Source organism: Hyalella azteca, unplaced genomic scaffold, assembly GCF_000764305.2.
Source record: "Hyalella azteca isolate HAZT.00-mixed unplaced genomic scaffold, Hazt_2.0.2 contig5880, whole genome shotgun sequence".
Taxonomy (NCBI): Eukaryota; Metazoa; Arthropoda; class Malacostraca; order Amphipoda; family Hyalellidae; genus Hyalella; species Hyalella azteca.
Window position 1 is genome coordinate 486,269 of NW_025936059.1, and position 144,179 is coordinate 630,447.

Genomic DNA, 144,179 nt, shown 5'->3' on the forward strand with positions numbered 1-144,179 from the left:
AAACAGAGAATTCTGTTCAGAAATAGTTCAGACCTAGAAACACAAATAAATCAATTAGTAAAGTAAAATGCGCTAAAAATAAATAGATAAGACATGAAAATAATGCTAGTAAATGTAAACGGCCTATCTATTTACTATTTCAAGAGGAAAGGAGCTAGAAGCGGCATTCAGACTAGGCTTCTGTTTGAATATATACAGGGATTCTAAAATTCGTAGATCACTAACACCGGATGCGGAAGCTAGAATTTTGAAATCACTATCAGATACAGAGGTGTTGCACTGCTCGGCATGAACACGTACAGCAGAATGAGGTAAATGTGCAAGTAGGTTCCCTGTTCTATAACTCCTGCCCTTATGCTCAGCCAGCCTAGTATAGAAATTGCGTGCCGTCATACCGACGTACGCTGATGCGCACTGCGCACAACTATATCTGTAAACTAGTGATGATCGCATAAGAACAGGTAGGGTATCCTTATACCTGGAAAACAAGCCGATTCTAAAATTGTTAACCAGCAACACATGAAGATTTACATCCGGAAGATATTTGGCAAATAAAACTTTTAATTCCTTTGACATAGTCTCGGATGCGGGTCCAAAGTAGGGAAAAGAACAGTAAACAACTTTCCTATTGTCACACTTAGGAACGACTGCAGTATATTGCTTGGACATAAACATTTTAATTTGGATGAGCACCAGGTGTGATGGAAAGCCATTTTGTGAAAAGATATTGCGCAACAATTCAAATTCAGGTGTAGTACTAGTTGATCGCAATCGTTATAACAGTAGCATTACTAATCTGATAACCGACCCTTCTAAATTCAAAGAAATTACTGAGCCAATCGCTAAAATAGTTTTGAAGATAGAGGACAAAATTAATAATTTTCTACGAAAACTTAAAGATTCCGCTGTACTATCATCTGAAACATATTTTCAACTTCATGTTTCTGGCTCTGGCCTGGGTATCTTGTATGGTCTGCCCAAAATTCATTAACCAGATTTCAATGTGAAATTTCCATTCTGCCCAATTTTTGCTGCTTATAATACCCCTAGTTTCAAACTTGCAAAATTTTTGGTTCCGCTTTTGAACTGTCTTACAACAAACCAATATACTGTGGATAACACTTATATGTTTGTAGATCGCCTGAAGAGTTTTACCAATGTTCACGAATTTACTATGGCCTCTTTCTGAAACCATCGATATTTGTCTCAATTCATTGTTTAAAGATGTCAATGACCTTGTCATGGGTTTTAACTGCAAGTTTTTCAAATCTCTTCTTGAATTATCTGTGCTAAACTCAATTTTCGTATTTGCTGGCAAGTTTTACAGACAAGTTGACGGTTTGGGCATGGGACTTCCACTCGGCCCTACCTTTGCCAATATATTCATGTGTTTTCATGAGGCTACATGGTTGGCCAATTGCCCTCTTGATTTTAAGCCAATTTTCTATAACCGATATGTTGACGATACTTTTTTGATTTTTAAGCACCCCTCTCATGTGGGCCTTTTCTTTGACTATCTTAATCTCCAACATAAGTCTATCAAATTCACCATGGAGCTGAAATCAGACAATAGCTTGTCTTTCCTTGATTGCAAAGTTACCAAATTTAATGGCCGTTTCCAAACTTCTGTTTTTAGAAAATCGACATTTACCGGCTTAAGCACCAGCTTTTTTAGCTTTTGCTCCTTTCGTTTCAAGTTAAATGGGGTCCAAACATTGATAAACCGCGGCTATCGCATTTGTTCTACTTTCCTAGCACTATGTCAAAGGAATTAAAAGTTTTATTTGCCAAATATCTTCCGGATGTAAATCTTCATGTGTTGCTGGTTAACAATTTTAGAATCGGCTCGTTTTTCAGGTATAAGGATACCCTACCTGTTCTTATGCGATTGTCACTAGTTTACAGATATAGTTGTGCGCAGTGCACATCAGCGTACGTCGGTATGACGGCACGCAATTTCTATACTAGGCTGGCTGAGTACAAGGGCAGGAGTTATAGAACAGGGAACCTACTTGCACATCCACCTCATTCTGCTATACGTGTTCATGCTGAGCAGTGCAACACCTCTGTATCTGATAGTGATTTCAAAATTCTAGCTTCCGCATCCGGTGTTAGTGATCTACGAATTTTAGAATCCCTATATATATATTCAAACAGAAGCCTAGTCTGAATGCCGCTTTTAGCTCCTTTCCTCTTGAAATAGTAAATAAATAGGCCGTTTACGTTTACTAGCATTATTTTCATGTCTTATCTATTTATTTTTAGTGCATTTTACTTTACTAATTGATTTATTTGTGTTTCTAGGACTGAACTTTTTCTGAACAGAATTTTGTGTTTTGAACTGACGATGGAGCTGGACTCCGAAACGTTTTCTCTTATAAAGATATGGTGAATTTTTGTGGTATTTTTTTGCTTTTAAATTCCTGGTTAACTTTTTATTTAATCTCATGACAGCTTATTCTACCATAGAAATTTATTATTTTAAATCATTCAAAATTTTGCTACAGAAGAATATTTTCATGTAATGCTAGGCCCGATAGCTAGTAAATCAGACGTAGCTTATCCTACCAACGATCCAAAGAAGGCTTGGCTTGCAAATGCTCACACATTTGTGTAGAATATTAATACCATCCTTATTATCTTAACCACTTTTTTAATGATTTTCTTTGTTTAGAATGGACTGCATACCTATAGGCAGTGCAGTCCATTGTTCTGCACTCCAGTATGGTGCAATGCATGGCAATCCAGGTGCAATGCAATGCTGTCATTTACAAATGCTGTAATGAATTGTGCTTTCACTGGTAGCGCTGGTGAGAATGAATGAGTGGTGATAATTTGGTACGAATGAGTGGTTCAGTATGATAATAGTTCAGTATGTCAGTCAATCCATAATTTAATATCTCAGTCTTGACATGTGGTCAAGGTTGCTGATTTATTACACCAAGAATATGAAACAATCATTTGAAATTTTACTGGGGTTTACATATTGTGCCAACATGAAGTTGACTCTTAGCATCATCCTTGTATTAATGTGTTTTTTTGCCAAATAGGTAGCCAAACTTTGCAGTTACATGCTGATCAAGTCATATTTTGATGAAAAGCTGGTTGATATCTTGTTTAAATAATTTCAATATTCTTAATAAATGAATCCTAAATGATACTATCTATAAATAATTTTTGTTTTATGGTTCTCATTCTGTACTTTTATCTTTTTTATTTAATTTTTCAGTTGTATAATAATTCTATATTAGCTAATTTATTTATGCAGGTTGCAAGTCACAATCAGTTCATAATTTTGTAACTACTACTTCCCTTTTATCATTTCATCTTATTTCAAATGGCAACTGATTCAACAAATTATAATGATGAAGACATTGATTACCTTCTACCATCTGAATTGGCACGGCTTGTTCTGGGTGAGTTTTTTTATTGCTTTTGTCAATATAACACAATCATTTAAATGTGTTGTAATAAAATATGAATATATTAATTTTAAATTGTAAAACATAAAAAGAGTATATATTAGAGTTGTGTAAGCATTTATAGATTATATATATATATATATATATCTGTAAATGCTCCCATTTTGAATCAAAATTAAGCTAATTGTGAGACTGATGATCATGCATGTTTTGGGATTGCCCACCGTCATGTTGATGTTGAGGGAGAGTCTCGTGAAGGAGGTGAGGTTAACTTGTTCCTGTACTCTGTTGCCAGCAACCAAGTTAGCATTGGAAAATAAAAGAGTTGTGCTAATTGGTATAATTATTATTTTTAAATGGCTTTGTAATTTCAGACTGGGTGTGGAAATAAAAGTTGGGCTTTGCAACTTGGAGGTAAAGCAACTTATCAAAATAAGACCATTTGCATTATTGGTCTGGCACTAATTAGAAATGTCTAAATAAATGTCTGTGGAAGGAAGAATTAACCCCTTTTCCCTCACCCTGTTTTTTCTACAAATAACATAAAAAATAAGGTAATTTATCTAATCTCACTATATTCTATCTCCTGCTGTCATGTTTTATTTACAATTTAATCATGATAATTTGTTCAGGTTATCTTGAGAGACGTGGATGCACTGAAGCTGCCAAGAAAATGCTGGAAGAACTCCCAGAGCTCAGCGAGGTTGCCAACCTCAGGAAGAAGAATCGCAGAGTCCTGGGCAGAGTCTGGCAACTCACTTTAACAGAGGCACTTCTTGACTACTCATACTCCAGGGAACTTGGTAAGAAAACCTTGAGACAGCATCACTTTGCCCCAAGTATTCTGGAAAACTTGAGTGTTTCCCTCTGTGATCAATTTCTCATTTGAATTTGGTGAAATTATTTGACAAGTTTATCTTATATTTAGTTGTGTGTACATGTGTCCTGAAAGTTTATTTAACCTTGGGCAGTTCGACGTATATCGTCCCAGAACTCGCACATGTTAGGTCATTTGTTGGACAGCAATTTGCTGAGTGAGCAGCTGAGGTTCCTTCTTTCTGCCATCACTGAGAGCAAGAAAATGAGTCAGGTTAGTTTGGACAGTAGTCAAGAATACGGTATTATTGCTGAACAACCACAATAAATTGTTCATTCTTTCTATTTACTATATGTATTGAGTCATAGGTTTGATCAAGGAAGCTTAGCTTCTTGATATGAACTTTTTTTAAATTGAGTTGTGTTTCTATGCTGCCATTTATGTTGTGCTTTTTGTTATAAACTTTTCCCAAACATTTTGTGTGGAATTTTGAGTTGTATGATATGATGGCCATTTTAGATAGGTACCGGTATGCTTACAGGAAAGATTGCTTGAATTTTTAGGTTATCTGCTTTCAATATACATATATATACTGAACATTAATCAAATGTACCTGGTATTTGTTTGTATTGACAGTTGTGTGCTGAACAGAAAAAACGTATGAGGCCAAGCATCATTTCTGAGTCATCAGCTAATGCTAAGAAGGCAATGATTCGAGATCCTTCTCCATCTCCCCTTTTTTCTGAGTCTGAGACTCTCTCACTCCAAAAAGCTGCTGGTAAGTCAGTAATTGTCTCTAAATTACAATAGCAAAAAGCAATTTGATTTATGCTTGAAAATGTCAATCAAATGAGTGTGAATTGTGTATAGAACTGTCTCCATTGGCATCATCATGGAATTGTACTGCAATTTTGGTCAAGCTTCTTATGGGGTTTGGTTGCTACTTTCATCATTATTATTGGTTGGTTATAATGGGTTTGGTTGCTATTTCTATTCCATTTATTATTTGGCTGTAAATTGTTGTTGAAATTGATCAAATACATTGAAGTAACATGATTTATGTAATGATTCTACTGTCTAATCCTTTATATCACAACACCTAATTGCATGTATAATATCTCGCTCCAAACTCTCATTGCAATAATTGGCAGAGTAAGCTATAATTTAGTAGTATATAAGATGACATATCTTGTCACTCATAACATTGATAATGAATCATCTCAGCCTTTGTGTTGAGTGTAATTAATTAATAATTTGTGTTGAATGTGTTGAAATAAACACATTCAACAAAATAATGTGTTGAAATTAATTTATTATTAATTAATTTATTTATGAATAAATAAATAATTTATGAATTATTTATTATTAATTAATTAATAATAAATAATTCAACACAAAATAATTTGTGTTGAAATAAACTCTAGAGCCTGTGGAGGATGTAGCATCACTGCCAGAGAGTCAGCCAGCTGCTGCTGAGACATGCAGTACTGAGCGCTCATCCCCTAAAAGGAAAGGGTGAGTTCATTTTTATGAATTCATATTAAAATTTCATTTTAATATGAATACAAAATTCATATTAAAATCAAATCAAATATGTGGTTTGATAGGAAATTCAATTAAATCAAATAATTTCTGTGCATCATTCAAAAAAATTTGTGGTTTAAGAAATCTCAGTACAAAGTGTTGAAAGAGAAGAATTGCCATTTTTAGCGCATTTTCTCATTTATGGAAAAAATGCACTATTGTGCTCGCCATGTCCATCTGTCTGTCTGTCCGTCCGTCCGTGACCTCAAGTTTTCGTCGACTAGAAAATGCGCTCTCTGTCACTCACTGCAGTGAGTACTGAGTTATACTTTTTCAGTCAATGCTATGTATGTAGCATTGAAGTAACAAGGAAAGATAATGTATGGGATTTAAACTCCTATATTTTAATTTTTAGATTGTTTCCTATACGAAAATTTAAAATTGAATGTAAATTTTTAAATACTCAAAATATCACTTTGAATCAAGCAGTTAACCTTATAGATAGTGATTTTTGCACACACATTCCTGTAATGATGAGCTACCTACTGCCAGTAATTTGATTCATAATTATAAAAGGCCATGTATATGATTTTAGCAAATCGTCTGACTTCTATTTATTTTTGACAGATACCACGCCAGAAGGAGACCAACAGAGAGTGACCGTGCCTCTATATTGAAGGAGGTAAGTAAACGATTGAGATTTGAATCTGTACATTATTAATTAGTTTATTGATGATTTGAATTGAAATTTTCTGTTGGAATGAAAATGATAATTTTTGAATTTCCGTGTGGGTGGTCGTTTGAGTGTGCAGATATTCTCTTATAATTTTTTAAACACTTTTGAGGCAAAAATAGATGTGTGAACAAGGACTGATTTGACATTTTGGGTGCTAAATTTCAAAGCGAATCCAAGTTCTAATGTATTGACTTTGATACTTCAATTACTACCTACTTATTTACATTAAACAGTATCAAGAGCAGCTGACCGAAAGCATCCTGAGCAACACAGCTTTCCATGAGCATTTTGCTGCTGCCATCAACAAGACCCTTGCCCAGCAAGGTGCTGCTGCGTCAGGAGAAACCAACACTCATGTGGTCGCCAATGAGATGGCTTCTCATGCTGAAGCACAGAATTGTCAAGACCTGCCTCCCGACTTCCCGTCAAACATAGCTGAGACAGTCAGCAAAATGATTATGGATGATCCGAGTTACCAGGATATGCTATTTTTTGGCGCCAGTAAGTTGTGAGCATTAAGAAATAAAACAGGGATAATTGGATTAATTTTAATGTACTGTAACATGCAGTCAACAATTGTTTGTTTCTAATAATACGTACTATTGTACTCAGCATAACTTTTCTCTGCTTTACCCAAATCCAGTATTATGTTGCGTATTTTTCATTTTATTGTATTTTATGTATTGAATGTTTTTCATTGTATTGTATGTGAATGAAATTTATGCTTCTGAGGCATTATCATTTTATCTCACAATTTCATGCTCTAGTGTACATTTATGTGAGAAAAGTATTCCTTTTGAACGTACAATTTTTACACTAAGCGGCAATTTTTACACAGCAATTTTGGCAATGAGTAAATCTTATTTTTAAATGCTAAGTGAAATTTTCTCCCCTAAGGACCTTCTGGAGATATCATCTCTTCAGGGACAAACCTATGTGCTGGCGATCAGAACTCCAGCGTCGCTTCTGCAGGCGGAACGGGGCGACCGCTGTCAACGCCTGAACCTCAGTTCAGCTACGCGCAGCTCACTGAAGATGAGAGGAGACGTGACCAGGAGATACACGACATCTTAAACGGCACCTCTACCGGGACCGAGCATTATGTTGCAATGGATACGCACGGTAAAGCAATGCTGTTCCTACCAAGGTTTCCAAGAGATGTTTCGGATTTTGCCTGGGATGGATGGTTACTGTAGGATCAATGCTGTTTCTGCCCAAGGTTTCCAAAAACTTATCAGACTGTTGCCTAGCATGGATACTTCTTGTGTTTAATGCGAGGAAAAGAATGTGTCATTATGATTGCTTAAACCTGAGCATTATTAAATTTGCATCCTTAGTACAAGTTTTTTTTGAGTATCAACAATGTGTTGGTTGATAGCAATTGGCAGCTTTTACATTTTGTAACAACATTGTAACGTCCATGAATTATCAGTTATGCCATTTTATCGATCTAATGCGCTAACAGGTATATTTTAGTAACTGAACTATTTTACCCAGTTATAAATGAAAGTTTTTATATTTAATTGTTGATTGATGACAGACGGGCAGTGTGCAGAGCAGACCGTAGTACCAGCTGCCCAGCCGTGTTCTCCTCACGGTCTACAAGGTTCTCTTCCTGGGTAAGTTTCAGCTAGAATTAATTGTGATCTGCGTCACTGCAAAGAGTTCAGTGGTGAATTCAACCCTCGTAAAGCTGCATAATTTTGAAGCGTGGCAATCGCACCCAAGTGTTGTGTACCAGCTGCCCAGCCGTGTTCTCCTCACGGTCTACAAGGTTCTCTTCCTGGGTAAGTTTCAGCTAGAATTAATTGTGATCTGCGTCACTGCAAAGAGTTCAGTGGTGAATTCAACCCTCGTAAAGCTGCATAATTTTGAAGCGTGGCAATCGCACCCAAGTGTTGTGTATGAATTATGCAACCCATAAAGCGGTTAAAAATACAATGTGTACCATAGGAAGTGAATAGTAATTAGTAAAAAATTCAAACACTGTTATGAAAAAAATATTGAACCACTGGTGTGTAATTAAAAGTTTTGCCGCTTCACAAAACCTATGCCTTGACCTGGTGGATGCTGCTTTAGATGCTATAATTTGGGTTGATGTAAAATTTGCCCTAATTTCCGGTTCAATTAACTTCTACATTGCCTTTCATTACTTTTCAATATTTGTATATATGAATTTTTATTATTTTCAGGTCGTCGGTGATACCGGAGTGCAGCTTGTATAGCACAAACTGTGATACTGCGTACCAAGCCAGCATGCCACAGGCCACAAATGCACCGCTCGCCAATGTGCAACAAACAACCTTCCAACAATCAGACATTCAGCAAACGACTCAGAATCAAACTAATTTGCAGCAAACGAACTCTAGTTTCTCTTGCTCTCAACAATTAGGTACGCAAGAATCTAACATCCAGAAGGATGGCCAACAGCTGGAGGGATACGAAGCACAAGGGGAGACGCCTGCAGTTGAGCCACCGCCCAAGGTCTTCTCCATTATTAGTGACAGCATCCCGATGCTTGACAACACCGGCAAATATTCACAAAAACCGGCAGTGTCTGAGCCCCGCATCACTCCTCCAGGCGTGTATTAACTGTTGCTTACCTCACTAATTTGGTTGTTCCCGTGTCAAAGTAGTCATCGAACAAATTTGTGATGATTTTTATATTATCAAGATGCCACTTCTGCTTCTAGCATCCATTACATTTGTTAATTTTGATATATTTTCATACGAAAGTTTTGTGTTGAGTCTCCACTGATATTCAAAGTGAAGGATTTGGATGATGGTGCGAACTAGGATTGACGATTTCAACACTGTTTTTCAATTAATCATCCTATACATGCGTTTATTTGTGTTTCGCATTAATTGCGTCCACATGTTTCTTTTAATATGTAATTATTGAGTTAGATAGTTACTTAACTATTGAATAAGTCTGATAGTTTCATAGTAACTCTAGATGAAATAAGGAGTTCTGGGATTATCGTATTTGTTTTTTATACATAAAATTTTGTGAAATTTTCTTACTATTTGCACATTTGTAGGTATGGTGGCCGTGCTTGAGATTCCCCCCATGGTCAAAGGTGAGCGTTAATGTTTTAGCTTTAATTAATTAGATTCATTAGCAAATTATTTAATCCACTTTTATAATTGCAAGACCTTATAGCAAATTTCTTATTTATCTATCCTTGAGCATGCTAATTAAATTAATCTGGGAAAACTTGAGTAAACCCTTAAGATGGATTTTATAGTTTACGTGGACCAATATCATAGTAAAATATCTCTGAGGCTGGCGCTATAAAGGGCTGTCTAGATTATTTGTCAACTATTGTTCAAGAGTTACATGTCTGTATTACATGTTTTGTGCCTTGTGTGAAATAGTGTACGTGTTCTTTCAACTCTCCCATAAATTTAATTGAAACATATGTTGAAGAAAATTCCACTAATGAAGATAATTTTCTTAATGAATTAAAGCAAATGCAATACATATTTTTGAATTGCTAATTAATAAGTTATAAACACATTGTTTACACAGAGGCTCCAGTGACACTGGCTCCAAAACCCATTGACTGCAGTGAGTATTTATTGTGGTATTTCTTAGGCTGAATAAGTCACATTCAAAAGAATATCTTACAAAGCTTTTACATTACAAATAAATTGTAAATTTTCACGCAACCAAATTTTCTAAACATCATCTATATGCAGTTTGGCCTTGCTGTTCCCAATAATATGATATTTAATGATAGAAGCCGTTTTACTATGGGTCTTTTGGTCAGGATAGAATTGACTAATAGAACTTTACTTTTTCAGTCACAGGGGCTATATAGTTTCTGCATTAATTTTACTTTGATTAGGATTTTCTGTTTTATATCATGAATTTGTGTACAAGGCTCAGGTTGTCACTGATTTCTACCAATGCTTAATGTCCTATATACTGCTTATGTCAGGATTCAGATTGAAATTTTATCCATAACTCTGTAAACATTTCTCACGTTCCAGGTATTATAACTCATCCCATGACCGTGACGCTCCCCAATCTGGTATCTATCAGCGTGGGATCTAGAACTGTGAAACTCTCAAGTCGTCAGAGAAAAAATAAAGCTGCTAGCGAGACCTCCAACGCCATGCCTGTGAAGTCAAGCGCAAGTGCCTCCAGTTCCAATGAAAAGTTACCACAATCCACGGCTGACAATCAAAGCTCATCAAAAGAACGCGCTAGTCGAGCTTGCGCAAGTAAAAAGAAAACTGTTCCTGTTATTGAATCTACCGGTGTGTCTCATCCAGAAGTCCTTGATAACACTGCTAAAGAAGCACATTCTGGCGTCAAAGCAACTTCTGGTACTTGTTTGTCTGAATCTCAAGATGAAAATGTTGGTGATGGGGCCAGCAATGCAATGGAAAATGTGCTTGACAAGTCGTCTGCAGTCTCACTTCGTGCCAGCAAACGTCTAGAAAGGAAGAATCAAAAAGAAGGTTCTGCTCCTAGAACTATATCCGATAAGAATCCAGCTTCTTCACCTTCGAAAATTTCTGTGGACTCGCGACCTAAACCAGTTGAAATTGTTAATTCAATTGAGCCTCGTCAGTTGAGGTCGAGAGCAGTAAAACATCCTCTCCTGGATGCGGCAGCTCAGCCTGCAAAAAATAGTGCGTCAGCTCTCAAGTTGCCTACAGAAAATGTTCAGGAGACTGCCATGAATAGAGGCTGCCAAAGCACGCCAAGCTATAAGCGACGGCGTAGCCACGTCAGGGCACTCGATTTTTGTACTCCGAACAAATCTCCGGTCGCTATTATGGATGTTCTGCCATGCCACATGCAGCGAAGCTTGTTTGGCTCACCATCGCCTGACAAAAACAGTTTTAAAATGTCAAAGCTTTCGCGTGAGTTGAGCCCCACACGGGAAAAGACAGCATTGAAAAACTTGAGCGCCATTGCAGAAGAGACTTCAGTTTTAGTGTCGGAATCTGTTTCTGACTCTCCTTCTCCTCGAGGTAGTAAGAAACGCCGACGTCTTGACACCTATGAGGAAGAAGGGAAACTTAACGTGTCTGCTGATGGAGAAAAAATATTATCGATGCCTCGCCTGTCCTTCTCACCAACGTCATCTCTTGGTTTGAACAATTTTGATTCAACCAGTAGCACACACCATGAAACCAACGCCATGGGAGCTGATACCAGCTGCTGTTCACCTAACTCCGACGTTTTACCTTCGTTGATGTCTGATGCACTGAAAACGCCTTTTAAGATATCCGAAGTTAGCCTGGAGGCTCCCACTCCAATCCATCAGAGTATTCCGAGCACTAGTAAGAAACTAAGTGGGGTCGGCTATGATCTCAATACTCCGTTACCCAAGACGTTTCCACCTTTCTCTCCATGCCCTAAGGTTTCTTCAGGGAAAAAAGACACAACAGTAAAGCAAACAAATCAAGAGAAAGGTGCCAATCACGTCCCATCTCGCACCGATGTTTGTAAGGATGGCGATTCTGCACTGACCAAAAATGATGCAAAAGAACTGGGTCGAAATCGAGCTCATGAAGAACTTAACGATAATCAAGACCAGCCAGAAGATCTGCCAGTCATGTCCCCGACCACAATGGGTCTTTTCCTGGAACGGGAGCTTCAGAAAAGCATTGAAAAAAAATCTTGGTTGGGAGTTGACGAGCAAAAAACAAATCTCTCGCTAGAAGATTCAATAAATTGCTCCCCAGGTCGCTTGCATGATCTGCCAAGTGAGGCTCATGTTGCATTCGATGCTATCAGCAAGCAAGCTTCAGCTGATCACAATACTATGCAGCCGGCTTCATCAGTTCTCGAATCACTCAATACCCCCTTAAAAGCGCAGTCCACTTCCATGGAGATAATGCTTTCTCTCCCTGAGTGTAAGGAGGCGATCATAGGCCAAAACGGCAGCAATATTGATGTGGTTGATGATGGTCTTTCTTCACGCGCTGCGCCCACGCCCTCGATTCGGCCGGAGTCGAGTTTAATTGACCTTGTCTCTAGAATTGAACACGGTGACTTTTCTGCTGCTGAAACCATCCTACAGAAAGAAAATCATGAATTAAAAAGTCGTAAGTCGAAGAGAAACAAAAATAAAAGAAGCGATGGCAAATCAAAGCATGAGCCATGTTCTTCGGCGATACTAGATGATGTAGTTGAATTGCAGCAAAACGAGCGGGCTCCTAAAACCGAATACGTGAGAGCTTCTAGACCTGAAGGGACTGCATGTGACTCGCGTGAAAATGTGTTGACAGACCTGATCCGAGAAGAAGTATCTAATGAACAACACGCTTCTCAATGTGGTCTGGTTAGTGACAAATTAGAAATTTCTAAGTTGGGGATGCTAGCGCCGGAAGCCGGATTGTTAGAGAAGCCAGTACTTTCTAAAAATCCGTCTAATCCTTGTAACCCTAGCGATAGAGCTACATCTGGGTCTATGTTTGACATTTCGGAATCGTCAAGTTCTCCTGAAGTTCCCTGCAAGAAAATGTGCACTGTAGCCTTAAACGCTGTTTCTGCTGACTCTCATGTTTTGAAGAACTCTTCGCCTAAACAAAGCAGTTGTCGTGGCTCATTGGAAGAAAATTTACATCTGGGCAAGACCCATAGAAGTAGCAAATTGGATAATGGAACTTCAACGAATGAAGGTGCCCATTCTAAAATGAGAGGTAAATCAAAAGTTGCTCTCAGAACGGCCAATGACCAAGTCGGAACCAGTCTGGATTTTACTACTAAAGATGGTATCCGAGTGTTTGCAGCGCAGGACAAAACGCCTAACGGTTGTTCAGAAAGAAGAGGATCAAAAAAAGCCGCTAGCAAAGTTGAATACTTGGAGAAAACAAAAAGAAATTTATCGTCGATAAACGCTTCACCGCCTACCAGTTGTAATGATTCACTAACAAAAAGTGAACCTGCTTTACCGAACATTCAATTAGCTGCTTGTCCTGAATCAATTCTTGACGAGCTACCATCAATATCTCAAAGAGGCGAAAGTAATGTTGAGCCGAGAAATTCTATTGAGACTCAAACCAAAAGTTATTCAAGAACAATTCCACCCCAACCGGCTCATTTGGGTTCATCAGACAAAGAACTCCCGAGAACCCCTCACCATTCCTCCAAACATGAACACCGCGGCCCTCCAATGACGCCAGCTGTAAAGCGACTCATTCACACTCTCTTCGATTCGCCTAAAAAAAGTCCTTGCCTCCATTCTTCTTCAGCATCCAGCCATGCTGAACTTGCCCCTGCTTCTCCTGACGTATGGGAGAAGTGGACGACTGTTTTATCATCTGGTGATGCGGACGGGTTCATTGTCGGCGGTGATTCTGCTCAAGGATCCCAAAGCAAGAAATGCCACCAGGACCAATTGAAAGATTCAGCAGCTTCCACATCTTCTTGCCCTCCTCAGGAAACAGGTGCTAGAAGAAACAGTAATGCTTCAAAACCGTTTAGTGATTGTCAAAAATCACAACAAACTTCCAATGATCCACTTTCTTCCGTGGATCGCGTGCCAGAGACAAGTTCTCTGCGGTCATGTAAGAAAAATAAATTAGTTGGCAGGGGTAACGATGGTTCCTCCTCCACTCGGCCTTTGCAGTCGCCCTCCACTCAGCCTTTGCAGTCGCCCTCTACTCAGCCTTTGCAGTCGCCTTCCACTCCCCCAGTTGTAAAAAAACTGCAACACACACTGTTGGGAAACTCCTCTCCATTGGTCTTGGGTGAGTGTCGAGTCACTTTTTATTATTATTTCGCTTTGTATTTCTTAATTATCAAGTCTTACTTTTATTTTTAGTCGTCGCTAATTTTTAGTGAAAATGTTTTCCTTGGAATCATAAGTAACCTTTTTATTGGCCAACCTTTTTCCAACAGCCCCGCCGCCAAACTCGAGGACTGTCGGTTACTCTTCTGGCCGCGCAGAGAGAAACTGCAACGACGACGACCTGAGCGACTCGTACGTGGAACTTGACAGCAAACTTGCCATGCTAGATGGCGGTTACTGTTTAAGCTCTCCCGATCGCCATGCCGGCCCAGGAAACCCAGTGGCAGACGACGTCGATGCACCTGAGCTGCTCTGCCAGGAGAAAATCGCTGGGTCTGCTCAGAATTCAATCAATCAGTGGCTCAGATCAATTGTGACCGCGCAAGGAGATGGTAGTAGTAAAACAACTAATAAGCAACGGATGGCGTCATTCAAACCACTGCCAGCCACGCCTGAAAAAGAGATGAGGAAAATTTGCCGCTCTATGATTAGGGATGATCAGGGAGCCATGGTTGCGGTCCCGTCGTTCCAACTTGACCGGGATTGTGGTCTTGGAAATACATCAAATTATAGTCAGGCGCAGAATCAATTTGTTCAAAGCACATCTCTTGAGCCCAGCAATGACAATGAGTCATCTCTGAGACCAGATGCCAATAAATCGAATGAAGCCAGAACAGAAGTGGGAAGGAATTCATGTGAGGAGCTATCTGATGATCAACAGATACAAATCCGCCTCAAATTATCGGAGTTCTTCCATGTGCTAGAATTGAATCTTGATGGTCCAAACTCTCATTTTTCGCCACAAACGACTTCTGTTGAACATATTTCGTGCACCCAAACGGAAAAAGCAGCAAAACCTGCTATTGAAACGAACATTCGATCTGGGAATGAGCCGCCAGCAGTTCTTAAGCAGATGGTACCAACCCACGTGATACCTGAGAGTGCCAAGCTCAGTTCGAATGGCAACTACCGTTCTGGAGGGAGCCGAGATGATGCTGTTTCATTCTCTAATGCCCTGACCTGCCATTCAGAGAAGAGGAGGACGTTTGATGGACACCGTCACACTGCTCCCGCGGATCGGGGACTCCTGGGCTATCCCGTGTTTAGGGTTGTAAAATCTGGGGAAGGACAGAGAGAGGATAAATCCCCTGAGAATTTGCAACATGAAACCACTTACCTCAATCAAAATACTCAGTCACATCCGTCATCCAGGGATGTCCCGCTGCCACGAACATCCCATTCACCGAGATCCCGAGCGTCCTCCTCGCGTCTCGTCGCACAGCGCGCTGTCGACAGCGGCGGTGGCAGCGTCCGCAGCGCCGACACTCCCAGTCCCAGTTCTCTCCACATTGTTGATTCTCCTCAATGGTCTGAGCTGTCTTCGCCTGACCTTACAAAACCCGGCGCTTCCAACTTGCCTCGTGGTCAGGTCCAAGAATTGCAGCCTCAAAATTTTAATTATTCATCTCGACATAATCCTTCTTTGGTTGAAGTTCCTTCGTGCAGTGTTCCCTAATCACACAGTCGGAATTCGGCTGCCAAATCAACACTTAATGTACATCCATTGCTAAACTCTAACGTGGGTATGACAAATTTGCGTTCATCAAACGAGAGCATTAATTCTGGTTATTCCAAGGCAACAAAATCAGTCAGGACTGCCCGAGGAGATTTATATTCGGAACAACATTTCAAGTCAAATTATGTTGCAGAAAAATCTCTAACCCGGGAGCAGCAAGAAATTGAAAAAATTCCCAGTCCCACTCACGACAAGCCATCATATACAAATCGCAGTCTTCAGTCTAAACCTCATGAGAAGGGAAAAAAGTCGCGCAATCGGGCAGGAATTGTAGCAAACGCTTTAGATTTCAATGCCCAGAGAGAGAGTACCAATAATAACGATGACGACTCATCAAAGAAGGTGAGACGAGCTCGGAGTTCAGATCAGAGAAAATCTTCAAGCGCCTCCAACATTTCAGACCCCAAGAAAGAAAAAGTTCATAAAACGCGGCGATCTAGTTCTTCTGGGTCGCGTAAGTCTGAACGAAAATCTCTTAAACATCAATCGCGTCCAGCGCAGAAGAGAGAAGCCTCCCCTTTACCTCGTGAAGAGACAAAGACTAAACGGCCCGCCACAGTGAGAGTCGGCAGGGAAGAGATGGTTAGTATAAAAAATTTAGAGTACTGTACTGATGCCTGTCTGTGGAGAGTATTGCTATACTTGCCTTGGAATCATTTTAGAATGTTTTGATAGGCTTATTTTATATCTAGATACCGTTAAGGAAAGATGATTCGTATGTATCCTTTCTTATTTTTCAGCTTTATCATACACACTTCAAGAATTGTATTCCTTTAGAGTTGGTTCTTATGAAACGTTGAAAAATATTTAACAGCAATCTAGAGTCTTATTCATTGTTCTTAAAGAGAACTAATTTGCACTCAACGAATTTATCGCCCCACTAGATTTAAAAGCCTATTTAGTATTTTCCCACCTCGTTTTTGTCGCTAATTATTCAGTAATAATGTTCAGTACGATATTTTCCAGGAGTGCGACATAACATGCGACGACTCGACGTTTCTACAAGCTCCCCTAACCCCCGGCAAGTTCTTATTTGCGTCTCCTACGCCTGCTTCCTCCACGGTATCCCATTCCCTCTTTCCTCCTCAAGACGCATTCACTCCCCACCATCGCTTCAAGAACCCTTTTACGTCCACCCCGCTTTTGGGGATGCCTGGTGAGCAATCACCTCCTGCAAATCAACGATCTATGGCAGAATTCAACTCAGACTCTTGTTCCTATTATGAGCGCCCACCTAAAACTCCAGGGGCTGATTTAGCACATTTTCAGACCAACGAAATGACTCAGGAGCTAACTGAGACTGATAAAGTAAGGATCCCTAACGATTGTGAAAACCTCCCTCAAACGGCATCCAGTCAACTGGAAAAGGCAAAGAAAAAACTGAATCAAGTTACTAAAAAGAATATCGGGGTATCGAAGGTGTCGCGAGGCAAATCCCAAGGTGACGATGCCAACAATTCGACAGCGAATGCTCAAGAGGAGTCATGTTTATCTGTCGCCAGAGGACCACAGGACAGTGACGCCAGAGGACCACAGGACAGTGACGCCACAGGACCACAGGACAGTGACGCCACAGGACCACAGGACAGTGACGCCAGAGGCCCACAGGACAGTGACGCCAGAGGACCACAGGACATTGACGCCAGAGGACCACAGGACAGTGACGCCAGAGGACCACAGGACAGTGACGCCAGAGGACCACAGGACAGTGACGCCAGAGGACCACAGGACAGTGACGCCAGAGGACTACAGGACAGTGACGCCAGAGGACTACAGGACAGTGACGCCAGAGGACCACAGGGCAGTGACGCAAGAGGACCACAGGGCAGTGACGCAAGAGGACCACAGGACAGTGACGCCAGAGGACCACAGGACAGTGACGACGCAGGACCACAGAGCGCGTTTAAGGCCCAAGGAGATATGGTTGTGAACCACAGCAGTTCTGCTACGACTTCTGTGCCTTACCCTCCTGCTTGTAACCCTCAGGAAAAGAAACCCAAGGTGCGTGGAAGGGAATTTTAATTTTACCATTTTCAATTACTGTTTATGCCAAAATTATTTAATTTGCCGTATAATGGTTTGGTATATTAGTGTAATTTATTATGAATTATTATTATTCTACAGATTGTAAAACAGGTATAACTGAAAAAAAATATTTATCCGTCCTATTTTAAATGATTGAGATATTAAATCCTGTACCTATAACATATCACCCGAAATATAGTTCATCAATGAAGTCGTATATTTTGAATGATCTGGTTGTTGAACGCAATGTGGTTGTCATTTCTCTTAATTTTATTCATATTTCACCTTTATCAGCTACAGAAATGCAGAAACAATTCCACTTTCGAATTTTAAATGTTGACCAAAAATACGTTTGGATATTTTCATTTCAAATTTTCTGCATGCTGGCGTCGATAATTCTCAGAACTGTTTCTTGCAGAAGCTGCCCTTACCGAAGAAGTCCAAGGAAGAAATGATGAAGTTCATCGAGAAGTTCCATAAAAAGAAGAAGTAGACGCTTTGGAATAGCTGCTCTCCGGTTTTGAATTCTTGAGAAGATTCAAGTTAACTGAAGTTCACATTCGTCAGCATCTGTATATTGTACCTACTTTCGTATAAAAAACGTGATATCTTCTTTCATATCTTTCAGTTTTTCATTCAGTTGTAGTTCTTCGTTAATCATTCAATAAGTAGGAAATGTAAATGGAAAATGTATTATTTCATATTCATTCATATTGCTCTGCTCTATTATTTATTTGTACGACGTTCCGAATATTGAGTCATACTTAAGGCTTGAAATCGAAATCAATTCTGTTTAGTGGTTATCACTTGCCTTGCTGTCTTCTGACATCTGGTTTGATATGGAGTGATTCGTCTCCTAGGTGATCCGTGGTAATGGATCCTAGGTAATGGAGTGATCCGTGTCCTAGGTGCCAGCCTTGAGATGCCAATTATCCTATTACGCCCTTATCCTTGAATTGCATGCCAACAGCACATTACTATGTGAATAAAATGTCAGGTGATCCCACTTAATTCCCTTGCGAAATTTGGTTATTTGTTTTTCGTTCATTATGTTTAGTGTACAAGTTTACCTCATACTAGTCATGTAGCATTTCTTCACGCTAAAAACTAAGGACTAATGTTGATAACTTACTGTATCGAGTGCCAATCTCTTAAAATAATTATCGAAGACTTGATGACTACGTTAATCAAATTGCTCTAATATCTTGACGATCAGGGCAATTCAGAATGGAGGAATAGAACGCTTATATGCTCTTGTACATTTCAAAAATCTGTTTCTTATCATGTCATTTATGTTCACCGGAATACACTTTGACATAGGTTCATGTTGAAATCAAGGAACGCAGTTACTTTTATTTTGTAGTGTGCTGCATTTTTGCATGCTAATCTTCATCTCCTGCTTGTGAGCAGCCGTCTCAAGGTGCCAACTACAGTTGCACGCTTGATGTATTTTCGTGTCGACCAGTCACGTATAAAGTCGTAAGCTTCTACATCGTTGCGCTCTCCTTTTCCCCGCCTTTTTCTGACCTCTCGTGACAACCCGTATTTAACCAAATAACTTCTTTCCTACAGAACGACTCGGCTCCTCATTACTTCACTAGTAAAGGAAGGTACGCGAGGTGTTCAACTAACTAGTATTACATCATTCGTCCTGTAACCCTTTGGTTCAATTTTGTTGTATATTTGAATTGCGCTCTCGAGTTGAAAACGTGTCGGGTTAGTTGAAGCGAGGTTTGCGGCTGCTCATGTTAACTTTGATTTACGGTGAAGGAAGCTAATTTATTACTGTAGACATCGTGAATCGTTGCTCACGGATTGTATTCTTAGAACCCCGATTAATTAAAGAAATAATCGAATTAAATGCCTTTTTGTTCCTTCTTCGGACTTACTGGCTACATCTATATGCTCTTCCGATGACTGTCCATTATATCTTTAAGGTAGAAAGGTCGGGTTTGGGAATTTATTTTATGGTTTAATTGCCTAGTTTCAAGCTAATGTGATGCGATATGTTTAAGCTTATCTGTTTGTTAGGCAGTGATCGTAAAAATAATCGTACGCAGTGGCTTGGAGGCCTGTATTGAAGTGTTAACGTTTTTAAAATTCAAAGCAGCTGATTCTAAATGCGAGTTTAAAGTCTATGACAAAATTCGACAATATCAGTCATCCAGTAAGTGGACGCATCATGCAAGCTTTTTATTCTCATCATATGGAGATTTTTGTAAAGTTATGATCTTGAAAACAATTGGTAGGCGTAAGTAAGTTCTCAAAATGTGGGGCACAGAGACCAGGCGATTGGGGTGTGAATCCCGGAAGGAAAGCTTAATCGAATCTAGGCAAGACAAATTGTATCTGGCGTCCCTACAAAAGATTTTTTGCACCTAATAATCCACAAGAAAATGTCAGTGCTTTTCCATCTTCTCGCAAATTGGGAAAAGAACATTATTCTTTGTCTACTGTTGTGCACACAATTTTTGCTAGTAGTGAAGAGAGCAACATCATTTTTATTTTAATTTCTTCAACTGTGCGTTATTTAATGTTAGCTATACAAATAAATTTTGATTTTTGATGTGCTCTTCCTTGTTTCTTAAAGGCAAAATGTGATTTCATCAATTTTGTTGTTGGCTCCTCAGGAATAACTGGCCGGTAAAATTTCCACCGATTCAAAATGGTAAAGACTGAAAATGCTTGAGAACCACTGGCGTGAAGGATAGTTCTTCTGGTAGAGGATGTTATATCCATTTTTGTGCGGAACTTTTATTCGTAAGAAATATAGCATTTATTGAGCGTAGTACTAGTACTCATTAAGCCAAACTTTAGCCTTGGTTGATACGTACAATATTGTTCTGAATTCCGCCGTCAGTGCATTTCTTACATTTCATTGAAACTACAATATTGTTGCAATCAGTCGTGTTTTTACCACGTTTTTCTTAGCTCGCTTTCGTGTCTGTGATGATCAAATATCGATATTTCACCAACTTTCCCATTAGCTAGCGCTCTGAAACTTTTAATGTAAAATATTTTAACTGAAATACAAAAGACCAAGAGAATGAAAGCAAACAGAGATCAGTAGCTGCCGAAAAATTATTTTCTACTTTTGAGTCCACATGAAAAACGTGGTCTCTAAAAATTTTTTTTATACATTTTATTCACATTTCACATGTTGCAATCAGTCACATTTTCTCGAGTTGATGACCACAGGATCGTTGCGTCGCCACAAGCTGTCATAGGACGGTAGGAGCAAACGCATCTGCCGCATTTCCTCGACCTCGAGACTTCGAGTTGAGTTAGTTCAAGTTTATGCCGCGATCGGTGAGGTTGTGTGTAGTTGTCACCTGTGTCTCGATCTGGATTGCTAGCGCTTGAAGCTTGTTTTTCCCTAGGCTATCTCTGCAACTATAAAGATGATGAATGGTTTCACAGTAATTTTGAATTCCTCCTACCGTGTCATAGTTTTACAACCAGGTTTGTAGAGGCCAACGGATTTTAACGGAAAAGCCGGAGTTGGGCACCGGGTAATTTCAACGGTATTCTGAGCGGTCAAATTCTAACCAGTGGCTGGCAACTGTCTCATCAGAGTGAACAGACTCATGCAACGGCCGTCTCTACAACTAAAATAGTCTATTGGGAGGTAATTATGTTATAACATCAATTTTATTATGCATTAATTGTTGCACCCTGTTCCTTTCTTTGCAATTTTGTACTTGTGTGGGAATTAATGACGGGACGGTAGTTTTGAATAGTTTTAGCATTTTCGAGCTTTCAGGCGATGTTTTAAGCATTTGAAAGGCATATGTGATGCAATTTACTGCTCAAAAGTTCTAAGCGATCGTGCATTCATGCTGACATGAGTATTGAGTTGTCTGCAGTGAGATTATTTAGAAAGACTTGCGAATCATAGATGTCTTATATGCAGTTATGCAGCATAGGCAAACGACTGAGACTTCTTTGTTGACGGTACCCAATTAAGTCCTATAAGATAATAAGAAGACCTGTAACCCGTAAGTATTACTGTATTACCTATCATGAATCTCAGCATCAACAGAAATAAGATATTGAACAAAATCTTGAAGTCTATCAGGAAGTTACGGATGAACTGGTTTCTAAAAAATCTATTGTTTCCCAAAATCCCAGTTCCCACTACGTACCTATATAATGAACCCCATCGCGAACACTGAAGTTGACTGAACTATAAGTTAAGTGTTCACGGTAGGCGGGTTGCCGTGAATGCTGTTCTCTGCCCCAACGAGATCATAACATCAATGCTGAAACTGCTTAGTACTTTTTTCTGCAACTAATTTTCACTGCATCTAACCGAAGTTCACTTACGTAGTTTTGCAGAGCTTGTAGGCTAGCTGGTAGAGGTAGACACTTTTGAAGTCTTAATTAAATGTCGGTTTATTGTTACCATGAAATGCGCGATCAAGCGTGCAGCGTGTAATTAGCATGGATCCGTGCCATTGTATTCAAAATTCGTAGTATGTATGTGTTCTGGACTTAGCTGTTACAGGCCACGTGTGTTCATTACCTACAAATATACATGTATAAAGAATAGTTTGTTATTCTTGCGCAATTATTTGTTTTTATATTTAGTTCAACGTATTCCTTAATAGTACATGCTACTCATTTGAATAGGTATCATATTTTTTTATGTATTCGCGAGAGCGTCGCTTAAACGCTTTGTTTCTCAGCTGCCTCTGCTCCTGTTGATGTTGTCGTTGTTGCTGTTGTCTTCCTGCAGCTGCTCTTCCGTCTTGAAGTCTGCTTTGTTTGAAATCGCTAATATATATTGCGAAAAATATGCCACTTTTAAGAAGTGGTAATATACTACTCGTGTCCTGCGGCGGACGTTAAAACGAACCCTATTGTACGCAGCACGCTGGAGTACGCACTTGAGCATCGAGTTGGTCTTGGTAAATACGTTGGTATTCATTTATTATCCATAAATAACTACACTACAGTAACACATCGACATATTGACTGCGACTTCATGAAGTTTAAGTTGATATAGAAAAGAATTTTGCTGTCAGTTTTGTATAAACTATGAAAACATGCAGTTAAGTTTTTCTTAATGAGATGCCAACTCCAAATCTGTAGTGTTGATAAGTCAATTTTCCCTAAATAATCAGAGACGAGAGAACGACACTGTCTACCGGTCAAAGTAATAATGCATCGAACTGGGCGTTCGACGTTCCTCTCGTGAAACCACGGCTTCCACGGCTGCAGAGGATGCCCAGGATTTCTCTTTTTGTTCATATGGTTTCCGGCATGGGAGGTTCTCTTTCTTCCCGCCCTCCTTGCCCTCCTGCCTTTCCGTTTCCTGGATGCCTAAGACTTGGCACTTCATTATTTCCTACACTTATTTCTATAAATATGTGCTTGAAGTTGTGTTTACTTCACGAAATGAATCCTTTTGCTGTACAAAGGTATTCGTTTCCAGCTGCCATTGAGGATAAGCTTTGAATATTTGAAAGTTGGTTGTAAAATTGAAGGCATGACTGCATTGAGGCCCTATAAATAGTAATGAGCCCAATTTATCGTACGGTCATTTAGTTTTCATTCCTATTCTTGAATTTCGTATAATGTTGTGCCTCGGCTATGGCCAAGCTCACATCGTAAAGCAAGGCGAGCTCAGCGTTAGCTTAGCGCTTCGAGGAAAAGCGTTCGTTCTGCTCCATCAATTACGCCAATTCGTCTCGAGATCTCATTTTTGCGGTTTCAAATGTGGAGGCCTCGCAATTGTCTGCTGAGGTTCAGCTCTTTGCTTAGCCCTTCCTCTTTTTGTCTATTTTCTCTCGTATTGGTTTGCTCGAATTCATCAAACTAACGGCGCGATGTAAGGCCTGTTCGTTGCGACTACAATTTTTTCCACTGAAATTTGTCATTCTGCGAATTATTTGAATGAGGGGGAAATAAATTTAACATGAACTACTGGTTATCGAGTGATATGAGTCACGTGTAAAAAATGAACGTTGTATTTTTCCTCTCATTGCGCTGTGTGGCACACACATTCCTGTCGTGCCCCCTATAAGTGCGGGGTCCTTACCCCCACCGGAGGGGGGGGCGCTGGGAACTGGTTTGGTTTCTCTTGCAAGGACGCGTGACAAGTTCGTAGTCACAGACACGTTTTGCCCTATTTATTGGTACTTCTGTAGGCCTGCAGTAATCAAAGTGTTTTTTCCTTGAACTACTGGAGAAAGTATGTGGAAAAGCAGTCAGTACAAATTTTTGAAACTCGAAAGGGTATCACGAAGAGTAAAGTTATGGGGACGACCAAAAAATATTTCATAAAATTTACTAAAATGGGTAAAAATATAATATCATTAATATGTATATATTTCTTGTATATATTATTATAAGATGGCAGAAATTTCTTGATTTTATGCGTACAATTTATGACCAGAGAGGTATGGTCATAAATCTTATATCTGCCATCTTATAATAATTTCTGCACTCATGACCCGGCAGCAGGAGGTGAAATGCGAACTGTGGGACACAGAAGTGAACTAATTCCGAGAAAAATCAACAGTAAAACCCAAAATATGAAATTTGAAGACTCAGAAAAGAAACTCAAACTGTCTCAAAGTGTTAAAAGCGAGCAACTTCGTCACAAGATTATTGATGAATTAAAAAGGCTCAATGAAACCCGTGATAATATCAAACTCCAGACTATATGCAGCAACGACCACTGCAAGAAAGGATTTCTCCATGAGCCCGGTGTAGTCTATAAATTTTGTATCAAAGAAGGTTGTAGACTTCTTCATCTTTTGGACTGCATTGGCGTAATTGGACTAACAACCACGATATTGAATATTACAAACAAGCAACTTCATCTCAAGATCATTGATGAATTCAAAAAGCTTGGTGACGCTTTTGACCACAACGTCAAACTCCGGACTATGCGCAACAATGGACCCTGCAAAAAAGCGGGAGCTCTCCTTGAGGCCGGTGTAGTTTATAAATTTTGCTTCAAAGAAGGTTGTAGACTTCTTCATTATTTGAACTACATTGGAGGAATTGGACTAACAACTGCGACATTGAGTATTATAAACAAGCAGCTTCATCTCAAGTTCATTGATGAATTCAATATGCTTGACGACACCCTTGACAACAACGTCAAACTCCGGACTATACGAAACAATGGCCCCTGCCAAAAAGCTCAAGTTCTCAAAGAGGCCAGTGTAGTTCATAAATTTTGCTTCAAAGAAGGTTGTAGACTTCTTCATCATTTGGACTACATTGGAGTATTTGGACTAACAACCACGACATTGAGACCGTCTCACCTGTCATCTTCAACCTGGAGGGCAGAGAAGCCCCCTGAGACAAACTCACAAGACTGTCGCTCGCACCGTGCTGGAGAAACCCACCAGCGTCATCATGCGGAGGTGCACAACATTAATCGACCAACGATTGCTGGAACCGTCTTAATTTTGAATTGGACCCCAGCTATCGATTTCCAAGCTACCGGATTTGTCTAAAATAAAATTTGAGATTGTTTGCGTAAGGACTTTCTGGCTCGAAATTTTTGTGTTGTATCCTATTTACGTGTATTATGTACTTATGTCCAACCAAATTTCACTATTCAATGCTTCTCTTAACTTGAAAATGAATGTTGCTACATTCGAAACGTCGTTAATATATTATTATTAGCTAAATCTGCCTTTTGATCTACCAACGTCATCTAAGAATTGTTCAACTCCTTGAAAATTAAAATGCACTCTCTGGTCATAAATTGTACGCATAAAATCAAGAAATTTCTTGTATATATACATATACATCTTGCTTAAAAATATAAATTCTTGAAAAAATATATTTGTTTATCAACTATGTTCGTTTTTACGCGAAATTCCGTTTATATTTTTTGATGCAAGCCATATGTAAGGACTGGTGGTCTTGAATCTGTTCGCTTGCGTCTACCGGTCAAGTGATCATCTTCTGGAATAATTAACACTATTATAAATATCTAAATTTCAAGGAAAAAGTAAGTAAGTTGTTTTGAGCGTTTTTAATTTATAACCTAATTACCTAATGAAATGAGTAACGCACTGAAAATAGGTGTTGTGTCATAAAGAAATTTTATATCTAGTTGGGGTTCTAATGGAAGTTCTATTGCGAGTTTCTGTGATATGAATTTTGATTAATTAATGTTCAAGGCATACGCTTATATTTAAATGAATATTACGATGCAAAGACTCGCCCGTTTCGTTCGCTACTGTAGACTCAATCAAAAATACCTTACGGGAACTGCAGGTTAATCATTAATATTAGTAATGAAACTCATTTTATTTTTCGCTGACATAAATATATTTTTGAGACTGATGGTAAATAATTGTACGGCTTTTGTACAAACGTGTTGGCGATTGTTTACTGAGGCTGTGAAGCGCTTCGACTGCTCGTTATGTTCTTGTTTGCACTGTCGAGGCTCGTGACGCCGTGGCGGCGGTCGGACGTGCTCGCCAGGCAGTCGCTGCGTTTGTCTGCGTGCCTTGCGCGGCGTCGGTCTGCGAGTGCTGCGTCATTGGCCGACGCTCAGGCTTCGAGGAACTCGTAAATTTGTGGCCGTACTATCAAAAATTGTCACGAGAACGTTACTTCTTCACCTAATCACTGACGGATTTTCAAGCTAAACCTACCAATCACAGACGAGAGGTCGGCCGCTACGTGTACTTGGTTGAGTTTTGAAAGTAAGACCTCAAATGTGCTTTATGTACACTGATTACGATGCCGGTGCCGCGCTGCTGATTAGCAGCGGTATAGCGCTGCTGCAGCAAAGTTTTCTATGCCTAGTAGCTGATGATCGAATGTGCATTACCATGCAGCATAAACTAAAAGATGAATTTGGGTTTGAGTAGTATGTATTAGGACCTTATAAAATTGACGCATGTTCTATACATGACGCCTGACATGCGATCTGCGTGTCATAACACGAACAGCTGAGCTAAATTCGGCGTGTGACGAATATAATTGCGTAAAAATGAAGAAGTGCCTGTTATCTACTAACATCTTTCCAAATAGAATATTCCATGGATCATTAATTGGTTAATTAAAGCAGAAATGGTGGTTGCTTAATGCCTATTACTACGTTGAGTAGTAATAGTGGTCATATACTATATAGGGTTTCGTCTCAGGCATCCGTGTTAGGAGACTGGTGTAGAATGAAATGCGCAGGTACCATATGCTAACTATAAACAAATTGTTTAGTCATTACCAAATTACTGAAACGGCCGATGAGTATAAGTTTGAATGATGCATGTTGTGATTAGTTACTAATGCTTCAATCTTAAATCCTTAGTTATTTATTCAAATCAGCGACATAGGCATGTGCAGCGTCTGGCATAACGTGCATCGTTACTCTGGACATCGAGCTAGGTGACTGTGATGTGGTCATCAAGGTAATGCTGTTGTCATGGTTATGCTTATGCTTTCATCACGGAGATGCTGTTGTCATGGCTGGGCTTTCATCACGATGATTCTGTTGTCATGGTGATGCTGCTGTAGTTGTGACGCTGTCGTCATGACAACATTGTCATTATCATGACGCTGTCGTCATAGCAACGCTGTCCCATCGTCATGCTTGCCATAACATGGGTCTATCGCTAACGGTAGCAGTTGTTGTTAGCCTTCCTGAGCAGGTCACGCAAACCAATATAGACCTCAGCAAGGCGCCTGTGGAGCACATGCAAGCGTTAAGTTGGTCAAGTGGACGCGTTCTAGTTTGCCACCATAACGCAGCGTCTGTCGCAATTTATGCTCCATCCGTCATGCACTGTACTGGTCTGCACTCGAATGCTTCTCAAGTGACCAGAGTCTCGGATCGTAAGAAAGGAAAATCATATGAGTTTCACAAACGGTGGCTAACGAACGGCCGCGAGCTGTCATGTAAAATTGCCAATATTCTTCGCCCAAGAACAACACGGCTGATAGTTTTCAAGAATAAGCCTGCTGGTCGTCTTTTTCGGCGGTAATCGAAAAGCGGACAGTCCTGGCTAATAAATCTCCTGTTCGCTTTTTTGTCGGCGGCCACATACAGCGGACAGTCTTCTCTAAAAAATGGTTCAGTTGTCATAGTATTGGCGGTCTTGAATGTCTGTCTCGGTCGCCAATAAACCACTTCTGGTCACTGAGAGTGATTGCGGCAGCGGTCTTTGCGGTCCTCGCTCGTTCCCCGATCTGATCTCGTTGCTTCATTTGTCTACATCATTCACGTCACTTCTGTAATTACTCGGTCCTCTCCTCCCAATCTCCTGCGCTTACATCAGTTTTTTATCAACTAAATGGTTTAATCTATTATTTAATTTTTGTAGAATTTCTATTAATATAAAGCAGTCTTCTTAATTATTTAATTATTTCTCGTATCAGCGAGGTTTAGAGTTTATGAAGAAGATAGCTACTTATTTAAGAAATCATTTAATTACGCTATTTGTTATATGTTACCATGTTTATCACTGCATCATTTAGTACATGAGGCAGTGATAAGCTAACAGTCAACAATGATGAACAAATGTTATTATATAAAATAATTTCGAAATACGACGTTCTTCTGGATGATGATTTGTCGCGTGACGGCAAAGCAACGCGAAATGCCTTTTCTGGCATAAGTATTTGTACCTCGCAGGAGCTTAATGCTTCTATATTATGATTTTTCTGATGAGTGAGGACTTGAACATTAGGATTGTGTTGTCGTCTTGATTGTTCTTGAAATGCCAGTTCAATCGCTATAGTATAGAACGAAGTGTACTTGAATGATGTTGATAGATTCTAAGCATGAGCGGTCTACGGAAGCATATTATTCCTCAATGCAGTGTGCGAGTCGATTCTTGATTCATTGGCATGAGCTAATGTCGTATTGATATAGTAAGAGATCATCTGCCGGATGCATTGTCTGCTAAAAGCGGAGCAGATTTGAGGATGTTTGACGAATTAAATGGTTGAAAGATGCAAATATATCTCGGAATTAACTTCTAATATTACACCAACTTTGCTTGATAGTTTTGGCGCGAAATCTATCAATGGAAACACTACAAGCCAAATCCAACCTATTAAACTCGACACTTGTACTCCAAAAGCTAAATGTTTGAAAAAGTTCCAAACATCCTAAATCTACAATCCAGGTCACAAGCAAGCTTTTGAATGAATTCTCCGATCGCGGATGCTACACCACCAAACTGGTAACTGCAGTCGCAGGATCTTGGTTGTAGTTTCAAAGTTTTCGGCCACAGATATATGCAAATTAATCCTTGTCGGCATTTGAATACAGAGACATACAACTTAATTCCTGTCTCAACGCTCGCCGACTGAGATATACGACTGTATCCTTGTCTCAACACTAACCGACAGAGATTTATAATTTTATGGTCGCAACACTCGGCTGCAGAGATATACAACTTTATCCTTGTCACAACACGGCCAGAGAAATATACAACTTCATCTTGTCTCAAAATTCGCCGATAGAGATTTAAACTTTATCCTCGTTAGAGATACAACTTTACAGATATATACAACTTCAGCCTTGTCGCAACACTCGGTTACAGATATATACAAGTTTAAACCATATCACACCAGCCGGCAGTTTGGTTTTGGTGTGATTGTGAACCTGGTATGTTCCGTCACGCACGACATTCTGCAACATGCGCTGCCGGAAGCAAGGAAGTCTCCGATAGTACGGCTCACCAACCCTGCAAGGATGCGCTATATTGAGGCTATGCTAGCCTCACGTTGACCACAAGTCGTACGATGATCGTAGTTGCAACTAATCTGCATTTACGATCATCGTACGTGACGGCACTATACCAGCATGTACGATATATGTAGTGCCTCGGATGCCTTGCACTCCGTAGAGGCTATGTTATTCAGCCACTTCATAGAAATCGCACGATCTGATCTAAATGCATGTTTTTCTTCCGATGCAGTGGTGCGATGATTTAACGTCATTACTCTGCAAGGCTAACAGAATGTTTGATTACGGTAATTCACTTAAAGAAACCAGATTTAGAAATGTCCGTAGGAGAATACAATGTTCAGAAGCACTGCATGTATATTCGAGGCTTTGGTTGAACGGCATTGGCTGAGATTTGACTTCCATTAGACAAAAATCGTGTAAAACTGGCGTAACAGGATAACTAAAGTTTAAAGTATGAAATGATAAGGTGCTTTCAGTGCTGCAAGTGCGCTGCGTTATTGTTGTCACGGCTACAAATGCCGTGGTATGACCGTAATGGCTGTCAATGCCGTATTTATGATCGTCATGGCTATAAAAAACATGATTGTAGTTGCCACGACTGCAAATGCCGCGGTTATTATCGTCACAGCTGTTAATTCCATGGTCATGATTATCACAGCTGCGAATGTTATGGCTATGGTTATTGACAATACTGGATTGACGGTTGTTATATTTAATGGTAGCGGTATGGTCAGATAGCCACTCTGTCGGTGTGCTGAGTTTTATCAATTTGTACGCCTGTGTGGGGATTTGGTGAGAGGTTCGATATTGCAGTACGCATCTTTTTTTCGACCGGCATCTCGAATTTTTGTGCTGGAATCCGTCTGATTCATAATTTACGTAGCCGTAGTTTCTTCACACTCGGGTATGTGGTCCATTGCTGCACTTAACACGCATATTTTCGTTCTAAAGTGATAGATTGCATGAGAAATGTTTCATTAGCAATTTATTTTTCTCTATACAAACAATTCTGGGAGAAATAGCATTGCAAATATGATTGATAACTTGAATAAAACAGAGTGGGTAACGCTCTTACCATCTTCTGGATGGACATTGATTAAAATTACGAGTGTTTTTTCCAAGATACTCGCTACCATGTTTTTCGTTTCTTCCAATTTTTTTCGGTTCCTACTTATTAATTTAGTTGTCAGCATGTCTATTGTCTATTCTTATCTAATAACTAATTGTTGTACGAGCCAGCGGAATCATCACCGAGTTGTAACTTGTATATAACTTGTAAGTTGTAGCGTATTGTAACTTGTAACTGGAATCGTGACCCAATCAGGACGACAGTTGATTAGAGCTTGCAATAACTCGTCTGACTCACACCGAAACGAGCCAAAAATTTGTATAATTCAAGTTTTTCTATGTGGATTATAACATTTTTCATGCGAGATTTTAGTACAAGTTGCAACATTTATGAGGACTGCAGCACAACTCGATGCTTAGGTCAGCAATTCATTCGTCGAACTCTCCTCGGTTGTTGCTCGCTGCCCCCTACTATGTGAGCCTCTCCATCCACCCTCTTGGGTGGGTACCCCCCTCGTTTCTCCCCCAACTGGGTGAGTATCTCTTCATTTATCTCCTCCCCTCCTGGGTGGGTACCCCCTCATTCCCCTTGCCCCTCCTAGGCGAGTATCTCCTCATGCCTTTACCCGTCCGACCCTCTCACCGGAGGCGCTGTTGCTCAGCAGTTCCGTTACGAGGCGTCACCCATCCCCTCCCTCCCCTACCCTCCACTTTCCATCCATCCCAAGTACTCCGTCTCTTCTCCCTCCCCTCCTCTGCCCTGCACTTCTCTTCCATCCAAAGTACTCCGTCTCCTTCCTCCCTTGCCCTTCAATTCTTTTCTATCCAAAGTACTCCGTCTCTCCTCCCCTGCCCTGCACTTTTCTTCTATCCAAATATTCAGTCTCCCATGGCACAAATTATGATTTAGGCATCGGTAAAAATTTTGTGGTTTAAAACTAAATCTAGCTTTCTTATTTAGACGTTCATTGAAAAGATTGCACCATCTAGTGTTTTGTGTTAAAATGTTTACCTGACAACTTCTTAACCTGCTGGCTTTGCAAGGTTCGTTATTGGGCCTTATTAGATGCGCGGTCTTCCAATGTATAATTTGTGCCCTGCGGTTGAGCAAGCCTGAGTTCAAGCTGTATTTTAATGCTATGCTGACACTACGTGACCACATTCAAAAACATCAACTGAGGCATTGGATGTCATAGGAATACTGACCATAAGAGTGACTTATAAGTTATACCCTGGCCTGGCAATGAATCTTCAATTCTTCAATCTTCATAATTCATTCTTCAGTCAGTGTGCCGTCAGATGTTGTGCGGTGAGGTGTAACGCGCTGGAGTCAGGCAAGGTCTTAAATGAAGGCTGATGTATGACAGGAGTTGTATCACGTGACCTGTAAGAAGTACCGCTTCAATAAATTCATTCTTCTCTCCTGAGACAAAGGTATGGGTAATATGTGAATAAAATGAAACGTGAAATTTGAACAGGCAGCAACTTTTTGTTGCATCGTTTTCGCGCGCAAATGTGCCCGCGTCACAAGCCAATGTAAATTAACAGCTTCATGCTGGCTACGACGACAGAAATCTAAAAGTATTCTTTCTGTTTTAAGTAACCATTCAATTTCTAAATGTAATCGATTATGCACTAAACCGTCCATAAGAAATTCCCAGTCTTTGTTTTCTCCCGTCTGGATAAATTTCTGCTGTACATCACTTGTCTTCTTTTAGTTCTCAAACCAAAGGTTTTGCATTAGAGCAGCTCAATTACGTTACTATAGGTTCCACAGGGATTTGACCGATCTTCGTCTTGCCTTACACATAAGCTTGTAAGTGGACCAGAATTAATTTTCAACTTTCATAAAATAAAATATGCTGGTAGTAACTGGACGCAATCACGCATATTTATCGTTTGCCTTGAAGAAACCTTCCTCTAAGTCTAACCTGAGTGAAACGCCGGCATCACCTGTGTGAAAAGTTTCTAACACATGTACGTATGAAACATTGCTACTACCTGCATGAAACTCTGCCAGAACATTTGTACAACACTGCCATCAACTGTATAAAATACTGCAATGGCCTGTTTGAAGCACTGTCATCACCTGTGTAAAACAGTCATCACCTGAATATAGCACGGCCATTATCTGTATCATGTATGAAACACAGCCATAATTTGTATGAAACACAGGTATCATTTGTATGAAACACAGCCACCATCTGTATGAAACACGGCCATCATCTGTATGAAACACATATTACCGGTCTTCTCAGAAGCATTCCTATGAGCTATGACGAAGCATGCAAAGGCTGGCATAGCGCATAGTATTATACAGTGCCAGCACTGAGGTACTTGGCTGAATGGTCACTCGGAGTGGATGCTGACTGTTTGCTCCAAAAGGCTGTGCTTGCTTCTTTATTCTCATTGGCATAAGTCGAAACTTGACGATGTTTTCTGCTGGTGTTAAGCACCGCTCCCGCATTCCGACCGTTTTGTTTTATTGGCAAACGACAGCCGCATGAAAAAAACGTACTTCGAGGGATTTCTACTCGGATGTTTATTGACCCAACGTGAAAACAGGCTGGATATATACTCTTAAAAATTTAAAATACTTTTTCAATTGCCGACAATAAATTTGTTCGACATTTAATAATAATAATGCTATATTTAAACTTCATGTATGATTTTATTCTCACATACAACTGAAGAGGTTTTAGCCTATAGCTTTAGTTTATTGTGTTGTTACGCATATGCTTGATGTATCTGGACGCAAGAGCGCCGCTTATTGTGCTGTGGTAATGCCTGATGTATAAAGGAGTAAGAGCACCAGCATCAGCGTGTATGCATAGGCTGATGTAGGGTATAACGTGTATGCGCAATTGTACACTAAACAGCCCGATGTAGGAGCAATATGAGCTGTAGGTGCATCGAGGGATTAGCGTGTATGCGCAGGCTGATGTAGGGTATAACGTGTATGCGCAATTGTACAGAGAACAGCCTAATGTAGGAGCGATATGAGCTGTAGGTACAGAGGTCACATTCAGACCCACATACCTGCAAGCGGCCTTCCGCGTCTCGCCCAACGCGTGTCATGGCTGATGCTGCGAGGCTGTAGAAGTCGTCCTACAGTCGGTGGTATTTGCGTGAACTTTCTCAGTGCAGAATAATAACGTACATATTAAAATGTGGGTTAATTTAGAACGTTCGAATTACGTCAATGATTATGATTTTACCTTGAGGATTAAATTAAGTGAATAAGCTCCTGTTCACATAAAAGCTTTACATTCAACGCGAGCGCTCAGACCTTTCCGCTTCACAAAAAGCAAGTAAGGTCATTAATTTTAAGTGATTAAATAAAAAGAGCGTTAGCATCATCATCGTTAACGGCATCATCTTTATGTGTGCAATTCAACGCGTGTTGTCAATAATCGCATTGAAGTGCCTGGGGCCGTCCGTCGTGTGCCTCCCTCGCGTACCTACTTCACGTGTCTCCCTCGCGTACCTACTTCACTTGTCTCCATCGCGTACCTACTTCACGTGTCTCCCTCGCGTACCTACTTCACTTGTCTCCATCGCGTACCTACTTCACGTGCTCCCTTCACATACCCCCTTCACGTGCCCCCATCGTCGTCCTTGTCCCACTCAGCGAGGGTTGTGGAAGGCGTGGCCTCGACCTGAGCTTCATTCAAATGCGGACACAATCTTGAGCTGATCGTAAATTCCATGCTCACCGTAAGTTCAGCCTTACTTTTTAAAGTTGTGTGTTGAGAGAAACGTTTCTCGGTAATCCAGGGTTCAATGGGGTCATGTGTTTACAAGATGGCGAACAGTATTCAGCATTTGTGAATTATTGAAGAAACCCCAGTATTTAATCCCCTGTGTTGTATGAAGAGCCTGTCGGGCAACATTTTTGGACGAAATCGGAGATGACGATGTCGCGACTCTGGTTACCGGTATGTATCCATAAAGTGAACGAAGCGACACCTTCAACCAAATACTGTACTCAACGGAACGACAATTATAGCTCTTGATATAACGCAAATTACGATTCCTAACATAGCTTTATCTAACGGTTGCTTTCATAGCATCAACGAACTGGATTTATTTGGGACTTGGCACAACTTGGATTTATGGTTTTCAGCATGTCTTCAACTACGGTTCTTAGCATAACATCAATTAAAGGTTATATGCAGAGCTTCAATTCATGGTTGCTGACATAGCTTCTGGTCATTGATCATAACATATCTCATGTTTATTAGCTTTGCTCCAACTAACATTTCTAGGCATACCATCAACTCAAAGTACTTAGCATAGTTTCAATTCTCGGTTCTTACCATATCTTGGATTCATGGTTCTCAAGAGAGCGCCGTAGCGGAGCAAACGTCTCATGTTGCGACGGCATGCATGAATAACCTGAAAGTTACTAATGAGAAATTAAAGTTTCTGAATCATATATTACTTCATATACCCAATTCGCGGTTCTTACCATATCTTGAGTTCATGGTTCTGAAGAGAGCGCAGTAGCGGAGCAAACTTCTCAAGTTGCGACGGCTTGCATGAATAACCTGAAAGTTACAATTTTGAATCAACTTGATTTATTTGCTGGCTATTAGACGATGGGCTAAAATTCGAACTTGAATAATTTTGAATCAACTTGATTTATTTGCTGGCTGTTAGATGATCGGTTAATCCTTACATTTCTGGTGATAGTGAATGAAAATTAAAATCTATAGGTAAGCATAGATTTACATTGGGTGTCAAGAAGACTTGAATTTTCCTCTCGTGTAAAAGCATATAATTACATAAGTATGGTATCGGTATCATTTCAGATACTCTTTCACAATACCTATACGGTACTCACGAAATGTAGTATTATTAGAAGCGAGTTTTACTTGTAGTGATATCGCATTTAAAGTCGCAAAAGAAGAAGCTTTGGCTTGCCACGAGGAGTGGCAGCGAGCTCTGCTACAGCATTCTCTTCGTTGACGTTTATCTCCTTAAGCGGCATGGCTGCCGGAGCCGAGGCTGATCCGGAAAAGTAGCGATCACTTGGAGTGTGTGCAGTTTAATATAAACTTCTTCTTGTTGAGTCCATACCCTCCAATGGCATGGCTCAAACAGCGACGGCTGATCTTGAAGATGACAAGTCATGGTTCTGTCTGAAGTGGAAACAAATTTTCCATACATATAATCTCAATTTATTATGATGGAAGTTTTGGATGAACGCAAACCTAACTTCAAGAGCTATCCAGAAATCGTTCAAATACATCGGGGTTTAATAGTTCTAATTCTGCTAGCGTATTTGATATTTCCATGTAACCGCTACACTATAATCTTCCCTGCAGCCGTTGTGATTGCATCAGTAGTATAAAAGTTGCCAATCAACGAGTTCTGCTGACATTTTGACTTTAGTAACGATTCAAAACCTGCAGCATTATCGTTACAATCAGTCCAACGCGGCTGCTGTAATGGCAAGCACAGCACCTGCAAGCAAGGGACGACTGCTGTGGTCACGAGGATTAGCGGCCTGACCGTTGGTTACCGCGCTATACTTCCGTCCAGTGATGAACCATTGGCCGGCGGCCGCCTGCCTGATGTGTTGGTGACTTGCGTTCCTCCTGCCTGGTGCGGTAGGGCCGGACTGTGGCTCACACAACTCCTCCTCGTTCAGGTGCAGTGCCACTACATTAGTTCTAAGAAAGGGCTGGAATAAAGCATATTTAACATTTAGAATTATGATGGGAAACACGGGGGCAAAAAACGTGACCAAAATTGCTATCACAGAAAAAGGACCCTCCAAAAGGAGCGTTTATTTATTCCTTTGCACCACAAGTACCTAATTTACCGGATGGCGATTTTCAAAGGTTCTGTTATGATAGTGACGCGATTAAGGTACATACTTGCTTTGCTAAATTCAGCTGTAATTCGTTGTTCTGAACTAAACTGAACTAGTTAGCTTTGAGTCACTCAACCGAACTTCATCTTGACGACGAGCAGGTAGCGGTTGTACTCAAGGCGGCTTGGCGCTGCTCGGCGGTGCTTTTCTTCGTCGGTATTCGAGAGTTGAAACTATTCTTCTATTGAACCACTTCAGATTGTGGGTTTTTTCATTATCCCCTTATATAGTTGATCCAAGTGCTGAAATTGTTTAGTGTACTAGACTGTTCAGTGCAAATTCTCCCTAAGGGCTCTTGGCCATTACTTTCCCGAGTACTACACTGAAAACAGTTTTTCCATGCCTCGGCGTGCCCACAAACTGTCTTTCCAACGGCACGTGTGCCGAACATTTTTGGTGTCAAAGCCGTATGCGGCCTATAATTGTTAATTTCATTATTAATAATAGTAATAATTACATTAATATATAAAATAATATTATTAATATTTAAATATCAATATGAGTTTGTATTATCCACGCTTTATCTTCTTTCGTGATTCTCGCCTTTTAGGATTGTTTATGGGAAGTGTTTCGAGGTCTCCCAGGGGCGGTGTTTCTTGCTGGCTGGCAACCCACGCGCCCGTGTGTGGCAACAAAGAGACGAATGTTGTTCTTACTTGTCCCAACACACCTTGTAATTTATGCGGCAGATTAGCATTCCAGCTCTCATGTTCTTCTCACGTAAAGAAAACTAGTATTTTTCTCAGTTTAGAGGCAGGTGTAAGCCATTCATTCACGCGATATCCAAAATACTGATACGGTAGCAAACGGCATTGCGAAACATGACGCAGGTATATAAATATTTTATCTACACAGAAATACCTACATAGAAAGGCAGCTACAACAATACTGAACAGGTAGTTTGTTAATTGTATAAATTATTCAATCTCTTGTAGAACTCCCGTGAGCAAGATTGCTTTATTATTAACTTTGAATGACAGCGAAGCGCTCCAAGTGACAGTAAGCGAATGCTCTGTATGGCTCTCTATACTGACGCTGTATTGAGAAGCCCACGAGTGCAGTCCCCGCAAGTTTATGGCTTCTTTTACACGGATCTCATTCTATGTGCATAATACATACAATACAAGCATCAAATAATGTAACCAACGTTTACAATATTTAACATCAAATTACTTTGAAACCACTTGATGGTTTCAAGGAAAATCTGTCTCAACGAACGAATTGAGTTTTGACATCAAGAAACAAGTACATATTCGTTGTCATTTATACAACTTGGATTGTGATTCTTGATGCCTGTGCCCAAAACTGTACACATATTAATTAAATGCGCACCTCGTGTACGAGTATTTGTCTTATTTTTAATTTCAAACGGGATTAGCTGATTAGGAGTTAGGTTCATTTAGCACTTGCCAATGAAGCCTGGCAAATAAACTGCGAGGCATCAAGCTCGGTTGCGTACCCGTACTGTTGAAACCAAAAATTTCAGACTTTCGTAACCGTAATTTCCGGGAACCTCCAGCTTCAATTGCGTTGCACACGATTGACGCAAACTTCTTCACATATTGCGTTGATGGTTATCTGTTAACTGCGAAATTCCTGGTGGTCAATGGCCAGATAGGACGGCTCTGATGGTTAGGTATCCGAAGCTAATGCGTTAATGATAAATTTCCAGTAAATAGACCAAAGAGTTTTGTTGGGGGACAAGAGCGGTACGTGACATCAACAAGCGTGACGCGATGAAGCATTTCTGTGCTATAGGAGAAATTTCGTTTCAAACGAAGTATCGGCCTTTAAAGTCCTAAGACTCCTTAATGCCCCCCACAGCATAGCTCCTGTGAACGCTTTTGTAACGCTTTTCTTCAGAAGTGACGCAGCCATAAGCGCCTTACGACGTCCGTTGAGAATATTGTCACGGCTTCACATCTAGGAGAGATGATCGTTACCGCTCTCCCTAAATGAAAGTATTCCCGCATTAATGCGATTGTTTTTATATTAATTTAATAATTTTTGTTTGTAAACCGAAACACCTTGGCGATAGACAGCAGAAGGTTAATGAAGCACAGTTGACTAACGATTGATAGCGGTTTGTTGGTCATTCGGTGCTACAAGGAAAGTTCAGTATAGATGCAGATAGTGCGCACGCTGGAACTCGAGGTAACATGTTGCACGCAGACATGACGGATGTCGATGCTTCTGCCAATTGCTTGGTGATCACCATGCAGACGCTGGTTTCTAAGTATGAAGACGAATGATTATTTCAACGGCCATTTGCGAAAGAAAAATTCCTGAATTTTTAAAATCGAGCCTAGTTAGAATTTGTAATAGCGTTCAGCAAGTGGAGCTCGAATTAGAATGTAAGAAAAAAGTATTCTGTAAATCCACACCATTACACCAAACACGATAAGAAGCACGTTACGAGTGTGCACTTTAATTTACCAAAAAGTAGAGGTCATTATAAGTAAGTATGTTTCATTTTATTCTTTGATATGTTTAAAATATTTCTTATTTCCATGCTAAAATTGATTCAAGTTAGGAAATTACTCTTTCCGTTTTAAGTAAAAGATATCACAAGCTCTATTGTTTAGAAGAGCTCCCTGACGCGCGGCCCTAACAGTTAAAGCGGCGGTGTGCACGATAAGCCAACACTTTTAACAGTGCGGACTCCACTCCCAATAGCCATTCCAAGGAATTAAACAGCATGTTTATCAGCACAAAAGGAAACTGGTATCAAGGTCTCCTAAGCTTACAAATTGGACTGCTTCGCAACCTTCTAATTGCACATGATTTGTGTGCTACATCCTTAATCGTTTATAGACACAATAATTGCATTATTCACGTAGAAATATCAATTAGAAATGATAAGAAGAAGAATGTAAGCTGCAATGCAAAAATTACGATGTTCAGGCAGGAATATCGATAAGATCAAGAAGAATGTGAGCTGCAGCACAACAATCACGCTGTCTTGGTAGGAATATCATTAGGAAGAAGAGTGCAAGCTCATGGCAGCAAAGGTTCAACTGCCTGGGCTGACGCGGATCAAAATGTATCGTTCATTATGAGGCGATGATGCTATTCCTACAACGTCGTAAACGAAAGATCTTGTCAAGCCTTTCCTCGTTTGAATGATGTGCATTCATTACAAAGGAAACCTTACAGATCAGTTGTTGCAGCCTGGTATGAATGACGTCGGTAATCTCGATGCACAAACGTATCACCATTGGCGACTCCGAACATAGTTTGGTTCATCGGAGTTCAAATATTGAAAATGAAAAAAATTATCGTTGATGAACAATGAACTATAATCTTACGGCCACTCTTAATTACCCAAGCATTTTGATGAACTGTTGTATAATAGAATATAATCAAGAAAAATATAGAAAGAACTAATTTCGCAAGCACAAACAAGATAGTTCCAACCCAAGAGCATAGGAACTAGCAAGAAAGTTCCGAGTTCTTCATTGTTGCTGGAGTCGACGCAGTAAAACAGGGAGGCTCCGAGTTCAACCACGAACAATGGCTGGCATACGCAAACAAAACCTCATGTGCCACAAGCCGCCTCTTTTCGTGGGTACATACTTGTTTGCTGCCTGTTTCTTCAAAAGTCTTCGTCGGCTGATTGAGGCCCAACTGTAAGCCGCGCTTCCCTAATATTTATATCTAATTCCGTATGTAAGAACTGTTTGAGTTCAAACAATTTACAAACTAAAAATTTTGCTGTCAGCGCCAGAAAATGAGAATCATCTGGTATTTATCAGCTATTGGTGACGTAAAAGTAGTTCGGAGCACTCGCTGACCTGTCACAAGCGTGGAAACCATTCCAGTGCAAGCTATACAGATGCGGCGGCAGCAGCTAAAACAGTGCAGAGTGTAGCAACGGCTCAGCGCTGTAGAACAAACGTGTAGCAACGGCGCAGCATTGAGGTGGTTTCGAAATTTCTTTCAATGAAGCGACTTGAGGTAAATTTCTACTCACGAATCTCCGAACTGTTTGAGTTAGATAATTGTAACGAAGAAACTTTTACCCAAGCTCTCTGCAATCGGCATCTCGACATTTTTTTGCGAAAGAAGCCTTGGCTTAAATCAAGATAAATTGGTTTCTTCGTGATTCGGGTACCTGCGGAGCAATCGGAACCTGTGTTCTCGCGAGTGCGTCATCTCATTCCACAGCAATCAACTTCTGAAAAACCTGTAATGAATCCACAGGCATCTGCATCTGTTGGTGTCCAGCCACTAGATCTTGCGTGGCCAGTTGACTACCAATGCCATTAAAGTGTCCAATTGACCACGAATGTTTGAGTTTGAGGCAAGAGAAACGATCCAGAAGCGTAACATGAGGCCTACATAACCGTCAATTAACGTTGAAATTCATCTTTGTATTATGCTTAGAAACGAAAATCGAGTCGTCTTAGATTTACAGAACAAAGGAACCACGGTACATCACCACTACGAGAACAATGTTTGATGAACCTTCACAAACTTTAACCGCTCGCACGAATTCCAGCACAACCTGTATACGATTTTAAGCTTCCCAGGTAAAGTTGCGATCCGTCGTGTAGATCTACGCGCTGCCGCTCGCCTCCTCATGCCATTGAAAGTTTGTAGGCCTAAGTCGCCTGAGGCGCTCAATAGACCGGCCTTTATTCATCAAGCTGAGCCTGCCGGATGCCAAGACGTCGAGCTTGACAGCCCAGCATCGGCTCGCAATATTGTGAAATTTTAAAATGTTTTTATAATGAGTTTTTATTCATTTTCTTGGATATTTTTTAATAGTGAAATAAAGATTATGATGTTTGCATCCTTTTGTAAGAATAAATGTTGAGTTTTTTAAAACCTATCATGGCCCTTGTAGAATATAGGCATGAGACAAAGGTGCCATGATAAGAATTTCAAACATGACTTAATTGAGAGTAACATAAACTTAACAAAACATGAAAACCTTCTCAAAAATATATTCCAAGCTCAACACAAACTCCGGAAATGAATTATTCTATGTAGGGAGGAATTAAGCAATTTTTAGCTAAACCCGAGTCATTAACGACTTTCCTGTTGGAGCCATTTTGCTGCTCGGACATACCTGTCGATCCTCATGATAGAAGTCGCTTCTACTCTCACCTGCTCTTCATCAAGTGCCGCACTGACGGTTTTATTTAGCGTTGGCGGCTTAGACGCACTAAGGTCATAGTGTCACGTAGGTACGAGTCATAGTGTCCAACGAGTGAACACTTATTGCGTGTAGCACTGATAGATCATTTTTCCGCGTAAAACTGCGTCATGACCAAACTAGGACAAGAAATGTGTCTCTGTTCGAACGAAGTCTCTCAATTTTTCTTTATGCAGGTTACGTTCTAGATTTGTGACGGGAATGTTTTATTGAATGGGCTTATTTGCATTTTGCCGTAATGGTTTCTGGTATTGTTGCAAGATTTATGAAGGTTACTAAGCATGCGTACCGCGGGTCGTTACTAAGCATGCGTACCGCGGGTCGTTACTAAGCATGCGTACCGCAGGTCGTTACTAAGCATGCGTACCGCAGGTCGTTACTAAGCATGCGTACCGCAGGTCGTTACTAAGCATGCGTACCGCGGGTCGTTACTAAGCATGCGTACCGCGGGTCGTTACTAAGCATGCGTACCCCGGGTCGTTACTAAGCATGCGTACCGCGGGTCTTTACTAAGCATGCGTAGCGCGGGTCGTTACTAAGCACGCGTACCGCGGGTCGTTACTAAGCACGCGTACCGCTGGTCGTTACTAAGCATACGTAGCAGGGTTCGTAGCCCAGCAAGAGACGCAAGGGCTACGTTGTTTGCCCAGGTTCGGCTGTGTTGTTCTACGAGGCCGCAAATGTGGCGGTGTGGCGTAAATGGGTTTGTGTGCCGCGCTTAATCCCCTTACCGAGCCCGTCGTCCTCGCGTCGAAAAGTGCCTCACGATGGCAAAGGAATTGGGAAAAAAGAGAGCAAAACGAATCGTGAACAACATTCTTGTTACCAAAATGTGGAGGCACGGTATTACAGTGAAACCGAATAGAACTGGAGCTAAAAATAGGCAACACTATGTTATTTGTTCGCTGGGGAGTACTGAAGCTCTGTCTAGATAGCACGATATGTTGCACTCACGGCAGAAAGATCTAAAGCTATATTTAGGCTGCACAACTTTAAATGTCTGCCGTACAAAAATATTTCTTTTCAGGAAAAAGACGATGAATCCAGCAGCGGTATCTTGACGCGCGCTTAGCGGCGGTGTAGTGTCAGTCAGCAGTGGCAGGTCTCGTGTGGTTATCACTTTTATCTCGGCTGTACACAAGTCGCCACTCTCCCGCTCCTCTGTGCTGACACTTTCCTCAATTATCATGGACCATTTACGTACCACGGCTTTTGTAACCATGACAAAGAAACCTGCATCCAACTATTCACTGCCAGATTGTCACCCGCAATTATACGTACGAAATAGATTCGATCTACGAAAAAGTTGTGGAATCCGAGTAGTAAACGATATTTTGATATTAATTACCAGTAGATTTGTCGGATAGTGTAAAATCGTATTCAAAAATCATGTCTGAATAATCGTTCTGTTGTTGGAGTAAGTAATAATTTGTCTATTGGAAGAAAGCAGCGTTACGGAACTTCGGATTAACCGTCAAGCCCCCGGAAATAATCCTCTATGGCCGCGGTTTCACGCTCTGGTGGCATAGGTACAAATGCATCTACACTAGGCTAGGTACGATCTAACGTTGCAAAATTATGCAGTCTAACGAGGATTACACAGTCCTGCTTCTAACGCCGAGATACGCGCCACTTCACCTGTCTGTTAAAATATCTACTCGTCTATATACAGCGTCTGTTTCACTGCCCACGTAATCTGTTACATGAACGTCATCGCTCATTCGGTACACGTATTCCTTTTTTAGCGCATTTTCTCATTTATGGAAAAAATGCACTATTGTGCTCGCCATGTCCGTCTGTCTGTCTGTCCGTCCGTCCGTGATCTCAAGTTTTCGTCGACGAGAAAATGCGCTCTCTGTCACTCACTGCAGTGAGTACTGAGTTATATTTTTTTCACTCTTTCGCATCTCAATTTTCCTCATCCCTCTCCCCACTACCATCAGTCCTCTCTCCGAACCCAAGTCATTGATGGCGTTGGCTCCCAGTAATTGATTCGTTCCGTGCACAATTGGATTACTAATTTACGTGATGCGTGTTGTCTACCTAAACATGAACTTGGTTAATGTGTTGCGTAAAAATTCGTTCTTTGATATATGTGTTATGTTTTCGTGTACGAGTATCATGTCTTTATTCATTAATACATTCATCTTCATTCATTCATGCATAAGTTTTCATTCATTGATACGCGTTAATTTATGCATTGACACTTGAGTATTTATTCATTTATGCATACGTCTTTAAATGATGTTTATTATTGATACATACATATTTATTCATTGATATTTACATTTTATATATTGAATATTCAGGCACGCATTTCATTCTGTGAAGATCTTGTTTATCGAAAAAATTGTTTCGATGGATTTGATGTAATGTCTTGTTATTACTGCTATAGGAATATTTTTCACTGTCTTAGTAACATGAAATAATTTCAGTAATTAAATAATAAAAATATGCAATTTTACTGAAAACATGCAAATCTCTTTGGTCAACATGCAGTGCTATCATGTCACCCTGCAATGCTATCATGTCACCCAGCAGTGCTATCATGTCAACATGCAATGCTATCATGTCAACATGCAATAATATCATGTCATCTATCATCATGCAATGCTATCATGTCAACATGCAATAATATCATGTCATCTATCATCATGCAATGCTATCATGTCAACATGCAATAATATCATGTCATCTATCATCATGCAATGCTATCATGTCACCATGCAACAATATCATGTCATCTATCATCATGCAATGCTATCATGTCACCATGCAACAATATCATGTTAACATGCAGTTGTGTCCGGCAGGCGGTTTATAGGCGGCCACCATACCGCCGCCTGCGCTGCGCGTGGCCAAGCGACGCAGCGGCCGACGCCGCCATGTTCCCCTGACCTCCCCAACCCCCCATATGTCGTCCACCACCCCCTCCCCCCCATACCTGCCACCCCAGCCTCGGGATGCCCTGCCGCTACTCAAGCATCTCCCCAACGGCACTCGGGCGGGGGGGATGGTCCGTTCCCCCACCACTCCCCCTCTCAACGCTGCTCTCCCCCACCACACCCCCCACTCCACTCTGCAGTCCTCGTCCTCGAACCACTCGTCCTCCAGTCAGGGAGGGGGGAGGGGGGTTAGGGCACTAAGGGGGGGAGGTCGTCCCCCGCCGGGACACGTTCTTAACACGTCAGCGCTGTCCTTCAAGCCCTCCCTGGGGGGCAACAGCGGCTCCGTTAGCCCGACACACACGGGTCAGACTTCGTTACTAATTAATACCGTACTAAGAAATATTACTAACAAATGATCAACGATAAAAATTATTATCAACAAATAATTAATACTAAATATTAATAAAAAATAATTAATAATACTAAGTATTATAAACAAATAATTAATAATACTAAATATTATAAACAAATAATTAATAATACTAATAAATACCACTAACAAATAATAAATAATACTAAATATTATTAACAAATATTTAATAATACTAAATATTACTATCAATAATTAATATTAACAACACTGGTTGACATACTACTCATAAATGAGCATATTTAGTTCGCCTTTGAATGGCTGTTGTTACCCGCAATAAAATGTCAATTTGTAGGTTTTCTTATATGTTAGCGTGAAGATTATCAGCTAAGGCTTCTTGGTTCAGATTTTACGTACCCCGAGCTGTGATTTTAACTGGTTATACTAATTAATGTTATTAATTCATCGTCTTCTAACGCATTTTTTATCGATATACCTATTAGGTGTTGTTAATTAATGCTCTCAATTTGTACTATTTATCAATGTTACATGATATTTTCGATGTTGATCTTATTATTCGGTTCCAATAATAGATGATCTTATTATTTGGTTTCAATAATTGATGATGTTATTATTCGGTTCCAATAATTGATGATGTTATTATTTGGTTTCAATAATTGATGATGTTATTATTTGGTTCCCATAATTGATGATGTTATTATTTGGTTTCAATAATTGTTGATGTTGATAAAGGCAGCATCATAACTGAACTCACACTTGCCCCCAGGTACAGGCACCCGCACCACAGGTCTCGACCAGTCCCGCGACAACTCTCACCTCACGGACCTGTCGCACATCTCCCGCCTCACGCCCCTCTCCAAAGCCCATCACCTCCACCACCATCATCACCACCTCACCAACACTAGCAACACCAGCAGTATCAACAACACAACTACCAGCATCAACGGCGGTATCTACCCTCCTCCCATGAGGAATGGGGTTCTTAAGAACGCTTCCCCGAGTTCTGCTGCAGGACTTTTGCCGCGTATCCTGCTCCCTGGCAGAAGGATATCCTCCTCATCCAGAGGGCTTCTCCAAACCCTAGGGTTCCTATGTCTGACGTCGCTGATCATGGCGTCGCTGGCGCTCACGTTCCTCTTGGAACTCATACCTAGTGATGGCCTCACTAGTGACGCTAGTGGTAGTAATTCTAGTGCCGTGCTGCCCTACAAGGTGGCTCGTGACGTGAGCATTCCCCTGGCGGCAGTCACGCTGTCGCTGGACCTCTTCTGTCTGCTGGTCTGCGCCGCGCAGTTCATGTTCGCGCTCAAGCTCCAGCAGACAGCTGGCGGCGAGGACAGGTGGGGCTGTGGTGGGGTGTGTGATGTAGTGTGTGGTGGGGTGTGGTATGGTGGGACGTGTGGTGTAGTGGGGTGATTTGGGGTGTGTAGTAGTGTGGTGGAATGTGGTGTAGTGGGTTTGGTGTGTGGTGTGTGGGGGTTGTGATGGGTTTGGCGTGGTGGGGTGTATGGTGATGAAATATATATTGAGTGCAATCTAGGGGTGGGGAATATATTGTATGACGTATAGAGGAATAACGAGAATATAATATTTGATGTGTCGAGGTATATGTTGAGTGCAATGTAGTGGTGAGAGATATCTTGTGTGATGTGGTAGTGATGGATATGTTGAGTGTGATATTGTGGTAATTAAATGTGTTGTTAATATTGTGATCACGTGACTGACTGCTTCTCCTGCCCTGCAGAGCCGCGCACTACCTGCGCCAGTCGTCGGTGTCGCGCGTGTGCGCCGTCACGGGCTTCTTCCTCTCCGTCCCTCTCCTCCTCACAGGTATGGGCCCTCCTCACAGGTCTATTTCCCCATAAGTATGGGCCCTTTTCTCAGGTCTAGGTCCTCACAGGTATGGGCCCTCCTCACAGGTATGGGCCCTCCTCACAGGTATGGGCCCTCCTCACAGGTCTATGTCCCCACAGGTATGGGCCCTTTTCTCAGGTATAGGTCCTCACAGGTATGGACCCTCACAGGGATGGGTCCTTCTCTCAGGTAAGTTTCCTCTTTAAGATTGCATGTCACAAGGATGAGTAATTATTACCCCGTGGAGATAAAGGTGCTGGTTGCCCAATAAGGGAGAGGGTGCTGAATCCTTTCTGAGGCAGAGGGTGTTAAGTACCTCATGAGACTTAAGGGAGATCGTACTGAATGCTTCATCAGGCAAAAGGAAAAGATACGAGAGTATGACTGAGCTCATTACCTCATGAGAGAGAGTGCCGGTTACCTTATAAACTTGACGATGCAAATTAATTCATAAATGAATATGAGATTACAATTAGACAAAACCAAAAATTTCACAAGAGGTAAAATTGACTTTACTCGCAGCGTACCGTGATGCAGTGTACTGCAGGGCATTGAGTCTCATGCTGTGTTGTGTAGTGCAACTACATCAGTTCCATTGCTGCTGTCTGACCATTGGCTAACATTAACATATCTTAGTCTGGGTACTCGAAACGAATGGTATTGAAATAGTTAATTAGTTAATATTTAATTCATCCTCTGGAATAAGGAATAAGAAGTACCGATAAGAGATCCTTCCTAAGTAGATTGAACCGAGCCTCATTAGGCGTCGGCTGTAACTTGTGCCATAATTGGGTGTCAATTTGGTTCGGCTCTTGACACGGATTATCAGAAATTTCGATCTGAAGGATCACACTGCTATGACTGATCAGGTACATGAGGGGAAATACAGAATAAAATGCGTCTTGAGCCTGCATTGTAAAATATCCTCGTGCAAGCAAATAAAAATGTTGTGCACGTGTTGAAAAATGTTCGTTTTGATACGTTGTTTGTTGCAGGCGTGTTGGTGCACACGTTGCTGGTGCTGCGCTCCATTCCTGCCACGATCATGTCTGCCTTCATCGGCGCCGGCATCTTGCTGTGTGGCGTGTCTATGATCCACAATGTGGCGGTGTGGCAGAGGGTGGGTTTCTGGTTTTGTAGAAACCGATAAATTGTCCACCGATGATACCACCTAACGATAATAAAGAATATTTATGAAAATACCTCTTGAGAATTTGGTAAAACTTGGCGCATTTTGCATTTGCTTGTTCTGGATTTACACCAGAAAATAAGCCTGAACAAGCAATAAAATACCCAAAATAGAGACGCTTTTCTTGTATACATGCGGGTTGCTAGAAAAATTACTTTTTTATTCAGTAATGCACTTGGAAATAAGCTGCATTCAAATGCATGATGCGTGCAGGCCATTTTCTTCACCGTTTTTGAATAACATAAAAACACAAAGTAATTGTATAATTTTCGATAACTTCTTCATTATATTTTACAGCACAAAAGAAAGTCTACGGCGCGTGAGCAGCTACAGCAGTCGCTGGTAGCCTCCTCCCCCTATGGAGGTCATCGTAGCAACGGGGGAGTACAAATGAGACCTCCGTCTCACCCCCTACACAGCACCTCCTCCCCACTACCCCCCACCACCGTGGACCTCTCGGCAACCATGCACCCAACCCACGAGCTTTCTACCCTCGTCTGATCGCAACATCTATTCAGGATATCTTTAAGAGTCTTGCGACGCAAAGCCACAAAGTATTGAAGATCATAAAAAAATTTGAAGTCCTTAGGAAAACATTGCAAAAAATTCTTTATTTGGCATGAACTTGATTGTGGTGCAACGTTCTACGCCAGAATACTGGTATCTGCACGGTATTCACGGTTTGCGATTACATATTACGAGCTCCCGATACCAACACAAAGCTGACGCCGATGCAAGAATTGCTGCGACTAGCGAGCAGTTCTTCTAACTTATTGAGTTTTACTGTAAAAAGCTTGCTTATACTAATTATAAAATCTAAATTCTATGCATGGTTCGCGTGAACCTTAGACATATTATGAAACAATGGAAACACTATCGAATTTGGTTCACGCGTTGACGTAAATTTGCAATTTGTCATTTGCGTGGAGTGTAAACTTACACTTGATGGCTGATTTATGCGTTAGCTTCGTAGAGGAAAATTTAAATTGATGATTTGACAAGTGCTCACTGTTGCTACAAGAAATTTTTTTATGGCTTTTGTTGTTCTCACCAATGAAAGTTTTTCGTGCAAGTGATTAATTAACGAGATCAAACTTTGCTCCTTCTCCGATGCATTTCAAAGAAAGAGAAGTTTGGTAAATTATGGAGCCTCGTACGGTTGTCAGAAAAAGCAAGCTACACCAACCGCAGGGTCCCGTACGCTCTGAAGACATGCGTCTCATTGTGTAGTTGCTCTTCAAGTACAAAGACTCAGTGTGTGTATGCTTCTATTTTTGCAGGAGGAATTTTATTCATAATTGAAATGTTTTCTGGATGTTAATATGATAGTGAATTAGGTACTCAATTATTTATCATGTTGAATACTGAACATGAGAATTTCCTGATGAAATTGTGAAGCTATACAACAACCGTCGGTACGTTCCAATAACGCCTCTACGACTGACATATGTTCCCTTCACTGAAATGTGGTTTAATAATGATAGTCTTTAACATAGTACGGCACACAAGACTTTTGTGGTATCCTACATCCTTGTTACTTAAGCTCCTAGTTATTGCCAGATGCTTCAATGTTTCGTGTATGGCCCGCATCACGGAGACGTATAAAGACCCTAGAGTTGACTTTACCATTATTTGGAATAAGTACTATTCAAAGTAAACACATTTGTTAACGTGAACCGTGTTCACTAGATATTATTACTTGCATAGCTAAATGATGCTGTTGATAACTCTCGTCATAGCTTTCTCGGAAGCTATGAGAAAGCTGAATCTTTACCTCTCCACATTTTAAGTAATGTTGAATTTGAGGTTTGATTTTTTTTTCTATAGCCTACTTCAAAGTTGTATTCAAGATTTCCTTGTTAAAAGTCAGCTAAACTTGTCGTGAACAAAATATTACTGCAGAGTCTTCAATGCTTCCAGATGTGCGTATTGACGTCACCACGAACTGTATTATGAAAATTTTGATTAACTCTAGAATCTCAAGTTATGAGTGGTAGTCAAAATCATTTTAAGCAAATCAATTCGGTTATCGAATAACGTGCATAGAGCGTGTTCGGCAGCTCTTAGTTTTCATAGTCATCCTTACGATTTTTAGTCGGATTACAGGTCGTCTCAAGATGTTTCATGCATTGTGATAACAATTACACTAGACTAGAATAATGCGATGCTGCAGCTATCATATTATATCATAATATATTATATCTTGCAGCAGCATGTTCACAAATTACATCCCTTTTTAGATCATAATCATCATTTGTAAGCGCCTACGTTTGCATAATATGATTTTTTGCTACAACAACCATGACTACTACATATCATACCCGAGTATTATTGTTTGGATGGGTGGATATGGGGCTCTACTCTACATAATAGCAGCGAGGTGTATGTAACAGTTGATTGTGTTAAGTATGATTAGAGTTCTGTCATACTTGACATTGATGAAGCAACGATTTCAGAGGGCTATTGAGAAAGAAGACTGTTCACAGAAATGTAATTACGTACGTGTGGGAAGATGTTGCAAGCTATTTCAATATCATTTAGGAGGTCAGAATATAAGTGTACAAATCTTATTTTACTTTAAGGTAACGTGAAACTGCCATTTATGTACATAATTTGAGGCATCTCTACATTTGTTACTGATGTGCATTCAGATCTTCAAATTTATTCTGTCTGCGCGCTTACTTTCCACAGTAATGAATAAAATTCTTATCTTTAGCACTGAAGTATTTATAGGTGTATATAGTTGTTATTGTAATATTTATATACACTGAATTGAGTAAATGCAACTGTTACATTTGTTCACTTTGTCAAAAAACCCACAACGACATGTCAAGCAAGGATTAATTATTAATGAAATTGAGCGTGATTGCAGTATATTAACCATTATAGGAATTACATAATTACATTCTATATAAATAAATACACAGAAAAGCCTTAGATCATGACGGAATGTAGTGCGTTACTTAGCAAACAGACTATGAATAGAAATTCTTCAAACAAATAGTTACCCAGATGTTTGATGAAATATCAACTTTATCTTATACGACATTCAAAATTTTCTAAAGGATGATACCTACTTCTGTACACGTACATAATAATAAAAATCACGCATTATGAAAGATTATAGTCTTCAAAGAGTAGACTATGAAGAGTCTGCAAGCAACCGACTATTTTGTTACTGAAATAAAAGCCATGCTCGTATATATACAGCCTTTTTTTCACCACTAGAATATAAGAGAGGAAGAACAATATAGAATTGATTCATTTCTCTTTGAAAGATGCTGTAGTTTTTGAACCAGAACACAAAGGCATGTTATCTTCAGCAAATGCTTGGTATACATAACTTGCTATGACTAGATTAACCGCTATCACAGCAGCAACTGCTCCATAAATGTACCCCTCTTTATGGGTCATCTCCAGATCATGCTGGATAAAGTTCCTGGTTTTGAAATATGCCAAAAATGGAAGTGTGCACATGGCTACAGTATGGATGAAGAGCTTCAGCAAGACGCGTGGTTTGGCAGGTTCGGTGTTTTCTGTAGTCGGAACCAGGCAGGGCTTGGAAGGCATCACTCTCTCAGGGGTTGCCATGATAATAGCTGGAACAGAAGTTCATATGAACAGCTAAATTGACTAGATCAGTTTTCAATTTCTTAGATAACTTAAGTGCAGTTCAATTTATAGTAGTTAAAGTCTGGTTTGGATGAGAATTGTAGTTTAACATTGTAACTGGAGAGATTAGACTCCCCTGTGACTTTGTACAAGGGCAAAAATCTATTCAAATACCAAAAACATGTAGAGATGTTTAAATAATTAGGTTGTTAAAAATTAAATAACCACAGTTACATTCATCAACTTCAACACAAGCAAGAACTAGCCAGATTTAAGACAAATGGGACATCTAACAAGTACCGGTACTGACTTCCAAACAAGACATTTTTGTAACTAATTAATGAGGTTACAAAATTAATTCTATATTTTTAAGGCAATTCTTTGGTAGGAAAACTACACATCTTGCTTGAGTCTGCTTTTCTTTATATATTTTAGGTAAATCTGTAATAGTATAAATCAATCCTGCAAAAATAAAAAGAAAATTAGATTAGAAATAATCTGGCTCCAAAAATTGCATGAAACCTCTACTCATGGCTCAAAAGTAGATATTTTGTACACTCAATTTCCAAGAGAGCAGCAACACTCATTACTATTAGGCAGTTGTTGATAAACAAAATGTAAATATTTTGTTGATAAACAAAATAGGCAGTTGTTGATAAACAAAATGTAAGAATGAATAATGTAACTGTGCCAAAAGACTGTAATATCAAGCAAAATTTCCCTCAATTGCTGGTAGTCCTGGTACTAATGATTATTTCAATGGTTATATTTTGAAAAATTATTTAGGAGGAAAATATCAAGGTTTTCTTAATTTTTGCAGAAAAAAGTTAGACAAAGGCACAGGATTAGGTAATAATATTTACAGGCACAGCCATTTTTATTCCACTGAGTAGGTAGCGTTTGCATTTCTACACAATTTTCCTGTTGGACTTAGCAGCCAATAGTGCTCATCTCTTATTGCTTAATATGGAGGAATTGGGAGAGATTTATCTATAGATATGAAGTTACAATGAGCATATTTGATAAAAAAAATCTCTAACTGTAAACTGGATTGCATAGTTCCCTTAATAAAATGACTCATCAGTGTCATGTTCAGACAAAGTTCAAAGCATGAAGCCTGTCCACCAAACTGGAAAATTGGTAAGAAGCAACCAGTGAATTGGACAAAAATGATTATGAATTCAGCCAATTTCACCCATTCCTATGACCCCTTCCCACTTTCTTCAGTAAAAAATTTAAATAGACTATTTTCAACAATAATTTTAGAAAAATCACCCATGAAACAATCTTTTTATAAGCAATTTAAGGAATTTTTAATTTTAAAATTTAATTTTAAATTTAAATTTTTTCCTTATTCCTTACATTTTTAATTCCTTAATTAATTTAATGATATTATCAGTGGATATGTATATAATGGACTGAAAATGGAAAGTTCCTGGCCTTTCCTAACTTTCACGTCCTGCTTTCCAATAAGCTATGTGTGCTGGTTAATTTAATACTCATCTAGAATTCACACTGGTCACTGGTCACTAGACTGATCCTGGAGAGTCTAATACTAATAGATGAAAAAATTTTCACAAACTGTTGCCATATTTATTTAAAAGCCTTTAGAATTCAAATCTACAAAATTGCTGAATTCCAACAGACCGACACTGTGTGTGTCATGTGACTAAATGCGGCATATTGTGAGACTAATTCCGACAGCACTTCAAAATTGCAATTCATAATTCCAACACCCTGTGTGAGGCTGTGAGCTGTGTCAGAATACGACACCCTGTGTCATGGCTGTGTGTCATAATTCTGACACTATGTCGAAATTAGTTTTTATGTGTCTAAAACCGTCTCTTAAATGTTAAATCAATCATCTATTAATTTATTTACCAATTAAAATTAGAAAATACAAGTATACCTAAAGGATTCCTAATATGTTCACAGACTTATTTAAAAGTCTCAAACCATAATAATCTTTCTACACAAACAGTTTATCACTATTTATACCAGGTACTCAGGTAGGCATGTAAGTCAACTTTCAATTTTTTTAATTAATTAATCCAATTGATTAATGAATTTCAATTTTTTGAGGTATTTTGCACTCACAAGCAAGTTGAGCTCTAAATAAAATACTGACTCAGTTTAGTCTATAGGGTTAAGACGTTACAGCATTTTCTCCAGTCTGTATCCAGACAATCAAATATATTGCTGCTGAATGCTGATTATTGCAATGGAAGTGGTCTCCTTACTCTTAGTCTATATAGCCTAGTCTGAGTTCAAAGACTTAACTTCGTCAGACGTCAAGTAATTATAACTTTCATATCAAAGATTCATGAAAATATTTTTTCATTTCACAAAACGTAACGCAAATTTTTTTTACCTTTTTTATAGGAGAAGGGCGGGGAAACACTCAATTGTCAAAGTTGAAGATGCTGTGGAGACGTGCACTGTACTCTCAACTGTCTCGTGACCAAAGTTCCACTGTTTACAAATAAACGAAGTTACGTTCAAACAGAAATCTTGCTCCAGAAGCAGTTGGTGAGATGCTTCGCGTGAGTGACTAATACGACACTTTTGGCACGAGTTTCGAGTAAAATTTTATTTCAGCCTACTCACGGTAAAATATTAGAAATAATTGCTCGCTCATGAAATTGAAAATATCATTACAACCTAAGCATTATGAAAATGCGCCCTTATATACCTTATATATACGAACGTTTGAAGTTTTGTAGAAGATATCTACCATGGTTGAACTATTAGATATCTACCAAGGTTGAACTATACTACCTAGTTCAACCATGATACCAACAGCCCTGTTGAAATTGACAAGCCAAATTAAATGGGCAGGGAAACTTTGCCGATAATTGACTAAACAACTCGCGAGTGGGGAGAAAGTCAGTTGCGTTTGCCGTGGTAGCACGTGTGTGAATTGCGATCTCTAAACGTCTAAAGTAACCGGTAAATTTGTGACTCAAAGTTTCTTAACTGTGAAGTCACTCACCAATCAAGAATGGGCTCGCAAATGGTCAGATGATGTACAAGAAACAGGAAAAGGGACCTTCCGAAGAAGTTTGGGACCTGAGATATCTTATGTGGACTATGGATCGCTGCCACGCTCAGTTGAATGCGCTGTGTCACGTCTACGCCTTGGGCATGCTGGCATCAATGCTCATCTGGCCAGATTCAATTTAGCTGACTCAAGTAACTGCCTAATATGCAATGTGGAGGGCACAATCTGGCACCTCATCCTGCACTGCACACAATTCATCAACCAGCAAAGAGATTTCCGTACTAGACTGGAGGGCCTTTCTCTGCCCTGGGATCTCTCCTCAGCTCTCGGCGGTGGGGATGCCCCAATGAGGTGACGCACTGCTGCCATCCGACATCTTGGTCAATATTTGCTTAACTGCAACATGGTTACCAGGCTGTAAATATTCTACCAAGCCTAATTGTACCTTTTCTTTTCACAATTTACTGCCGCACTGGCTGGTGGAGGTGCTAGAAAGTAAAGAGATCTAAAAGTGAAGTGAAGTGTCCAAAACCCCATTTGTGCTCAGGCTGGGAGGTGTGCTACCGGCATACCCGAAGCCTACAAATCAATTATAAAAAAAATGGCCCCGTCCACCCGGTCACAGTTATTATCAATCTTGCATGTCAAGCTAAAGTTTGACATGCAAAATAGAAGACTGAAGAACGTCCACGTGATAAAAAACTTTGAAGTTCTCTATATTCTGCTCTTTAGTATGGAATGCTTCCATTCATTCCGAATGATTCAAAAGTTTGCACATTTTACAATGTAACAGGTGCGTTGCCGATTCGGTCATCTGCAGTGCTCCACTGGACTGATCTCTCTTTTCTGGTTAATCTTGCTGGTTGTTATAGCAGTTTCAGCTTTTATTAGGCCATAGGCCTGTTGCCGATTCTTAACATTGCAGAACATCCACAGGCTACAGCTTGTTGCGGTCTCGAACTCATGACTCACTGATTTAAATTCTGCCCCCCAGCCTTCTCGCCCATTCTGACCAGAAACTGGCGCACAGAGCTGGGATCGAACCCGCGCCTCTGTGCGTCAATCTTGGTACTCTGAACTTTAATCACTGGGCCACCCTGCCCAGATTATGGCACACTTCACCAATCACCATGGATGTAAGTAGAAATATGCGATGTAGCATGTAGGCCATAATTGTTTTGTTCAAGGTTTCAGTAGGGCTTTTCCTAGCCAATTTTCGCGAGTTGGTGTAAAAGCTATTACTCTTTTCGTAAGTTCCTTGAAATCCTTATTGAACCAAATAGATGTCACATATAACATGTTGGTTTGAGACCACTGACCAATTGTTTCATGCTTGTCATCTCCATAAAAACATTTGATCTATGTCCCAGCCAATGATCAGATAGATATCTTAGGTCTCGGACAAATTTATGGCTGGACCTGCAGCTGGTCTCATGGCCGGAAAGGTTTTCTTAGTGTTTAATGGGTTTCTAGTTTTTTTTTGTGTTTTTAATGGAACCTGTTTGGGCAGTTCCTAACTGGACCTAACCTGCGAGGTTTTCGTTGATTGGCTAGGCTTTTTCTATGTTTGGAGTCCTGCGGCCATGAGAGATTGGCCTTGGCTCCGGCCGTAAATTTGTCCGAGACATGATATTTTTGTATCCACAGTAAAACAGTATGGCTCTACGTGCAGAAGAATACCATCCAATTCACGTTCTGCTCATAGGGTATACCCAAATCTCACGGTCTCGCCTTTTAAAGCACTTTTGCTCTAGCCAAGTATGTCAACCAAGCTAGGAGCCAATAGACAAGTACATGTCCGGTGCTGAATTCGTTTCTTTCGAGAAATAGCTCATGGACTCGCAATAAAATAAAATGTTAAATTATTAATAATAATAAATTTAGAAAAATTAAAACAATCTAGACATCATTTATAGGTCCAAATAAATGCATACAAGGTCCCAAAAGGATTACTAGAATTTGAGACAAGAACCAACACCAGGGGCCTCAGCTATATACTAAAAAACTACGTTTTAAACCATCCATGCGACAACATTTCGTCTCGCTTCAAGTCACCGACATTTAGAACAGCTTCTCTGATAGCATCGTTGAAGCTCCAAGTATGAATGCCTTCAAGAACAGACTAGATGAATCTATGTAGGAGCATATGTTCAGTCTTGAAATGCCTAGCACCTTACGAGCCTTGCAATTAGTCCAACAGCTATCTCAATCAATTTGTCAGTTTTGGAAAGATCGGGTTCAGATGGCCAGATCCCTTGTTTAATCAAGTCACGAAAAGTATAAGGATCGGTAACAGGCCATGGGCCTATTTCTTTAGTCCCAACACATCTATTCTATTCTATGTGCAAAGTTTTATGGAGCTATGTTCATTGTTATGAGCCTTGCAATAAGTCCAGCAGCTATCTCAATCAATTTGTCAGTTTTGGAAAGATCGGGTTCAGATGGCCAGATCCCTTGTGGAATCAAGTCACCCAAAGTCCAAGGATCGGCAACAGGCCATGGGCCTATTTCTTCAGTGCCGACACGTCTATTCTATTCTATGTGCAAAGTTTCATTGAGCTATGTTCATTGGTTTGAAAAAAAATATCATGCTCACTTCAAGTTTGACACTTAGCCACAGAAATGTTGGTTTCTTCTCTGAACATATAGCCTAAAACATAAACATTGCCGTAACATCACCGACAGAAACATCTCCGTTAAGTAATTAGAAATGTTTATTCAAGCTTACACTCGAATATATATATACTTTAGTTGAGAAACTATTCATGTTCACTGCAAATTTTAGCAGTTATGACCGGAAATGAATTAGGAAAAAAAATTCAAGACCTAAACATCACCTTTAGGTCCGAAATAATATCCTATGTAATGTATGTACAAAGTTTTACTGAGCTGCATTCATCAGTTTAGCAGATATTTCATGCTCACTTAAATCATGGGCACCGGCCGCAAGTCCCAGCTGCAGATTGTCCGAGAGGTCTTTGGCCTTAGGCTGCGCACCCGGGCTACTAACCGAATAGACATTCTCCGAACATGCCTGCGGACTCAAACTCCCTTGCGCAACTGCTCCAATCATAACCCCTTCAATTATGAACGGATTTGCTCGAACTTCATACTTTAACTAGTTATTAGTAATTCGATGCCAGAGAAATTCTTACAGAGATCTACCTTAGTTGATTTACCATTAAAACGAACGTTTGTGCAACTGCCAATCCTCTTTTAATTATGAGCAGATCTGCTTGTGCTTGAAATTCATGATAACCAATGCTTAGGATGGTCAAGAAGAATTCAATGTTCATTATTCTTTCATAAGGTTGAAAATCGCAAACATGTACACAAATATTTCGAAACGCCATTTGTTCACGCATTGCGTACCTTATAGTTCGTTAGTAATGTGCATCTGCTAAGGCTCAGGTAATCTCCTGTGATGGGGGCGTGATTGACGACAGATAGGCATTGTCTGATTATACTCCGATATAAGTGAAGTCATTTTAGTCATCTCTGCACTGCACCTATAACCAGTCACCACGGTGTTATGGGCTGTCACTCTTACTGCTGGAGAGTGGTGGTAACCTTGATCCCACTTGGGGAAGTAACGCTCCCCCAGTTCCGAGTTAATGTAGAGTTGTTTTTAGAATCTTGAAATTCATGGTAAACATCAATATTTGTGTTATCAGTGCTCTCCATCTCATTCTCTTTGCCCTTTTTGCAGACCATTATTTTATGTGTCAGTGGTGATTCAAATTCCAAATCTCCTATCAGTTGATACCCTATACTCACACTACTGCCTGTGGTTGGTGAGTAGTTGCCAAGATATAGATACCTTTTTTAATCACTGCTCATATATTCATTGATGAAGATTTTAATGTTGTGTTTTTGAGAATAACATTATAGATGAGAAATATATTTATCTGTTATCCTGCTTGATAGTTTATTGTGTATATATGTTTTGAAGTTTGTATTGATGTTGCGTTTAATAATAGTGTGTTAGGTGTTGATAATGTAAATATTTTACAGAAGCATCTTCAAGTACTTCAAATAAGCGACCCATGCCCCGTTTACCCGGTTGCCTAGTTGTACAGTTGCCTGGTTGCTAGTTGTCCAGTAGCCCATTTGCCTAGTTGCCTAGTGTCTGGTGTAGCAGTTATACTGTTATTTGGGTATACGGTTCTGGTTGCCCAGTTATCCAGCTTGTAGTTAAGGTGATACCTTTAGTTGGGTTCCACCCAGCTTCCCAGTTAACTGTATTCGGTTATCCAGTTATTTGGTTAGGCTTTTGTTTTAGAGCTTTCTCTTAGGTTTAAAGTTTAAGTCCCTTTATAGTGAAGTTTTGTATTAGAATTAAATAAAGTTGGACCAACAAGAGAAAAACACCTGGTGGACAGGGATGGCTATAAGGGGAGTTGGGAGGCCATCTTTTATTTAACCCTTTAGATTTTAAAGAACCTTGAATACCTTCCCTCACTTAACTAATAAAGACGACCCATTACAATGGCACCACCATTTTCCATTTTATGCCCCCGCAGCCCTGCTCGTTCTGATCTTATTAACATATTAACTGCACTTGATGTTCCAGTTAATTTAAAAAACCTGCTGGAAAGAGGACCTTTATTTCTAGTGTATTGTCATCCAGGATAGGACTGCAGGATGCAATTGTTAGTTAATGCAGTTACCTCCTTTTAAATCTCAATTAACATGCTTAAGGGGAGGATATCTGTCAAAATCTATTTTCTATATTCAGGGAAGGATCATCTCCAAATCTGGGACTTACACAAATGTAAAATAAAAAATAAGGACTAGGGTAAACGCAGTAGTATATTCCGAAACATTAAGGATGTAGCAAGAAATGAATGGCTATAAATAGATATCACCGTATGCGCAACTCGAGTTCTGATTGGTTTACGTCACTCTCAAAACACCACACTAGGGTAAACGTGGTATTATGCCGATATATGCCGACATCGTGGGTAATTCTGACACTTCTCAACTTTTTCCTTTATATTGAGCTTTGTCTTAGTTCCACACATTCGTTGATGGTTGAAATAGTGACGTCATACTATTGCACGCCATACTATTGCCAAGACACTGGGTCTGGGCCATCTGGCGGGAAAATGTTAAGATCCAAAGAGAGACAGTGCACATCACCCAGTGAGAACATCAAAAAAAGTGTCAAAGTTGATAGTTGACCTTGCTCTACCAAATAGTGATAAAATGTTTGTGTATAAAGAATATTATGGTTTGAGACTTTTAAATAAGTCTGTGAATATATTAGGAATCCTTGAAGTATACTTGTAGTTTGCTGATTTCAAGTGGTAAATAAATTAATAGATGATTATGTTGAGCAACGGTTTTAGACACATAAAAACTGATTCCGGCACAGCCTGGAATTAGACACACACAGCTCGTTCCGAGCTGTGTCCAAATATTAAAATTTTCCTAATTAAGCTTGTTCTGAGCTGTGTCGTATTCTGATAATGTTCACACAGGTAATCAGAATTCCAACACAGGGTGCCAGAATTACAAATTAATAGAGTTTGAAGCGCTGCCGGAATTAGTCTCACAATATGCCAAATTAAATCACACACAGCGTCGGAATTCAGGGATTTTGTAGGTTGGAATTCTAAAGGCTTTTAAATAAATATGCCAACATTTTGTGACGTTTCATCATTGCTGGTGCGTAGTGTGGTGTTTTGAGAGTGACGTTAACCAATCAGAACTCGAGTTGCGCATACGGTGATATTTTTATAGCCGTTCATTTCTTGCTACGCCCTTAATGTGTCTGAATATACTGCGTTTACCCTACGCGCCAGCAACGATGAAATGTCACAAATTCTTGACATATTTATTTAAAAGCTTTTAGAATTCAAACCTACAAAATCCCTGAATTCCGATGCTGTGTGTGACTAAATTTGGCATATTGTGTGACTAATTCTGGCAGCGCTTCAAACCAGGGTTGGCGATTTTTTTGATTTTTTTAAAAAAATCAAAAAAATCAAAAATCAATGATTTTTTTGATTTTTTCATGATTTTTTTAATTGTTGAAAATGAAGCATTGGGAGACATGTGGTTCCAGCAGGATGGGGCTACAGCTCACACAGCCCGAATGTCACTCAATGTTTTGAAATGCATGTTCCCAGACTCTGAGGGGTGATTTCCAGTGGCCTGCGAGGTCACCTGATATGAGCATTTGCGATTTCTTTCTTTGAGGACGTCTAAAAGAAAGGAGTTCAGAAGTCACCCTCACACCCTACCACAGCTAAAGGAACGGATTATTGCAGCAGAGGTTATGGCCATACCTCGCCATATGTGTGAACGTGCTATAGAAAACTTCCGAAAACGACCCCAACAGTGTGATGCAGCTAACAAACCCCATCTTCCTGATATTGTTTTCGAAACATAAGTATTTTAAATGGTATGTTATGATAATCTTGAGGAAAAAAAACTTTCTTCTTTATGTACCTCCATTTTTCTTTTATTTTGCCTCAAAACTGTTCAATCAGTTCTGCCCCACCCTGTATAAGCTAGCTAACACATTTAAAGTGTATATTGTAATCAATATATAACAAATAGTCAAATAGTTAAAGACTACTTATAGGTAGCCTTATAAGAATTAGCTAAGCTGCTAGCTATGTACAATGTATTGTACACTTGATGCTGTTACCGGTGTCTCAACGCGGGTGAGACGAACTCGTCGCCTACTTTGACTAACTTGTTGGTAACCAAGAATTAGTGAAACTAATATGATGACTAGAGGTTGAAAAGGAAAATGAAACGCAAATACTGGTTCTAATAACTATTGGGATCTCATACAGTGAAAGTGACAGAATAATGACAGAATAAAGGGAAATGTGTAAGACTGATTAGCTGAAGCTGAACTAAATATGACGCCAAGTAAAAATGCACACGGACCAATGAGTAAGATGCACACCAATAACTGCTTCCAATGCAAGTCAGTCAGGAGGTTTATAGGGTGCTAATCACTCAAGAGGTCAAGGACTAAGGAGAGCATTCCAGCAAATCACTTGAGAGGTTAGGGACTAGGGAGCGTGGGACAGCAATTTATACAGCACTACACTTTAGAATAGTTTTTGGCATAAATTTATGTAATCAATTACTGATCTAAACCTGACCTGAAAAGAATGAGAGTTATTTTAGTTGAATTTATAAAATAGTTAGACACTTCAATATAAACACAGTAACACACATAAGAGGGAAAAAGGGGACAACATATAAGAGGAACAAGAGGGTGTGCTGCAAAGTAGCCTAAACCACCCCCGCCAACAATGCCTCTGTACCAAAAACATTCAATTTATTGGAACCTAATACACACTAAAGGCAACAAGTTTATGTACCAATTTGTCATTCATAGTACATTTATACTAAGCCATGAATAACAATACCTCAATATAAATTAAAGACTGCCGCTCAATATATTTAAATATATGAAAAAAATAAAAAAAATCGAAAAAATAAAAAAAATCATGATTTTTTTATAAAAAAATCAAGTGATTTAATCACATGATTTAATCATTTTGATTTAATCATTGCCAACCCTGCTTCAAACTCTATTGATTTGTAATTCCGGTGCCTGTGTTGGAATTCCAATGCCCTGTGTGAGCTGTATTGGAATACGACACAGCTCAGAACGAGCTTAATTAAAAATTTTAATTTTTTAATTAGGCTTTTAATTAGAGCTATTAAGCTTTTAATTAAGAAAATTTCAATTTTTGGACACAGCTTGGAATGAGCTGTGTGTGTCTATTTCCAAGCTGTGTTGGAATTAGTTTGTATGTGTCTAAAACCGTCGCTCAACTTAATCATCTATTAATTTATTTACCACTTGAAATCAGCAAATACAAGTATACCTAAAGGATTCCTAATATATTCACAGACTTATTTAAAAGTCTCAAACCATAATATTCTTTCTACACAAACAGTTTATCACTATTTGGTAGCGTAAGGTCAACTATCAACTTTGACACTTTTTTCGATGTTCTCACTGGGTGATGTGCACTGTTTCTTTGGATCTTAACATTCTCCTGCCAGACGGCCCAGACCTAGTGTTTTGGCAATAGTATGGTGCGCAATAGCATGATGTCACTATTTCAATCATCAACAAATGTGTGGAACTAAGACAAAGCTTTATACAAAGGAAAAAATTGAGAGGTGTCAGAATTACCAACGATGTCGGAATATACCGCGTTAACCCTATTTTGTTCCTGTGAATTTTTTGAAAAAAATGAAAGAAAATGTGAAATTCATAGAAAACTACCAAAAAAGGGGGTATTTTAGAAAATTTAATGCATCATAAAATTTAGGTATGTGATGTTGTTATGGGCTGTCACTCTTACTGCTGGAGAGTGGTGGTTACCTTGCTCCCACTTGGGGAAGTAACGCTCCCCCAGTTCCGAGTTAATGATTGTGTATATATGTTTTGAAGTTTGTATTGATGTTGTGTTGAATAATAGTTGTGTTAGGTGTTGATAATGTAAATATTTTACAGAAGCATCTTCAAGTACTTCATAAGCAACCCATGCCCCTTTTGCCCGGTTGTCCGGTAGCCCGGTAGTCCGTTTGTACGGTGGTACAGTTGCCAGTTTTCCGTTTGCCTGGTTGCTAGTTGTACAGTTGCCGGTTGTCTGGTTTAGGAGTTATATGGTTTTTCAAGTATACAGTTAATGGTTTTCCAGTTACCCAGTTAATTGGCTAGGTTTTTTGATTTAGGTTTCCCTACCTTGTTTAAATTTTAAGTTCCTTAATAATTAAATCTTGTATTAGAATTAAATAAAGTTGAACAAAAGAGAAAAACACCTGGTGGACAGGGATGGCTATAAGGGGAGTTGGGAGGCCATCTTTTATTTAACCTTTTAGATCTTAAAGAACCTTGAATACATTCCCTTGCTTAACTAATAAAGACGACCCATTACAATGTGCCACATTGCCTGACATATCATTTGATTGGTATTGGTACAGGGATGGAATATATCTACTTAACAAGCCATGACTGGATTTTTTGAGCTGTGGTTTTATGGGTGTGCCGTGAAAAGCCATTTATGAGCCACAAACTTATTATATACAAAGTCCCATGCACGTGTTAACCAACATCTCTAATTTTACCCTAAAAACAGTCACTACCATGTGTCTTCTCTTAAGCAGACACTGAACAACCAGACCAGGCATGGAATATATCAACTTTGCGAGCTGCGACTGAATTTTTCGAGCCGTGGTTTTATGGATTTGCCAGCCATGATTCCATTTCTTCAATCTGTGATTCCATTTTTTCAAGCCATGTATTCAAGCCGTGATATTACAGAAAAAATAGGACTTTTCCAGCCCTATACTGTTAAAGACAATATCTAGCAATTGTTGAGCCAATTTTTCAATTTTTGCTTGGTTCTCTTGTTCGTATGATGATTTTTCTGAAAAATTTCAAATTATTCAAATTCCCCCCCCCCCAATCCCCCTCATTTTGCAATATATAATCCAAACTAAAACAAAATAGAAAAAATTGCTCGACAATTGCTAGATCTTTTCATTACAAATTGAACAGCATATCTCTCATTGGTGTAGCTTCAGAACTCTAAGAGGAGATAGGTTTGCCATGAGAGCACTAGGAGGTTTATAGGCAGGATAGTGGATAAACCGCGTTATGTAAAGGCAAATAGAATAGCTTGAATACCAAAGGTAAGCATTATATCACTCTGAAGTCACTCAGCGATGCAGAGAACAACTGCATGACACTGATGATGACAGCATGACTGCATGAGCACCTTCCTGCATGACAGCTTCAGCCTGTGGGTGACAGCCTGACTGAAGCTGCACGGCCATTGAGTGCACATTTAAATTGATCGCAGCTAATTTCTCTCAGAGAGATTTGTCAATTAAAGGGCTCCATGCCACCTAACTCTTTCGTGATCTGTTGTGAAGGCATAAATCAATGCACAGAGATGAATTTAGTACCTTTGGATTTGTCAGAACTGCAGCTTTAAGGTGAGCCTAAAAACCTGAAAAGCCAAATTTTTTTATTTTTTGCACAAAGATGCTCCATTTAACGCTTTTGTGGGTAAGTTACATACCATATATGGTAATTAAAATGCGAGTTGAAAAAAGACCCCCCCACATCACTGGATCACCACCCACATTGCTTTGGGCAGCCTGCCAACAAGCTCAAAGCAATTACAGGTCATGTGTGAATTACGTCATGCATGACATAGCGCTCTGATGTGCTCTTGAATCCGAGTGAGCTTATTCAAAAACTAAGTACTCCAGAGACATGGCAAAAATGGCAATTGGGGCCCTCATTGTATTCTCTCTAGCAGCTCTAGTCCACAAAGAACTGTAGGTAAGTCTATGATAGTTGCTAGTATCATAGTTAAAAACTTGCTTTATTGACTGGTTATGATGCCATTTACTTGAAGCAAATACATGATGGTTAAATAACATGCAAAAAATAGTTTGATCATATATGTGCATTGTGTATATGCCCACCAATGATTAGAGATAGAAGTGACTATTTTTGGACATATGCCCGCTATATGTAATTTCTACAATGCTTGGTAAATATGTTTATTAGCCCTTAGTAGTTAGCCCTACTATGATTTAAGTCATGTTTTCCAGTCTAAGCAACCTATAGTTCACCACTTGATGCTTTTCCAGCCTTTGATTGCAGTATAAGCTCCGATCATTTCCTTTGCTACAGAACATGGAGCCATTGGGGTTACAAGCAAGATTGTCTGTGCCTGACCCGCAGAAGCAAGATTGTTTGTGCCTGACCCAGACAATAACATGTCTTTCACAACACTAATTTTTGCTGATATTTTTTCACAAGTTGGAGATATGTGTGGTATATGAATGCAAATTTTCACTCATTACATGCTGCATGTATGTGGGTGTGACTATCAGGAAACATAAGACCTGTCCCTGACTGACTTCAGGATGAAGCTGTTTTACGCTCCTCCCAAAACAAGTATCATAAAACCTTGCCCTCCTTCCACCTCCTGGACAATTTTCCTCATTACTTGAATCTCCTGACATGCAAGCATGGCAGCCTATAGATGCAAATCATTAGATCCAGCCTTGTGTGCTAAATGTGTGAGGTGCACCTGTATGCTCCTGACATAAACTACCAAGTAAAAGTTCATTTGTTTACTGTTACCAGAATAAACCTCATATAATAAGGAATTCCAAAAATGGATGGATGGTTTAATGTTAATTTTTTATAATTTTGGGCAATAATGGGCTATTTTTCTTAAGTTTCACCTAATTACTTTTTGTTTATATTAACTAAGGGAAAAAACTATGGAAATGGGTAAAATTGTCCACAAGCACTGACATTTTTGTCGCATTCTTATGTGGCTTCAGATTAATTTTCCACTTGTCATTCCATGCTTGGGTTGAAGCACTTTCTACCAGATGTGGAATATACGTATCTACTTCGTAAGCCACAACTAGAGCTTTTCTGACATTTTTGGAGCTGCAAGATTCCTGCTAACAAAAGTTCATAATAAAGCTGTGTGATTGCAATGTTACAAAAAAAATGTCCCCTAGGGGCCACCAGATTTTATTGTTAAGTAGCAAATATCCAATTTTGCCTCCAACTTGGCTACTAATTAGTAACATTATATTTAGCACATTTTCTTTGACTGATGTAAAATGGTTGTACAACTGATTTCCCAGGAGATACCGGTAATACTTGGTAGATGCTAACATATATAAAATTTATCAATTTTGTATATTTTTTTGTTCCATTAGTACCTATCAATGGTCTTAAATACTGAATAATAGTCCCCACATCTATCAAGTTATGTGTGTTTTAAAACATTTTACAATAAATTTCATTGCATTTCAGCTTATTAATTTTAGGTTTTTATTTTCGAAGGAATGATTATCTCATCAAACTGTTTATCTGTTAACCAACTAATGTTATTAGTTTACTACCTATTTGGCATGTTATGTATGAAATGGTTGTAAACAAAAAAACACTTTCTTGCTGTTACTTTGAAATTTCAAACGATGAATTTCTGCTGGTATTTTAAAAGGCCAATTCAATTGTTGACTAGTAACTTAATGTTTTACCCCACAGGCATTTCTGGAATGAATAATGTTGATACATAATTACAAGTTTTGTGTCTTATTTAAAAAATGTATAAAAGGCATCAAAGTAGTTCACTCCTGTACACAGTTTTTGAGCAATGGTACAGTTGAGATCCAAAAACTGGCAGTAATTGCTTCAGAACTCAAGCATCCTCTTCGTCTGACATTTTTTGGGACAGATTCTTTCTCTGTGAAAAGCTTACGATTATTAGAAAAAGAGGTAAGAAGTAGGTAAGTAAACAAAATTGTTTTTTCAGTGTAGAGGTTAGGTAGTTGATTCAATTAGCCATGCAAAAAAATTTGCTATGTATTATCCAATAAAATATTTAATATTATGAAAGCTCATTCTTATGTCATTATAGTTTAGTATTACTATTAACTTTTTACTTCTGATATTGCTTTTTTTTACAAAATTCATTGACATTCAATCTTATTTTTCTGTTGCAGTAAACTGATCAGTGAGCTGCATGTAATTACCACCAAGCTCAAACATGGCCCAAGTCCAGTGGAAAGTTTTAGTGTTGCAGCTGGTCTGCCAGTACATCACTGGCCTGTCTCATCTCAAAACTTGGTGGCCACAGATGTTGGTGTTGTCGTCTCTTTTGGGCATCTTATCCCTGCCGAAGTGATCAATGCCTTCACCCTGTGAGTTCTTGAACCTTAGTTTGTGCCTCATAAATTTTCTCTGAAAATTGATGCTGAATCAAATTCCAGTTGGAAGTTTAATGTAATTGTCCAAAAATGTCTTGGTAGAAACCTGTTTACTGAATTTTCTTAATTATAATTTTTCTAAGATTATTTGGTTTTAGAATGCCTTTTGAATTTTATATGCAATGTAAATACAGTAAAAATGAATCTCATATCACTTTACTGATACTCAATTGAGTGCAAATTTAGTAAAACAAATTAAGTGATAATGCATTCAATACCTTATATGATGGATAAAATGGTTTCCAATGATTTCAAAACTGAACGTACCCTTCAAACTGGACAACACTAATTTCAATAATAATTGCAGGGGCATGTTGAATGTACATGGCTCTCTGTTACCAGCATATCGAGGTGCAGCTCCCATCATTCATGCTGTGCTCAATGGAGAAACCTGCACGGGCATAACAGTAATGCGGATACACCCTAAGAGGTAATTGGAGTTTCCCTGTCTCATCAATTACTTTAATCACTTCCTTTGAATACTTTGAGTTAATTTCAGGCAATGTGTGTGCGCGGTTTGATTAGTTAATCTATAGCTATTAAATCTTGCCATTTGTCTAGCTCATGTTGCACCCACGAAAATTTTTGTACATTAACTTAAATGCTCTTGTGCAGGTTTGACGTGGGCGAAATACTGCGCACTGCAAGTGTGGAGGTGGGACGGCACACCAAGAGTCGTCAGCTGCACGAGACTCTCTCAGAATTGGGTGCTGAGCACCTCATTGAGGTGCTCAGGGACTTACCTTTCCATTTCACCAATGCAAGACCCCAGCCCACAGAAGGAGTGTCTTATGGTAAACAGCGTTTAGTCTATAAAGTCCGAGTACTATACAATAGATTTGGTTGTAACTACTAATGAGAAAAAAAATCATATCCTCTTTAGCAGGACTAGTAAAGATTTATATATTTCCTGAAAAACAATAATTGCAGTATTATCAGCCTGATGGTATCGGTTAGTACAGCCCTATTTTATTTCTCCCTCATCGTGTTGTACATTGATCTTGTCCATCTTGGTTTGGTATATTCCAACATTAAAGTTTGCATACTTTCTTTAGCTCGCAAAATAAGTGAAAAACATGCAGTCGTTTCATGGAATGAGAAATCGGCTGACGAAATTTATCGCCAATATTTGGCCCTTGACGACCACTTTCCTCTAACTGCGCTGTGGCAAGACAACCTCGTGCAGCTGAGGGAGGCAGTGCTACCTGAGGATGCCACGATCCGTGTTGATGAAGGTCTGAATTTAGTAGCCCAATCGGGCTCAAATGCACATATTTTTAGAGAAAACTTATTTCAGATGATATTTTGGTTGGGTTTTGCATCTAATCAAGGTATTAGCTAACCTTGTCTCTAATTAAGATATAATTGAAGTAAATATATCTTATGATCAGTCAGAAAGTAAGAAACGATTCATTACACTGAAAACGTATATACTTTCTGCAAATTTCATTCATGCACCTGAATCTTGTAGCCGAGACTCCCTAACAAAGTAAAGCTTTTTGCCGTCAGAATCGGTTGCAGCCCCGAGCAATGAGACAAGGAACAACAGACGGAAGTTGAGTTATCCCCCCTCCTCGACGCTCACGGAAGGTCAGATTGCCAGCGGCAAAGGCTCATCGGTGCTCTGGGTAGGCTGTGCCAATAATTCAATCATTGGCTTTAAGGCCATTAAATTAAAGGGTAAGAAAACAATGAGCCCACACGAGTTTCATAACGGATTTATGAGCAAAGTGACACGAGATAAATGGTATTTCAAATAGATCAGTTAGCGCAGTGTTGTCATTACACAATGATTTTGTAGGGGCTGTTTTAATAATATTCAAAACTAAATCTTCGAGAGAGCGTGATGCCTAGCGCCATCTGAGGTGCAAAGATCATCTTTCAACATAACGTAATTTCCTGTTTAAGTACGTAATTCGTCGCTCCTTGAATCTGCAGTACGAGCCAACAATGAAGCTCAAACTCATTGCACCTAAAAAGTTATTCTCTCTTTGGTGTGGTGAAGGCTTTTCGAAATGTTCAAGCAGATAATGGAATGATTTCGCTTACATTTATCCATTATATTCTAACATATGCATTTTCAAATTTTATTATCCGTTCTTTTAAACCTAAGTAAACGACTTTGTAAACATATTACAGAACAGGTTTTAATTCCTGGGCGGACAACGCCGATGATGCATTTTATTAGTACAATGCTTCCTTCGTTGCATCCATGTTGATCTATGGAAGAGAATACCATATCCTTTTTCCGAATTACTTAAGAAGATTACTATATTTATGCAGCGGATAGAACGTGAATCTAATTTGTTCTGCAACGAAGAAGCCCGTGCATGTATACGGACAAGAACACAGAGAATCAAATCCCTACATGGAAAATATTATAATGTAAAATATATAATATAATATAATATATAATGATTATGTAAGCAGTCTCACGTTGGTAAAACAATTGTTTCCGATCCTCAAATAAAGTTTAAACATCTGAATGAATAGCTAAATTTTCACGATTATAATGCGTAACATAAAATATCCGATAATGGGATGTAAACAGACCCTAACTAACAAGAATAAAACTCAAATTAGAAATGATTGATCAAAACTGGAAACGAATCCTGTCAGGCATGAGTCCGTTACATTATTTAATGCTCTGAAAACACAGAACTGGTCTGTAAAAACTCCCTTCAAAAGTTTATTTTCCTCTGTGGAGAAAAAGAAACCAATATCCAGATTTTGAAAATCAAATCGCGCACTTGCTGATGAATTCATCGCGAAACGTTACGTCCTTAAGACTTCTTAGGCCTGATGATTCTGACAGAAGGCATGTCGGTTAGGTCGTCAGAAGCCGGGAAGACGCATCGCAGGCCTCCGTCAGCTCCCAGCACCCGCACCTGAGTAATCGTTTTATTTGAAAACCGCAAGCTTCTTTATTGAGCTTCTTTATTACAATGTTATTATTATTATTATTATTCCACGAAGAGATTGTCGTGGCGTCTCGTTCAGATCGAACTTCGGGGGCACGTTACAAGTGGCTATTATAGCCAAATAATATAGCCAAATAAATAATAAAATAATATATATTATATTATTTTATTATATTCTTCAGTCCTGGCGGAATTATTTCTCATTGAGTGAGCAAATTAAGGAACGTAGAGACCTTTGGCAGGTGCGTTTATTGATGCATGTTGAACTGTTTAAAAACTGGACAAGTCTCTGCCACTTTGAAATGAGAATTAATTCGTTATTTATTGAGATTTTGCAATTTGTTTCCACCATGAGGCGTGCGAAAAATTTAATGATAAATTTCAACGTTTCAAACGTGATGCAATACAAGAAATGAGTCAAATGTAGAAATCATAGATTGTTACGATAAATGTTGAAAAAATAATTGTAATTCATGTCACAAGGCCCTGGTCAAAATAGATTGATATTCATTCCCATATTTGTGACACTAATATTTTCTTAAACTTTACGATGATTTTTACATTTCTTATTAATAGATACAGGTAGAGGGATTGAATCTGCTTATGCATTTAAAATTATGTACTGTTTTTGTAAAATAAATGGTTTGTAAAAGTTAAAGCGTCGTGACTTTTTTCTTGTTCATCTGAATAAATATATTCCAATTGAAAATAAACTAATATGAGACTGAGCTCTATTTTTCGAGGAAGAAAGATGTATTTCATCGTATTCATCTTGCTAGTCCATCTGAACTAAAAAGATGTAGAAATGGGCCAGCATATAGATGTAGATCAAAAGCACTCAAATTAATTTTAATATTCTTCAGAAATACTCGCTGAAATAATTTCCATGTATGGTGGCATTGACTGACCTGCTGTACAATAATGTCAGTGTCAGGATTGACATCAATGACAGCTTGCAGCAGCTCCGTCATGGTCTGCTTGCACGCATGCAGGCCTTTGTCGCTGGTCACTTCAAGAAGCATGTCCGTGGTTGCAGTGCTGATCTGAAATAAGAAGAAAATAACAGTGCTGGAGTCGTACACAATATGAAATTGCAAGTTCCACGGTTTTCAAGCTAAATTCATCAATTGCAGAAAAGAAATAGGCCGCTTCATACCCTAGAGCCAATTTTTATAGTATGACCCTTGATCTGAACAAATAAGCCAACTGCAGTGCTGATCTGAATTAATACAAAAAAATTTCCTATCTATTTAACAAGCGAGAACCACACAGAAAAAAAGGTTAATTAAATTAATCTAAACCTTTAAGCAGTAAAATTTTAGCAGGCATATTTCAATCTACTGTATAAAATTTGATTTACTTTAATTTACTTCAATTTAATTTACTTAAAATTTAATTTACTTTACAGTTTCTTGTTGTTTTCCTTTGAAAGCCAGCTGTGTCAATCAACGCAGTCAGTGTTAATTATAAGCCAAATTCATAAACATAAGTGAGCATCAAACATGAATAAAAATCAAATGGTAATAATTTATATTGATGTGAAAGTTGAAGAAAAATTTTGAGATCTAATGTACGATGATGGCCCAGTGTTGAGATCGTTGAGTAGTACTTGCCTTGGTCGCGTCACCGTTGGTGAGCGGCGGCACTGAGAGGACCGTGCCAGCAGCATCAAGGAGACACGGGAAACTGGTCCAGCCTTCTACGAGCTGCAGGTACCTGGCAAGTTTAAACATCCATAACGTTTCTGAGTTACATGAAAATCAACAAAGTTTTGCCCGCAATTAACATCAAATGAAGTTATTTTAAGAAGACTAATAGTTACGTCATAGCCTTTCACTATTTATTCGATAAGTAGGTCAGAATAAACAATGTTTAAAAAAACCTAAGCCTAATCAGTGTTTTTAAAAATGCTTGCGAGTTAGACAATGAAAATGAGCAGATACGTTTTTTGAATTTGTTACTAAAAAATTCAAAATCTTGAAATAGACAGGTCTCAGAAATTAGTTTACTTTTTGATTTAGAAGAAGCTGGAGGTCGCGTTCACCTGAATGAATCCAGAGTAGGTATTAGACCATCAATATTTAAAACTAAGGTGTCCAAAAAATCTACTATCTTTATCACAAATTTCTTGCTAAAAAATCCTACCTAGAATTTGACTCACTTGTATAGCCCGGAGATGTTGTTGGATTTTTGCATCTTCCTCTGCTTGTCAGCCTCGTCCTGCACCAGCGTCAGGAACTTGGCAGCTGTCACAGGCTTTGAGCGGCGGTTCAGAGGCACAAATTTAAGCAGGTCTTTAGCCTGGGCCGTGTATGACAATCCAGTCCGTGCTTTACTGCCTGCAAGGGTATTCATAGTTCAGACTACACCATTGAATCAAATTAATGGTTGGAATATAAAAATGTGATTCAAAACATGCATGATTCAAAATTGTAAAAGGTACCTCAAGAAGCCAAAAGAGCTGATAGCTAAAAGTGAGCTAGGAATACAATTGTACGGTAAAAATTCATTGTAAATATCAGTTCAATCTGATGACTAGCCATCATTTCTCACTAAACATGAGAAAGATAATACTTTTTAGACTCAAAATTTCAGCCAAAGTTTAAACAAACAAGTAAAAATGAGTGATGCAGGATGAGATTAAACTCAAAATATAACTCAAATGTGAACTAACCAGGAGATGCAGGAATGCTTGTTTGGATTTTGGAGAGATCATGTGTGGCAATGGTGGAGTAGAGGCGCCTCTTGCAGACTCCTTCATGGAGCTTATTCTGGTGATGAAATGAGACATGAATGACACAAAAATATCAAATTTAATAACAGATTAATACTTTCATATTATCTCTATGTACAATATACAACATGTCATGATATAATCAATATATAATATTTCATATGATCAATGCATATCAGACTCACTTGTAGCACAATAAACTTCTTGAATTTATCATCCAGCAGAGAAATGTTTCTGACCACACAACAGACAAGGTGAGGTCGTAAAGCCAAAACTTCCGTGGTCACACACACCAAGAGATCATCAGAGGGATACTCTATGGTGAGCGAGGGTTGAGAAAATACAATACCTTCATCGTCACTGGACCCATCACCTTTGCTCAAATCCTCCTGAAATATTTTAGTTTCATTGAAGAAGCAATTATGGTTTGACACTATGAAATAAGATCAGAAAGACAACTAGCCCAAAAAGAACAGAAAATTTAATCAAATGGATCAAGAAATCAGAAAACACATTGTCACAATTGAATTCTTTAACACAAAAAAGTTGAATTATAGGAAGTTAAGCCTCTATTTTAACACGTTTTTCTTAACTTAGCTTCGCGTTTGTTTGTTTGTTGTTAACATTGACAACGAAAATTAGCCCACTAGAGATCTGAAATTCGGCATGCAGGCTATTTTCGCCTAACAATTTCAGATACAATCATAAAAACTGGCAATTAGAGACCTAAATTAGCTTAATTGAGTAAAGTATATATATACTATATATAAAGTAGGTATGACGTGCGGGCGCTGACATTATAGACGAGCAGGCGCTGACGCTGCGTATCATCGATATGTACGTCAAGTCAAGTAAATTGCCTTGCAACAACGTTTATCATGTGTAGCAACAGACTACAAAGGAGAAAATAAAATACTTAAAAAAACTTTTTTAAAAACCACGTTTTTCTTGTGGACTAAAGAGTAGAAAATAATTTATGGCTCGCCCCAAAAAACGTGGGTCGGGCTGTACATTCACTATCAAATTTCCAAAATTCGTGTGTTGTGTGCTTTTTGCTTTAATCATAAATCTGCCTGACACACGTTTTTTGGGGCGAGGCATAAATTATTTTCTACTTTTTAGTCCACAAGAAAAACGTGGTTTTTAAAAAGTTTTTTTTAAATTATATTATGGTACTAACCTCATCATTGCCATTCTTTACAGTTGATTTATTTTGCTTAACCTCAACCAAGGGAAAATGCTGCCGAACAAATTTCAGGACTTGTTCTGGAGATGTGCGAGGAGCATCCACCAACTTCCTGAACCTCCTGTCTCGCAGTTCATTGCCACTCAACTTCAATACTGTAAATATAAAACTTTTATTTTTGGACAAAAGGTGCAGGCAAAGGTGTTTCCATAACAGAAATAATAAAACCGCATGAAAATCAATAATAGAAATATTGACTCAATGATATTATAAATATTTTATAGCAAGCTTTTCCAGATAGTACTGGAAATAAAAATCAGTCATTCTTTTTTGCATTCCCAGAAAAATAAATATGAAAATAATCATGATCCTTTATATGTATGGTTTGTATGCAAATACTGTAAGAGAGTTAGACAGTTAGAAACTTTGATTGTGATAAAATGTTGAACCCAACTTGATACCATGTGCAGAATTATTGTCAAAATCGACAAACTAATTTTGTTAAATACAAAAACTTTTTGGTATCATACAATGCAGACAAATGAACATGTATATACTATGCTAACATTCAGAATTGGAAACACTCATACACTCACTTTTTAGCTTTGGGCAATTGAGAACATTCCCATGAAGTTCCTTAATTTCATTATTTTCCAGGTTGAGAATTTTGATTAGAGGAAGTGAGCCAATATTGAGAGGAACAGACTCAATCTTGTTATTGGATAAGTCAACTTCAGCCAGGAGCTCCAGAGAACCTTCTTTAATTATGAAGAATTCTTTAAGGTGATTTTGACTTGCATTCATCAATGCCAAAGCCTTGCACCCACTCAGGTCAGGCAGAGAGGTGAGCTCATTGCAGTTTACATTCAAGGTTGTCAGATGCTCCAGTGTCCCAACTTCTTCAGGCAGCTGTGACAATTTATTATTTGAAGCATCCAAGAGCATGAGTTTTGTCAGGCAACCAATTTCTTTAGGCAGACTCTCCAGTTTATTTGATGAACAGACAAGACTTGTGAGATTTTTTAGCTGTCCTAAAGCAGCAGGGAATTTTGTCAGCTGGGACTTGTTTATACGCAGCAAGTTCAGTTGGGTCAATGAAAATAGCCCACTAGATTCATCAGCAATCTCATTTTCCCGGTTCTGGATTTCGACATTTGAGAGCGACAATTCCCTGCGCCCTTTGCACTTTATTTGCTCAAATATATCCCACATAACTATTTACTAAGCTTATCTATCTGTACTATCACTAAATCAGCAGTTTTTTTTTATTACTCTGATTAGAGGTGAAAGAATCTGTCAGAACATTTACATTTATGATAAAGAACTGCACTGAAATAAAGTTTATTTCAGTGCAGTTCAACATGTTAGAAAAAAGGCTAACTGGTAATTTTGAAATTCATGGTATTAAAAAGGAAACAACATATTTCTTGGGAAGTTGGGGTAGATAGTTCCACCAGAGTTGCCTCAAGGATCAATCAATATCATATTCATGCCAATACAAGCAAGAAGAAGCTGTTATTCCTATATTAAATTATACATTTTATTCATGTAAAAAAATTTATTTAGGAGTCATTTCCTGATTTTTTGATACATTCATCATCACAGTATACCTATGATCTTTATCAAATCAAACTTTTCATCAAATCAAACAAATAATAAACTTTTCCATTCAATATTTCACTATTTGATTTGTATGTTTCACTAGCCCAGCCTTCAAGCATTGTATTCTTGGGCTAGATACTTCTTGCACTTATAGTCTGTAGAATGTTGTCATCTCAAATCCTAACATTCCTATTATCTCTAATCCAGGATGCAGTTTGCAAGCAGCATTGCCAAGATATGGATTTTTAGACCAAAGCATTGCCAGCCATTTTCAAGATGCATTACAGGGTAATTTTCAATAAGAAAATGCTGAAAGCAACTTTGATAGTATATCCCTTACTCTCTACACACTGCAACACTTGCATGTTACACTCATTGCAACTGATTTCCGGACTGTCTGGGCTCTGGTCCAGATCCAGCGTACTGGAAACCATACTGTGTACGCTTACGGTCTTTCAGACTTCAAACTATTTTTTAAATAGTTGACTGAAGACGTGAATACCGTCTAACGGGGTAAAAAGGGATGGTTTTAAGCATTTTTTGCTAATAACTTCTTACCATGAAACATTTCAGAAACATGTTTAGGCTCATTTTATAGCTCTCTGTGAGGGTTATTGAATGGCATCTTAAAAAAAACTCCATATGCTAATTGTAAGCTGCTAGACGCAATATAAAAGGCTCCTGAATTAATCTGAAAATGGGGTAAAAAGGGACACTTGAAATAAAACTCAATTTTAAATATTTGAAGCATGCAGAGTGTACTCATCTATTACTAACAGTACTCTGAACGTCTGAAGTCCTCCTCTTCCTTTGTAGATGATGTAAATGTAGCATAAATGAAATTTTCTGTGATTTTTACTTGGTTTTTCTTCATTGATATATTACCTTATCCATACATTACCGTACTATTGATGTTATATTTCTGTATACATGGACATGCCATTGAGCATTGACAACAACCTTGTCCACTGCAAGCTTCATATCAGCAGCCACATAGCATTTCTTCTGTATCTGTAAGCTTACAGGATGGTTTTTAATTTTGCACAATTTTAATCGAGTCTAGTGATTTCACTACAACAAAAAAGATTGTGAAAAATATACCTGGAACAGAACATAATGTTTTAGTGACAACCATCATATGTTTTGAAGAAATAAATCATAGTTTAGGTCAATTAGTGAATTACTTTTCATTCTATGATGCCCGGTGCACAATTCTATATATAGCATTCTATGTACAATTTTGTGATGACCGATGATGCAAGTGAATTTTTTTTGCCAAGCAAGGTAAATGTAATCAAAATTCTTTTTTGTTAATAAATTTATTTTTGTTAACTGGAGCCTTTGCTAACTGAGGTTCTACTGTAAATGCATTTTTAAAAGGGTGTCCCTAATTACCCCGGGGGGTGTCCCTTTTTACCCCACCACTTGGAAATGGCTGCCATTTTTTTTTTTGGAATGAGATAGGCAAAATCTGTCAATTACGTTTTCAAGCCGACACCTGAGTGCAACTTTTATGTAAGTAAACGTTTTAATACGGCAAATATTTTTATTGCTACAGACCTTAGCAGAGGTACTTTTCCAAAATCGCACCTATCACACTTTTTTTCAGTGATTTTTTAGAGATAGTAAATGTTTGATTTCTTGACTAGCTTTATACATAATAGGTAGTAAAAATGTTGAAGTTTATGCCACTATTTTAGTTTTGCAATATTTTGATTAGTTTAGCTGCTACAACATTTCAACAAAATGTGGGACTTGCATCCCTATTTACCCCACCCATCTCTTTTCACCCCGTTTGACAATTGACGGTATCTAAAATGCAATAATTTCAATCCAAATGTGTCAGCAAGATCTTCTGAAGGCGTAAATGTTGCTGCTGATGTTGGTATTGTTGCCAAAAATCTTGAAATATTCACCCACTTTCTGCACCCTGGTGAGTGGTGACTCTAATCCTGTTAATAATGATAATGCCAATTTTGTATGGATGTACGACAATCAAAATCTTGTTTATCAACCTATTCACTACAACATTTTACATGGAACTGGAACATAGAACCCTCATTTGATTTTCATTGTATAAGATATAGTCAAATGGGGTAAGACGGGATCGCAGCCTTCATGGGGTAAGAAAGGACCAGCCCATGGCGTGCATTCTAATTGCACTGAATTTAATTTGACAAAAGAAAATGTTAGAGCAATCATTGCCTGTCATTTCAGTGTTTGTTTCAACCCTCTTCTGCAAATAATGAGTTTCTGGCTAATTTTTAAAGAAAACCTATGTAAAGAAGGGTCACAAAATAGTTAAACCTGCTTGGGAAATAAGCTCTGTCTAATAACAAAAAATTTTTTGGCCAGGTTTGTGAATGTAGGCAGGTAACCTCAAGTAATAAGCAACTTTTGAGACATACTAGACATTCCTACCTGCTACCATCACTGCCTGACATGTATTCTAAAATGGGGTAAAAAAGGACCGGACATGGGGTAAGACAGGACCACTAAATGATCCTGTTTTACCCCACAAGTGGTCCTATCTTACCCCACAAATGGTCCTGTCTTACCCCACAAATGGTCCTCAATTACCCTACAGTTTATCAAAAATAGTTTTTAAATGAATATATTATTGTGCAGTCAGTAGTCAGTACATGGAGTATTTTGGTCAAAATTTTTATCTTTGGCTCAAACTTCAACTTGTTAGCTCTTTTAATTAGAGAAACTTAGTGCACTATTTTAAATTGCATCAAAGGGATGGAGAAAATATGGATGTCACTTCCCATTATTGACCTGCAGAACTATGTGCAAGATTGGCTGGGGGAAAAATCATTGTGTGAAACATGAAAAATAATTATGATCACAACTCTGTGAGAAGGCATGAGCTATGTTTGAAGAAGTGCACCACAAATGCAGTTATCAAGAAAACTCATGATGTCTGACACTTAAGTTATTATCCATTGGTTTTATTACCAATGTGAAAAATTTTTCAGACAATGACACTAGGTAATGGAATATACAGGACGCATTTAGCAGTGCTCTACAATGAACCAAAGCCAACCCACCTTTATTATGCTTAACAAAGTTTTCTCGTGACAAAAACTCCAATGTGACTGATATTATAGTTGACTTCCCACAACACAAAACAGTAACAAGTGGTTGTTTAATCAAATAATGTGTTTCTAGATGGATAATATTGAATATCAGATTTGTACTTATGATAGGTTTAGGATTTTTTAATTATTCATGGTATAGATGCTACGGGCTTGTTAGTGATTTCGGTCCTGTCTTACCCCATCTGACTATATATATATATATATATACTTTTTTGCATCTTTCAACCTAAATTTATATATACAAATTAAAAAAAAACTGATTTTTCTTCAATCCTAATTCCTAAATCCCAAGAATCCCAAGAATCCCAATTCCCAACACTCCAACAAGATTAAAAAATTCATACTTTCAAGTTGAAACTGGAATATTACAGTTCCCAAGTGATATTTTATCAATAAATTTATAAACTTGTTGTTTGATGGTGCATTTTAGTTGACAAAATTAGGAGATAGGTAGGTAGGTAGCCTTACCTAGCTCACTTATTTTATTGGAAAATTTTCGCGCTGCAAAAATGAGAGGAATGCAGTCAAAGCACTATGTTCTACGTACTTAATGATCATTAAGTACCTACACTATTTCTATGGTTGCATGATGCGTCTCCAATAATGCAATAGTACCACATACCAGTGTTGTGGGAAGCCTATTTCACTGATACTGCAACTCTGCAAGGAAGTAGTATTTTCCTACTAGTGGTCCTGCAAAACCCTCTCTTGAGATGCAATGTAATGTGAAATCATAGTATGAAATTAAAGCAAAAGTATGTATCAATTTCAGTGTTGACATCATAGTAGAGTATAAGTAGACTGCTCACTATTTGATATGCATCACTAACTTAGCATGTTAAAGTTAATGTAACAGATATTTTTATGGATTTAGTGCACTCCTTAGGTTTATAATGTTAGGGTAAACGCGGTATATTCTGTCACATTAAGGACGCATCGAGAAATGAAAAACTATAAAAAAATAACCGCATGCGTTACTCAAGTTCTGTTTGCTTTATGTGACTCTCAAAACACCGCACTACGCGTCACGGCATCAGCAACAACAAAACGTCACAAAATGTTGCCATATTTATTTAAAAGCCTTTAGAATGCAAACCTACCAAATCCCTATATTTTGTCACTGTGTGTGGCTATATTTGGAACGTGATGAGGCGTATTCCGTCCGCGCTTCAAATTCTACTGATACGTAATGCCGTCATCCATGTGTTCGAATTCCGTTTGCTGTGTGAGCTGTATTGGAATACAACCCAGCTTTGAATTAGAACACTAATGAATATTGAACACTACTTAATTATGCTTCTAATTAACAACTATTAAGCTTTCAATTAAGCAAATTTTAATTTTTGTACACAGCTTGGAACGATCTGTGTGTGTCCAATTCAAGTTGTGACGGAATTAGTTTTCATGTGTCTAAATTCATTTCTCAACTTAATCATCTATTAATTTATTTACCACTTATTTTCAGACTGGGTAATGCAGGCAAACTTGAAAATACCATTATATGAGGTTATACTATAATAGACCCCTGTGCCTCGGTTTTGCGCTTGTTCTCTTCTGATCAATGTTCATACCTGGTTCTTGTTGTGTTGTTCAATAAATTGTTAAATAAACACAAGGAAAAGTCTAATAAAAAGGTGGATTGGGATGATTGTAACTTGTAGGGGAGGTGGAGACCATCACCAATTCCTTGTTTTCTTGACAAGTTGACACCCTTGCAACAATCACCCTCAGGCCCAAAACGTGGCTGGTAGAGTGGTAGCACAATAAATAGAGTCCTACAACACCAGAGTAAACTCGCAGTCTCGAACTAAGAATTAATTTTCAGGTCCATCGGACCATCAGACCAGCACTAGGAACGTCGCGGATTCTCTCCCAGACTCCCACTGCCAGCCCTGATACAAACACGTTACAGTTTACACGTATACACATTGACAGTACCGCACAATATGTCCTTCCTCTACAGCAATCACGATAGGATTGATTTCTCACGATAACGATTTCTCTATGACTATGAGTACCACATAACATTTATTTTTTTATACAACGATTTTTTACAGTCTCTTGCGACTAGGAATAGGAGGCACATTCTGTAAAATGAGCTGCCAACTCGCGACAAATGATAAGTTCAATTGAAATTATATTTTCCGCAGTTTTTTATCAATATTAGGTTTCTAAAAGGCTTGAAGCGATAAATATATAGCTAAATTTCAAGCTTTTATTGCAAAAATCCTATTCTAAAAAGATTATACTGTATAGTTTTCAGGTGCATAATTTCTTTTTTGGTCCTGTAACTCACCGATGCTAATAACATTTCGGTCGAGCATTAACTGTGACCCTGGGTTACGCGTAGCCCTGGGGAGAGAGTCAGCTGCGTTCATCGAGTACCTAAACATCTCTAGCGTCTATTGCATTTGATTCCGTAAAGTTAGGTAATCGGTAAACAATCACTTATTACTTAGCCATCAACACTGCCATGTCCAGATGTGACAGTTGGCCCGCAGGAGGTCATCTACACATCTCAAACAAAGCTAACAACAACACTTATTACTTGATCTTGGACTACTATATATACCACGAGTATATTTAGTGAAGGGTCCTACCAGCGTCAAGAACCCGGCTGGCTTTCTCTCCCCTGTCCCCTGACTCCCCTCCCCCTCCTCTTCTCTTTATGAGAAGAGGCAGTAGGCCTAGCCAGTAGGTACCTACCTAGGACTAGGACGTAGGAGTAGGTTTGTGAGGCTGTGAGCCAACCAAGGTTAGGTACCTAGCCTAGTTAAAATTCTTGCATTGTATTTCAACATTATTATCATTTTCTGATTAAGGCTGAATTATTCTATTGAAACCTTGACTACATCATTATTATCATTGCGTAACTTGTCATCTGTACATATTATTATAATTATTATTTGTTCATCATTATTAATATTTTGTCATCTTTTAGAATTTAGAATCAAACATATAGGCATAATGAAAATGTGTAAAGTTTATTTTTTATGTCTCAAATATCAAAACCAATTAGATAGGTAGGTAGAATTCCTGTATAGTTTTGTAGTTTGAATATAACCTACCTAACCATTGCTTTTGTTAAATTGTTATCAATATCAAAACTTGTTTGGCTCTGTTAGGGTAAACGCAGTATATTCTGACACTTTAAGGGCATAGCAAAAAATGAATGGCTATAAAAATACACCGTACGCGCAACTCGTACTCGAGTTCTGTTTGCTTTACGTCACTCAAAAGTCAAAACACCGCACTACGCGCCAGTGCCACTGTGCCAGCAACAATGAAATGTCACAAAATGTTGCCATATTTATTTAAAAGCCTTTAGACTGCAAACCTACCAAATCCATATATTCCAACACTGTGTGTGACTAAATTTGGCATTTTGTGAGACTAATTCCAGCCGCGCTTCAAACTCTACTAATTCGTAATGCCGACACTCTTGTGTTCGAATTCCGATCGCTGTGTAAGCTGTATTGGAATATGACACAGCTTGACTTGACTTGAGAACACCAGTGAACTGAATGAGACATTGAAAAGGGTAACTGAGCTGGGACTGGGAGCATCGAGCATCCTCATCATGGGGTACTTCAACTTTCCGGAAATAAACTGGGTAACTGAAAGGTGCGAGGCTTCTGTGAACATGATGAGGATGCTCGTATCCCAAAATTAATTTCCATGTATCCCAAAATTACTGGAACATTTTGTTTGCAATTGCCTGAATTTCCAGTTGGAAACAACTGGGGATTTTAGTACCACACAATGTGGTTTCAGAAGGCATCTTTGCACACTTGACCAGGTTGCTAGACTTGATAAATGTATATAAAATTGAGAAATTTAAAGCTCTGAGGTGAATTTGCTCAGTATACCATGGAAAATTTAGTAGCCAAATTAGTTACCTACTGATCACCCCTAATGACTACAATCTGTACTGCAGAAGATATGTATGACTTTTTTAAGTGCACCCTATATTTAAACAATGTGCTAACAAATATTATATTATTACAGTATGAATTAGTGAAAGTTTTCAGAAGAACTATGAATAGCTTCCAAGTCATTCTGTAGTAATTGGTACCAAGATCAGTATAGTGGCCAAGACATCTCATATTCAAAATGAAGAACATTTGTTATTTATCTGTAATTCTTCTTGCTGCTTCAATAAAATTATCTGAGGTGAGTATTTAAGATTCAAATGTTAATTTCTGTTATTCAGGCATATATATACATTGTTTTGTGTTTTGAGTTTATTTTATATATATGTTTATAATAGAAGTCAGAATTATGAAGCAAAATTTTCTCTACCATCAAAAGATTTGCAGAAAGCTAGATTGCTTTGGTTACAATAGCTGAAATTGTATACATGGCTTGTGAACATAATTTAGAGGGGGTAATAAATGAAATGGTACACATTTCTTATTGCAAGACCCATAACTTCACTTTCCCCTTTTAACTTAACTGATGTTTTTGCATTATACTAGTGAAAGTGAGCCAGTTTGGTTGATCTTGAACATATGAAGTTCTATCCTGCAAATGCGTGGTTGAAGAGTATCCTGCAACAGAATAAATTTTTCAGACTGGATCCATAAAATCAATCTAAATAGCAAATTTCAGATGTAAGCAAAGATGATGCTAAGGTGCATCCAGACTTGAGGGCTTCTTTATATTTATACTAATTTTACTCATAAATAACATATTTTGTAGTATTACTTTTCAATTTTGTGAATCAAAAGTTATTTTTTGATTCATTTTTTTGACTCAAAAACCTGTCAGCACATTAAAATATAAAATTTTAAATTTAATATTCATGTGTCAATAATAAAATGAAGAATACTTTAGTGCCTATGAATATATTTTCCAGATAAGAAGTCCAGACTATAAAATTTCCTTTTTTAATGTAGGTAGTCACATGTCAACTACAACATTGATCTGACATTTCCTGAGTCTGAATTTTTTAGGTAAAAATGCCCTCTATATTTTCATGATGAAAATTAGGCAAGGGTTGCAGGCAAGGCATTGTTGAAATTGTTCATTGGCATGATTTGTCTTGTATCATTCATGGAAGGCTTCTGTGGCAGTTCTGCCTGATGTTCCACATGTGGCACATTTTCACTCAAGATCAGCATCAAAATTCAAAGAAAAATATTTTTTGGCCAAATTTAAGTTTTTATAATGGTTCTGATCCTAGATTTACTTTGAATTTTTATGAATTCATTCATAGTAAACTTGTTTTCTGACTTTGGAGGTATTGAGGAATCATTTTGCATGGAAAATTATCTTATTTATTGATACATTCTTCCCAGTTCAGTCTAGGATTAAATATATAAAGACTCAATCTCCCTGTGAAACTGGAAAGTGTTGTAGCATTTTGAATAACTTTCTTAATAAATACAGTTGAATAGCATCCACAATTAAGATGATTGCCTCAATAATTATGCTTATTTCCTCAATAACTTATGTAACCGCCACATAAAGTGAATCTTAACCTGAACTACCATATAGTTGATGTAGTGATTCTATTCATCACCCTGCAAATGATATCTTTTGTGATATCATTTGCAAGTAGATGAATTGTTTGCTCTGCATAAAGAATAATTTATAAGAGAGGTTGGTAGTTGAAATAGTTTCATTTGTAAATGTCATTACATTGATTTGATGTTTTAAAACTCATAAATGGCATGTATGTTAATGAATTTCTTCCTTATCATCAAAATAACACTTTAATTGTGCAGGCTCAGTATGATGACAAGCGGTGTATCTGCGTCTGCCCTGAACCCTCTGTTGTGAATGGCACTAAAAGCAACCGCATGATATACAAGATGCCAGTGGCACCCAGCAAATGGTGAGCCATTGTCTTATGTTGCTGAATTATTGAGAAAATATAGTGAGGCTAAGGAGTAAGAGCTGATTTGGTTAGTAAAATCAACCTGATTGATTTTAGAAAACTGTCATCAACTAGAATACTTAGCAAAATGTGTGTGTAAAATTTACAAGTTTTTTTATCCCCCCTGAGTGAAATATTAATTACCAGATGTGTATTTGCTCTGGATAGATGGCAAAAATCGACTGAAGCTGTATACATGGAGTTGTTCTAGTAGGCACCATAATGGATCAATTTGAAAAAAAATTAACTGTGGGTTGGTAATGATTGCTTTTTCAACATTATCAAATCTTATTTTATCGAGGCTTTTTATACAATATTCCAACAGTGACTGTGACAATGTGGTGCTACCAAACTTGCATGAGGACATCAAGGGCCGCGAGAAGGAGTTCTGTCCTCGGTGTGAGTGCAAGTATGAAAGCCGCAACACCACAACCATCAAGGTTTGTCTGCAGTGTTGTTAATTATTATTATAACAATACAGTATATTTGCTCAGACAAGCAATATGTACGTTTGCTCTCTTTATTCATGCTGTGCTATCCACCTGGCAAAATTTCAGCTTATTAACAGTACCTATTTGCACTTGAGCAGCACCTTAAAAACTTATTTGACAAATCTGTAGTAAATAAATTGATTTTTATCAGACAAGTATCATTCTTTCACCATGTGCTGATTGTAAGTATGGCTGTGGCAGGTGGTTGTGATATTGGTGACGTGGGTCATCTCTCTGCTGGTGGTCTACATGGGCTTTTTGTTGTGTCTTGACCCGCTGCTGAACAAGAGGCGAGGTCTCCATGCTGCTCACGCAAAATATCAGCACCAAACTAATGAGGAGGAACTACCGACTGAAGCAGGTACACTATTTTGTCTACGATATCTTTGAGTTTACATATTTACACTTGTTATGACGTGGTATTACCGCGCCTTTATTGTTCACTCTGCTGATAGTATTTTAGGTCAATGGCTTCATAATTAATACAATTAATAATTGCGCCCAGAAGCCAGCACGGCAGGACCTCCTCACCCACTACGAGTGCGCCCTCACAACGTGTTGGGGCGCGTTGGCCACCAGCAGGACAAGTGGAAGCGTCAGGTGCAGGAGCAGCGACGCAATATCTACGACCGACACAACATGCTCAACTGAACTCTGCACTCCTGACTCATGCTTTCCTTGCTTCGACGCTAAAAGTTAGCGCAGCTCAAGGTAGTGCTCGCTCTATGTGCCAGCATGTTGCAGTTCCGCAGTTCTTTTGCGAGCTTGTGAAAGTATTTAGCAATTAATCATCTATTACTCACTTAATTAGTATGAAATGAAACCAATTTTAGTTTAGATATCCGTACAATTAGGAAACTTTCTTAAACAGATGAAGAAAGTATAAATTTACAACTATTCAACCAGTATATTTATTGAAATTTTAACATACTCTCTCGCCAGTCATCTGTCGTTAAAATAGTTTATTCAAGATCGTTTCAAGCGAACCCAACTAATCAACGTTGTTCACGCGCCATTTTGCCTGGAGGGCTAAGAGTTTCAATGGTGCAGCCTTCTAATGCCGCATAATAACGTAAACAAGACTTGTTTATGAAGGTGCGATGAAATTACACGATGAATAAAGCGAGCTCCCCTCGTGAGACTAATTTACTGGAAGATATTTCGTTGTTGTTCAAGGTTCCTCTGTAATGGAAGCCTCGGAGAACGTTAAGGAAAGTCAGTATCAAATAAAAGTAATCACGATTTAAATTCCTGATGAGATTTCCATTACATATGCCTTGTTTCCAAATTATTTTTTCACTCAAGTTCCCTTCTTTTAACAAACGATGAAAGATTATTGTAGTACTTACTAGGTACCTTTTGTCATAATTATAATACTAACCCTCTGTTGGTGTAGGTGTAGGGCTTATTCCCTCGATGTCAGGGACCAGGAGACTACTTAACTCAGTTCAATTGATATAACGATTTCTTACAAGCTCATCGTGCATTTGGGTTTCACGCATTCCACAATCGTGTAAAACACTTTATAATGTTTTTGCGTCGATGGTAGATTCTGCTGTGCGCAAATGAGTAATCAGTTCATTAATGCCACATTCAGCTAATTATACTTTTGGGCTGAATGAATAGGCATCGAATTAGATCGATTAGATTAACGCTTTCATTCATGGTATTTAGTAATGGGTATACTGAAGGCTAGATGAATTAGCTTTTTCTTCTACTTTATAACTTTTATTGCCACATATAAATCTTACATTGTTTGAAAATATTGATTGAGCTCCTGCGTTTGAAATATGACATCTACATTTTTTGGGCGCGGATGTGATATTGATTTATATCGTTTAGCACCAATTATTTCTGGACATTCTGGCATCAAATAACTTGTGGCTTTCGAAGAATATTATACTCCACATTCTCTGATTTCAAGGACGACTTTCATGTAGTGATACATCTATTTCGACGAATTTTCTGGCTGAAAAATTTGTTTCAGAAGTATTTAAAGTAGAAATACTGATTTCAAAGATGTCAGTAGCTCTATTTTCAGCCTAATCTTCATCTGCAATAAGACGCCAAAAACTGTCTGCCCCATTCACTCATCTCTCGACATGTTAAATGGTTCAACTATATATTTATGTTCAATATCTATCTTATTGTTATATTACCGTTGTATTAACTCTTTCCTTTATTTATTAAGACTAAGAAGACTTTCATATTAGTTCATATATTTAACGTTCTGCATATTGATAGAACGTTCTCGTTTGTTTTGCTGTGTTATTGAGTACTTTATTTGTGTTGAAACTAGGGTACCGGCAACTGGAAGTTCATATTCATGAAGAATTCTTAGAAGTGATGGATAAATTCGGTTTCCTGCCATTTGAATCTATTGAATATTTATTATTATTAGTTAGCGAACGATAGATTTTGAAACGTGATATGGGATGGGTTGATTTTGTTGTGCGCGAGGCACGTTTAAATTTATGAGCATCCCGTATTCCAAACTCGTTGAAATAACACGACGTAGCTGGCATGTTTTGTTCTAAATTGCAAAGAATTTATGTTAGCGGATTTAGTAATGTTAAGTTGGAAAACGGTAAAAAAAGTTGAACAACAAACTAATGAAGAATTTAGGCAACCTTGCTGTTTGAATAACTAATATTTTTACTTTCCGTGAATGAAAAATGTTACGCCTGTTCAGTCATCGAATGAAAAAGTTTGGCAATGTCGGCATATCTATAGTAGTTCGATTGCTCCCTTGTACAATAAATAGGTACGACCAGTCAGCGTGAGAAACTAGGAGCGCTATTCTAAATTAAAGGTCATTATTTCAAAGTTGAATAGTTGAGAAATTAAGTCGTGAAAATGCTCATGTGAATCTGAATCGTCATCAATGGGTGCCGATTCTTGTGAACTCGGTGTTGTTGATGTTTGGATCAGGCTCAATGTTTCATTTATAACTTTCCGAGTTTCGCATTTTCAGGGTTATTTTATTTTTGCACGTTTTCTATTTGTGTTATTTTTATTCCTTTTCCCTCTCCCCGGATTGAAGTTGATGTATGAATACCTGTAACCATTATTTAAGTTAACCTTCAACAATATTGACGGGCTCTATCCATTTATGCGAAATTACCTCTGCGTGCGAATTATTATTTGCATTGATTTTCAACACTAATATAATACTTCATCACAATGAGCTCGTTTTATTTTCTTTATAAATAGTTTAGAAGTGACGGCCAGCTTAACAAGTACATGAAAAGTTGATCTTAGAAATATTATCCGTGGTGAATTAATAAAAACTTTCTGGTACTTTAAGAATGAAAGTTATAACCGAACACAGAAGTCAATACGTATCGTAAAAAGCTTCATATATATAAACTGCCATGGATAAACTAATAATATGCAAAACTAATTCAGGCATTTACACAGTTGTTACCGCGCAACAACCAGGTACTTTCAGCCTATAGATAACTCGGTATTGCACTAGTACCACACGTATAGGTACGTGCTTGCAACTTAAAAATAACTAGGTCTTTGTGGTCCGTTAAAAATAAGGTCCTTGTAACCAAAACATAATTACGTACTTGTCATTCTTGCTACGGTAGGTCCTTTCAACCCAAACATAAGAACGTACTTTTATTCCATAAAAAAGTAGGTATTTACAACCCAAACATAACAACGAACTTCTAATCTGCCCAAAAGTGCGTATTAGTAACCCAGACATAACAACGAACTTCTAATTGACCCAAAAGTAAGTATTTGTAAAAAAAGGCATAACGTTGTCCTAGTCGCCGTTACTCCAGCAGGTAAAGTCTCCTCAGGTGCGGCCGCTCCTCTCGGCGTTGCCGTCATCGAGCAGGTAGGCGGGCTTGTAGGTGGGGGCCCCGAGCCTGTCGGTGGTGAGCAGCTGAGGATTCTGGGTGGTGTTGCTGGCGTTGCCCAGGGAGGTATACCTGCAGCATAGTCGTCGGGTTCAGCACACGAGATTATTTATGGATGATTTCGAAACTTCAGCACGGGAAACATTATTACACATAGGGTTTCATTGTGAAACTTAAACACACAATATTATTACAGATATGATTCAATTGTAAGTCCTCACGGAGATAATAAAATCGAGCCAAGCACGGAGAGAGTATACATTATTACAATGAATACTGGGTAGACACAAGTAGAGCAATAATCATTTCTTCATTCATTGTTAAGCATCGAGTCTTATTTAGCGCTTGAAAACGAGGCTAATGCCATTTCTGTTAATTTTCAAATATGTGTTGATTGGATCACATGTCACAAACAATCAAAATTCAAAAATTGCTTCAGGTACCGTTTGATTAATTATAGTAAATATATTTCAATCGTCCAAATAATAATCACACTCGTCAGAATATGCAACCATTGAACTTCTAACATTCTAGTTTCTCGAATAGCCGTGCAGGTAACAATCTAGTTTTTCAAGTCCTTTACAATGCACTGCCGTATGCACTTAGTTAGCTACCCGCGATCGTAGAGCGTGCAGTAAGGCAGGAACAGTCCTCTGATGAAGTCCCAGACAGTTTTGTAGTCCCATGGAAGTATGGGATGAACCCGCATGAAATGTGGCCAGTCACTGTCCGTGCGCTGGAAAGCGCTCAGGGAATCTGGAAAAAATGAAGAGAAACATTCTGAAAATTAAATAAGTAGAAATACTGAAAATGAAATAAGTAGAAATAAAAGTGGAGAATGAATGGTAGGTGCTACACACACATGTAATGCAACATCTACATGGCTCAGATAATGGCTGTTGGATGAGATGAATGTAATTTTGTCACGTTCTTGGTGCTCTGGCCACCAACTGCGAAATGTATATCGGATCTTTGAAGATGAATTAAATTAAAATAGAGGAAATGGCGGCGTATCTAAGAATTTTTTAGATTAATAGTGGTAAAAATTAATAAATGATGCCAACAAGGTTTTGAAAAATAGATAAATACAAGTTACAAAATTTAGTGGTTTAATTCGCATGAATTTATTTATTCAACTAGAATAATGCCACTAAGAAGCCAGAAACATCTCTAACGTGTTGGTAGAAATTTCTACCCCCAAATTTCAATGAGTAGCTTTGAACGGTGTCTCGTCGGTGTCACTTATATAATGTTAATAAGACAATTCACACAGAATGAGGCACCTGAGTAAGGGTCGGAGTGCCGAGTGCCCATGATGACGGCCTTAATGTTGGGCTGCTGCCGCTGCAGTTGGTGCAGGGCGTTCTTCAGGGGACCTTCCAGGATGGTGCAGTTCAATGCATATCTGCCCACAATCATGGGTTGACTTAACTAAAGCAGGAAAAATTACATTTGATTTCATTTCATGAAGTTTGTAGGTTATAACGTTAAATTAGAAACACCAAGCAGCTTTCAAGATTATATAATGAAAAAAAGAGGATGAATTGGTGAAAACCACAAATCTCAATGCAATTATAACTAAACATTTTATTTTTAAACTTCTAACTTATATCAAACTTATGCAATTATATCTAAACTCAAGGGGAAGAGAAGGCAATTCCAAGAATGGAATGAGGTCGACGTTAATATTTCAGAAATACACGTGAAGCATGATTACATGAAAAGTTACTCAATCCAGTTAGAGCACCTGTTAATAGTCTCGTCTACGAATTTTGTAATTTGAGGGAAGGAATTTTGCTCTTTGATGTAAACAGCCTGGATTGTGGGCAGAGTTGCGGCGTCAGCGCTGCAGAGACGCTGGTTGAGCGCCAGGTAGTAGAGATGAAGCACCGCAAGACAATCTTTGCCGCCGTTGAAACAAACGCTTATTTCTTCAGGCCTGGAAAATATACATTGTAAGTTCATTCTTATCAACCTAATAACAAGATTATTATCCAGGTACACATTTACAATACTTCTATATATATAAGGCAAATTTCTCAAGGGGGAAAGGCTTTCGGCTGATTTCCATTTGTTTAAAGCTTGAGATAAGAAATTTAGCGTACTTTTTGCCTACAAGAATGTAAACAAACAATCCAGTTTGGATTTTCACGTGACGTACAGAGCAAAAATATAATACGGGTGATTTTTATATATTTGATATATTTATACTTAAAGAAGAAACCCGTTTTTTAATTTGGGAAAATCATTTGCTAGCACGTCACTGTGGCAGGTCTATTAGGCTGCAGATACGAAGGTAGAAATAAGGAATAAGGTACTAAGTCCACTAGACCATGAGTATTGCCTCGTATTTTGATAAGAAGTCGACATTAAATCGTAGATCTATCGATCAAAGTCCATTAGGCTATGCTAATATTTCGATATAGTTAACTTGATGATCATGCACCTGTACCACCTAGCATGATAATCATGCACCTGTACCGCACAGCATGATAATCATGCACCTGTACTGCTGGAGGCAGTCACTGAGGACCTGCAGAGCATGAGTGACGCGAGGCTCGAGGGCAGGCTTCTCCTGTAGTAGGCGATGCAGGCGCGGCCACGCACCACTCAGACTGTCACGTACGTAGCCCTTCACTTCATAATCTGTAGTTATGATAGTAATCATAATTAATCGAAATAATATGCACTAATAGATATGGCAACGCTTTGCACTCCCGTATTTTCTAGATTTACCTAATAAGAACAATGTGAACTGTCAACCGCGTAATGATATTTAAAATCATTTTGGTGCCGCAAATTCTAGAAATTTGGGTAAAAATTTTATTTGGCAAAATGGACCAATGGGTTTTCTGCGTTATTAATGGTGTAATAAATGAATATAAAATGATTTGAGAGGAATCAGGAAACTATTTTAGTATGATTTGATGTACAAAAAATGAGTAAATCCTCTAACTAAAGTACCTATTTTATTGGACCTGATCCGCATCTGATGCTTTAACACAAACAAAATTATGTTTCACGTTTCATAGATGAACAGAATTCGATTTTAGAAACATCCTGCATATGGATAGTGGATAGTAAACAATGAAAAGCTACAAAGAAAATGCTTTCCAACGCTACGACTTGATACAAGATTATGAAAGACTGGGAACTAAAGCAGAACTTCAATCGCGCGGCTGGGGGCTCATAAACTCGGCTAAACGAAGGTCTCATGAAATCTCGGCTTATTTCAGTCAACGTTTTTACGTTGATTTTTACAATAGAAAACATTGTCTGGGAACATGGATCGCAGTACAATGATGACAGACAAGAATATAAGTTACTTAGAATGTGTATCTCCTTACCTGGTGGTTCTTTGGCACGTCGTCATAAGAGAAATTTCATAATTTCATCCTTTACTAATTTAACCTAACTCAACCTACATGTACTCAGGTTTGCAGACTGCACTTTATGCAATGATGAAATTTTATGTTGAATTGCTATGGTAATGATGAAATTTCCCAATGTAGAATTTTTATAGTTATGGAATGTCTCGCATGAATAGGTTCCTTCTTACCTACCGACCGACCGACCTGCGTCAATCTGGTTCAGTAAGTGTTGCTTGGCAGCGTCCACTGCAGCAGAATCCTGACTCTCGATGGTCAGCAGAGTCTTGTAGTAACTGTGGAGACAAGCAATAGTTAAACAATGAAGGCGAATTGCCCAATAAAGTTGCTCTTATGCCCACATTAGCATGAAATCGGAACTAAACGTAAGCATAAAACGACACCAACACAAAATATGCATATTTTGTGAACATAAATTCGGTAGACGACTCCCTATATAGTTCAATAGATACAATTGTGATAATGCACAATCATAGCTAATTAACTTAGGGGTGATAAATTTTTTCCCCCTCTTAGATAGCTCATTACCAAACAGATAAAACTAAAAGCAAAGTTTGAGAAAATTTCGTATAAAAACTGGAATTGATTAAACTGAGAACCCAATTATTGGCGAAGATACACAGATTTTTCCGACATCCCACCCATGACAGACATCCCTATTCTATGCTCGTAATTGGCAATTTCACGCACACGTGACAGGGCAAGCCTCATTTCTAAAATGACCGCCAGAGATTGGTTGGAAACCACTTAACTATTTTTGTGATAATATTTATTTGGAACTTTGCATTAACCAAGTCATGCTTGAACTGTCTTCAAGTTTGGAGCATATGTTATTCAAGTTCCACCATTATTATTGATTGTTCATTTTATCCAATAGGAGTACCTTTGATCAATCGAATAAATGTGTTTGTGTTTGATAAGAAAATTTTATTCAATTAACTAATAACTGAATGTTTTGGCGGGATTACTTGAGTCCCAGCACAAAATTAATCATGACAAACTTCACAACTTAACTGATTAAAACTAATTTTTTATGATTACAAATCAATTCAGGCATTAAATAGAGAATAAATTTCAAAATCTTATCTTAAAAAAAAATTCTACTTCGCTGGATGCAGAAAAATAACAGTGATTAAAATCACAATCTACCTTAAAAAATGGCGCTAATTTGTTTAAAATTCTTCGAGTTTGAAAGTTTCGAGCAGAGATATAATGGCACTTTGTGCACAATATAATTGCACTATCACAGCTTGAGCTCAGAAGACTAAGGCTCAAATCACGGAATTTGTGGATAATTTACAGGCGGCGCTCTGGCGTGGCCGCGGACCAAGCCATTCAGAAATAAATACTCGACCAACAAGCAGGGCACCTGTGCGTGAGCTGCGGGTAGGAACCAATAGTGACTGAGGGGAAGGCAGCGACGGTGTTGTTCATGGCAGCAGCGAGCGTGACTTCATCCACACTCATATACAAGTCCACGCAATGCACGTGACGGTGGTCCCCATAAAGTTGCTGTAAAAGTCAAAAGTTTTCAATCAATTTCATCAGCTCATCAACAATTATAAGTACATACACCGCAGGTGCGATAAAAATAATTAAAAATTTCAATAAGAATTACATCCTCGGCAGGTGCAGTAAAAATAATTAAATTTTCAAGAAGAATTACATACACCGCAGGTGCGATAAAAATAATTCAATTTTTAATAAGAATTAAACTACCAATATAAGTAAAATAATAAACAAACCTTTGCTAATCTAACAAAAGATTTTTCCAGGAGGCCAGGGACGCCAGGAAGGACGGTCACATTGCGTACGCACACGACAGGAAACTTGGACTTGTATCCTGTTGCTCGATCCTCAGCGTACACTAGTGAAGAGCTGGCAGGGATCTGCAGCAATCAAGAGAGAAAATGCACTAATTTACAAAATATAGTGATTATGAATAAAGTGGTACAGATATCTAGATATAAACTAGTAAAGCTTTTGAACATTTTGTACCAGTACTGAAGGCAAAGAATATCTGTGTGAACAAGAATAGGTAGACATTCCAATAAAAGGCAAAGTTAAAAAAAAAAAAATACAGAGCAAAGCATGAAAGTTAAGGTCCATGAAGGCCTGGAAAGACAAAATGTCTCAGAACAATAGGGAATATATCTATGAGGCAGGGTTTCTTAGCATGCTAGCAACATTTAAAACTTTCAAATATTTAGTAGAATGTTACATTTTGTACAGAAAAAGTTTTTTTTATCAATTCAAGGAAGAGAACTTTCTTGTTGAACCTTGCACAATGTGCAAGTGTGACCAGAGGACTTGTAGATAACAAATATGCAACGATATGCGTGGGCTGGAATTTTTTAAATTTTATTAGATCAATATGATTGAAGATGAGCGATGAAACGATGGAGCTGTGGAAAAAATACAATACCTACAACATGAGCAATCTGAAATAAGTGAAACTATAGATAATAAATATAATAATGTGGGCAAGCTGGATGCTGGTAGAAGTATAGAAATAACATACAGTGCAAGGAGACAGCAGAGATTGAGCATGTGAGAAATTGAACTATCATCCAATGCATGTTTCATTAAGAATATTAATAATTTTTTTCTTTAATTTCCAACTACACCAGTAATGCAAATGATAAAATATAGGTAATGCCAACAACAACAACATTCATAGCCAGATCAATGCAAAGTAAAGCGTTTTGGTAGTAAAATCATATTAAAATTTAGATTTTGAATTAAATAAAATGTGACTAATGTTTAACAGGTAGAAATGAAATTATTCTGATTGTCACAGCTGTATGAAAAATAACAGCAGAAACAATGTTTTTCAAGCAATCATACAAATAAAGAAGAATCTGAATTAACAAGTGCATGAAATGCTTACCCACATGAGCCATTTTCATGGGAGGCGTTGAGAGGTCTGAAGTCTTGAAGTAGTTGCCGATGAAGGTTACTAGCTCAGGATGAGGGATCAGGGGCTCATTAAAAGCATTGGCAATGCCTGGTGAACAAAATTAATTTATTAAACACTTGCAGTGCACTGAATTGCAGTTTATAATTCAACAACTGGAATGTAGGTAGTGACAAAGAGGCAAAATCGGCCATGTGAATCATGAAATGTCACAAAATCTTAGCATCAATCAAAGTAAGTATTGTAAATTTGTAATGAGTAAATAAGTACTGCTCAGAAGTAAATAAACATGCCTTGAAAAGTGACATCATCGTGGGTTGGGCCAATACCCCCAGACGTGATGACATAAGTGAACTGAGATGAGAAGAGCCGAACTTCATTGCAAATTGCTGATAAATCATCACCTATGACAACAACCTGGAGAGATTAAAAAAAATCATGATATAACCATATTCAATGGGTCTATTGTCATACTGCAGCAATTCATAACTTAGTTAAATGGGGCTTATGAATGTAACAATATTATCAAAAATAAGGATAGGTAGTGTTCAGAGATAGCAATAGTAAAGAAATTATGAAATACCATATGCCATAATAATGGTTCTTATGAATACAGAAAAAAAACAGAACATAGCAAGGAAATAATGGCTCAATTTCTCACCTTTTTCACTCGTATTCCAAGTTTATATAATTTCTGAGCTATGAAGTGGCTGTTTGTATCTTGGGTTCGTCCTTTCAAAATCTCATCCCCAATAACTGAAATATTATTAAGTAAATATTGTGAAGAGAGCATGAAACTTGACATAGAATATACAAAAATTTTCTTTATAAAGTTTATATTGCAAAAAAAGCATGAATCTTGACATAGAGTATAGAAAAATTGTGTTATTTGTTAACATCCAATTTTCAAATACTGGTTCAGTCAATAGGTAGTACTACAACCAGTGTGAGAGTGGAATATTTTGGTGATGAATAGTGAGTGGATAACTAAACACATTCATAGTAGCATTTTCATCAACACTATGTACCAAATGACAAGCATTGAATTATTTTTCAAATTTTCTTTGGTAAGTAAAATTTAGTATTTGCTTATCAAGTTGATGACACAAATTTGATAATGACACACAATCATGTTTAGCATCACTTTACAAATTTAAGCTTTCTAATTTTAAAACAATTCTCCCTATGTGATAGTAGAAAGTCCTGTATGTTATTTTCAATTTACAGGGAACTATTGATTTGGAAGATCAGTTAAAGTTATTACAGATTTGACCAAGTTTCTAGTTGTGTTGCCATTTTGACAAACTAATGTAGGAGCTGTTGCTGAAAAAGTGAAGTGCATATGAGATAAAGAAAAATTGACTCAACCCTGCTAGTAGGAGTATTTAAACAAATGCCCAGGATACTTTACTTTACCTACTGGCTACTGTAAAATTCTACCTAGTATTTCTGTTGTAACAAGCAAATTCTGTTGTAACAAGCATGTTCAATACTTAACTTATGCATATTGATCATCAAAATAATAATAGTAATAATAATAAAATGGTAAACGAACAAATCACTTAGCCTGCAAAACTAAATATGACTCACCAATGATACCAGCAGTAGGTGAGTTGCTGCTTGTAATTGAAGTGCTGCTGCCAGAAGTCTTGTCCATAGTAGAAGTCATGTGGTTCAAAGGCCTCAGATAATTTGTTTGTCTCCAAACTGGTTCACTAGGATATTTTGAACATAAAGAGCTTACAGCACAGCCTTGAACCAAAAATTTTGATTTTAGAAAAAAAGGGAAAGGAATTTTTGCAGATCTGATAAAAGGAAATGCTAGGGTACTCATGGCAGATGACAATCTCAATACCATTTCAAAATTCTGAACTATTTATTTGCATGGTTGTGATTTGATTAGTGTAACTTGCAAATTAGATAAGAGCTTAAGTTTATCTTGAAAACTAAAGATGTGTTGATCTGACAAAGAAAAGAACCAGAAAACCATAGAAATTACCAGAAAAAGCAATACTGGGCTGTGGGGTTGGTCAACAAACATGGTTATTAGAAAAAGTTTCAAAGAGCTGAAAATCAGTGCAGATTTATATTTTTGTTAGTATGGATATGACAGAAAATTAAAAGAAATAATTAAATCTACCCAAGCTATTCATCCAAATTTGATCAAAAGTTTCATGTTGGCAATATTCAAGGCAATCTAATGTAACCTAATGCAATCTAATGTGTCCTAATTGAACCTGATGCTTCCTAATGCAAACTAATGTAACCTAATGAAATCTAATGCAACCTTATTCAATTTAATGCATTCTAATGAAATGTAGTGCAATCCAATGAAACCTAATGCAATCTAATACATTCTAATTCAGTGTATTCAATTTTATTGAATTAGGTTGGCTTGAATCGGGCTGGAATGATATGATTTGTGTTGAATTAAATTGGGTTGGGTTGAAATGAGTTTGGTGTAGTTGAATTGAGTTAGAATGTGTTAATTGGTTTCCATTGAATATGGTTTGATTGGGTTTAGTTTAGTTAAATTTAATTGAATTAAGTTAGGTAGAATTGAATTTGGCTGGTTTGGGTTAAATTTTATTTGGTTGAATTAGGTTTGGTTTGGTTGAATTTGGTTAAGATGAATCGGGCTGAGTTGCATTGGGAAGGATTGGGTTGAATTGGTTTGGGTTGTAATTGCTTGGGTTGTAATGGCCTGGGTTGAATTGGTTAGGATGGCTTAGGGTTAGGTTTGGTTTAATTGGTTTGCATTGGGTTGGGTTGAATTTGGTTGGATGAATTGGGCGATGTTGAATTTGGTTGCACTGGGTTGGGCTTGGTTGTAATGGGTTTGGATTTGCTACATTCAAGTGGCTAGACTAATGATTTAGTCTGTTTATTTAAAATGATTCATCACAAGCTGCTTATTATCCATAGTCAGTGCAGTGAGGCTCTCTCAATGTAGGCACTCAAATTTTTAGAGTGCAGAGTGCCTACATTGAGAGAGCTTCACTGCACTGATGATGGATAAAAAGCAGCTATACTTAGAACCATCAGAACTGCACAGTGCACTCTATTGCGTAGTTCAGGTAGCTGTGAGCAATGCTTGGGTGTTCAAGTTTATGCTCTCACAGCTATCACAACTGCACACTACATTGCAAAGATTTGGTGGCTGCAAGTTGTTAGGGCAGATCAAGCTCATGTGTTTAAGCTCACATTTTCTATTTTTCTATTTAATTCAATTATTGTTTTAGTTTACTGCAAACTTGGTTACTACTTGTTGTATTTCATGCATTTGTGTCTAATGTCACCCTATGTTCTTTTGTCATGTTTCAGGTATTGAATGACCCCATATTATTGTTACAATGGTTCTTTTCATATGTCAGCTTGATAAATTTTTTACTCAATTTACTGCAATGCTTGTGCTTGCAATAACTACTTTAATTGTTTTCTTAAATAATTTTTGCACTTATAATATCTACACTTGCATTTGCTCTTGACTGTTTTAACTCTATAATATATTTCTTAATTACCTATCCTATTTTGTTGCTCATGTTTAAAGTCAAATTAACTTCACTAAATCCTCTTACATGACAAATACATTATGCCTCTTATTGTATTTATATTTATATTGGTTTTTCTCAGTTCCTGTGTATATCATTCCACTCATAGTTTCATAGTCCTAAATATATTTGTTTATTAATTTAATCTGAATTATGAGTTCTGGCAAACTATTTCTTAATGTATAAAATTTTTAACATATTGGCTTATATTTTAATAAATGAAAATAAATTGGAAATAAATAAATAAATATGAAATAATAAATAATATAAACATATAATAAATAAATAAATAAATAAGAATAAATAAATCCTGCCAAAAACTAATCCCTAAATTTATTGATCCCCATTTTCTGTGACAAGCACTATACGAGTACATTTTCAGTAAGTAAACAAGTTTGCGTTCCACCCACTAGTGTGCCCAGTTACAGGCTTACAGCGTATGCTTGGGTGCTCAAATATAGTCTCTAAAAGCCATTGGACTGCACGCTTCATTGAGTTAGTTATGGTGGCTCTGAGCATGTATGCTTGGGTGCTCTAACCTAATTTGCTCTCACAGCCATTGGAGCTGCGTGCTACATTGAATAGTTTGGGTGTCTGTGAGTGCATATGCTTGGGTGCTCAAATATACGCTCACAGCCATTGTAACTACAAGCTATGATGTGTAGTTCTGATTGTAGTGTGTAGATCAATATGGCGCATCAGCCATATCAATCGTAAATCACGATTTATGGAGAAGCATAAGCATAATTGACAACCGCCGTCCAGTCACCAGTGGCATCCACCTTGATCGTACCATGGCATGTTTAGTACATGAAATTGGCGTTCTTGAGTCTTGACCTATGTTGTACCACTGCCATGCTTTACAGATTGGGAGGCAACCTGCTAATCCCATTATTCCCAATTTCCCATTACAATAGGAGAGGGACGGGCTTACTGGCGCTGCCCCTGCAAAGCAGAGAGTTTTTTAGACTCTCCCTCAAGTTCATTTTTTGAGTCCCATAAGTAGACCCGTAAAGTATCATGGATACCGGTACGGCGGTACCAGCATTATCATACATAAGAAATTGGTTTAAGTCTTCACTTTTGAGTAAATGAGGAAATTAAAAATGAACTGATTCTAAAAAATCTCTGGTTTGTCACTATGAGTATGACTATGTATCTCATAATCCCACTCATATTAGACAGTGCGGCTGTCACAGTCCCAGTCATAGTGGAATTCTAGAAATTAGTTGTTCATTTTAATCATTTAGATCCACCAGGAATCTAGGATGGCTGTCTTGCTCCTATCCTGCTTGCGCACCCACTCAAGCAACCAGGAGCACGCTGCCAGCTTGCTTGTAATTCAGGATTAGGATTTTTCTACTTGCTTCTAAAATCTTGCAGCTCCAACATGAAAAATTCTTAATACATTAGGAATCTTGCAGCCCAATTGTGCACTTTTGTTAACAATTAGATAGGAGGTAATTCATCTGGCAGAAATCTTGCAGTTCCAGAAATTGCAGGAAAGACAACAACTAGTTGCGGCCCTAAAGTAAAGGTAGATGTTTTCCACGCTTGGCTTGTATTGGAGGCTTTGGAGCGAGCAGCACTCCCGCTACTTTTGGAGAGAGTGCGCTACCACAGTAGTGACAGTACTGCCTACTTCTGGCCACTGCGCACCTCCATTACATAGGTATAATTTAATTTAGATTTTACAATGCCACCACACCATGAATTAAGGGTCTACCGCTGGTCCTGGCCCCTAATTTCCTAAAAGTGCATTTACAGTAGATACTGTAGGGATTGAGTAGAACCTCAGTTAGGAAAAGCTCCAGTTAACAAAAAAAAAAATCAATCAACAACAAAGAATTTTGATTACATTTATCATTACCTATTAGGCTATTGTAATTTACCTCACTCAGCATTCAGCAAAAATTTCTAATTTCACTTAATGAAAAATTAATGCATCATCACTCATCAGTCATCACAAAATTGTGCATAGAATTTCATAGATAATATTGAGCACCAGGCAACATGGAAATGAATGATAACTTGATAAGTAATTAACCTAAAATATGATTTACCTATTTCTCCAACTAAAATATTCCTTTCTGTCTCACTCAGTCACTCGACTCAGTACTCACTGTCTCTACACTGAACACTCTACTCTGAGCTCTGTCTCTGGTACGTTTTTACAATATTTTTGTTGTAGTGAATTCACTTGACTCAATTAAAATGGTGCGAAATTACAAGCCGTCCTGTAAGCTTACAGATACTGAACTGAACTAACTGAAGAAATGCATAGGTATGGCGGCCGATATGAAACTTGCAGGATGCAGTTGCAGTGGTCCAGTGGACACGGTCGTTGACTTAAGAGGCCCGTTCAGCCGGCTCAGCCGCGTTAGTCGCTAATGTAATTTTATAACTATTACTAGGTCCAATAACTCCCCTCATAAGTAAGATATAAGTCTGAAATTTGGAATGCTATCCTGGCTAATTATTTTTAATACGTAGACATTAAGATAAATTATGTAAACTTTTTATTTCAACTGTTATCAGGGAGGATGAAATCTTGCACCCCGATATTCGATTCATAATCATAGAAGTAAGATACAGGTTCGCAGTAGGAATGCAAACCCCTTCATAATCATAGAAGTAAGATACAGGTTCGCAGTAGGAATGTGAACCCTTCATTCTATTTACAAATTATATTTTACAGTCGCATTCACGGACTGTCGAAGTCCGCGAGTAGTAAGTAGTAAACCTATAAAACCTTACTTCTTACTTACTTCTGGTAACATTGCTACGTTACAATATTTATTAATGAAGGATATAGAAGTAAGTAAGACGCATAGAAGTAAGATACAGGAAAAGAAAGAATGCAGAAAGGAAAAGGATATGGGAAGCTAATCACAGTGGCTTTTTTAACGTTTCAAGAATAAAATTCTACATTCATACATGGACTATAGGCATAAATGTAGAGTGACATTCTGTGTTTGGGGGTGAGGAGGGGTGAGGGGCAGGGTTTAAAGTGCCAACCCGCCAACGAACGACGTTTACAATTATGGTGGTGAGCTCGTAGGGGAGAGCAGATACCCTTACCTATCAAATTTCTGGGGAGGTTGAGGTGAGGATCAAATCAGCAAACTGTCTGAACATCTCTCTATATTTCACCTTATGTTATGATTTGAAATTTCTCGCACTTAATATTGCGATGGATGTTTCTGGAAGAGCTTCTAATTAAATATCAAATAAAATCATGACAAAAAAATTCGTTTGCAGATAGTAATAAATTCGAAGCGATATTAACACGTTGACTGCGTATTGGTACATATGCGTACCACGAAATGTATTTCTCCTGGTATATAATTCAGAGTTGCCAGATGGCCTAAAAAACGGCCAATTAAGTCCTTGAACAAAAAGGCCTATAACTCAATATATACTAGTATATTTGTAGGTTCCGATGTAAAAATTCAATTTTTTTTAGTAAATTAGGAAGCGCCCCTTAGGGCCTTACAGCCCCTATCATAAATTTTAGCCGACCACCTAAATTGAAAAAACTAAATCGCGGAATTTGTCCGGTAAAAAAAGAAAGTCTGGCAACCCTCTTCCATAATAGTACTAGAAAAATGGAACAAAAGTACAAGATGAACCAATCGTAGTCAACGTGTTAACGATGATGTTGTCCATGAATTAATATGTACATATTCAAACAACGTTGACATTGCTACGTTACAATATTTATTAATGAATGATATCCGTCATTCAGTCCTTGAACAAATCTATATAAGAATGCAAAGAAGCCTGTAACTAAACAGTGCACATAATAAGAATATACTACACCTAATAACTATACAGTGCAGTAAATAACTATACAGTTATGTATAGTTATACTAGGTAGGTGAGGGGACGAGGGGACACACCGCACTCGTACACTGCCATGGGCCCACAGCACCGTGACAGCAGTAAATCACTCCTCAACCCTAACCTTCCCCACTACAAGGCTCGCTGTTGTCTCGCGTTTACATGCAGTTCGAATATGGTAGCGTAGCGCGGATTTCGACAGTCCGTGAATGCGACTGTAAAATATAATTTGTAAATAGAAATTTTTGTATGTCTTTATTCCTGAACTTTTGAATTGCTAATAATCATGAACAGCCTGAATGATCAGAATAGACTGGTGGACACTGTTCGCAGTGCACTGAATTTCTCCTCTCTGCAGCGAACGGTTCATCTATTAGTGAAAAATAAGCCGCTGTCTGCAGTGAAGATGATAAATTTTGCGCTAACTCGGGAAATAGGGAGAATTTAAATAGTAATGAAAATGTTTACCTCGACGTAACTAAAAAAATCTATGCACAATTAATGTGCAGCTCATACTTCATTATTCTCGCGCACTTTCGGCCACGTCACTACGCTGCCAGACGCTGCCGCTGAAATTTACACTGCTCTCGCCCAGTGTGCCGAGTTTAGAGTTGGAGCGTCCGTGAACGGGCCTCTTAACATAACAGTGATCTCGGCGCTGAAGTGTAGGCCCGACAGAATCGGAGAAGTGACAAGTGAGCGTTGAGCGGTCTTGTGCCTTCAGAACAAAACCTGACAGGATCACAGTCTGCGTCGGACTGACGGAGTGACGGTCATTGCAGTGTGGGAGAGCCGGAGAGTCACTCAGCTGCGTTCATCAAGTAAACATATCTAGTGTCTATCGCCCTTGATTTCGTAAAGGTAACCGGCAAATAATCATCTATGAATCACATATTACTTGATTTTGGATTATACTTTATATAATATATAGGTACCACGACTCCACGAGCACGACTCATGAGTATATTTAGGCATAATTTAGCCAAGGGTCCGTCCAGCATCAAGAACACAGCGGGGCTTTCTCTCCCCTCCAGACTCCTCAGTCCTCTTCTTTTTGAGAAGGTACTAGGTAGGACGTAGGAGTAGAACGATGGATGTAGGTCTGTACTGTGTACTCACTCTACTCACTGTAACTCACACTCAGTAGCCTGTAGGCCAACCAAAGTTTAAATTAAGGCAGTTAAAATTCTTGCATTGTATTTCAATATTATTTTTTTTCTCTTATACATTATACTACGAGTCTTATTAAGGCTAAATTATTTTTCTTGAAACCCTGGTTAGGCTGGCTTTGGCAGTTTGGCTACATGATCATTACTTCATTAGCCTATCCTATTACTAGGTAACTTGTCATCTGCTCAACTGCTGCTTTGGATTTATTCATTTATTACTGTATTATTATTTTTGTTACAGTATGTCTTAGAGTTAGAAATTAGAATCATACCTATGCTGTAACTGCCACTGTGTTTAAGTGTGTTACCATCAAACGGGGTAAAGAGGGATGGGCGGGGTAAATAGGGACGCGCGTCCCAGTCCCACATTTTGTAGAAATGTTGTAGCAGCTAAACTAATCAAAATATTGCAAAACTAAAAATAGTGGCATCAACTTCAACATTTTTACTATCTATTATGTATGAAGCTAGTCAAGAAATCAAACATTTACTATCTCTAAAAAATCGTTGAAAAAAAGTATGAAAAGTGTGATTTTGGAAAAGAACCTCTGCTAAGGTCTGGACTCTGGAGGACTGGAGCCAAAAAAAATATTCACCATATTAAAAAATTTTACTTGCATAAAAGTTGCACTCAGGTTTCGGCTTGAAAATGTAATTGACAGAATTTGCCTAGGTATCTCATTCCAACAAAAAATGGCAGCCATTTCTGCATGACAGGGTAAAAAGGGAGTTAAGGGACACCCCCCCCCCTGGGGTAATTAGGGACACTCTTAAAAAATGCATTTACAGTAGAACCTCAGTTAGCAAAGGCTCCAGTTAACAAAAAAAATTGATTAACAACAAAACTTTGATTACATTTACCTTGCTTGGCAAAAAAAATTCTCTTATCAAAAAATTTGTGCATCATCGGTCATCACAAAATTGTGCATAGAATGCTATATATAGAATTGTTAATTGTGCACCGGGCATCATAGAATGAAAAGTAATTGACCTAAACTATGATTTATTTCATCAAAACATATGATGGTTGTCACTAAAACATTATTTTCTGTTTCAGGTATGTTTTTCACAATCTTTTTTGTTATAGTGAAATCACTAGACTCGATTAAAATTGTGAGAAATTACAAACCATCCTGTAAGCTTACAGATACAGAAGAAATGATATATGGCTGCTGATATGAAGCTTGCAGTGGACAAGGTCATTGTCAATGCTCAATGGCATGTCCATGGATACAGTAATATCACATTAATAATGGGGTAATTAATGGATATGGTAATATCAGATCAATAAAGGAAAAACAAGTAAAAATCACAGAAAATGTCATTTATTTTACATCTACATCATCTACAATGAAAGAGGAGGACTTCAAAGTACTGATAATAATGGATGAGTACACTCTGCATGCTTCAAATGTTTAAAATTGAGTTTTATTTCAAGTGTCCCTATTTCCAGATTAATTCAGGAGCCATTTGTATTGTGTCTAGCACCTTACAAATAGCATATAGAATTTTTTTGGAGATGCCATGTGATAGCCCTTGCAAAGACCTTTAAAATGAGCCCAAACTTGTTTCTGAAATGTTTCATGGTAAGAAGTTATTAACAAAAAACGCTCAAAACCGTCCCTTTTTACCCCGTTTGACAGTATGTACCTACCGGTATATATTTTATGTCTTTAGACTAATCACTTAGAAATTAGAATTCTTGCATTGTTTTGTCTTTTGTGACATATCTACTAGACTACTATTGCCTTTGTTATCAATATCAGAACTGTTTGACTCTGATTGGCAGAATTGCATCAACTAATAGCTATGTAAAATTGTTACATCAATACTTGCCCTAGTAGGCTAGTAGCCTATAACTTCATCTCTATATCACCAATGTGAAGAAAATTATTTTGTTGTGTTTTTCCTTAACTATTTGCTTGGTGGACTTGTCACATTTATAAATAGCATATATTATATTTTCTGCATTACTATTGTAAATTGTAATATGTGATTGAAGAAAATACATGCACAATGATAATGTCAGAGTCTGAGTCAGTGAGTCCGGCTGTCTGACATGCTAAGCCAGGCTAGCAGCCTGCTGCCCTAGCAGTGATGATAACTTGACAAGGATATTGTCCTGGAAATACCAACACAAGATGCAGCTGGCCCTCTCCTGCAATCATGACTCCAACCATCTTCATACATCACCTGCTGGCCCAACTCCCAAAAAAAGTCCTCTCATTTTATTGCATATAAAGTAAGAATCTACAATGCACAACCCAACCCCACTCAGATGCTAGAGATGTCAAAAACCTAAACACCTCTCCAGTGAATGCACAGCACCCATGACCCATGCACTGCCTGTTCTGTGTAGGAAACCACTCCAAAGAAGTGTGTGCATCAACCACAAATTTTGGATGACCTCATATTGCCAGTCATAGAGAATGTCGATACAACATACAAGCTAAAGGCAATAGACCTGCTGACAAGTGATGGCATGTCCTATGACTCTGCCAGGAGGCAAACAGACTTGATGTTCAGAAATCCTCTTTCAAAAGATCACACCATTGAAAACCAAATTAGCCAGGCAGTAAAAAATTTGTCACAACTACAAGTGCACCAAAAGAATCTTCCTTCCAGCCTTCTAGCATCTAGGCAAGTACAACTTGAGCAGTGAAGCAGATGTGTATAAATCCCAAGGCACTTACACAGCAACTTGCCCTCCCCACAAGCCACATTAACATAAGAGAACACCTACAGCCAATTGGCCCAGTCTTTAAGGAGACATAACCTGACTCATAGCCTCTGCCACCTGACCCCTGAACAACCATCATTGGTAGATGCCATTGTGATGCTAACAAACTTTAAGGCCCTGATTGAGAACCAAGCAAAGTCTGAGAGCGAGGTTTTTGCGACCATCATGTAAAATCCTTGAACTGCCCAAAGCTTGGCCAGTCCCTACCCTCGAGCTTGTACTCTTTGTAATATGATATCATAGCCAGCCCCTTTCTCGTGGCAACTGGTCACTTTCAGGTGGCTGAGGAATGGCCAACGGTCAGCTAACTAATTGGACTAGGAGTAAACTTAAGCCTAATTTGTGAAGAAATTCATAGGGAAGAGCCGATCCTGTTCGTAGCCTCGTGGTTCTCAATCATTGCCTTAAGCTCTTGTTGTGGCTCAGAAGGCACATATGGAATATTGGAGAGAATTCTCTTAAATTGCAGAAGGAAAAAAGACCATATGACAAGTGATTCACAAAAATTCATGGGCAAAAAATTACCTTATTTTTAATATTTATTGCTGAAACTAGTCATGGGCCATAGGAGTAGGTGAAATTGACCGCAAGAATAGGATTTTTCATCTCATTTCCAGTCTAATAGTCCAGGTTGGTTAGAAGGTAGATACCTATATTCCATACTGGCATAAGCCCAAAATAGAAGATCAGAAATTTTTTAATATAACAGCCATGGAAGACATTTTTCCATTAGGCAGTTTTCATAGAATGAGGGAAAAATTTGCAGTCTTTCTTCATTTATGTATTGCTTGGCAGTACAAGGCCTAAGTAATGTTACTTTTCTTGTATAGAAATGAAAAAAAACTACATATGCTATCTAGTTTGTAAAATGCTTGATAGAAAAAAGTAATTTCCAATTTTCCATGTCTATGATTTTTATGAATCCAACAATTTTTTGTATAATGTATATAATGTACTTTTTCATCTCTACAGCTTTCAACTGGAGAATTATTTCAGATTTTATTCTCTCAATGTTACAACTGGCTATCAGGAGATCATTATTCCAAACAGAATTATGCAAATGCATGAGAAGTGTTTGTGTCAAGCAAGATTTCTCAAGGTACTTTTCTCAATGTGGAATTTGAATAACTTGTATACTAGTAAGTAAGAGTGATGTTAGCAATTTATTGCCATTCACTGTTGATTTTTTTTTTATCCGTTGTTCTTTACCTTGTTGTCTTATTTCTTCTTGAGAGCAATTGTTGTTTTAGCTCAGCATCAAGAATTAGCAGTTTGAAGTAGATTTTCCACAATCCAAATTTGTTTCCAATACCAACCTCTGTCAGCTCTCAGCTGATGATATTGACCAAAATTTATATCTGATGATATTGGCTGCAATGATATTCTGGAGAAAAATAGCCATTTTTACCTGACTTTTCAAATCTGGTGTCATTTCCTTTCCACTGATTTTCTACCTGAAATTATTCCTACTTTGTTTTCAAGATATTATCTAAAATTATTCGGAATTTATATCAAAATTTCTAAGCCTGTTTGTGTTAACCTCTCATTGAAACTGTTGAAGCTTTGTGTTGTGGATGCCATTATATTTTCTTAGTTTCTATCCTGATGTGAATTTGCAGCAATTAATTTAACTGGGTTTGATTTGTATTGGGAGTGCATTAAATATTACACAATGAGTGTGTAGTATCCAGGGTAAGCACATTTCACAATAGCTACTGTATCAAGATGTCACGTGGACATAAATTGCATTTTTTAAATATATCGGAATAATAGCATGCAGCAAAATATTAGTTGAATTTAGAATTACAATTTTATTTGCTTTTTAATTTATTAAGACAATAAATAATTGCATTGAAATTTCAAAATGTGGTTCAAAACAGGGTTTAGTAAAATGGGGTTACTTGGACCATTTTTAGCACTTACCTTTTTGTGATAATAATTGAAACATTGTAAATATTTAAAATTTATCTTTTTATTGTATTTTGCAGTTATCATATGGTGTATATACTTCATGAGCCATCAAGACAAATTTTCTGAAGCAAGAACTTTTTGAGGATAGAGTTTCTTTTCTTAAATGTCAAAATGTTCCAAGTCAATCCTTTTAAAACACTTCTCTTTAACTTCACTTCTTGTTTGTTTGTTTGTCTGTCTGTCTGTCTGCTACAAATCTTATAAACGATTTTTAACACACTTCTACCTCTCCAATCGATCTAAAATTTTGCACACTTGCGTAAAGTTGGAGACCATGCATGAATCAATTGGCAGAATTTATTATAACTGGTATTTGACACACTTTTACCTGTCTAATTGATCTGAAATTTTGCACACTTGTGTGAAGTCAGAGGCAATGCATGAATCAATTAACATAATAAATAATTTTGAAAAAAAATTATATATTAAAAAAATTTATATACATTAAAAAAAATAAAAAGTTAATTTTTTAATTTTTGAAAATTAGATGAGAAATTCATTGTACATCTGTAAGATTGGAGATACTGGATTCTTTGGAAGTGTTGTCTTTAAAAAGTAATTTTTAAACGTATATTATTACAGTTCTTTTTATGAGGGGTTTGAAAGGATCAATCGCATTTACTTCTCTACTAATCTTTGAAATTAACAATATTGTTATTAAAGCTGCAAATTGCATAGACAATTTGACTCTTAAATTTTAAAGATTATATATAAATATCAAGCATAAGTGGCATTATTCCTGCTAATTATTCATTTGTATTTTAAGTACTATTTTTTGTTATTTCATTCTCAGGAAGTTTTTAAAGAAAACGTAAATTGTTTTGTTGTAGGTATGTATTGAAGTGATGTTGCATCTAGTCATTCATGAGCAGTTGGATGAACTGCCTGGCCATTGACTTCAATGCGAAAATATTTTTTGTTGTTGTAATCTATTCATATCTACTGATATGTCATTAGTGTCATTCACGAGCAGTCACAATTCATTGACTTCAATGCAAAAATATTTTTTGGTGTTGTAATCTTTTCATATCTACTGATATGGTTTCCATAATAAGTTTAAAACTTTTTGATGTTGTTCATTCTTCATATAATTTTTTCTAAACTTCTTCAATTCAGAAAAGCCAATGCACCTGTGGCCCTGAGCTTCGAAAAAATTGCTGGAGACAAGCGCACCCCATTAATCATTTTACATGGTCTCTTGGGGAGCAAAAATAACTGGAAGAGCATCTCAAAAGCCCTGGTCCATTCAACATCAAGGACTGTAAGTTATGATTTTGTCATCTTAATTCTAATATATTGAAGATTACAATCAATAAAGATGATCCCAGCCCTGTTACTCCTTCTTTGCTTAGTTGCAGGATAGTTTAAACAAAGCCTTTTCATTCTTCACTCAAGGCACAGCCTATCCTGATATTTATACTTATCATTGTTATATTCATGCTATATTTGAAAGCCATTCGCTCTTCTGTGTTAATATTCCACTCTAAATATAAAATTAAGGATGCCTGTTTTATTTTATGCTCCAGTTTGGCTGCAAATGAAATCAATGGCATTGTCTCATAAAGAAAGGTTCATACTGTTTTCAGTACAAACTTGTGAAATTATATGTTTAAACAAATTAACCAATAACTTGTTCTTTTACTGACTATGTATATGTATGCAATTTTTAACTTCAGGTTTATGTACTGGATGCCCGCAACCATGGAGAGTCTCCTCACACACCCACCATGACGTACCAACTAATGGCAAGAGATCTGGTGTGTATTGGCTTAGAAATTCTCCAGTACAATATGTATTCTATATCAATCTAGTAAAACTTAAAAGCTATTTTAGAAATTATGACAATTTTGAAATATTCATGATGATATATCTTTTCCAGATTGCTTTCCTGCACTCAGAAGGTTTTTCTTCAGCCATCGTGATGGGTCACAGCATGGGTGGGCGCACAGCCATGGCAGCGGCCCTACTAGATGTGAGTGTTGCATTGCCTTTTTTTGCAACATAATGACCGGCACCCAAGTTCTTTGTGTGACCAGCAACTCTTGATGTGAGTTTTAAAAAAACATTGTATTTTATGTCATTATTTGTCTAGGCAATTCGTTCCTATATTTGGATACTTCATAAAGGAGTGTATTATCAATTTTGTGGGATAAAAATATTAAACTTTATATATTGTTACACAACAATTACAATTCATTTAATGATCATTGCTTTTACTGAATTAACACATTCTAAATTATTGAAAGCTTTGGCAAGAGTGGGACGAGTTTTTATTATCCTAATTTTTAATTAAAGTTAGCTTATTTCGACTGTTCACAGTAATTGAGAATTATTTAATAGAGTTAATAATAAATAGTAATTATGACCCCATTGCTCCCAGTCGTGGGACAATTTTTTTTAATGTTCTATCGCGTCCTATGTTGAACTTAATGATCTTACAGGCAGCCATGATTCGTGAGCTGCTGGTGCTGGATATCTCTCCTTTTGGGGTTTCTGAGAGCATTTCCACATTACCTCGCTTCGTAGAAATGATGAGGCGAATAGAGTTGCCTTCACATCTCAACTTGCCACAGGCTCGGAAAGTGGTTGATGAGATGCTACTACCAATCGTGCCCGTCAGTGATATTCTGATGAAAATTCATTAAATCCTTATAATAATGATAATAGTATAGTAAACTATTCTAAATTATTTTCTAAAACCTACATTTGTGTATTTTTTATGTCATTCCAATTTTTACATGTAATTGGAAATATAATTGTACCGTATAAAATATGTCATATTACAATTCGTTACAAATTTTCCAGGAAACTGGTGTGAGACAATTCCTCTTGACTAATTTATACAAGGCTGATGATGGTTTCAAGTGGAAAGCGAATTTGGATGCCATTAGCCTGTGCTTCAATCCACACATCTGCACCTTCCCTTTGGATGAACTGCCCGGCCAGTATGAAGGGCCGACTTCATTTATTGGCGGAGCGCTTTCAGATTACATCAAGTAATGTCCTGCTTGTTGAGTATTTTAGTTTACTTATAGTATTAGACCTTGCATATATATTATGTTTGATAGTATCCTTTAAAGCAAAATGTGTCTACTGTGATTAAGGTTTGTCCCACAACTTTTTATCATACCATAGATTGGGCCTTCTCTGATTTTCTTCAGAAATAGGAATTTCACTCAATATGAAAATATACGAGTAATGTAGTTGAAATAAAATGAGATCTTCTTTAGATTTGCTTTCTCAAATCTTTTTAGTACATTAAACTGGATGAGCTTGGGTTAAATCTTTCATTTTTTTCGTGCAGTAAGAGGGACATCGAACGCATACGGGAAGTGTTCCCAAGGTCCGAGTTTCACTTTGTGGAAGGCGCCGGCCATTGGTTACATGCCGACAAGCCTAAGGAGTTCATCAGTCTCGTTTCTTCTATAATAAAATAGGACGCATCACATGCGAAGGTGATAATTTTTTATAGCTCAATCTTTGTTTGTTCATATTGGAATTATACTAATAGTCTTGTACTCCACGCTTCAAATATTTCTATGTAAAATATTGCACGTTTTTAGCGCCTGCGAGCGATCAACATGAATTTTGGGACCTGGCAGTTACTGAAAAAGTGAATTATTGTTTTTCAATGATCACTTTTGCAGTGAATGTCTTGACCCTAAATATATCTCTACTACTGGTGGACTGAACTCTAGAATTCATTTTGCTACTAGACGCTCGAGATATTACTTGACACCAAAGTTTGAATATAGTTGTACATGTACATATTGAATTGTGAGAGGGGAACAGAGGAATAAAAATAGCACTAAATAATTCATATAAAAGTATCTGAACCACTTTATCCATAGAATTTATCGTATATAGTAAAACTGCTTGAAAAAACGCATGTTAATAGGTTAAACGCGTCTTTTGTGATAAAATGGCTCATTAATAAATCGCCATTAAATGGTTTCTTGATTTTTACTTTGTCATTTAAATTTCACCATGGTAACTTTTCTATCTAGAATGTTGAGTTATTTATTTTACAAAGATTCAATGAGTAGAAATATTTAAAATATGTAAATGAATCAATGTATAGAAATAATTGATTTGAAATTATTATGCAAGAAAATAACGTCACCAATAAGGAACCAAAATGAAACGATGAAAGCAATGAAAGTATTTTTTTCTGAAACAACTGATTTTTAGTATACTATTTCCTGCAGCTATTATAGTCTACAAAAGTAATAAATTGCGAATATTTTACAAATTACTCTTATTTTTTAGATAAAAGCTGTATTCCAAACACATATTTTGAACGTTAACACGTTGACTACGATTGCTTCATCTGGTACTATTATTTCATTTTTTGTACTTTTTTTAAGCAAGGTTCCCAAACGGCCATTTTTTCCGGACAATATCCGTGATTTAGTTTTTCTCAATTGCGTTGGCCGGCTAAAATTTATGATAGGGGTACTTCCTAATTAAATTTTAAATACTGCAAAAAGAAAATAAATGGAATTTTTATAGCGGAACCTACAAATAAACTAGTATACATTGAATTTTCGGCCTTTTTTGTTCTCGGAATTGGCCGATTTTAGGCAACCTGAATTATGTACCACTACCTCCTGGAGAAATACATTTCGTGGTACGCACATGTACCAATACATAGTCATCGTGTTAACATGAAAACATTATATTTATCCTAGAATACCACAAAAAACAAACATTTGATTTGGGCTTCAAATTGCATTTTCATATAACGAACCCCACATGTTACACAGTACTTTACTTAAACTCACATCAAGCCATATTTAAGTCAACTCGCTCATCCATGGTTGCCAGTGATCAGTAATAAGGGACTAAATATTATTAATCTCGCAGAGACGGATTCTAATTTAGGCCTTGGTCTGCACTCTGTGCTAATTCTAAGAATAACAGGCCAAAGGTCCATTAATCAACAATATTTAGGAATGTAGATATAAAGTCTTTACTTTTCAATGATAATGCTTGCATAATTTTATCAACTTAAACTTCGCCAGCCTGAGCTATAAAGAACTTCAAGTTGTTGAATTAACGGTCATCAACTAAGTTTCTGTAGATTATAAACGATCTTATACCGAATAGCTGAAAATAATAACAGTAACAAAAATGGATGAGGCTTTTCCACGAGCTTACGCAGCAGGCTTCCAGTTGTTCTTGAGGTCCCGAAGAGCCCGCATGGTGTCGATGCTGTCGCTGGTACCGCAGTGCTGTCTCACGCTGCTCTCGTCCACGCGCATGAAGGGATTGTACTGCTTCTCTTCTCCTGTACAAACATTTTCGGATGAATTACAGCAATATTCGAGCGCATGTTTGAATTAATCTATAGGATATTTTGGATCTGATTTGATAAAATTAATCTTTGCATTTTTTTTCTAAAAATGACTTCAACACTTAAATGAATGACCAAACCCCTCACATTGAATCGATGAAGTGGACAAAAAAAATTATGTAACAGGTTGAATGAAGATTCGTTGACAAAAAAGTTTTGAATATCTGTGGCACTTCTAATGCAGCAACTATCATGAACGCATTTCATGTTCAATTAAAAATAATTAGATCATAAATTTCACTCCTGGTTTTAAGAAAATCAGCAATTGCCCAAAAAAATGATGAGGTTACAAAGGACAAGGCAGCATGGTTCTGTGCAGCCTAACCTCTGTATCTTCATCATTATTTTTGGAAATAGTTCTACGTGGCCTTCACAGTTCGATGATAAATTTACAGCCTCAAATGATTGTTCATAAATTGCATTCCTTTTCAAAATGTGCAATTTCCATAACAGAATTAGAAATGGAACGTTCATTGCCGTCTCACCGATGGTGGAAGGCACTGAGGGCAGGCCAGCGTCGCGGCGCTGCGTAACCCAGTCCAGTTTTGCTTTAACGGCAGGATTGTCGGGCTCCACGTGCAGTCCGTACTGAAGGTTGCTCAGTGCATACTCGTGACCACAGAACACGTCCTGTACCCAAATATTATTAATTAGACATCAGTGTGGAGTAAATATTCGAGATTCCGAAATAATATTCACCAAAATACTCTGAAATAATGAGCACTTAACTATTTGAATTACCTAAATGATTAACAATCTGTACAATGCCCTCAAAATGATCGAGCTAGAAATAAAATATACTCTAGAGCAGCGATTTCTAAACTTTCGATGATAGAGTACCACTTGGAGGCAAGAGGTTTTTCAACTAATTAGCCGCTATTATTAAGCATTTGTTTCATCTTGCTTGACACGCCAATGAGTAACGTTTTAAGTGAGTGCATTTGAATTTCACGATGGGACGCTGTAACCAGATTAGAGGCGTATCAATGCCTGCAAATAACTGCCTCATAATGTAAAGAGAGCAACAAGTAAACATTTTTTTGGGATGAAAAATCACTACCAATCTAAAACATCGTTCATGACACGAACTTTGCTCCAGCTACAGGTAAGGAAATAACATACAAATAGTGCTATGTGTACTGCAGTTTGGGAAAAACTACTTTAGAAGGAAGGTCAACTTTGGTACCGTAGTTCTTAAGATATTTCCATCACTAAATTATTTTTTGCTAGGTGAATTAAAAATACACAAATAAATCCAATTCATCTGCTGAATGGAAATGTGTATAATGTACAGAATAGCTCCAATGAAGCTGAACTTGCAGTATTATCTGGCAGAACTCCCAGGATCTTGATGAGAGCTGTGTGCATCTGTTCTGCATCACCTTCAAAGAACTTGCCGCAGCCACCCAAGAAAAGTGTGTCCCCTGCAAAGTTTGTTGATTCTATGATTAATCAAGTCTTTGTGCGCAAAATAATCTAAATTACAGCCCCTAATTGTCATTTTTCCAGTCGAGGCAATGTATAAATTTCACACCTAAATAAATTTCAACATCTTGCTACAATAAAAACTACCTTTCAGAAATGCTGCACAAACATGCTGTGAAGGTTGCATATTAATTTTCATTTCTAGAGATTACCAAATTAAAAATAACATCGCAATTTCATAATTGGCCTTCCTCTACTCTGTTCTACAAGGCCTCTTGATCCAACTGCTAGGAATAAAGTTTTTAGTTCCAGTCAATATTCCGACTCGATAGGAATTGTGGAAACGCGATCAAAAAGTCTATACACATATCCAGTGTCAAGCTTCAAAATACTCTCGCTAACATAGGAACAAACTGTGACAAATATTAATAGATTTACTAGAATTGAGATAATTAATAAAACTTGTAGTGAATAGCATTAGTGTTGTTTTCTTTGAGCATTGCATCATATTAGCTGTTAAGAAAACATCTTTTAAAGAAAAACGGAGCAAGTGAGCTTTCCTTCAGAAATAAAACAAGGACGAGCAATCAAGTCAACTAAAAAAATCAATAGTAAATGGTATCAAGTTCAAGAGAAAAATCTCTCCTGGAAGTTGTTTGTCCGTAATTGCATCACAAACCAGACCAATTCGACTGAAAATTAGGTATAATAACAAACTGAATAAGTACTATTACAAACTTGTCTAAGGAAACGCACCTGTAAAGACGGCCGGAGTGCGAGTGCCGTCTTCAGGACAGGTGACATGGTAACAGATGTGGCCGCGGGTGTGGCAAGGAGTAGCCAGACAAGATATGTGCAGACGCCCCACCGAGAGAGTGTCTCCATGCTTGACGTGCTCAGTCAGGGCTCCTATGCGCTCATCGCCACCATACACTTTCAGGTCCAAGCCTGCTTGCTTCACCAGGTCTTCATTGCCACCTGCATGATCCCTGGCACATAGAATCATTATATTTACCAAAACATTTCAACTCTGTCATATTCACGTCATATTTATTACCTACGTTTAGTAAAAGTTTTGGAGAAAGAAATGCATTTCATCAATTAAATGATGTACCGTATATTTTTACTCTTAACACATTCACATATTACACCTTCCATGTTTACGTTTAGGTTACTCTCGATTTTGCCCAGTTATGAGCAGATACCTCAAGAAGAAAAAAAAAACTACATCAAGGAGATGTGTGATGAGAGCAAAGGGCTTTGTGATGTGTGATGAGAGCAAACTATTGGGGAGGGGTGGTGAGGACGGTGGCCAGACATGTCATCACACCAGACCTATCATTATTATCATTATTATATCATACCACAATGAAATTTCAATTTGCAAAAGTGCATTTTGCAAACTTAAGTACATGTAGGTTTGGTCAGGTTATATTGATTTAGATGAAATGTCTCTTATGATGAGCTGCCAGGGAACCAGTGAGGACATACCAGTGGTGATGGGTGGTGAGGACATACCAGTGGTGATGGGTGGTGAGGACATACCAGTGGTGATGGGTGGTGAGGACATGAGGACATACCAGTGGTGATGGGTGGTGACATCAGGACATACCAGTGGTGATTGGTGTTGAGGACATGAGGACATACCAGCGGTGATGGGTGGTGACATCAGGACATACCAGTGGTGATGGGTGGTGAGGACACCAGGACATACCAGTGGTGATGGGTGGTGAGGACATCAGGACATACCAGTGGTGATGGGTGGTGAGGACATGAGGACATACCAGTGGTGATGGGTGGTGAGAACAGTAGTCAGTTTCACTTGAGCATCTTTGACAGCTTGCAAGACAGTCTGGGGAGCAACAGGATCCACTATGGCAGCCTCTTTGGTCACCTCATCTATGATCTGTCAATAAATTTGCAATTAATGGTAGTCACATGGGAACCATTCATTATTATAGTATAGTATTTTAGTCCCAGCATTACATAATAGGTTATGTTTGACATGTTGATTCCTAAGATTTTTGATTTGTATCTTTAGAGTTCTAAATCAATCTCTTTAGTCAGATAATATGAAGATTTAGAATGCTGCCATAGATGAGGGCACATAGTTAATCTTATAGCCTTGAAATACACTTTATAGAGTTATTTTACTGTTTTTACAGCAGGAAATAATTACTCAGAGTCATTTATTAACAAATTCATGACATGATGTTATTTCATGTGATTCAAAATAGGTAAAGCAAAGCCAATCTATAAAGTATTTTGGTAGTATAGGTATACCATATATAATGGTCTAGGCAACAAGCCTTCAAGTACTCAGAAGAATTCTTAAATTGTCTATGATAGTTTCTTTGCCACTTGCATTGCCAGAGAACAAATATACATCACAGGCCTTCAATTATTATTATGTAAATAAACCAAACATGTCATTATTCCTTTAGTATTATTTATATAAATAAATGTTATTGTCAAGCAGTAAGCTAAATGTAGCATTGGCTAAGTGACAACTCATGTGTCACTGATGATTAATACACTTACAAGATACATGTAGTTATCCGAGAGAGCTGGAAGGATTTCCACCTTCATTTTCGGATACTTGATACTGGTTTGTTCACTGTGAAGCTTGCCACTGCCAATGGTAATCCAATGCTGAGCTGCTCAATATAATTGGGTAAGATTAGAACATAATAATTGAGAAGAAAACTAAATGAGAAATACATACTGGAGAAAATTTTGATGGTAGCGCAATACTTGTATGCATGCAAAAACTGCATTTTGAGCAATACAAAACTTCATAATGATGATTCATTACTGTTGCCACAGGCAACCTTTGAAACACTTGAATAACAAAATGCAAGCATTGGATAATTTGATTAAGACCACAAAAAAAAAAAACAATTGCATAGCTGTGTTTCATGCCCCTGAATTAGTTCAGTCCAACTTATCCAAGTCATATATTAATATATGATTGTTGTAAAGATTTTTATTAAAATGATTTTTACAGTTAGGGTAAACGCGGTATATTCCGACATCGTAGGTAATTCCGTCACCTCTCCAGCTTTTCCTTTATATTAAGCTTTGTTTTAGTTCCATGCATTCATTGAATGTTGCCACACAAAGTGACGGAATATAGGGATTTGGTAGGTTTCCATTCTAAAGGCTTTTTAATAAATATGGCAACATTTTGTGACGTTTCATTGTTGCTGACGCGTAGTGAAGTGTTTCGAGAGTCATGTGAAGGCAACAGAACTTACTTAACGCATACGGTTTTTTTTATAGTTTTTCATTTCTCAATGCGTCCTTAATGTGTCGGAATATACCGCGTTTATCCTACAAGAATATATTTCCATCAACTATTGTACCACAATTTATGAAATTGCTAGCTTTTAAAGAAAAAACTTTTTTTTTTTAGTAGGGCAACAAGGTCAGTGGTTATGTGTCACTTTAATGGCAAACCTAACTCTTACCTTGTCAGTTTCATGCTGCAATTATGCATTATCTAAAAAAAATTAAATAGAAATTTTAGAAATAGCTAGAAGTTATTTTTTATACTTTTATAATAACTTATGAATTTTTACCTTTTGAGTAATAAAAATATATTTCATTTAAAAATATAGAAAAAAATTGTTTTTACATACTAACATTGTAAAATTAAATAAAAATAGGAAAGACAATGGAAACTGCCAACTTGACTCAGTCAGAATGTCTAGAAATCTAGATTTCAATCATTCAATGTAAGGTAGGATTTCTCTAATACAGCAGACAGCCTATTCAATTATATATTCATTATTGTATTATAAAAATATATATACCACTCTGGCACTCCCAAATCCCAATTCAGGCAATTCCCACACCACACTCCCAGTGACCATCCAATTTTGGAGCCAATTCTAGACCGAGAATCCTATACATATACTGGATAGTGGATACCATACCCATTCATTTGGGTATCTAACCCCCAAGACAAAATTTCTCTTATAAATGAATACCTAGCTAACTGAATAGTGACTGCTCACTGCAGACTGCCTTCTAGTTCTAGCCAGTTCTTAGCATATCTTTTTTGGGGATAGACAGCAATGGGCATTGCCCTGCATTGGGCAAGTAATGGAATCCTGACCAAACTCTTGGCAATAATGCCACAGTTACCACTTATAGCCTACCTTAGGCTAATAGGCTACCTGTACAATTGGCAGACATTCTTATTCAAAGTACCTAAGATCTGAGTAAGATGTCAAATAAGAACAATAGGCCTAACTGTCATCTGTCAATTACAAAAAATACTTATTTGTATTGCATAGGTAAAATATATTGTACCTATATAAGTTTTAATTTATTATGTTTATTTTGTTATTGTTGTCTGAACAGTGAACCCATTGACATTCTGAATTAGGTTCAGTGTTCAGAATGGTGAAGGTGATCCAGTGCTCATTGAATGGTGATCTTCATTGAACTTGAAGTACCAGCTACCAGGCAATAAGTCCAGCAGCTATCTCAATCAATCGTCAGTTATGGAAATTGGAAAGATCGGTTGTTGTTGTTGTAGCCGGCTTGAAGGTGAAGAAGTAGCCGGAAGATGACCACTCGTTACACCTGGACTCAGCAGAAAGTTTCAGCATTAAATGTCAATGATTCTTGAAGGTTCTATTAGCTGGGCTTCCAGTTTTGCTCACAGGTAGATCCAGGATGATGCTCATGCACTACAGGGACATCAGACGATTTGTTTGCATTAAATAGGTGATTGTTGCTCTTATTATTGCATGTTGAGTCTTTGTGCGGAAGAAGATGTGTTATATCATAAAGGCAACCCCACAACAGTAATAGAGTACACTGCACACCACACATTAGCAAATCAGGATGTCAACTCACTCAACAGCAAGGTTGCTGACTTGCTTAGTTGTCTCATTACTCTCGTACTCGGTGTTGGTGAGCCGAAAGGCGTTATTCATACATCGCTTTCACAATTGCGTTAACGTCATATTTGCTTCTCAAGCAATACAACGGTCGAGTGGTTCGACGAACTTGAACGTTGCTCCTGGTCCAGTAGCTTCTGTTCGATCGCGCGTCTGGCTTCCGCATTTTCTGGCTTCGAACTTCGTGCGGATTTCACTTTTCTGATTGCGCTGCGGAATTCGACTTGAATTCATTATCAATTTTGTGTATCCTGCGGAATTAGTGCCAATTTTTCGCAGCCTAAGCCCCCTGCGGAATTCATTAACAGGTGTACTAGTCCATCTGAAGTCGCGTTTTTTCCACTTAGGCCAAGTAGGTACCCAGCGGCCAGCTGAGTCATCTGCAAAAGCGAATTGACAGCTGCCTCACAATTTTCAGCAAGTTCCACTGCAACTAATCCTTTGCGTTGATTTACACGAACATCCTTAATGTGTATGGCATTGAATGGTGGTCAGGTGGTGCTTCCAAGTACCAACAGTCCAAGCACTCCAAGGCTATGCATAGCTGTTCTGGTGAAATTAGCATCCTCACACAGTCACACGCGTTCAAGAACAGACTAGACAAGGCCATGCATGAGCATATGTTCAGTCTTAAAATGCCTCGTACCCTACGGAGTACGGAACCATAGTGACAAACCAGAGATTTTTAAGCATCGGTTCATTTTCAATTCCTCATTTACCCAAGATTTAAACCAATTTCTTATGTATGATGATGCTGGTATCCAGGATACTTTACTGGTCTACTTATAGGACTCAAAACTGATCTTGAGGGAGAGTCTAAAAAAACTCTCTGCTTTGCCACTATGTACGGAACAACTGATATCTAGAAGCGATTTTAAATCTACCGTCCATAAGGCCAGTCAGGCCCAGTCTAGTCAAGAAAAGTACAAGAATCAGTGACAGGCCTATCCAGGCCTTAAGGCCTATTCTTTAATGTCGAAGATACTATACTATACTATACTATACTAAACTTGCAGGAGCCTAGGAGGCGGCAGGCCTAATCAATATGACTCTTTAATTATCATGATCTGAGTTTACCCAAAAATCCCTAAGTGGTAGGTAAACACCACCTTGGCCTGTTGGCCATTATTGAAGGCAATAAGTGCCCTTTTTAGCCATCCATTATGTTCCATATACTGTTATTGTTAGTAGGCTAATTGCAACATAAAAAATAATACTTCAAAAAGACAAAAAAGCTGAAAAATAAAAAAAATCATGAAAAAATATAAAAAATCATTGATTTTTGATTTTTTTATATTTTTTTAACACGTTTCCTGCGATGTGACCCACTGGTGGGTCACCACTGTGTTACGTGTACGGCGACGGCCAATATCGACGCTATTCTCCTGTTGCGACGGTGGTATCTGTACGATAACTTCAGTTGCATCTGAGATAGCTCGGAGTGAGGTTGTCAGAGTTTTGTTCTCATATGTTACAGCTTGATTAGGTAAGAAAAACAGTGACCCACGGGTGGATCCCATCGCATCTGAAGATAATGTTTTTGTTGTAATGCGATGGGACCCACCGGTGGGTCCCATGTTAAAAAATTGTATATGTTGAATTCACGATGCATAAGTTGTTTGTTGGGATAACTGGAGGGATAAAAGGAATGTTGTAACTTTATCAACAGTTCCAGAACATGATGACACTTTGGTAGACACAGGTAGAATCACATGGGCTGGTTTACCTATCAAAAAGCCTCAAAGTGTGTTAGACTACAATGCTTGCAAAAAAGGGGTTGACGTATCAGACCAAATGTCCTCATATTATTCTCCTCTAAAGAAGTCGAGGAAATGGTACAAAAAAGTTTTCTTAGAATTAATTACTGGACCTTCTATTGTGAATGCGTGGGTACTGTACAATAAATACTACTCAAAAAAGAAAATTACAATCAGAGCATTCAAGGAATCCATTGTACTGGTACTATACTTGTGGCGTTATGGAGGAGAAAATAAAGCCTGGAAAATCTTCCCTGAAAATTTCTGCAACATCTGGACATCATCTTCAGGAAGCTGAAGGGCCCAAAAGGAAAACAAGAAAAAGGTGCCGCGGCTGCTATGAAATGATATCCGAAAACGAAGGTTCCAAAGCGGCTAAAACCAAATCTCGAAAAGTTTCTACATTTTGTGACTCATGTGATGGTTCACCTTATCTCTGCCTACCATGTTTCAACATGAAACATGAAAAGTAAAATATTTATTCACTAACAAATGTAATTATATTTCTATTCTGCATATTTTGAATAAAATGAAATTTTCATGAATTAGAAGTTCGATAAACCTTCGTTCTTACATATCTTTCTTTAATTTAACCTTTTTATAGAAATACTAGGACACATATATAACGCGTAGTCAATATAGACTTATATTTTTTTGCAAATTATAAAAGGAAGACAAAATTAAAGTGGGACCCACCGGTGGGTCACATCGCAACAATGGAAAGAAGACTGGGACCCACTGGTGGGTCACATCGCAGGTGTCGTGCATAGCAGCAAAAGAGCCGTCGCAGGAAACGTGTTAAATCAAAAAAATCACTAACCCTGGTTGGGATGCATAAACAACTAAGTCATCATAACCTAACCAAAGATACATTTAATGCTATGCCTCATCAAAACAAATGCTTCAGTTCAAATGGCTAAATCTGTAAAATGATCTCTGCAAATCCAGCCCAGCTTCCAACAATAACCCTATTCAAATCTGCAGGGGCTTGCACGTCACCATTCTCTGACACAGCCTGAAAGTTGTGGCAGAATAAGTTTGCCTTGGCAAGGGTATTACTCAATAACTGCCCATTTTCAATAATTGGGTACAGGGGCAGGGCAAACCTTGATCGTAGCAGTCAAATTTTGCGCCATGCAACTCCAATGGGTGTCTTGTAAGTTATTGAGGATAGAAATTCCCTTTTGTAATTGCGCTTACTTTTGAAAATGCAATTCCTAGCCAGAGCTTGACAGTGCTTATATTCAATGAGATTGGCTTGAGTGGGATGTCTCTCCAGTGCTCGACGAGCCCGGTGTCTGTTCCTAACTGCTTCACCACAAGCTTCATTCCACCAAGGAGAAGTTTGCCAATCTAAAAGCTTGCCACTTTTCCATGGAATACAGTCAGCTGCAGCTTTAATTTTAATAATGCATGAAGTCATCCCATCAGCCACCTCATCAACCAAAGCTGGTTGAACTAAGCTATGGAGGGATAGGTGTCCAGGCAGTTTTTGCAATGTTTCAGAGGTGGGCTTCCATCTTGGTACAGGCAAGGATGTTAAGGAATGAAGATGAACACTTGAAGATGCCAGGATGGGATAATGGTCACTTCCCACATCCCTGAGCCGCTCCAAACTGAAGCATGGTGAGACATCTGATGAAACCAAAATCAGATCTAAGCAGCTACATCTGCCGGTTCTGCGGTCATTATAGGTATATATATAAAAATGAATTGCATTGAGCAAAGTCAGCAAGGTTGACAGAAGAAGTTGCTCAAGGGACTGTCCAGCTGCATCAGCACGAGAGCAGGCAGAGGAAAGAAGAGGAGAATGGGCATTGAAATCCCCAGTCAAAAGAAATAGCAGGTCAAGCTGGTCAGTGTAATGAAGAAGCTCTGCATGAGTTACTGCAGCATTGGGGTTGTAAAGACTAAGTACTGATAAGAAGCTGCCTGAGTCTAATCGCACCTGAACAGCCTTTATCTCTAGGACACCGCCCTGTAATGGATTTAGCCTGATCTCTTGGAAACACAAAGATTGGTGAATTAAAATACAAACCCCACCCCCACCATGTGCCAATCTATTCTGCCACAGGCAGTGATAGCCATAAAATGTTGGTAGGTAGACATCCTTCACCCAAATCTCTGTCAGGCACATGAGACTTGGTTTCAGGCTATAGAGGAGTAATTTTACTTCAGTTAACCGGGCATAAAGACTATTGCAATTCATTGACACTACAGAAAGGGACATCACATCACATACTGAATGAGCTATTTCTTCCGGCGATTACATGATTTAGATTGAGCCTTTCTATCAGTTGCATAACCTTCACTGGCAGGTACCTTACCATTGGCCCTAGGACCATGGCGATGGGTGCTCAAAACTGGACTAGGATTTGGGGAGGATGAGGTAGACAAAAGACTGTCACAATCCCGACCACTACACCTTCCAGGAACCACAGAAACCCACTCCTTACCAGATGCAACATCTTCACCTGACATATCTGAATCTGAAACCAATTTGAAATTTTCCACCATAAAACCAGACCCAAACTCACCGTCAGCCAAACAAACATCATCTGCTGTTGGAGAGGTTATAAGATGAGAAACACCAGCACAATCAGCAGAAGCCACAGCTGTAAGATCAGCAGAAGCAACAACACCACAATTCACTGAAGCAATTACATGATCAACAGAAGCAACATTGGCACGTTCAGCAGGAGCAACAACATTTGGGGATTATGACACACTTGAGGCAGGGCAGGCAGCCAAGGCAGGCCCAAAATGCTTTTGGATGGCAGCACAGATCAATGAGCGGGACTTAAGTGGAGATTCTTGATGCAATGTAAGAGAAAACAAATCAGCAAGACAGTTAGTCAAATTAGTCACAAAATCAGCTGGTAGAGCTGAAACATTGGCCTGTGCCAACAATGGAGCAGGAGCATCCAAAGGCACAGGACAATCAACACCTGCTCTATCACAAACAACCTGACTATATGTCAATGAGCTAAACCTGTCACCACCAGGACTGTTCAAACCATGATGCACTTTGGCAGACACTCGCATGCCTCACCCAGCCTGAGGCTGAGGTGAGTGGTACCCCAGTGCACCCCTCCAATGCACACCAGCAGGCAAGCAGCCCTTACCTTGTTGAGATCATGGGATTCATGGCTAATTTTCTCAGGTGGTTCAGCATGCCTATTGCCTCAGAGCACGTACACAGTGAGGAAAGTTGGCCTTGTGAGGCCGGGAGGCCCACTACAATTGGCACACTTGGGAACTTCACTTGTGCACTTGCTGAAATGATGTTCCTCAGAGCAGACCAGACATCGAATCTTGCATGTGCATACTTTTGCTGAGTGTCCAAATCTTTGACAGTGATAGCACTGTAATGGAGGAAATTAATAGGCACATATTGAGTAGGACAAGTAGCCAATTTTCATTCTTGTCAGCAATTCATGGCCCTCAAAATAGTAAAAAATAACTTGAACAGAGGTTGATGACTTGATGGTACTCTGTTCCCATCCACTGACTTGCAAAGCCTCTCCATCTTCACAAACTTGCTTGAGCTGCATGTATCCACTCTTCTTGCTAAGGTGCTGATGTCAGATTGGATTTGGATGTCAATGAGGTCTATAACTCCATAGCAAAATCTGCCCCGATTAGGCTGGGTACATGCTGTCTCTTATACACATCTAGATGTGTATAAGAGACAGGTACTGCAGCCTTATATACGCACTGGCAGTCAAGTATTGCCGTCTTAGGGCCAGTGGGGGTACATGAGCCTCAATACCAAGTGAGATTACTGGTGTAGTCCGTCGAGCGCCAAGAACAAGTCTCAGACAAGCATTCTGGAGAATGTCTAATTTTGATAATTGAGCAGAGGATGCTGTCTGATAAAGGACACTCCCATAGTCTATCTTAGCCCTGATATAAGCACAGTAAAAAAGACAGAGGAATCGACAGCTGACACCCCAGTTAGGTGATGCTAGGTGTTTAAGCAAGTCCATACGACGAATCACATCAGTGCGCAGGCCACGCAAATGTGGCCCCCACTTGAGGCGAGGAGCGTCCATTATCATTCCCAGTAACTTATGCTGTTGTTCATATCTAAGTGGTTGTTGACCAAATCTCAAAACTGGCACATTTACACGCTTATGAGTAAAATATTGAAAAACGGTTTTGTGTGCATTTACTACAAACCCCCAAGTTGTGCAGTATGTCTTAAATATGTTCAGGTATTGCTGTGTGAGAGACTTGGCTGCTCGTATTGTCGGGCCCCGGACACAAACTGAAATATCATCAGCATACAATAGCACGTTGACTCCATCTAGCTGAGGAATATCCATCAACATGAGGTTGAAAAGTAAAGGGCTAAAAACAGCACCCTGCGGCACCCCAGCAGATAATGGGAGGGGGTCCGACAGTATTCCATTGACCCGTACACAAGCAGTGCGAGATGTCAAATATGCATGCAGCCAACGTGCCATTGCACCGCCAATACCAGCCATTGCCAATTTATAAAGCAGGCCATCTATCCAAACCTTGTCAAAAGCAGATTGCAAATCTATATACACGACTAAACACACCTCAGAAGCGACTTGAGCTAAACAAATATCTTTCTCTAACCGAAGCAGAACATTCATAGTGTTATACCTACGTCGAAATCAACACTGGCTTGGGGAGAGAAGGGACATACTGTCAACCACATACTCCAAGCGAGCAGCGACAAGACGTTCTAATAATTTACCAAGACAGGACAGCAGCGTGATAGGGCGATGCGAGGTTGGGATAGCTGGATCTTTCCCTGGTTTCAGAATTGGTAGTATAATGCCCTCTTTCCAGGAAGCTGGAAGGATGCCCAGCTGAAAACTCTGGTTGTACAGCGTCAAAAGTGCGTCCTAATGTTCATCAGTGAGGGCCTTTAAGAAGCTGTTATGTACTTCATCCTTGCCTGGTGTAGTCATTCGCATGCGCCTTACAGCTCGACACAGCTCTTCCCTGGTGAAAGGAAAGTTATAGTCCCCAGTTCCAGCCCAGCTTCCAACAATAGCCCTATTCAGATCTGCAGGGGCTTGCGGGTCACCACTCTCTGACACAGTCTGAAAGTTGTGGCAGAATAAGTTTGCCTTGGCAAGGGTATTGCTCAATAACTGCCCGTTTCAATAATTGGGTACAGGGGCAGGGCGAACCTTGATCGTAGCAGTCGAATTTTGCGCCATGCAACACCAATGAGAGTCTTGTAAGTTATTGAGGATAGAAATTCCCTTTTGTAATTGCGCTTACTTTTGAAAATGCAATTCCTAGCCAGAGCTTGACAGCGCTTATATTCAATGAGATTGGCTTGAGTAGGATGCCTCTCCAGTGCTCGACGAACCCGGTGTCTGCTCCTAACTGCTTCACCACAAGCTTCATTCCACCAAGGAGAAGTTCGCCGATTTAGAAGCTTGCCACTTATCCGTGGAATACAGTCAGCTGCAGCTTTAATAATGCATGAAGTCATCCCGTCAGCCACCTCATCAATCGAAGCTGGTTGTACCAAGCTAGGGAGGATAGGTGTCCAGACAGTTTTTGCAACGTTTCAGAGGTGGGCTTCCATCTTGGTACAGGCAAGGATGTTAAGGTGTGAAGATGAACACTTGATGCTAGGATGGGATAATGATCACTTCCCGCATCCCTGAGCCGCTCCAAACTGAAGCATGGTGAGACATCTGATGAAACCAAAACCAGATCTAAGCAGCTACATCTGCCCGTTCTGCGGTCAATATAGGTATAAAAATCAATTGCATTGAGCAAAGTCAACGAGGTTGACAGAAGAAGTTGCTCAAGGGACTGTCCAGCTGCATCAGCACGTGAGCAGGCAGAGGAAAGAAGAGGAGAATGGCATTGAAATCCCCAGTCAAAAGAAATGGCGGGTCAAGCTGGTCAGTGTAATGAAGAAGCTCTGCATGAGTTACTGCGGCATTGGAGTTGTAGAGATTACGTACTGATAAGAAGCTGCCAGAGCCTAATCGCACCTTAACAGCCTGTATCTCCAGGACACCGCCATATAATGAATTCAGCCTGATCTATTGGAATAACAAGGATTGGTGAATTAAAATACAAACCCCACCTCCACCATGTGCCAATCTATTCTGCCACAGGCAGTGATAGCCATAAAATGTTGGTAGATAGGCATCCTTCACCCAAGTCTCTGTCAGGCACATGAGGCTTGGTTTCAGGCTATAGAGGAGTAATTTTACTTCAGTTAACCGGGCATAAAGACTTGCAATTCAATGACACTACAGAAAGAGACATCACATCAGCTACTGAATGAGCTATTTCTTCCGGCGATTACGTGACTTAGATTGAGCCTTTTTATGAGTTGTGGAACCTTCGCTGGCAGGTACCTTACCATTGGCCCTAGGACCATGCCGACGCGTGCTCAAAACTGGACTAGGATTTGGGGAGGATGAGGTGAACAAAAGACTGACACGATCCTGAACCCTACTCCTTCCAGGAACCACAGAAACCCACTCCTTACCAGACGCAACATCTTCACCTGACATATCTAAATCTGAAACCAATTTGAAATTTTCCACCATAAAACCAGACCCAAACTCATCATCAGCCGAACAAACATCATCTGGTGTTGGAGAGGTTATAGGACGAGAAACACCAGCACAATCAGCAGAAGCCACAGCTGTAAGATAAGCAGAAGCAGCAACACCACGATTCACCAAGCAATAACACGATCAAAAGAAGCAACATTGGCACGTTTAGCAGGAGTAACAACATTTTGGATATTCTGACACACTTGAGGCAGCCACGGCAGGCCCAAAATGTTTTTGGATGGCAGCACAGATCAATGAGCGGGACTCAGTGGAGATTCTCGATGCAATGAAAGAGAAAACAAATCAGCAAGACAGTTTGTCAAATTAGTCAAAAAATCAACTGGGAGAGCTGAAACACTGGACTGTGCCAACAATGGAGCAGGAGCATCCAAAGGCACAGGATAATCAACACTTCGTCTATCACGAACAACCTGACTATATGTCAATGAGCTAAACCTGTCACTACCATCAGGACTGTTCAAACCATGATGCACTTCGGCAGACACTCGCATGCCTCGCCCAGCCTGAGGTGAGTGGTACCCCAGCGCACCCCTCCCATGCACACCAGCAGCCCTTACCTTGTTGAGATCATGGCTAATTATCTTAGGTGATTCAGCACGCCTCGGAGCACGTACACAGTGAGGAAAGTTGGCCTTTTGAGGCCCACCACAATTGGCACACTTGGGATCTTTGCTTGTGTACTTGCTGAAATGATGTTCCTCAGAGCAGACCAGACATCGAATCTTGCATGTGCATCCTTTTGCACAGTGTCCAAATCTTTTACAGTGATAGGCACTGTAATGGAGGAAATTCATAGGCACGAATTGAGTAGGACAAGTAGTCAATTTTCATTCTTGTTGGCAATTCATGGCCCTCAAAAACAACTCGAACAGTGGTTGATGGTACTCTGTTCCCATCCACTGACCTGCAAAGCCTCTCCATCTTCACAAGCTTGCTTGAGCTGCAGGTATCCACTCTTCTTGCTAGGGTGCTGATGTCAGATTGGATGTCAATGGGGCCTACAACTCCATAGCAAGGTCTGCCCCGATTAGGCTGGGTACATGTATCAGACCAAGTACCCAGCTGAGTCATCTGCAAAAGTGAATTGATAGCTGCCTCACATATTCGGTAAGTTCCATTGCAACTAATTCTTTGCGTCGATTTACTTTTACATCCTTAATGTGAATGGCATTGAATGGTGGTGCTTCCAAGGCTATGCATCGCTGTTCTGGTGAAATTAGCATCCTCTTGGCATCCTCATTTGCAGGCCTAATCATTATCACTCTTGAATTATCACTCTGCTGCATTTCTGCTTTCCTGTATGTAAGTAGGTGTTTTCTGGTTTTCAGAACCTTCAACAGCATCCGCAGATCTGCACTGAACATTTGGGCGCTTACGCAATCTATTTCCATCTGGCATAATTTCCTCGCTAGACTGCATGGGACCTTTACGCTTCTTCCCAGTAGTGTTCTGTGTTGCGTTTCCATTCAATGATAAAGTCGAATCATCATTCAAAAGTTCCACCTCACAGAAATGCTGGATCTGGGAATCGGCGGGCATGTGCTTTTCCTGAAGCTGTATGTCCAGCACACCTGGAACTATAAGATCGGCTGACTCGGGATTTCCAGCCAAATGGCTTGACTGGAGTTATTGTCACACTGAGATTGCAAGGCAATGGAACACGTCTTACCTTGATCACAGTTCAAACCTTGCAACTTCCTGCTACAATTATGCTGTGCTTAACCGCCCGGACTCCTTGCCGATTCTGACCACAATCCGGTGCAAAGAGCTGGGATCGAACCCGCGCCTCTCTGCTGAAATCCTGGTACTCTGAACTCTAATTATTGGACCACCCTGCCCAATTGTGACCAAAAGGCAGAAAATGAGCGCAAAGTAAAGTCTTTGTGTGTTCTGCAAATCACAAAATGAACTTGAAACTTAAAATAAAACTTAATTTTAAAAACGTTTGAAGCATGCAGAGTGCACACATCAATTACTAACAGTGCTCCGAAGTCATCCTCTTCCTTTTAGATGATGTAGACGTAGAATAAATGACATTTTCTGCGATTTTTACATGTTTTTTCTTTATTAATATGATATTTCCAAATCCATACATTACCGTATTATTGATGTGATAGTACTGTATCCATGGAATTGTTATTGTGCATTTACAACGACCTTGTCCACTGCAAGGTTCATATCAGCAGCCATACAGCACTTTTCCGTATCTGTAAGCTTACAGGACTAGGCTTGTAATTTCGCACCATTTTAATTAGGTCAAGAGAATTCACTATATCAAAAAAAGATTGTAAACACATTCCTGAAACAGAAAGGAATATTTTAGTGACAACCATAATTTGTATTAGAAAAATAAATCAGAATTGAGGTAAATTACTTTTCATTCTATGTTGCCCGGTGCACAATTCTATCTATGACATTCTATGCACAATTTTGTGATGACCGATGATTAATATTTTGTCGAGTGAAATTTTTTCGCTGAGCTTGATGAATGTAATCAGAATTATTTGTTTGTAAATCAATTTTTTTCGTTAACTGGAGGTAATCGAGGTACTACTGTTATGCGTTTTTAAAGGTGTCCCGTATTACCCCGGAGGTTTCACTTATTACCCCGGGGGTGTCACTTATTACCCCGGGGGTGTCACTTATTACCCCGGTGGTGTCCCGTATTACCCCGGGGGTGTCACTTATTACCCCGGGGGTTTCACTTATTACCCCGGGAGTGTCACTTATTACCCCGGGAGTGTCACTTATTACCCCGGGGGTGTCACTTATTACCCCGGGAGGGTGTTCCTTAAGTTTTTGCGGAAATACCGGTCATTTAGTTTTGGATTGAGGTTCGAAAATTCCGTCAATGAAGTTTTAACGCCGACATCTGGGTTCAATTTTTTTTCAAGCGAATTTTTTTAATACGGCAAATATTTTTTACTACAGACCTTAGCAGAAATACCTTTTTGAAATATCACTTATCAACATTTTTTTCAGGGATTTTTTAGACCTGGCGATGGCCGAATTGAAGCATCATTCTGCAAGACCATACTGCGGCAAGGCCCATCTTTTCAGAGGTTAGGCGACCTCCTACAGCATAGAATGGACCCATTACAACTCTCAGCTTTGGATCGAGTCATGGTTGAACTATATACGGTTCACCCACGAGGATTCCCGTCTTTCAGTTCAGCTTTCTCATTAGTCAGTGAGATCGAGAAACGTAAACAATCCGACGGATTGGTTGACGGATTTGATCTCATTTCGGTGATTGGTTAATGCCCGTGACGTCACTGAGATCAGTGATGTCACAGGCGAACAACAAACTACATCCGCAAAAATTAGCCTCTCATATGGGTAAACCTATTCCTAGTTCAACCATGGATCGAGTAGACATCTTGGAAGCACATACAGCCAGGGAAGCGAGACATATTGTCGAAACTTTCAAGACGACCAACCTATTCGACCCTGGTAAAGCTTACGAAATGATTATGCAAAATCTGCATAGACGCTTTGGTGATGACGGGGAGATTTCGGGAAGCTTGCGACACAAGTTGCTTGCTTGCCCCGAAATTCGCGGTTCGCAGTCTGATCCCTCAGTCGCCATGAAACAAAGGCAACTTAGGGATTTGTGCCTCATCGTCTATGCACATATGAATCCCGTCACAGATCTCCAGACCTTGAATTACGCCAATGGGATAGATCATTTGCGCGCTAAGTTGCCAGAATTCTTGAACAATTAATGGCGTAAATTGAAGGGGAAACACATCCTCGAGCATAGAGATCACCCGAAATTCGAAATGTTCTCGAATTTCCTCGTTCAAACCGCCGATCTTTTGTGCGCGTGACTCGCGTGGGTGCTTCCGGATCCAATATTGATACAATGACTTCAAAAGTCGTTCGTTCCTTTCAAACTATTGACTCCGAAGAATTAGTGAGCACTCCGTAGGGGTTCAAGTGCCCCATGCACAGGATCGACACCCACGGGAAAATGAATTGTACCGCATTCACCGAAGTGACACCAAGGATCTCTAGTGATTACTAGAGATATTATAGGATTTAAAATGTATTTCTATACAATTCTGTCTTAATGAAGTACAAGCTGCCTGGAACCGGTCATTGCAAACGAAAGTAGAGAAGAACAAAATAAGGAACCAAGAAAGGCAATTATGAATACAAGAAAAATGTGACAAATGTTCCATTTTCATGTAACACAATTGAGACCTGAGAACAATAGTTATGTGTTAATACGAGTGTATGAATTCGTCGTGGAAGTTAATATTAGAATTATAACATTAGCAGGATTTATCTTCTTGGGTATACTATTCAGAACCATTATCATTAGGGTTAAAATTTTCCTACCTTTAATTTACTTTTACATGCGTAAATTAGATACGGTATTTAATCTTCCGAAACTGTATTTGATCTCCGATAAGTGGCATCTGCGACTTGATTCATCTTGGTTATAATTTACTAATTTTATTCCCTCTCATGAGCTATGTTATACAATGTTACACTGCTTTTTACTCTATTAAAAAAATGGTAATCGAGGTTGAACATTAGACCTTATATAAGTTAATGATAACATCAGTTAACTCAACTACTCTAGCCATATAATAATAATAGGGAACCATAGTTGTATATTATACTCACGTCAGTGTCAAAAGAGTTAATAAAAAAATACTCAAATTACATAACGCGACAGGGATTATGACTGAGTTGAGTATTAATTTCTTTTAATTATGAAATTAAGTAAAGTCCTATCATTTATTACATTTATATTTGACCCCATAATGATGCCACTGCTCATTAGTTACTCTAGAATTCTCTTATATCCTTCAATTTCACAAGGTAGGCTAAGCAAGTTCGGAGGCTCAGAACAGCACTCCCCCTTAGCTAGAGTTGATGGGACCACTTCCTATTTAATACACAAGGAGATAAATCCTGCTAATGTAATAATCATCTAATATTAGCTTACACGATGAATTCATATATCAACCCATAACCCTTGTTTTCAGGTTTCAATTGTGTTACATGAAGAAGGAACACTTGCCACATTTTTATTGTATTTAGAGTTGCCTTTTCTTGGATTCTTATTTTGCTGGCCATTCCTTAATCCTGGTTCTACTCCTAAGACTTAATAAATTACAAACCTACCTGCATCAATCTCCTGATTACCCTAAATCTCGGGGACCCGTCAATTCATTTCGCCCCAGTTAAACCCTTCAGTAAATAACCCCTCAGACTTCTCGTAAATAAACAGTTGTACGGTCTCTGCTATAAATGCCTGGGCCCTCACATCGCTGCAAACTGTGACAAGACCGTATCGTGTCGGATCTGCAACAACACCAACCACGCTACCGTGCTGCATCAAGAGAGGCAAGCATCTGAACTCTGAAGCAAAACTTAAGACAGAAAAGGCCGGTCCACCGCAGGCAGTCTCGCGGACAGTAGAACCCGACAACAACGGGGCGATCGCCTTGTGCACCGAAACCAGCGGTGGCGCCTGCTCATCGTCTTACAGTAAAATCGTCCCGGTAGGGGCATTTTCCCCGGACCCGACAGTCGGGCCCTTTAAAACTTGTGATATAATCGATGAGCAATCGAACCAGTCCTTTGTAACGTCCAAATTATAGGACTCTCTCAAAGTTAACGTACCATCAAGTGAGTTACGGGGTCCCGCTGAAAAGACGTGGTTTATCCCTGAATTTCCAGTTCAGCATCCCAAGAAAGGGAAAACAATACTAATCTTTTATAGTGCGGCTTCATACAGCGGGGTAAGTTTGAATAGTGCCATACTGTGCGGGCCAGACCAAAATAACAGATTGTGGGCCGTGCTTTTGAGATTTCGTGGGAAGCCGATAGGGTTCGTTAGCGACGTCGAGTCGACGTTTCACTCCTTTCCGTCGTTGACTCATCCCATAGAGATTACATGAGATTCTTTTGGTTCGCCGAAAACGACTCGTCCAAAGCGATCGTTTAGTATCGTGCATATCTTCGGAGTTACCTGTAGTCTAGTAATAGCCATGTATGTGTTCAGTAAAGCAGTCGATTTGTTTTATGAAAGCGGAGCTCCCGTGGAATACTCCTACGGGAGTATTTTCCGACCGTCAGAATTATTTCTCGGTTCCAATTTTCCTGCTGTATCATTTTTCCGTGTATTATGTTCCTATTTCCATCAAATTTTAGTATTCAATGCTCCTAACACTTGAAAATGAATATTTCCATATTCAAAACGTCGTTAATAAATTAAATTATTTCCTCGAACCTGCATTTTGATAAACCAACGTCATCTGAAGAATATTGTTTGATCCAGAAAATTATTCTCACAACAACACGTGCAACTTCACCTGCCTCGATCTCACAACTTGAGCAACTCCATCCTCCTCTCACAACATCCTTGGTATTTGTTTCGGACGTAGCAGTCCCAGGCCACGATGGATCGCCGCCTCTCACGCCACGAGCATCTCGCCGCGCCACGAGCATCTCGCCACGCCACGAGCATCTCGCCACGCCACGAGCATCTCGCCACGCCACGAGCATCTCGCCACGCCACGAGCATCTCGCCTCGCCACGAGCATCTCGCCACGCCACGAGCATCTCGCCACGCCACGAGCATCTCGCCACGCCACGAGCATCTCATCCGATGAGACTGCGAAGCGTTGCCAGCAACCCCGAGGAGGCCGCCTCGAGAACCGCATCCCTGCAGCCACGGGCTCATCCCGTGACCGTACTTTGCGTATTCTAATATCTACTGTGGCGCTACCGCCATGTGTGAACGTGAAGTAGGTGATATAGACGAAGATCTAATAGGTAGATCTTTGATCGTGGTAGATCTCTGGAATGAATTTTAGATTAGGATTGAAGTCCAGCAATCATCTTGGGGAATCGTTCTGTTTGCCTAATCTAGCTCTAGCTAATTCGTACAAACGCCGTGTCATGGCCGAAGGTGATGCACGTCTTCATTTAATTTATGACGAAGAAAGAGCCAGGTAAGCCAATGTTCGTAATTTTCTTGAAAGACTATGCTGATAAATAAAGGTTTGTATCTGCGATGTCATGACTCATTGGCTTGTATAAGATGTCCAGTTCATACCATTCCTTTATCTTGGACATTTTAGGAATTCATGCATTTCTCTGCAGTCTAGTCTAGATGGAAAGGCCATCAGCCGCGCTATTTTTTTCTCTTAAAATGCGCGTGAAATTACGTGTCAATGATAAATGTGATATGATTGACTCGTGCTCCTCTTTTTATGAGACACACCAGTAATCGTTACTATTTTGAATTTTTTCAGTCAAATTTCTTAACTTGCCTTAAGATAATACTGTAGTAAGTGTTGTGAAAAAAAAAACAATTTTTTCTGAATGCAAGGTTCATGCTTCCAAGCCTCAGATATCGACGTCTGCGGGGGACCTCATTGAAGTATACAAGTATGCTCATGGTTTATACAAGGTCCCCGTAGGATTACTAGAATTTGAAACTAGAACCAACACCAGGGGCCACGGCTATAAGCTAAAGAAAATTGCGCTGCAGCTTCTCCACGCGGCAACATTTCTTCTCGCTTCGAATCACCGACATGTGGAACAGCCTCCCCGATGACATCGTTGGCGCTCCAAGTATATATGAACACGTTCAAGAACAGACTAGATAAAGCTATGGAAAAATATATGTTCAGATTTGAAATGCCTAGCACCATATCGAACCCGGTGGAAGTCTAGTAGCTACTTCAAACTATCGTCAGTCATGAAAAGATCTGGTCAAATGACAAGATTTTAGATCTTCTGTGAACAAGGCACGAAAAGGAAAAGAATCAGCGACTGGTCACATCAGGCTACACTTCAGCGCTGACATCTCTATGTTATGTTATGTTATGATGGGCATACAACAAAATAACCAAAAATTATAGCATTGGACGAAATGTATCATAACATTTAATGGTTGTTTTTTTTATTATGAAGAAAAAGTTATGAGAATTTCTACATCTAGGAATTTTACTGGTCAGTACGAGTATTTCAACTATCATGGTCTCTTCACTCTATGTAAAATATTTTTATTTTAGAAAGTTTTTCAGTAATGAAAATTTTCATAGTTTTAATTCTTCTGAAGGTATTTCACCATTGATTTATCATTGAATAATGAATAGTAATGTAGGCCTTTGACTATAATTAGAATACAAATTAATTATGATTGTTACTATACCATCAAACAACCACTTAGCACCCTCACCTTTGCTGCGCAGGACAATTGCATGCACAAAGCCTAGAGAAAGACACGGCCGGCTGTGCCTGCAACCATCTTGGACCTTGTGGCTTTGGTCCAGGTAGACGAAAGGTAGTATGCATTTCCTACTAAATAACGAAAGGTCCAACCGGGCTGCCAAAAATATTTCATTATTTATTGCTTATTATTTCAGGCAGTCACTAAATTTTGTTTTCATTTCGAAATTTCTGTTGCTATTACAATTTGCATTGACTTTAAGAAAACAAATTTTTGTAATACTATACGTACCTATATATTTATTCAATTACTTGTATCCATCGTGTAATTTTGTTTTAGTCATGTATATTGTAAAAGTCTTTGATGAGCTTCATATTTGCCGGTACAATACTGCCAAGCGGGGAACGCATGCTATTTGAAGTATATAGGAGTTGGCATCGATGGAACCAACCTGCTCTTCCTGTCTCCACCTCTTCCCATGGCCGCGGCACTTTCCACTGAAGTCCATCCTGATGGCACGTTCAAAGTAAGCTCGTACAAAAACTGATGTTTTCGTACGAGAAAATCAACTGATGTTTTCGTTATCAATGACTCTACTTTTTTATGTAATATGGAATATTTTGAAAAACCATTAAACTTAAAACTATTCGAATGTATGCGAGCATTTTATGCTGTTACATTATTTCTATGTAACGTTGCTCGTTTGCCCATCAGGCAGTACCTCGCATGTTACAGCAGCTGCTAACTGTACATTTTATGGCAATGAACCGCGTTAGTGATCTTCAGTAAGGTATGGACTTGATGTTAGTACTGAAGTTTGTTATACGTAATTGCACTTTCAGCTAATGTGTAATCCATTTGACTTAACTCCGTTTGTTCAAGCAATATTCTCCTTAGTATGATAGCGACCGTAGTACGGCAAATAATTTTCAAGTCATATGCTAGAGCTTACGTATGATCGGGGTTTCTCGGTTACAGTACTTGGAAATATGTTGCACTTTGACGCTCGCCTCAGTTTTTCCAGTTTGGTCCAATTAGCACAGACGTCGTAACTATACCCGGCACAATAACCCCTGGACGCGAGGAGACGTCAATGCAGTGTTTCTACATGGGATTGCGGGAAAGATGCACCATTTGCACCAATTTTGAGCGGGTGCACAAGTGTTTTGGACCTCCACCGTTTCCATATTACGTAATCTTTCCAAGACATATATATGCGGCACTGGATGTCAGCTCGTTTCAGTGTTGCACCGGCCGTGTGAATGATCGGGTGTGCGACTTATAACCGTTGTGTTACTTCTAAAGTATTATTTATGCAATTAGATACCACCAATTTTTTTATGGATAAAACATACTTTCTAATATATATAATTTTAATATTTTTTTTTCACAGAATATTTTTGAGAAATCACGCAATTATTATTTGGCCTATACCATGAGTAAACGTAAAGCTTCACTTACTAATGACCAAATAGCAGCCTTATTAGCAGAAGGTTCTTCAAGTGACACTTGACAGTTCAGGGTTGGGTGATGACTCGGTTGCAGACTATTTTTTCCGACTATAAATAAAGCATAATGGGGGTGTGCATTTGGACCAAACCGGCATGACGTATATAGACGTCGTCGAGCGTCAATGTGTTAAAAGATTGAAAAAATTATTGTGCAAGTTTGGTCATATCTCAAGGTGAAAATGATGACTATCAGTAAATCATCTTCATTTGAATAGGGCCCTGCTTATTGTATCTTACAAATTGTATTCACGAAATATTTTCATTCTCATCCGAAATTGTTAATCCTTATCACGATCGAATATTTTCAATTTCAGAGCTCTCCTGTGGTGCACGTTCTGATACAGCGCCAGACCAGGGCGAGTTACATCTCGGTACTTGGGCGTGTCAAAACCTACTTGGCATGGCTCCAGCCTCCGTCGTTTGTGACTATACGAGCTGGCCCTGGTGCAAGCTGTGCAGTCTTTCCGGCTGCCAGAGTGACTGGTTGCCTCTTTAATTTTGATCAGGTTTTCCTTTTTCTATACTTTATGTATGACATAGCCGCTGATAATACTTTAACTCAATGTGGTTTTTCCTTTCAGTCTATGCACTAAGCAGTTAAAGACAAAATTTCTAGACACTCTTGTTAATGCGTTGGGCATTCTAGACTTGCCAACTACTTCAAAAAGGTGGAAATGATCATGAAAACTTAGACGGTGATTTCCTAAAAGGGATACTTTCGATAATTCCACAGTAACGTACAGTTATTGGAGGAGGGTCTTCGAACATTTGTATATATCAGCTCTAGATACAAACTCGCACTTTGTAGATAGGTTACGAAAGTTGTTACAGGCATTCCATGTTACGGGTTCGCGCCGTGGGAGAGGATGGGAGGCTGAAAGCCGCTGTGCGCATGGCGATGGCCCTGCCATTTCTGCCTGCTGGAAATGTCGAGGCCGGAGTTTTGGCAGTTGAAGGCTGTGTCGCTGAAAATCCGGTGGTCGCCTTCACTACCTTTGTACGTTACCTGCGCCGCTTCTGGTTGGGTGCAGCTGGATCCGAGGTGGTGTCAGTGTACGACCAGCCTAGGAGGACTAACAACTCCGTAAAGTCCATCCACCGCGTACTGTCCAAGAACATTGCACCACATCCGAACCCGCTTACTTTTCTCGGTAACTAGCATCTTGAATTGCATAAAAATTAGCTTTTTCCGACCATTTGAATGACAAAATTTATTCCGAGGTCCAGCAGTAACATGTACTCTATGCTGCAATAGATTTTAATTGTGATATGCTGAAGCCTACTAAATTATTTTCACCCAAACGAAATTTGTAGATTAAATGATTGGCATTGTTTAAAAATTACTAGTTGCACTACGAAGAGTTGAGGCATGTCAGGCCAGTAATTTGGTCCTGGCCTCTACTGGACAACCTATATGGCAACGGCGCAGGCCTGCCAATCTTGCCAACCATAGTCGCATCAGAGATGCCATGCGCGAATTTGCAAATGGAGCGTAAGTTTCCATGTGGATAGCGCATCTTATAATTGCGATATGAAAATATTTTCAAGTTTTTTAATTCGTGTAGAGAGGATATTATGTATTGCGTATCGTTTATTCAATAAATATCATGTTTTTATGGTTATTTGTGTCTCAACGTATCGGAGTCCCTCCTCATCTGCTCACACGCAATGGACGGCCTTGGAGTCGTAGAAGAAGTAGCGTTTAAATGCAATGCTGTATCCGCCTTTCTTATGTCAGTTTTAACGTGTATTTTGTTTTTCTTAACCAAAATCCAAACAGCTTTAGTCTCGATTGAACGCTTCGTCTAGATTAGCAACACAAAAAGTCTAGTCCGTATTTTCAAGGTCTCAAAATCCTACATATTTAGGATTGTTGCCCGATCTCGCTGCGTTTGTTGGAGCGGCGGGTAGCCCAGGGACTGCCGATGGCGCAGGAGCGGCTGGTGGCCCATGTGCTTCTGGTGGGCCAGGAGTTTCCGGTGGTCCAGGAGCTTTTGATGACATAGGAGCGTCTGATAGGAGCCCAGCCCGAGTGTTCACACTAACGGGGGTGGCACGTGAGCACGTGGGCACGGTGACGGACGGCAGCTTAGGCTGCTGTGGCCCGCTGTGTCCTCGGAACATGGGGAAGGCTACCCAATGGCTACATTGGGGTAAAACAAACCGGGCTCGGGTATTTACGGGTTAAAAGGCCCTTCGTATTCTCGGGGTAAGTGAGTGCGAGATTGAGGTCGATTGAGTGCCGCATCGGACCCGGGCTGTCGGTGGGAGGAATATTTACTCCTACTGATCGCTGTTTGCCCGCCTAACAGCAGAGATGGTGCAATAGGATACAGATCCCCCGAGGGTCCCCCTTCTGTTTTGAGCCAGCCAGGACAGAGGGAAGGAGACCTCCCCAGGAAGGGGTACCTAAAGCCAAGCGCTTGCTACTCTAAAAACCCTCCTTCGGCCCATACTTTGTTGACGACTATTTCACCTTTTAGGGTCGCGGCGACGAGCGATGGATCCTCATTGATCTCGACGCTGCAGCCGTTTGTCGCGCACCTCCAGGCCTCTGGGCCTGGCAGAGCCGGGCAAAACCAGAAATTTAAACACCAAGGAACATGGAGACAAATGCATCCAACTACAGAAACCCGCACTCAAGATTTTCCTCACTTCTTCCGCGTCTCATCGACGACGGGTGAGAACCTAGCTGCCATTGATGTGGTCCTAGCTATCCGGCAACTAGTCCACTCTTTAGGCGATGAGCCGAAAAATGAGCAAGAGACCCGCGACGGAGCACTCATGGTGGAAGTGCAAAGCAAAACCCAGAGCGAAGCAATACAAAATATCAAGTCATTGGCGACTTGTTCTGTCACCGTCGAACCATACGGTGCACTGAACGAAACTAGGACTGTCTACTATTGCAATGAGCCCATGCAAGTACACTATCGAAAACCTACAAGAGCATCTCAGCCACTTTGACGTCAAGTCGATCTACCAAATGAAGAAGATCCATGGCGCCCTAGGGGGCCTTCCATTTTATGTACTGACCTTTGCAACATGCAAACTCCGACCATGGCGAGCGCTCCGACCATGGAGCCAAAACATGTCGAGCAACCACTGCTGTATGTCCTACTAGCCCCAGATGCTGCCAAAGATTACCATGAGCTACAGTGTCTCCGCCCGGCTAAATGCCCCAATTGCGGTGAACCACATGAGGCATCCTCACCTAACATCTTCCACTACAAACTCGAACTGGAAACTTTATCAATCCAAGTCAAACATTACATAATGTAAAATATAACCTGTTGAAAATGTGCCTTTATTCTTAAAATTTATATATTTAAGAAGTCCGCTTTGTTATAGCTGAGCAGCCTATTTTTCTTAACGTAAAGTTTAACGTTGACACCATATAATTTAAGACCAAATTTATTGACCAATTTAGCTCGAAATAGAATTGGACATTTGGAGCCAGATTCATAAATTTCAGGTAACTATTAAATGCATTAATCGCGGCAACCCTGTTACCACCTTAAGACTAATCATTTCGAGATTCAGAACGAAGAATTATCTGCCCGGCCACAGCGTCAAGTAAATACGCCTGTGACAAAACAAAGTCAGTCTCCAGCTACGGATGGTGATGACAACAGTGTCTCCATGCATTCACCTTCGATTTTTACCCTTGCCGTTAAACATCTTCATCGATTCACTTGCCGTTAAACATCTTTAGCCCATCCCTATGAGGAGATAGGTTATTCGATGGAGTGACCGGCGGCGGGATGGTGGGGCCGACTACGCGATCGGTGGAGGGATGACGGGGCCGGCTACGCTGCTACTTTCGGCGCTACCGCTTTGGACGTCTAGACCTCGGTGTGGTCAGCGGTTGAAGTCTGACGCGACGACGATGACAACACGGCGAAGATCCGATTGACTTCTGAGGTGGGAAGCAGGTGATTGTGGCGCATTACTTTATTACCCTTAGAGTCCAATCAGGCACCAACTCCTCCACTTGCTCCTGAAGAACCTTTATTTTACCGGAGGAATTGAAGACTTCATGGCAACTCCAAATTCCCAAGTGACTATTACCAAACTCATATTATTACCTAATTCTTGTTATTACCTAATTTGTATTAATACCTAATTCTTATTACCTAATATGTAATATTACCTAGTACGTAGTATTACCTAATACATACTATTACCTAGCTCGATCTATCACTGTCGTTTACCTTATAGCCATTACCTTAAATACTCAAATCTCGCTCTATTTTAGATCCATAGTATTAGTTGGTAAGACTTAACGGCTTACAAACTAGCTCAAGCGCCTGCACTCTTACCTTTAAAGCCTTACCCAGCAGTGCTAGCACTGAGCTTTTTACCAAATACTATTACCTCGACTAAATTTTTCTTACAAATTTAAGATGCTTCGCATCTGACATAATTTTATCATTTGACAGCTGCGCTTCATCATCCTTTTCGGAACCGCGGGTAGCGGAGGGTCTCGGCTTGACCCGTTGTTCTCGCTGATCGTCATTTCCGCTAGTTTCATTCGTCCGTTAAATAAAAATTATTTAAATTAAAACTTAATTTATCCCCCACTCGCCATAGTTTTCGAAAACAGAGACGCCAAGCGCCAGGCAGGTACTCTTGTCTCAGGACTAAGCACGGCCTACGCATCCATCCTCCGTAAGCACCATGGTCTGATCGCATGCTGGAGTCAAGTCGGACCACCGAACGAAGTTGTGATGACGCCGCGGCCACCTCGTCCTTGAAGCCATCACGAATGCCTCCCACCAACGAAGCCCAGACCATGACTTCGATTCTTTTCCTGAGCTGAGGTATTACCGATACGTGCTAGAATTTTCGAAAAAAAAGCACAAGTGACCTGGATCTGACCGCACATTAAATTAATTCTGATGGAGTTTTCCAGACGCAATAACAGTAACNAATTGATCTAATTCAATGGATGTTATCTGTCTGGTGGCGTGCGGCTGATAATGTTACAGTCAATATGTGTTGTAGGCTACGTTCTTCAGGGAAGGGTCGTGATAGTCCATTCGAAGCACGGCAGTGGTGGTCTCCGACAGACATCCCTGATCGGACACTGACCACCGAGAAAAGCCTTCTGCTGGCTGCGAAATGAGGAGACGGAGCATAAGGTTTGGAGGAATAGGTTTGGCCAGAATGCCGCCAGATGCGCTTCTGCCTGTGAAGTGCGATGAAACAGTGGATGTGACGTAGCGGTGCTGTTGTGTTGGGCGCACTATTTTCAAAAGTCGCGAAAAGGTCCGGCTGTGTTTAGTACAAGCACGCAACAGTTACGCGATTTGACCACGCCGCCACGGCTGTTGCTTCGGCGGCTTCAAGTCATCTGACTGACTGGTTCCCTTCCGGGAGAAGAAATGACACCTATGACTTTAGGCATTTAATCACACAAGCTAATGTGCCCTCTAGCGTGAATAGCGCTCGGAAATGAATAGATGTTGACTTGAGGGCAAGAGCTGTGATGGCAACGACCAGTTTCACCATGCATTAACTTTACTCGGCGTCGGAGCTAGAAGCCGCAGACTACGCTTGAACTCCGTAATCCAGACAAGACACACTGCCGAAATATAATAGCGCCGTAGGTCTTCAGCAAATGCTTCTTAAGCATGCTCGCTCATAAGCAGGCAGTTCCTCATCCGGCTGTAC

General features: G+C 38.9%; 8 protein-coding genes across 11 annotated transcripts; 5 read left to right on the forward strand and 3 right to left on the reverse strand.

The window, feature by feature from the left end:
• The first annotated feature begins 3,227 nt into the window (after positions 1 to 3,227).
• LOC108665914 lies at positions 3,228 to 16,939 on the forward strand. The gene is made up of 15 exons (XM_018152714.2): positions 3,228 to 3,416; positions 4,055 to 4,225; positions 4,394 to 4,512; positions 4,876 to 5,017; positions 5,664 to 5,754; positions 6,391 to 6,445; positions 6,733 to 7,000; positions 7,397 to 7,621; positions 8,040 to 8,118; positions 8,692 to 9,080; positions 9,541 to 9,579; positions 10,032 to 10,070; positions 10,496 to 14,215; positions 14,367 to 16,414; positions 16,799 to 16,939. The coding sequence occupies exons 1-14, from the start codon at positions 3,338 to 3,340 to the stop codon at positions 15,770 to 15,772; spliced, it is 6,822 nt and encodes a 2,273-aa protein (XP_018008203.1). The 5' UTR covers positions 3,228 to 3,337; the 3' UTR covers positions 15,773 to 16,414; positions 16,799 to 16,939.
• A 4,163-nt stretch (positions 16,940 to 21,102) lies between these two features.
• On the forward strand, positions 21,103 to 50,762 carry LOC108665915. 2 transcript variants are annotated; one of them, XM_047880672.1, is made up of 6 exons: positions 21,103 to 21,485; positions 44,458 to 44,895; positions 45,690 to 46,263; positions 46,668 to 46,753; positions 47,773 to 47,897; positions 48,264 to 50,762. In XM_047880672.1, the coding sequence occupies exons 2-6, from the start codon at positions 44,559 to 44,561 to the stop codon at positions 48,465 to 48,467; spliced, it is 1,326 nt and encodes a 441-aa protein (XP_047736628.1). In that variant the 5' UTR covers positions 21,103 to 21,485; positions 44,458 to 44,558; the 3' UTR covers positions 48,468 to 50,762. The 2 variants fall into 2 exon arrangements, with proteins under 2 accessions (XP_047736628.1, XP_018008204.1); XM_018152715.2 differs by lacking the exon at positions 21,103 to 21,485 and adding an exon at positions 31,903 to 32,036.
• Positions 50,763 to 58,259: 7,497 nt separating this feature from the next.
• On the forward strand, positions 58,260 to 70,445 carry LOC108665927 (methionyl-tRNA formyltransferase, mitochondrial). 2 transcript variants are annotated; one of them, XM_018152732.2, is made up of 7 exons: positions 58,260 to 58,373; positions 66,659 to 66,900; positions 67,117 to 67,314; positions 67,688 to 67,810; positions 67,996 to 68,174; positions 68,436 to 68,615; positions 68,890 to 70,445. In XM_018152732.2, the coding sequence occupies exons 2-7, from the start codon at positions 66,677 to 66,679 to the stop codon at positions 69,138 to 69,140; spliced, it is 1,155 nt and encodes a 384-aa protein (XP_018008221.1). In that variant the 5' UTR covers positions 58,260 to 58,373; positions 66,659 to 66,676; the 3' UTR covers positions 69,141 to 70,445. The 2 variants fall into 2 exon arrangements, with proteins under 2 accessions (XP_018008221.1, XP_018008223.1); XM_018152734.2 differs by lacking the exons at positions 58,260 to 58,373; positions 66,659 to 66,900 and having other exon boundaries at positions 67,259 to 67,314; positions 67,723 to 67,810.
• Positions 69,081 to 75,542, reverse strand: LOC108665926 (leucine-rich repeat-containing protein 47-like). The gene is made up of 8 exons (XM_018152731.2): positions 74,818 to 75,542; positions 74,216 to 74,376; positions 73,221 to 73,424; positions 72,976 to 73,072; positions 72,463 to 72,640; positions 71,915 to 72,017; positions 71,210 to 71,344; positions 69,081 to 70,268 (listed from the first exon to the last, which is right to left on the reverse strand). Exons 1-8 carry the CDS (start codon positions 75,431 to 75,433, stop codon positions 70,164 to 70,166), a joined length of 1,599 nt encoding a protein of 532 aa, XP_018008220.1. The 5' UTR covers positions 75,434 to 75,542; the 3' UTR covers positions 69,081 to 70,163.
• Positions 75,543 to 82,932: 7,390 nt separating this feature from the next.
• LOC108665924 (uncharacterized protein CG1161) lies at positions 82,933 to 88,483 on the forward strand. Of its 2 annotated transcripts, none has more exons than XM_018152726.2 (5): positions 82,933 to 83,100; positions 84,657 to 84,766; positions 85,134 to 85,248; positions 85,501 to 85,660; positions 85,805 to 88,483. In XM_018152726.2, exons 1-5 carry the CDS (start codon positions 83,041 to 83,043, stop codon positions 85,948 to 85,950), a joined length of 591 nt encoding a protein of 196 aa, XP_018008215.1. In that variant the 5' UTR covers positions 82,933 to 83,040; the 3' UTR covers positions 85,951 to 88,483. The 2 variants fall into 2 exon arrangements, with proteins under 2 accessions (XP_018008215.1, XP_018008216.1); XM_018152727.2 differs by having other exon boundaries at positions 85,808 to 88,483.
• Positions 88,299 to 97,648, reverse strand: LOC108665922 (FAD synthase). Its single transcript, XM_018152725.2, has 12 exons — positions 97,068 to 97,648; positions 96,139 to 96,233; positions 95,771 to 95,894; positions 95,455 to 95,567; positions 94,306 to 94,449; positions 93,930 to 94,072; positions 92,747 to 92,835; positions 91,676 to 91,817; positions 90,919 to 91,110; positions 90,455 to 90,576; positions 89,786 to 89,927; positions 88,299 to 89,243 (listed from the first exon to the last, which is right to left on the reverse strand). Exons 1-12 carry the CDS (start codon positions 97,333 to 97,335, stop codon positions 89,108 to 89,110), a joined length of 1,710 nt encoding a protein of 569 aa, XP_018008214.1. The 5' UTR covers positions 97,336 to 97,648; the 3' UTR covers positions 88,299 to 89,107.
• Positions 97,649 to 101,314: 3,666 nt separating this feature from the next.
• On the forward strand, positions 101,315 to 112,717 carry LOC108665929 (protein ABHD11). The gene is made up of 8 exons (XM_047880671.1): positions 101,315 to 101,407; positions 103,854 to 103,933; positions 109,868 to 110,012; positions 110,428 to 110,508; positions 110,631 to 110,723; positions 111,193 to 111,366; positions 111,557 to 111,747; positions 112,056 to 112,717. Exons 1-8 carry the CDS (start codon positions 101,315 to 101,317, stop codon positions 112,186 to 112,188), a joined length of 990 nt encoding a protein of 329 aa, XP_047736627.1. The 3' UTR covers positions 112,189 to 112,717.
• A 619-nt stretch (positions 112,718 to 113,336) lies between these two features.
• On the reverse strand, positions 113,337 to 119,079 carry LOC108665933 (hydroxyacylglutathione hydrolase, mitochondrial). Its single transcript, XM_018152738.2, has 7 exons — positions 119,003 to 119,079; positions 118,074 to 118,189; positions 117,317 to 117,438; positions 116,289 to 116,521; positions 115,428 to 115,531; positions 114,593 to 114,737; positions 113,337 to 114,041 (listed from the first exon to the last, which is right to left on the reverse strand). Exons 2-7 carry the CDS (start codon positions 118,119 to 118,121, stop codon positions 113,908 to 113,910), a joined length of 786 nt encoding a protein of 261 aa, XP_018008227.1. The 5' UTR covers positions 118,122 to 118,189; positions 119,003 to 119,079; the 3' UTR covers positions 113,337 to 113,907.
• Positions 119,080 to 144,179: the final 25,100 nt, after the last annotated feature.

What these genes read in the sequence shown, in the direction of transcription:
- LOC108665914 (XM_018152714.2), top strand. Translation starts at nt 3,338, where the DNA reads ATGGCAACTGATTCAACAAATTATAATGATGAAGACATTGATTACCTT. An exon ending in GTGCCTCTATATTGAAGGAG is followed by an intron (nt 6,446 to 6,732) that starts GTAAGTAAACGA and finishes TACATTAAACAG; the next exon opens with TATCAAGAGCAGCTGACCGA. An exon ending in GATTCCCCCCATGGTCAAAG is followed by an intron (nt 9,580 to 10,031) that starts GTGAGCGTTAAT and finishes TTGTTTACACAG; the next exon opens with AGGCTCCAGTGACACTGGCT.
- LOC108665915 (XM_047880672.1), top strand. Translation starts at nt 44,559, where the DNA reads ATGTCGTCCACCACCCCCTCCCCCCCATACCTGCCACCCCAGCCTCGG. An exon ending in ACAGCTGGCGGCGAGGACAG is followed by an intron (nt 46,264 to 46,667) that starts GTGGGGCTGTGG and finishes CCTGCCCTGCAG; the next exon opens with AGCCGCGCACTACCTGCGCC. An exon ending in ATGTGGCGGTGTGGCAGAGG is followed by an intron (nt 47,898 to 48,263) that starts GTGGGTTTCTGG and finishes TATATTTTACAG; the next exon opens with CACAAAAGAAAGTCTACGGC.
- LOC108665927 (XM_018152732.2), top strand. Translation starts at nt 66,677, where the DNA reads ATGTTGATACATAATTACAAGTTTTGTGTCTTATTTAAAAAATGTATA. An exon ending in GAAAAAGAGGTAAGAAGTAG is followed by an intron (nt 66,901 to 67,116) that starts GTAAGTAAACAA and finishes TTTCTGTTGCAG; the next exon opens with TAAACTGATCAGTGAGCTGC. An exon ending in CACAGAAGGAGTGTCTTATG is followed by an intron (nt 68,175 to 68,435) that starts GTAAACAGCGTT and finishes TACTTTCTTTAG; the next exon opens with CTCGCAAAATAAGTGAAAAA.
- LOC108665926 (XM_018152731.2), bottom strand. Translation starts at nt 75,433, where the DNA reads ATGTGGGATATATTTGAGCAAATAAAGTGCAAAGGGCGCAGGGAATTG. An exon ending in AGAAGTTTATTGTGCTACAA is followed by an intron (nt 73,073 to 73,220) that starts GTGAGTCTGATA and finishes TTTCATCACCAG; the next exon opens with AATAAGCTCCATGAAGGAGT. An exon ending in AAGCATTCCTGCATCTCCTG is followed by an intron (nt 72,641 to 72,975) that starts GTTAGTTCACAT and finishes ATACCCTTGCAG; the next exon opens with GCAGTAAAGCACGGACTGGA.
- LOC108665924 (XM_018152726.2), top strand. Translation starts at nt 83,041, where the DNA reads ATGAAGAACATTTGTTATTTATCTGTAATTCTTCTTGCTGCTTCAATA. An exon ending in CCAGTGGCACCCAGCAAATG is followed by an intron (nt 84,767 to 85,133) that starts GTGAGCCATTGT and finishes ATATTCCAACAG; the next exon opens with TGACTGTGACAATGTGGTGC. An exon ending in GCAACACCACAACCATCAAG is followed by an intron (nt 85,249 to 85,500) that starts GTTTGTCTGCAG and finishes TGGCTGTGGCAG; the next exon opens with GTGGTTGTGATATTGGTGAC.
- LOC108665922 (XM_018152725.2), bottom strand. Translation starts at nt 97,335, where the DNA reads ATGGTATTGAGATTGTCATCTGCCATGAGTACCCTAGCATTTCCTTTT. An exon ending in CTCCCATGAAAATGGCTCAT is followed by an intron (nt 94,450 to 95,454) that starts GTGGGTAAGCAT and finishes TGATTGCTGCAG; the next exon opens with ATCCCTGCCAGCTCTTCACT. An exon ending in TACCCGCAGCTCACGCACAG is followed by an intron (nt 92,836 to 93,929) that starts GTGCCCTGCTTG and finishes TTGTCTCCACAG; the next exon opens with TTACTACAAGACTCTGCTGA.
- LOC108665929 (XM_047880671.1), top strand. Translation starts at nt 101,315, where the DNA reads ATGGCGGCCGATATGAAACTTGCAGGATGCAGTTGCAGTGGTCCAGTG. An exon ending in GTCCTCTTCTTTTTGAGAAG is followed by an intron (nt 103,934 to 109,867) that starts GTACTAGGTAGG and finishes TCTTCAATTCAG; the next exon opens with AAAAGCCAATGCACCTGTGG. An exon ending in AACTAATGGCAAGAGATCTG is followed by an intron (nt 110,509 to 110,630) that starts GTGTGTATTGGC and finishes TATCTTTTCCAG; the next exon opens with ATTGCTTTCCTGCACTCAGA.
- LOC108665933 (XM_018152738.2), bottom strand. Translation starts at nt 118,121, where the DNA reads ATGAAGGTGGAAATCCTTCCAGCTCTCTCGGATAACTACATGTATCTT. An exon ending in CTCACCACCCATCACCACTG is followed by an intron (nt 116,522 to 117,316) that starts GTATGTCCTCAT and finishes TCTATGTGCCAG; the next exon opens with GGATCATGCAGGTGGCAATG. An exon ending in CTCAGTGCCTTCCACCATCG is followed by an intron (nt 114,042 to 114,592) that starts GTGAGACGGCAA and finishes ATGTTTGTACAG; the next exon opens with GAGAAGAGAAGCAGTACAAT.